The sequence below is a fragment of the Rhinoderma darwinii genome, chromosome 2, assembly GCF_050947455.1.
Source record: "Rhinoderma darwinii isolate aRhiDar2 chromosome 2, aRhiDar2.hap1, whole genome shotgun sequence".
Classification (NCBI taxonomy): domain Eukaryota; kingdom Metazoa; phylum Chordata; class Amphibia; order Anura; family Rhinodermatidae; genus Rhinoderma; species Rhinoderma darwinii.
This window is the reverse complement of record NC_134688.1, coordinates 207,137,949-207,282,127: the sequence shown is the minus strand read 5'-3', so window position 1 is coordinate 207,282,127 and position 144,179 is coordinate 207,137,949. Positions and strand designations below refer to the sequence as shown.

General features: G+C 42.0%; 2 protein-coding genes across 2 annotated transcripts in view; both read right to left on the bottom strand.

Annotated features, from left to right (window-relative positions):
* TCEANC (transcription elongation factor A N-terminal and central domain containing) overlaps positions 1-4,359 on the bottom strand; it is an 8,764-nt gene extending 4,405 nt beyond the window's left edge. Inside the window, exon 1 of the mRNA XM_075850361.1 lies at positions 4,289-4,359. The gene's annotated coding sequence lies outside the window, so the exon portion shown is untranslated. The remainder of the gene's footprint in view (positions 1-4,288) is intronic.
* A 40,440-nt stretch (positions 4,360-44,799) lies between these two features.
* Positions 44,800-117,448, bottom strand: EGFL6 (EGF like domain multiple 6). The gene is made up of 12 exons (XM_075850360.1): positions 117,089-117,448; positions 105,579-105,694; positions 101,934-102,026; positions 93,690-93,809; positions 85,854-85,973; positions 72,434-72,568; positions 70,072-70,194; positions 64,532-64,852; positions 54,774-54,851; positions 52,002-52,097; positions 48,924-49,180; positions 44,800-45,446 (listed from the first exon to the last, which is right to left on the bottom strand). Exons 1-12 carry the CDS (start codon positions 117,163-117,165, stop codon positions 45,354-45,356), a joined length of 1,629 nt encoding a protein of 542 aa, XP_075706475.1. The 5' UTR covers positions 117,166-117,448; the 3' UTR covers positions 44,800-45,353.
* Positions 117,449-144,179: the final 26,731 nt, after the last annotated feature.

Genomic DNA, 144,179 nt, shown 5'->3' with positions numbered 1-144,179 from the left:
TCCAAATTAAGTGTTGTAATGGTTTGTAAGGAAAATAATATTTGCGACATGTACAATCCTTCAGCCTAAACTTTTTTGCATGGTTTGTCCAAGGATGTGTACAAGCAGGAATACTAAAGGGAACCTGTGACATGGAGCATATTGTTATATCTGCGGGAAGAATGTTATGGAGCTGAGCAGAATGATAAATAGCCCCTTGAAGGCGGTGTACAACTTTGAAAAAAATAAAATAAATTAACTTATTAAGAAAAATGTGTACCAGTGTGATTGGTGTAACTTTGTAATTACTTTTTATCAAAAAATATTTTTACTTTTTCAGATACCGCTGCTTTGTTTTCGGTATAAACAGCATCTGTATCGTGCACTCTGTGAATCCGTCAGGTCAGCGGGACTGACGGGTTCAGTGACAGCGGGTCCTGAACTAAGATGTGATCGATAACAGCTTGATCCTGCGTGTTAGAGACACGCAGGACCCGCTGTCACTGAACCCGTTAGTGCCGCTGACCTGACGGATTCAGGTCTCAGCAAGATACAGCTGCTCTGTATACAGAATATAAAGCAGCTGTATCTGAAAAAGTAAAAATTATTTTTAATAAAGAGTAATTACAAAGTTGCACCAATCACACTGATACATTGTTTTATTTATTTTAAAAAAAAAATGTTTTCAAAGGTGTACATAACCTTTAATGACAGGCCAATTTTCGTTTTTAGCTCCCCGCCCTCCAAAAGCCATAATTATTTTTATTTTTCCGTTAACTAAGCTGTATGATGGCTTGTTTTTTGTGAGACAAGTTGTAGTTTTTCATGGCCCCATTATTAATGTACAATATATTATAATGGGAAACTGAAAAAAAAAAAATCTTTGTAGGGTGAAATGGGCAAAAAACAGCAATTTGCTGTGATTATGAAAATTCGGGCAAAAAAACGTAACAATAACCACAACAAAAACTACTCATGTAAATACACCCTAAGGCCGGATTCACACGAGCGTGTGCGTTTGGCACGCGCAAAAGGTACATAACAGCTCCGTGTGTCAGCAGTGTATGATGTGTGGCTGCGTGATTTTCGCTCAGCCGCCATCATTATGACACTCTGTATGTTTTTACTGCTCATGCACGAATCACGCGCATCCCATAGAAGTGCTTCCGCGTGCTGCGCGTGATTTTCACGCACCCATTGACTTCATGCGCGAGAAATGCTCAAATATAGGACATGTCGTGAGTTTTACATAGCGGACCCACGCTGCGTAAAAATCACTGACTGTCTGAACGGCCCCATTGACGAACATAGGTCCGTGCGATGCGTGTGAAAATCACGCGCGTTGCACGGACGTATATCACGTTCGTCTGAATAAGCCCTTATGCCGAGTTCAGATGTAGCAGATTACAGTACAATACATGTGAATGGGATTTTCACAACCACATCCAGATGTAGCGTAAATATCAGTGCGGAATTTATAGCATGCTGCAGATTTTCAAAACGACAGCATGTCAATTTTCACTGATTTTCACAGTGGATTTCATCCCTTCAATGTATGGGGTGAAATCCGCGGTGAATCTGCAGCAAAATTCACATGTAACACATGCAGATTTTGCCCCAAAACCGCAGCAGATTTGCAGCAAAATCCACTGCAGATTTTTTCCGCTTAGGGTATGTTCACACGCACTATTTTCAGACGTAATTCGGGTGTTTTACGCCTCGAATTACGTCTGAAAAAAAGGGCTCCAATACGTCGGCAAACATCTGCCCATTACTTTCAAAGGGCTTTACGATGTACTGTGCCGACAACCTGTCATTTTACGCGTCGCTGTCAAAAGACGGCGCGTAAAATTACAGCCTCGTCAAAAGAAGTGCAGGACACTTCTTGGGACGTAAATGGAGCAGTTTTTCCATTGACTCCAATGAAGAACAGCTCCAAATTACGGCTGTAAAAGACGCGGCGAAAAACGCGAGTACATGCAATTACGTCTGAAATTACGGAGCAGTTTTCTCCTGAAAACAGCTCCGTAATTTCAGACGTAATTGCAGTTATCGTGTGCACATACCCTGAAGCAGTTTTCCCATCATGCCATAAATGTCTGATTTACTAAATTTATGGGACTATATATCTTTCCAGAAAAGCTATAGAAATAAAGGGGTTGGCTCATCATAGACGTTGGTGGTATATCAATAGGATATGCCACTAATGTCCAATTCAACTGCTATAAACCCCACTGATCGGCAGAAGACAGTGGAAGGAAAACGCTGCACCTTTTAGGAGTCAGTTCCCACTGAGTTTCTTGCTGCTCATTTTCACGCAGAGACTGCCTCACAATCAGCGCCAAGACACGTCCCAAACCTCTCCCCATTGATTTCAATGGGAGGCAGAGGCGTTTCTTTTTCTCAAGAGGCTTTTGGCCACTTGTGGAAAAAAAAGCGGCATGCTCTTTTTATGAGCGGTTCCACCTGACCTCCCATCGAAATCAATGGGAGGCAGAAAAATCCTGCAGCATTCGTTTGGAGCATTTTTTTTGGGCAAAAAAAAAAAAAAAATGTAAATTCCTGCAGGAATTTTGAGTCCGTTTTTTTCAGCCTGTCAAAAAACAATTTGGTACTGTAAGGGTATGTTCACACACTTAACAAAAAATGTCTGAAAATACGGAGCTGTTTTCAAGGGAAAACAGCCCCTGATTTTCAGACGTTTTTTAAGCAACTCGCGTTTTTCGCTGCGTTTTTTACGGCCGTTTTTGGAGCTGTTTTCATTGGAGTCTATGAGAAAACGGCTCCAAAAACATCCCAAGAAGTGTCCTGCACTTCTTTTGAAGAGGCTGTAATTTTACGAGCCGTCTTTTGACAGCGACGCATAAAATGACAGGTCGTCGGCACAGAACATCGTAAAGCCCATTGAAAGTAATGGGTAGATGTTTGCCGACGTATTGGAGGCGTTTTTTCAGACGTAATTCCTGAAGGAATTTTGAGACCGATTTTTTCTGCCTTACAAAAAACGCTGTGTGAACATACCCTTTTCGGCTGTTTACGGCCCGAAAAACCGGATGCAGAACGCCTCCAAACATCTGCCCATTGATTTCAATGGGAAAAACGGCGTTCCGTCCCGACGGGCCGTTTTGAAAAACGGCCACGTAAAAAAACGGCCGCGAAAAAGAAGTGCAGGTCACTTCTTGGGATGTTTTTCGAGCCGTTTTACATAAGCTATTGAAAACAGCTCCAAAAACGTCTGTGAAAAACGCAAGTGGCTTAAAAAACATCTGAAAATCAGGAGCTGTGGGGGCATTATACTTTTTATGAGGAATTTTTTTATGATGGGGTGGGGCACTGACAGATAATTTTGCACAGGGTGCCATCTATCCTAGGGCTGATCCTGTTGGGATTAGTCATCAATGTATTGATCGGTGGAGGTCCAACATTGTTTACATAGGCACAGCAGATCACCCATACAGGCATCTGTGCCCGCTACTGCAGCCAGTCTCGTTCATGTGAATGGGATGATTTGCAGTACTGGGCACAGCTACTTTTATGAGCGGCTTGAGAGGACATCACCACTGCCCCTTAGGTCTTATTCAGACGAACGGGATATACATCCGTGCAACGGACCTATATTAGTCTATGGGGCAGTGCAGACATGTGCGTGATTTTTACTCAGCGTGAGTCCGCTGAAAAAGTCACGACATGTCCGTTCTTTGGGCGTTTTTCGCGCATCACGCACCCATTGAAGTTAATGGGTGCGTGAAAACCACGCATGTCACACGGAAGCTCTTCCGTGCGACCAACATGATTCGCGCAACAGCTGTGAAAAGGATGAATGAAAACAGAAAAGCACCACGTGCTTTTCTGTTTACAAACATTCAAACGGAGTGTCATAATGATGGCAGCTGCGCGAAAAGCACGCAGCCGCGCATCATACGGGGCTGTCACACGGAGCTGTCAAGTGCCTTTTACGCGCGTAAAACGCCGCGTGCAAAACGCACACGCTCGTGTGAATCCGGCCTTATTGTGCTGATTGGTGGGGGACCCGGAGGTCGGACCCCACTAATGAAACATTGATAACCTAAGGAGATGTGATAACCCCTTTAAGGTGTCCAAAATCTCCATACCATAAACTGTATCAGGAATAAATGGCAAGATATTGAAGTGCATTTATATTGTGAGTGATTTTAAGCTTCCTACAATCAACCTGTCCGTAGAGGATCATGACATTTTAATAATACAGGTCTCTGCACTAGGCACAGCGGCGCAAGAAAAAGACGCACTTCCTGTGACTAGAAGCCACGCCCATAAACGCTATTATTACCTGGTATAATCGGGGTACACTGAGATTATTCGATCGTTCCCCTCCTGCAGGATGACGTCATATGAGCAGCCGCCACTTCGCTGCCGGCAACCAATGGGAATTTAACCCGCCCCCTCTAGTGATCGGCAAGTACATTGCCCAATCAGAGTCTGAATAACTTTCCTTTGCCTTTTTAGAAGACGATCTGGGAAGAAAATCACTTCATAGAAATGTCGCTGCCACTAATATATGTTTACCGCTTGTTGTAAAAGCCTGCATGCAAATGACCACTGTGCCGCCTCGTGTGCAGAACGCTATTGTTTAATGAATGTTAACCTTTTCATTATATCCCCTGGGTGCTAGCTCTGTAAAGCGCCAACAGTGAGAAGTCAAATAAACATGGAGAAAAAAAAAGAACATACACGCTGCACAGACACTTGCCACGCACGCTGCTCAGACACTTGCCACACACGCTGCTCAGACACTTGCCACACACACTGCGCAGACACTTGCCACACACGCTACGCAGACACTTGCCACACACGCTGCGCAGACACTTGCCACACACGCTGCTCAGACACTTGCCACACACACTGCGCAGACACTTGCCACACACGCTGCGCAGACACTTGCCACACACGCTGCGCAGACACTTGCCACACACGATGCGCAGACACTTGCCACACACGCTTCTCAGACACTTGCCACACACGCTGCGCAGACACTTGCCACACACGCTTCTCAGACACTTGCCACACACGCTGCGCAGACACTTGCCGCACACGCTTCTCAGACACGCCACACAAGCTGCGCAGACACTTGCCACACACACTGCGCAGACACTTGCCACACACGCTGCGCAGACACTTGCCACACACGCCTCGTGTGCAGAACGCTATTGTTTAATGAATGTTAACCTTTTCATTATATCCCCTGGGTGCTAGCTCTGTAAAGCGCCAACAGTGAGAAGTCAAATAAACATGGAGAAAAAAAAAGAACATACACGCTGCACAGACACTTGCCACGCACGCTGCTCAGACACTTGCTACACACGCTGCTCAGACACTTGCCACACACACTGCGCAGACACTTGCCACACACGCTACGCAGACACTTGCCACACACGCTGCGCAGACACTTGCCACACACGCTGCTCAGACACTTGCCACACACACTGCGCAGACACTTGCCACACACGCTGCGCAGACACTTGCCACACACGCTGCGCAGACACTTGCCACACACGCTGCACAGACACTTGCCACACATGCTTCTCAGACACTTGCCACACACGCTGCGCAGACACTTGCCACACACGCTTCTCAGACACTTGCCACACACACTGCGCAGACACTTGCCACACACGCTGCGTAGACACTTGCCACACACGCTGCGCAGACACTTGCCACACACGCTGCGCAGACACTTGCCACACACGCTGCGCAGACACTTGCCACACACGCTGCGCAGACACTTGCCACACACGATGCGCAGACACTTGCCACACACGCTTCTCAGACACTTGCCACACACGCTGCGCAGACACTTGCCACACACGCTTCTCAGACACTTGCCACACACGCTGCGCAGACACTTGCCGCACACGCTTCTCAGACACGCCACACAAGCTGCGCAGACACTTGCCACACACACTGCGCAGACACTTGCCACACACGCTGCGCAGACACTTGCCACACACGCTGCTCAAGACACTTGCCACACACGCTGCTCAGACACTTGCCACACAAGCTGCACAGACACTTGCCACACAAGCTGCACAGACACTTGCAATAAATGCAAACATGCAAAACCAGATTCTATATAAAAAAGCGTGTCATTTTATTCTTCGGAACTATCCAAAATATAACTTTTTTATAAACTGCGCAAAATGCAGCACGCCTTATATGTTGTGGTTCTGTATTTTTTCCGCATTGACCTCTATATGGAAAACTGCTTCTAAAAACCATGGTATGTCTATGTGCGGTATTGTAGTTGGTGGTTTTTTTTGTGTTTTTTTATTAATATAAATAGAAACTTTCCCTTATTTTATTCTCCAAAGAATAATCCGGCCTTACTGCCTCTTTTCTTATGCATACAAATCTAGCTTGAATCTGGTTGCTATGGGCGACACTAACATTTCTTGTTTGAATAGCTTTTTATTAGTTAGGGTATGTTCACACGGCAGCGTCCGTTACGGCTGAAATTACGGGGCTGTTTTCAGGAGAAAACAGCTCCGTAATTTCAGCCGTCATGGCATGTTGAGGCGCTTTTTTGCTTTGTCAATTACGGACGTAAATGGAGCTGTTTTTCCATGGAGTCACTGGAAAACGGCTCCATTTAACGTCTGAAGAAGTGACAGGCACTTATTTACAGCGGGGCGTAAAAAAATGACCGTCGGAACAGAACATCGTAAGACCCATTCAAATGAATGGGCAGATGTTTGCCGACGCTATCGAGCCGCATTTTCGGACGTAAATCGAGGCGGAAAACGCCCGAATTACGTCCGTAAATAAGCCGTGTGAACATACCCTGAGTCTCCAGTGTGTTTTGTTTTAACCTATAAATGCTTTTCACTGTAATCTCTGTATAAGGCTCTGTTCACACTACAATCATGGCTTCTGTGCGGAACTATTACAGGAGTGACAAATCAGTCTTCAAAATGAACCTAACAAATCCTGACACAATCCATTGACTTATAATGGGGTCTGTCAGGTTTCTGGTGTTTTCTCAGCAGGATTAGTACTACAGAGTAGGCTGTTTTTGGTGTCAAAACCATGGAACTTCACACAATTGTGAACAGAGCCTGAAAGTGGACCTACATGCAGGGTCGGCCTTTGGGGTGTGTGACTTCACCCATCCCTGCTAAAGAGGGTGCCTGTGATGTACTGTCACCAGGGCCATATTTGCCACTGGGGGTGCAGTGACTAGGGCGACGAGCAGTGGGGGTGTGCTGCTGCAGGATCGGTTTTATTTTAACCCCTTAATGACACAGACAATTTGAGTTTTTTCATTTTTGTTTTTTCCTCCCCGCCTTCCAAAAGCCATCTTTTTTATATTTTTTAGTCGACATAGCAATATGAGGGCTTGTTTTCTGCGGGACAAGTTGTAGTTTTTCATTGGCACCATTTATTATACCGCATAATTTACTCAGAAGCTGAAAAAAATTATTTGTGGGGTGAAATGGGCAAAAAACAGAGATTACTCCATTTGGGGGGTTTGTTTTTACGGCATCCATCAAGCGGTAAATACTACATATTCACCTTATTCTACAGGTTGATACGATTACGGCGATACCAAATTTATATGTTTTGTTTTATCACTTTTAACCCCTTCCCTCTTTAGCCACTTTTGACCTTCCTGACAGAGCCTCATTTTTCAAATCTGACGTGTCACTTTATGTGATAATAACTCCGGAATGCTTTCACCTATCCAAGCGATTCTGAGATTGTTTTCTCGTGACACATTGGACTTTATGTTACTGGCAAAATTTCCTCGATATGTTCAGTATTTAATTGTGAAAAACACCAAAAATTAGCGAAAAACACCAAAAATTAGCATTTTTCTCAATTTAAATGTATCTGCTTGTAAGACAGGCAGTTATACCACACAAAATTGTTGCTAATTAACATCACCCATATGTCTACTTTAGATTGGCATCGTTTTTTGAACATCCTTTTATTTTTCTATCACAAGGCTTAGAACTTTAGCAGCAATTTCTCACATTTTCAAGAAAATTTCAAAAGGCTATTTTTACAGGGGCCAGTTCAGTTGTGAAGTGGTTTTGAGGGCCTTATATATTAGAAACCCCCAAAAAGTCACCCCATTTTAAAAACTTCACCCCTCAAAGTATTCAAAACAGCATTTAGAAAATGTCTTAACCCTTTACACATTTCACAGGAATTAAAGCAAAGTAGAGGTGAAATTTACAAATTTCATATTTTTCTGCAGAAATAAATTTTTAATACAATTTTTTTTATAACACAGAAGGTTTTACCAGAGAAATGCAACTCAATATTTGTTGCCCAGTTTCTGCAGTTTTAGGAAATATCCCACATGTGGCCGTAGCGTGCTACTGGAATGAAGCACCGGCCTCAGAAGCAAAGGAGCACCTAGTAGATTTTGGGGCCTTATTTTTGTTAGAATATATTTTAGGCACCATGTCAGGTTTGAAGGGCTCTTGCAGTGACAAAACAGTAAAAATCCCCCAAAAGTGACCCCATCTGGGAAACTAGACACCTCAAGGAAATTATCTAGGGGTGTAGTGAGCATTTTGACCGCACAGGTTTTTTACAGAAATTATTGGAAGTAGGCCGTGAAAATGAAAATCAACATTTCTTCAAAGAAAATGTAGGTTTAGCGATTTTTTTTTCTAATTTCCACAAGGACTAAAGGAGAAAAAGCACCGCAAAATTTGTAAAGCAATTTCTCTCGAGTAAAACAATACCTCACATGTGGTAATAAACGGTTGTTTGGAGACACGGCGTGGCTGAGAAGGGAAAGAGCGCTATTTGGCTGTTGGAGTTCACATTAGCAGAAATGGTTTGCAGAGGCCATGTCACATTTACAAAGCCCCTGAGGTGACAAAACAGTGGAAACCCCCAACAAGTGACCCCATTTTGGAAACTATACCCCTTGAGGAAATTATCTAGGGGTATAGTGAGCATTTTGACCCCACAGGTTTTTTGCAGAAATTTTTGCAAGTAGGCTGTGGAAATGAAAATCTACATTTTTTCAAATAAAATGTAGGTTTAGCTAATTTTTTTTTCATTTCCACAAGGACTAAAGGAGAAAAAGCACCATAAAATTTGTAAAGAAATTTCTCCCAAGTAAAACAATACCCCACATGTGGTAATAAACGGCTGTTTGGAGACACAGCGTGGCTGATAAGGGAAAGAGCGCTATTTGGCTTTTGGAACTCAAATTTAGCAGGAATGGTTTGCGGAGGCCATGTCACATTTACAAAGCCCCTGAGGGGATAAAACAGTGGAAACCCCCCACAAGTGACCCCATTTTGGAGACTACACCCATTGAGGAAATTATCTAGGGGTATAGTGAGCGATTTGACCCGACAGTTTTTTTGCAGAAATTATTGGAAGTAGGCCCTGAAAATAATAATCTACATTTTTTCAAAAAAAATCTAGGTTTAGCTAATTTTTTCTCATTTCCAGAAGGACTGAAGGAGAAAAAGCACCACAAAATTTTTAAAGCAATTTCTCCCGAGTAAAACAATACCCCACATGTGGTAATAAACGGCTGTTTGGACACACGGCAGAGCTTAGAAGGGAAAGAGCACTATTTGGCTTTTTGAGATCAAATTTAGCAGGAATGGTTTGCGGAGGCCATGTCACATTTACAAAGCCCCTGAGGGGATAAAACAGTGGAAACCCCCCACAAGTGACCCCATTTTGGAGACTACACCCATTGAGGAAATTATCTAGGGGTGTAGTGAGCGATTTGACCCCACAGTTTTTTGGCAGAAATTATTGGAAGTAGGCCCTGAAAATAATAATCTACATTTTTTCAAAAAAAATCTAGGTTTAGCTAATTTTTTCTCATTTCCAGAAGGACTGAAGGAGAAAAAGCACCACAAAATTTGTAAAGCAATTTCTCCCGAGTAAAACAATACCCCACATGTGGTAATAAACGGCTGTTTGGACACACGGCAGGGCTTAGAAGGGAAAGAGCATAATTTGGCTTTTTGAGATCACATTTAGCAGGAATGATTTGCGGAGGCCAGGTCACATTTGCAAAGCCCCTGAGGGGACAAAACAATGAAAACGCCCAAAAAGGGACTCCATTTAGGAAACTACACCTCTTGAGGAATTCATCTAGCGGTGAAGTGAGCATTTTGACCCCACAGATGTTTCATAGAATTTATTAGAATTAGGCAGTGAAAATAAAAATAGTCCTTTTTCTTCAATAAGACGTAGCTTTAGCGCAAATTTTTTCATTTTCTCAACAAATAAAGGAAAAAAAGAACCAAACATTTGTAAAGCAATTTCTCCCGAGTACGGCAATACCCCATATGTGGTCATAAACTGCTGTTTGGGCAAACGGCAGGGCTCAGAAGGGAAGGACCGCCATTTGGAGTGCAGATGTTGCTGGATTAGTTTCTGGGCGCCTGTGGGCCCAAAACAGTGGAAACCCCCCAGAAGTGACCCCATTTTGGAAACTACACCCCGGTGTTTCCCGGTTTTAGAAACACCCTACATGTGGCCCTAATCTTTTGTCTGGACATATGACAGGGCTCAGAAGTGAAGAGTACCATGCGGAGTGGAGGCCTAATTTGGCGATTTACAAAGTATTGGTTCACAACTGCAGAGGCTCAGATGTGAAATAATAAAAAGAAACCCCTGATAAGTGACCCCCACTATGGAAACTGCACCCCTCAAGGCATTTATTAAGGGGTGTAGTGAGCATTTTCACCCCACAGGTCTTTTCCATAAATGAATGCGCTGCGGATGGTGCAAATTAAAAATTTATATTTTTCCCTAGATATGCCATTCAGTGGCAAATATGTCATGCCCAGCTTATGACGCTGGAGACACACACCCCAAAAATTGTTAAAAGGGTTCTCCCGGGTATGACGATGCCATATATGTTGAAGGAAACTGCTGTTTGGGGACGCTGTAGGGTTCAGAGCCGAGGGAGCACCATTTGGCTTTTGGAGAGCGGATTTTGCTTGGTACTATATTTGTTTGAGTATTGCTGGTGTTTTATAATGTGGGGGTACATGTAAGCGGGGCGGAGTATATAAGGGGCATAGTCAGGTGGTATAAAAAAAATAAAATAATCCATAGATGTGTGTTACGCTATGAAGCAATCCTTTCCGCACAGGCCAGTGTCGCACTGATAAATGGTGTCATTTCTTATCCCCCTTTTGGTCCACACTCCGCACCTTTTGTAGTTTGGGGAATTTTGCTGGGAAAGTGTTGTCCTGGTATAATACGGGCACCGTCGCTTCCAGCGGATATGTTTGGGCTCTCCCCTTCCTGGTTCCCTAATTTTAGGTCCTTGATAAATCGCCTCTTGAAACAGAAGAAATGTTCCCCTCGGGCACAACTGCATATTTTTTTTATTTCCTGACTTATTGGAGCCATAACTAATTTTGTTTTTCATAGACGTAGCGGTATGAGGGCTGGTTTGTTGCGGGACGAGCTGTAGTTATTATTGGTACCATTTTGGGGTACATGTGACTTTTTGATCACCTTTTATCCTATTTTTTGGGATGCCAGGTAAACAAAAAAACGCAATTCTGGCACAGCTTTTTTCATTTTTTTTATACAGCGTTCACCATGCGTTATAAATTACATGTTAACTTTATTCTGTGGGTCAGTACGATTCTGGCGATACCTAATTTATAGCACTTTTTTATGTTTTACAACTTTTTGCACAATAAAATTACTTTTGTAAAAAGAATGTATTTTTTCTGTCGCCAAGTTGTGAGAACCATAACTTTTTAATTTTTTTGTCGACGGAGGTGTATGAGGGCTTGTTTTTTGCGGGACGAGCTATAGTTTTTATAGGTACCATTTTTGGATACGTGCGACTTTTTGATCACTTTTTATTCTAATATTTGTAGGGCAAAGGGACCAAAAAACAGAAACTCTGGTAAAGTTTTTTACGTTTTTTTTTTACGCTGTTCACCGCGTGCAATAAATAATACAATATTTTGATACCTCAGGTCGTTATGGTCGTGGCGACACCAAATACATATGGTTTATTATTATTTTTCAATAATAAAGGACTTGATAAGAGTAAAAGGGGGATTGTGTTTTATTTGATTACTTGAAACTTTTATTGTTTTCAAACTTTTATCTTTTGCACTTTTTTTTACACTTTTTTATACTTTTTTTTACACTTTTCTTCAAGTCCCACTAGGGGACTTTAAGGTCCAACGTCAGATTTTTTTTTTTCTAATACATTGCACTACCTACGTAGTGCAATGTATTAGATCTGTCAGTCATTCACTGACAGCAAGCCGATTAGGCTTCGCCTCCCGGCGGGGCCTAAATCGGCTTCCGTAATGGCAGAGCAGGAGACCATTGTGTCTCCTGTTGCCATAACAGCAGTCGCCAGTCCCGATTGCCTCTCAGGGCTGGCGATCTGCTAGTAACCGCTACGATGCAGCAATCGCTTTCGATTGCTGCATCGAAGGAGTTAATGGCAGGGATCGGAGCTAGCTCCACTTCCTGCCGTTACAGGTGGATGTCAGCTGTACAGTACAGCTGACTTCCACCGCTGATGACGCCGGATCAACTCCTGACCCGGCGCCATCTTGCCGGCAGCTACGGAAGCCGATCAGGTTCGGCCGCCGGGCGGATCTTGACCGGCTTCGGTGCTAGGCAGACCGGGAGGCCAGTATTAGGCCTCCGGTTGCCATTGCAGCCACAGGAACCCTGGCAATTTCATTGCTGGGGCTCCGATGAGCTGCAAACACCTTAAGTGCAGCGATCGCGTTTGAGCGCTGCACTTAAGGGGTTAATGGCGGGGATCAAAGCTAATTTCGGTCCCCGCCGTTACAGTCGGATGTCAGCTGTAAGATACAGCTGAGATCCAATGATGATGGCACTGACTCAGCTTCTGAGCCGGTGCCAAACATTTGACGTAAATGTACGGCATTTTGCGGGAAGTCAATGCTTTCCATGACGTGCATTTACGTCAAATGTCGGGAAGGGGTTAAAAAAATAAATCTATTTGCTGTCGGTTCCCTTCCAGATCCAGATTCCTTTGCAGGGTCTCAGTGTGTTAAGCCCGGAGACTGGATAATGGGAAAGAGGCACATCTGGAGAACTCTTGAGCCCGGATTTAACGAACCGTATCAAGTCCAGCTGACCATTTCCACTTCCGTAAAACTCGAAGGGAAAGCTTCCTGGATATTTACTAGTCACTGCAAGAAGGTTCTGAACCCCGAGGCTTCATCATTGTAACCTATCTTTTACTCCAATGTATTACAACCTTAAATCCCAAAGGAGAATTGAGACAACAAGTTTATCAAATATCAGACTGTCGTAAAAAAATTACTTGTGTCCGATTGTTGGAACTTGACATTGTACGATTACCATATGTGGAGGAATGTTAGTGTCGAGTGAATAGACAAAGAATCCAAGGAAGTTGGAAAAGGGTCAATATGGCGGCACTTAAGTTGGGAGATAATACTAGTAGTAAATTGATAATTAGCTTTCAGAAAGCCTGTAATGTCAGGATAGGGAGACAGACAGGTGAGCCCTAATCTACCCGCCACTCAGTCCCTGCCTACTTGCACAGCCCATCCTAGGCGACGGCGTACAAATGGGCGATGGTCCCTATGCTCAATAAGTGCACGACAGACAAACAGACAAGGGTACACAGAAGCTAAGGGAAATGGGGCAGTTGCCCATGGCAACACCATGAGCAACAGAGTAATGGACGAGCCGAGTCAAACCAGGAGTTTACGTGGTAACAAATGCAGAGCAGGAGAATACTCAGTCAAGCCAGGGTCAATATGAAGCAGAGGTTAATAGTAACAGCAGGAACAACAGAGCCAGGAAACAGGAGAATCACAGGCAAAGGACAAGCAGCAAATGAAGGTATAAGTGGACCAAGGGCGGGAGCTAGAACCGATTGGCCAGGCTGCGATAGGCTCTCCCACTCCTCAGCCTACCAGCCTGAGTGGTAGCAGATCGAGTCACTCTAGCAGACCTAGGAACAGATGCAGGCTGATTAACCACGGGCGTCGACACAGAAGCTGTGTCAGGCAAATCCTTCACAAGGCCTCAGATTATCTAGGCTGTCACATGCCACAGTCAAATGACTGTTTGGGTCGGTATGTGCATGGTTCAGCTTGTGGATGGGCATCAAATTTTACGAAAGGAGAAACATTGGGACATAAAATAACTTCTACATCCTTTCTTCCAGTAACAGTTCCCACGCCTCTATTCCTCAAGGATGATGGATGGATATGCGCATACTGTGATGGATGAAACCCTTCTCAAGTCGACATATGTGTCCATCGTGGTGGTGTTAGGAAAGAATCAGATAATTAGGGATAGATTTGTGTGGCCAGGAACACCCCACTCTTAGGTAAATGATTTATAGATGATCTGTGGGAAAGGATCTCAAGGCAAGTTTGATGATCCCACTGTTTATGTGGCTACCCGTGTAATCTGTGATATACCACAGTTTCAGCTGTAACTTAGGATAGGTAGATTCCCCAATCTTATTGCCACTATACTAGGTTAGGTAGTGATATTAGGATCTGAGTTTTCACCTACAGAGGATATCGGTTCCCATAGGGATAGAATAGTTGAATGCAGTATTTTGTCAAAAAGAGGGGAACAGTCAGAGCTATAAATCTAATACCTGTTAGATTTATATTGTATTAATATTATCAAAATGACTGCATTATATTGTTTGAGATATGTATTAGATATGTATTAGAAATGTTTTTAATCGTCTCTTAACCCCTTCCCGCCCAATCGTGTACAGTAACGTGATGGAAACTGGTGTCAACGCTTTTCCACGTTACTGTACGTGAAGGAGATGGAGCTAGCTCAGGAGCTGAGCCCGCACCATCACCGCCGGGTGGCAGCTGTATGTTACAGCTGGCACACAGAGGTATCGGCCAGGACCGGAGCTAGCATCCGATCCGGCCCATTAACCCCTCAGTTGCTGCGTTCAATAGAGATCGCAGCATGTGAGGAGTTTTTAGCCACCGGCACCCCAGCAACGGGATCGCTGGGTTGCCGGTGGCTGCAAAGGCGATCGGAGCCCCAATACTTACCCCCCGCTCTGCCAGAAACGGGAGCCTCCTATATGCCCCGCTCGGCGGCGGGGCCTAAAATGCTTCCGATACCATCGGCAAGATGGCGCCGGCTCAGCTTCCGGCTCAGAAGCTGAGCCGGCATCATCAGCAGTAGTGGGTGTCCGCTGTATGTTACTAGCTCTGATTCCTGCCATTAACCCCTTCGATGCAGTGATCCATTGCGATCGCTGCATCTTAGCGGTTTGTAGCAAATCGGCAGCCTGCCATGTGATGGCAAGGCTGGCGACTGCTACTATGGCAACAGGAGGCCTAACAATGGCAGTGCAATGTAGTGCAATGTATTAGAACATCAAACAAACAGTTGGATCTTCAAGTCCCCTTGTGGGACTAAAGAAAAGTGTAAAAAAAAGTAAAAATAAAAGTTGTAAAAAATACAATAAAAGTTTCAAGTAATAAAATAAAACACAATCTCCCCCTTTTTCCCTTATCAAGTCATTTATTATTGAAAAAAAAAAAAATCCATATTTGGTATCGCTGCAACCGTAACGACCTGAACTATAAAAATATTATGTTATTTATCCCGCACAGTGAACGGCGTAAAAAAACAAACTAAAAAATACTGCCATAATTGCTGTTTTTTTGGTCACACAAAGTGATCAAAAAGTCGCATGTATCCATAAATGGTACCTATAAAAATTATAACTCGTCAAAAAGCCCTCATACAGCTCCATCGACTAAAAAATTAAAAAGTTATGGCTCTCACAACTTGGCGACAGAAAAAATACATTCTCTTTACAAAAGTAATTTTCCAGTACATCCCTCATGACAGCACCACAGGAGGTTGCCCTACTTACCTCTATAGGGACAGGAAGACAGAGAGGTTAAAAGGCCCCTCCCACCACCCACTTTCCAGTGTTCTTCCTGTCCCTACAGGGTCAGGAGCAGAGAGACGTCGCTCCTGTGTTGCTGCAGGAGAAAAACTCGGGCAGGGGGCAAGATCGGAGGGTCCGTGCACTCCCCCTTCTATTCCTCCTAAAGCCTAGGCTAATACCCCTCTAACGAGAAGTCCCTTAGCTCCCAACCTAAAATACCTACCTTAGGAATCCTAGGCAGGGTTCCGGTAGTGTGTGGGGTTCGGGATTCCCAAGCAGGCTTCGGCCTGGCCGCGTGACCAGGCAGGGACTGGCAACTCCATAGGCTTGGAAGCACCGGCAAAAGCATCCTTGCTGCGCCACATAGCAGGCCTCAGTCGCTGGCTCGACGAATAGCCGCGACCGGAAATTACATCGGGCTACTTCCGGTCCGCGGCCATCTTGGAAGGCGGGAAATTCAAAACACCCGCATTTAAAGGGACATGCATAGGTATGTAGTTAGAGCTGATACCTCTAACTTGGATTGATATTTTGTGGATTGCATATTGCTTTGGCTGTTACCTGTTGTGGAATGGAACTTCCTCGTTCTGACAGAATTCCGGATATGTCCCAGGGTCACGTGAGTCTCACCCTTGGGGTAAGGGTTATGACTCCTTATGTAAGTACACCATACTTTACCTGCCTTCTGTTTTCTCTAGGATAAAGATTCCTCTCAGAGACAAACTGATAAAAAGGTTAAAAATGTGCGACTTGTGCAAAAAAATTGCCAGAGTCACATAGGAAACAATTGTGTCAGTATTGTATTGCAAAAGTACTAAAAGAGGAACAACCGACATTTATGTCTGAACTTAGGGCTATGATTTGTGAAGAAGTGAGTCAGTCAGTAGCCTTCCTCGCCCCTCCTCAAGAAACTCCCTCACACTCCCGGGCAAAAAGACCACGGATTGAAGTGGATCAAAAATATTGTCCTCCATCTCAGGGGTCTGACTCGGAGCAGGAGTGTTATTACCTATCGGAGGGTGAGTTAGAAGAAGGAGAGGAACTCTTGCCTTTAACTTCATCCACTCAAGAGAAAAAAAAATTCTTCTCTTCTGAGATGTCTGATACCTTAATCCAAGCAATACGGGAAACCATGGATATTCCCGAAGAAGACCAACCACACACCATCCAGGATGAGATGTTTGGGGGTCTAACGGAAAAGAAAACAAAGATTTTTCCGGTAAACTAAAATCTCAAGAGAATGGTAACAACTAAACAACTGAATGGGAGGATTTGGAAAAGAGGCTCTTCATTTCAAGAGACTTTAAAAACAGACTTCTCTTTGATCCAGAAGACACTAAACCTTGGGATGAGATCCCAAAAGTAGATGTCCCAGTAGCGAGGGTTGCTAAAGAAACGCAATCCCATTTGAAGATGCCTCTCAGTTGAAGGTTGCCATGGACTGAAAGGCAGATGGGCTACTGAAAAGAGCTTGGGAATTTTCCTCCGCTTTGATCTCTACGAATATTTTGGCCACATCGGTAGCAAGAGCAATTTTTATATGGTTAAACCAGCTGGAGACCCATTTGATGATGAAGACATCATGACAAGATCTATTAGAATCTCTACCCTTACTAAAGATGGCAACCTAATTTTTGGTAGACGCTTCAGCGGAATCCATTAGATTTGCTGCCAGGAATGGGGCTCTCCCAAATGCTGCTAGAAGAGCATTATGGCTCAAGATGTGGTCAGGAGATACGAAGTCCAAGAACAAATTGTGTTCTCTCCCGTTTACAGGTTCTCTGATGTTCGGTCCTCTCCTGGATAACATGCTGGAGAATGCAGCGGATAGGAAAAAGGGGTTTCCAGAAGAAAAACAAAAAAACCCTCTCAGTTTCTGAGGTTTCGCCAATAGAGGGAGCCAACCTTACAGAACTACAGCGGGAAAGGGAAGTCCGGTCGCTGGAGTTACCCCAAAGGAAGAAGGGGTCAAGGATATCTCCTTAACCCCAATAACTCATTTCAGCCCTCAAAGCAATGACGCCAAGAGTGTTAGGGGAAGACTCCTACAATTTTATCCCAAATGGACCGGAATAACCCAGAACCCTTGGGTTCTAAAGATTATAGAAGTAGGGTACAAAATAGAATTCTCCTCCATTCCTCCAGAGAAATTTCTAATAACCCAGTACCAAGCAAAAGACCTTCATCAGATCCTTATCCGGGACGTCCAGAAACTACTCAAATTGAGAGCAATTACTCCAGTTCCCCACAACGAAAAATTCAAGGGCCACTATTCAAAGATCTTCTTAGTCAAAAAACCAAACGGTTCTTCCAGGACAATAATCAACCTGAAGGTCCTGAACAAATGGGTAAAATATCGAAAATTCAAGATGGAGTCTATGAGATGGACTATTCCTCTAATAAGGGAAGAGGCATCAATGTGTACGATCGATTTAAAGGATGCGTATTATCACATTCCTATCCACCCCACTTACCAGAGATTCCTCAGATTCGCGATTCAGAATGGTCCTTCCATTCTCCATTTCCAGTTTGTCTGCCTCCCTTTCGGCATTTCCTCTGCCCCCAGAATTTTTACAAAAATTATGGCAGAGATTATGGCATTCGTAAAAAGTCAGGGCATATTAATTATCCCATATCTAGACGACTTCCTGTTGACAGCAGATACTCCATCTATCTTAATCAGTCATCGGTCACAGGTTCTTTCCCTACTACAGGAATTGGGATGGATAATCAACTTCCAAAAGTCAAGTCTTCCTCCCCAAAAACAGAAGGTCTTCTTAGGAGTGCTACTAGATTCCTCCCTTCAACATTCCTTCCTCCCAAGAGAGAAACAAATACTTCTACTAACAGAAGTAAGGAAATTTTGGAGGAAAAGCGCCTGTTCCATAAGGGAAGGAATGCGGATGTTGGGAATGATGACGTCTTGCATCCAATCTATTCCATGGAGTCAATTTCACTCCAGACCCTTACAGAATCTGATCCTGTCCCAGTGGGATCGAAAACAGGACTCCTTGAATTCAAGAATTCAAATTTCTGAGACCGTGAAATCATCTCTCCATTGGTAGCTCTGCACAAACAACATGAGCAAGGGGGTCCCTGGAGAATGGTCCCTAAACAGGGAAGTCTTTCTGTCCTTAACCCGAAGATGGGGTTATCCACCAATAGACCTGTTTGCCACAAGGAAAAACTCCCAAGTAGAGACATTCTTCTCCCTAAATCTCAAAGACAACCCATTGGGAGTAGATGCATTGTCCCAACACTGGGACATGGATCTGGCCTATGCCTTTCCTCGATTTCCTCTAATACCAATGGTATTAAGAAAAATCCAGGAAGATTTGACAAAGCTCATCATTATTCTTCCCTATGGGCCAAAAAGAAGCTGGTTTCCAATCGTAAAGTACCTAGCGTTGGAAGACCCTATCATGCTAGCAGTCAAGGAAAATCTTCTCTACCAGGGTCCCTTATTCTTTCAGGGAATAGAAACTCTGAAGTTGTCAGCCTGGATCCTGAAAGGCAGATCTTGAGAAACCACGGTCTGTCAGATGAGGTAATTTCAACTATCTTATAAAGTCATAAAGAAGTAACCTCAAAAATCTATCAAAAAATTTAGAAGAAATTCTGTTCCTGGTATGGAGACATGGGACCAGACCCCTTTTCGCCCAACATCGCGAAAATCCTAGATTTTCTACAATCGGGATTCAAAAAAGGGCTTAGCCCTAGTACCTAAAAAGTGAAAATTTCAGCCTTAAGTAATTTTTTTAATACTCCTTTAGCTGAACATCGGTGGATCAGAAGATTCACTCAAGCAGTCTCTAAACTGAAACCTTCCCTAAAGAAATTAGTTCCTTCCTGGGATTTATTTTATATGTAGTATTAAAGGCTCTTTGCGATCCCCCCTTTGAGCCGCTCTACACGATTAGTATGCATTTTTTAACTCTAAAAGCTGCATTCTTAGTCGCTATTACTTCAGCAAGAAGGATTGAAGAAATCCAATCTCTGTCGGTCATAGAACCTTACCTAAAAGTACAAGAAAACAAGATCATTCTAAAGCTAGATCCTTCCTTTATTCCGAAGGTATCTACTGCATTCCATAGGGAGCATGAAATAATTCTACCTTCCTTTTGTCCAGATCCTAAAGACCTACAAGAAGAAAAATTCCATTGCCTGGATGTCAGGCGAACAATTCTTCAGTACCTGGATAGAACCTCCTCCTGGAGACGAGATAAAAATCTATTTGTCCTGTATGGGGGAAAGAATAGAGGAAAGAAAGCCTCAAAAGGCTCTCTAGCGAGATGGGTAAAAACTACCATACAAGAAGCCTACAAGTCCCAAGGACTATGTGCCCCACAAGGCATCAAAGCCCATAAAACGAGGGCAATTTCAGCATCCTGGGCAGAAAGAAGAGAAGTATCTATGGACCAAATCTGCAGAGCTGCCACTTGGTCAAGCCATCATACGTTTTGCAAACATTATAGGCTAGATGTTCTGTCCGATACGGATTTAAGTTTTGGACGGAAAGTCCTCCAATCCGTAGTCCCGCCCTGAGCATTATAATTTGGTATTGCTCCTGTGGTGCTGTCATGAGGGATGTACTGGAAAGTAGCAATTAGACCTACCGGTAATTGTATTTCCAGGAATCCATCATGACAGCACCATCACATCCCTCCCTGATTGAATTCTGATTTGTGCATTTAACATGTCAGTTATTATCCCTAGAAATAAAATAGGGTTGCATCCATCCTGGTGTAGTAGTTGAAAAACACTGGCAAGTGGGTGGTGGGAGGGGCCTTTTAATCTCTCTGTCTTCCTGTCCCTACAGAGGTCAAGAGGGCAACCTCCTGTAGTGCTGTCATGATGAATTCCTGGAAGTTTTTTTGTCATCTTGGCTCCCAAAAAAAGGATAAAAAGTGATCAAAAAGTCGCATGTACCACAAAATGGTACCAATTATAACTACAGCTCGTCCCGCAAAAAAACAGCCCTCATACCACTACGTCTATGAAAAAATAAAATAAGTTAAGGCTCCAATAAGTCAGGAAAGAAAAATATCCAGTTGTGTAGCCCGAGGGGAACATTTCTTCTGTTTCAAGAGTCGATTTATCAAGGCCCTAAAATTTGGGAACAAGGAAGGGGAGGGCCCAAACATATCTGCTGGAAGGGTGCCCGTATTATACCAGGACAACACTTCCCAGCAAAATTCCCCAAACTGCAAAGGTGCGGAGTGTGGACCAAAAGGGAGATAAGGAAGGACATTTATCAGTGCGACACCGGCCTGCGCAGCAAGGATTGTGTCACAGCGTAACACACCTCTATGGATTATTTTATTTCATTTTTTACCTTATTATTATACCACCTGACTATGCCCCTGATGTACTCTGCCCAGCTCACATATGCCCCACATTGTAAAAGGAAACATGAGTAAGACGCCAAACAAAACTATTAGCAAGCAAAATCCACGCTCCAAAATCCAAATGGCGCTCAGCCCCCCCTTCTGAGCCCTACAGTGTGCCCAAACATCTATTGGCACATCTATGGAAAAAAATCCCATTTTCACTCTGGCAGAAATAAGTGTGCAATCGATGTTGCAAACACCTGCGGGGTTAACATGCTCACTACACCCCTAGGTGAATACTAGACTAGCGAGAGAGCAGCTTTTCAGTGGCGGTGACAGACGCTACTCACACTGAACCATCGATGTACACATCAGCTGTGCAAACTCACAGCTAAATATGAGCACATACATTCATAGCGTTTGAATAGCGCGTGAGCGGCAGTTCAGAACCCTGCTCTCAGATATATCTACGGACTTTGAAAAAGAAAAAGAAAAAAATGATCCAGGAATATAGCTAGGCACTCTTGGGTTGGATAAAATGTAACAAAATATTTTATTTATGAATCCAGATAATACCGGCAGTATAAATTTATACAACAACAATTTAAAATATTTTTCTCCTGGCCAGGAAAAGAGACATATAATAGCACCTCTATGCTTCTATAATACCACCTCATAAGTATGTATATAAACATCATATATGCATGGAACAAATTTGAGAAGATAACAATTTTCAAAGCAAAAACGCTGGGTTATGTTCACACTTGCGATTTTCAACCATATATGTTGTTTTTATCACAAAGTGGCCAGAGTTCCTATACAGAGTGGTTGGTAATGGTGTTTTGAAGACATTCTTTTTATAAGAAGTATAAATCTCAAAATAGGAAGACAGTCCCATATGTTAAGGGGATATAATTTGCAGCATATCTTTTTCCCTCATAAGCGGATCCTTGATTTTTATGTATATCTTATGGTGATAGAGAGTCCTTTCACAGACCTGTTAAGGTCAATATGTAACATATAAATCTTATGGTGATAGGTAGTCTTTTCACGGACCTTTAGGGTCAATATGTAGCCCTCAATCTTGAGCTTTAGAGGTTTTTACCTTGAACAGCCAGCGAATGCCAGGAATCCTTGCATGAAAGCAGTCGGTCCAATAGATGGAAGGTCAAGATCTTCACATAAGGCAAAATTCACCTGTATGGCCATACATTTCATTTAAGCCTCCAAATCTCCATCATCATATCAATTGAGAAGTTTTTCCCCTCGGTCTCCACGGGCATTCGCCACTGTACTCCGAGAGACACGGGCCCGGCAAGGCAGGATCACACGCTGGCAGCCAGGTAAGTTTAAAATTCTATCGTATATCTCCTTCCACGTGGTATCTCCAACACTGGACAGGAATTCACAGGGCAGAGTGTAGACGTCACTACCCGCCCTGTCTGATTGAGACAGCTGACGCGTTTCATCCCAGTACGGGATTTCTTCAGAGCCGTTTGACAGATACTGCCAAACATGATACCTTTATAGTATCCCAAAGTTCATTCATTGGTTCCATGGTTGTACAGGTAATCTTCCATGGGGATAATCCAAAAAGCATTATAGGAGTCATATGTAGATCTTTCATAAAATACAATGATCAGTTTCAATAGAAAATAGAGGCATTTTTTTGGTCAAGTAAACAGTACATTTGTCCATTAGTTTATATATATATAGAGAACGTATTTAGTGTTCTCATAGAGAGGGCAATCAATATTGCATCCCCATACAGTTTTAACAATAATACCAATTGAGTATGAATCCTCCATAAGAATATTAATATTACCTAGGTCTAATTATCAATATTAATTTATCCAAGAATATAATTAGCCAAAATTGCTATTATTTAAACCTTGTGGCGGAATTATGGAGAAATAAGTTTTTTAACATAAAATCCCTTGCTACGCAGTTTATGTAATTATGCTATATCATAAGTTATATACAAAAAGAATCAGCTAAATTGATCAGTATTTCAAAACTGAACAAATAATTTGTTCAATTTGCAGCTATCTTTATATATATATATATATATGGAATTCATAATGTATTTCAGGGGAAGCAGGGAGAAAGGGCCCATACCTGTTAAGGCATCAGGACCTGAGTCCCCACTAAACCCAGAAAATGTTCAAAAACAATGATCCATCAATATAGTGGCAGGATCCTATAGGAACACTTTTACCACTAGATCTCGTGATCGTTTTGTTAGACATATATAGCTGTTACTCATGAGAGGAGCCGCCAAGGAACCCTAGGGGGGGCAGGGAGAGGGATCACATGCCCAAGGGATTGCCGGAGGGCACTAGGTCCCTAGTCCCCACCACCCACAGCGGACCCATAAGCAACCCCTCCCACTGCAGAGGATTGCAAGGGGTGGATAGTATATTATTTTATTACATTCACTCAATTGATTGAATATTTTATATTGAGAGAACACCATTCACATTCATTCTACAAAGAACAGGTCCCATTATGTAAACGAAATGGGACATCCAGACCAGAGGCACACTGTTGACATTAATGTCCGATTCCAAGGAGAAGTTTTTTTTATGTATAAAGTAACCTACGAGTTTCAAAATCGATTTTAATATAGAGCTCTCAGAAGAGTATATATATATATTTGTATTGTTTGCTAATGCTATGTAGCTCGAAAAAAAACGAAAAAATCGAAGGGGGAGCACCATACCTCAAAGATAAGACCACTCAACGTGCCTATACCAAGATCCAGAAGGAGCAACTGGAGACCACTGCGGACGCTGGTAATGCAGCCATCCCAGTGGAAGTCCATTAGCTCCCAATAGATAGAGTCTCAGAGGAACATATTAAATTTTATTTCATTATTAAGTCCCCTAGGATTCAAAGTTCCCAATGTATAAATCCACATGGTTTCTTTTTGAAGAAGTATTCGGTTAAGATCACCTCCCCTTCTATCTTGAAATAGTTGGTAGATCCCCATGAATTTTAGGCCAGTCGGTGATTGAGCATGATATGTTTTAAAATGTTCAGCTAGGGGATTTGTTATTTCACCTTTAATAATGTCCCGGACATGTTCATTGATACGAATATGTAACTCTCGCTTCGTTTTACCAATATATTGTTTCCCACATGGGCAGACAATGGAGTAGACGACCATAGTCGAACGACAGTTGATGAAATTAAGGACTTTAAATTCCCTTCTGTGTTCACTATCGAAAAAGGTGTCTGATTTTGACACGTATTTGCAACATTTGCCAGAGCCGCACATGAACATTCCTTTTGGACGTTTTTGTAGCCAGTTCTCATTCCCTGGGGTCCTTCTCTTAAACTCCGAGCTCACCAACATATCCCTCAATGTGGGGGCCTTTTTTGGGACCATACTCGGTACATTCCCTACTATTGACTTGATTTTTTTATCCAAAGTCAAATGTGGCCAATTTTTTATCATCAAGTTTCGAAGTATATCCCAATGGGACCCATATCTCGAAATGAATCTAACTCTGTTGTCACTGTCGTCTTTTTTACCTCTCTTGAGGATTTCCTCTCTATTCTGTCTGGATGCCCTATTATATCCTTTCTTAATCAATTTTTTGGAGTATCCCCTATTTTCAAAACGAGAAGACAGATCTTGTGCTTCACTTTTGAAATCCCCAAAATCAGTACAATTGCGACGAATTCGAAGAAATTCACTTATCGGGATCCCCTTAATTTGAGATGGAAAATGATGGCTACTTGCTGCCAACAGGGTATTACCTGATGTTGGTTTTCGATATGTGGTCGTTTTTAGTCTATTTCCCTCCCTGTGGATATTAAGATCAAGGAAACTAATATGGTCTTCACTATAAGTGAAGGTCAGGAGAATATTTAGCTTATTGACATTTAGATCTCTAATAAAACTTTCCAACAAATCCAATGATCCCCTCCAACATAAGAGAACATCATCCATGTATCTAAGCCAAGCTTATCTACGGACTTGCCGTTTTAGTTTTCTGGTCTACAGCCGGGCACTGAACAGGGTACCTTCGGTGATTACTGAAGGGGAGAGCGGTGGTCCTCAGAGCTGCTGTTATAACTTAATGCTTTATATTGCCAGAGCTCAGCATTAAAGAGGCTCTGTCACCAGATTTTGCAACCCCTATCTGCTACTGCAGCAGATAGGCGCTGCAATGTAGATTACAGTAACGTTTTTATTTTTAAAAAACGAGCATTTTTGGCCAAGTTATGACCATTTTTGTATTTATGCAAATGAGGCTTGCAAAAGTCCAAGTGGGCGTGTTTAAAGTAAAAGTCCAAGTGGCCGTGTATTATGTGCGTACATCGGGGCGTTTTTACTACTTTTACTAGCTGGGCGTTCTGACGAGAAGTATCATCCACTTCTCTTCACAACGCCCAGCTTCTGGCAGTGCAGATCGACTTACCTGCAAACGCCGATGCTGCTGCAGAATCAACTGTAGCCTCTGGTGCCGATGTGGCCGACAAGATGCAGGACCTGTGAGTGACGTCACAGATCTGCACTGCCAGAAGCTATTTTAAAAATAAAAATAACGACACATACAGAGATGGAATACGGCGCATAAAACCACATAGAGAATGCTAATGGGAGCCGTTCCATTCTCAGAAGCGTACGCCGTCTGTGTGGGAACGGCACATGCGCCGCTCCCACACAAACCAAAACGAAGCTCGTTCGTAGAGCAAAATCCGGCGCCATTTTCATGTGGACCGGATGCCGCTGCTGGACAGTCAGATGACTACTTCCAGCCATGGCTTCCGGCCATATGTTCAGGTGCAAGGAATAGGAGCGTAGACCAGCGGAGGCGGCAGATAATTTATGTTCGTGTATGTGATGTGTGTATTATGTTCGTGTGATACTGTCTGCTGAGCCCTGTATCTAATCCTCCTACACTGTGCAGTCGCTCAGAAAATGGCGGCACACAGTGTAGAAGGTTTGAAGATTCAAACCCTTCCTTCTCCTGGCACTAGCCAGAAGAAGGGAGGGGGGATTGTGTGAGGACACTAGAGAGAGTGTGTCCACCCCAAATTTGCAGCATAAATCAATGATGTTGCTTTACCACATTGACCATGCTGCAATTTTGGGAACTGCTTCCTCTAGTGGCCAGCACATGGAAATGTTATAAATTAGAATCTAATTTATAATATTTCCTGACTTGTGAAAAAATGAAAAATAAAATAAAACGATGTGTAATCACTTAAATAATAATTGTTTAATTGAATTTTTTTTTTTCTAGAGACACATTCCCTTTAAAAGCAATTCAGATATATACACAATGTTCCACCCAGTGAGGGTCTGAACAATACAGTCTGGTGAAGAGCTCAGCACAAGAGCAATCTATTTGTCAGCAACAGATGCGGTGCTGTGCTCTAAAGGGACAACACACCAATACCTTCACAGTGCTGCCTTTGGGAGCATCTCACTGCATAGATTCAGATCCGTGCATCTATCTTTCTCCTCTTTATTCCCATTTAACCGTTTTTCCATTATAACACCAATGTAGTATAATATTAAACATGGTATGATATTTATGTTAAATGGGATTTTAAATGATAATAGGGTGTTCTAAATCAAGGGACCGTTCACCCTATCCTTGCCGGGTAACCTATACCTACTTAAGCCGGTTTTATTCAATCTAGACATCTATTAATCCTAACACTTCTTGCCCTTCTTTTTCCTCCATTTCACCCTTTCTCCACTTTTGTTATATTTTCTATTGGTGGTGTATATCAGGACATAACAAGAAGCTTAAAACCCTAAAAAAGGTACTTCTAACTGTAATCACGTCTTCTACACTGCCTGCGCCTGTCAATCAAAGAAGGAAGGGAGGGGGGGGGGTCGGACTGGGGATAGAAGGTAGAGCAGTTTGGAGCAACGGTGACGCCCTCGTTTCTCCAAAAAGCTAATTTGCATATAAATTTATTATTGCTGCAACGAAGCCACTCAGCTAAAAAATTAAAACCGTGTTAGATTCAGGTCAGGCTACACTATATTACTGTGCTGCTGCTTTCTGGTGACAGACTCCCTTTAATATTCAATGTGTAGCAGTATTATTTATACGGCATTACACTGTTATTAGATTACTTTATGTATTAACCCCTTAGTGTCCGAGCCATTTTTTAATTTTACACTACCTGTGTTCTATGAGCCATAACTTTCTTATTTTTCCATCAATGGAGTGGTGTGGGGGCTTGTTTTTTTTATAGGAGGAGTTGTAGTTTCTACTGGCACCGTTTAAAGTACCATATAATGTACTGGAAAACTGAAAAAAAAATCTGTGGAATTGGAAAAAACTGCAATTCCTCCATTTTCTTTTGGCTTTCGTTTTGACGTCTTTCACTGTCTGGTAAAAAAGACAAATTTACTTTATTCTGCTGGTCAATACGATTATGGCGATAAAATATTTCTAAAGGTTTTTTAATGTTCTACACCTTTTACAAAGAAAAAACTATTTGTTAGAATTTATTTTTTTTTTACCATATACTGAAAGCCATAACTTTTATTTTTCCGTGGATTGAGTGGTGTGAGGGCTTATTTTTAGTTTAAAAATTTAGTTAAAATTCTGGCGTTTTATATTTTTAAGTTAAACGATTCTGGTATTTTATATATTTTTTCTTTTTACGCAGTTTACTGTGCGCATTAAATAATGGTATATTATCTCTCTAGTTTGGAAACTAGTCTCCAAGAGAGATGACCTTTTCAAATTTGACCTATACTCAGAACCTCTAGAGGTCTTGGAACTGGCAATACCTGGGTTGCGTCTCCCCATATGGAAGGAAACCGGTATTATCAAAATGGGAATGCTCTGGCAGGATGACCATTTGGTGTCCTTTCAATACCTCAATACCACTTATAGTATTCCACACACAGAATTCTTTAAATTTCTGCAAATCCGCCATTTGTTACATGGTTTTTCTCCTCCGACTCACCTATCAGTATCTAGTCTTTTCAATGTTTAGCTACAGACTCCCCAACCTTCTAAAAAGGGCATCTTGACATGCTACCAGTTGATAAAACAGGAAAAGATTGACCCACTTTCTCACCTAAAAATCGTCTTTCAACTCTGTTAACAAAACGTCAAAATGTCTTTCACACCTAGGGACCACGGTTCGTCGTTCTGCCTTAATCCCCGACGGCCGTGGCCATGGACATCTTACCTGCTTGCAGCGTCGTCCTCCTGTGAGGCACCGGCACTCACTTCCAGACTTCGAGTGTCTCCGGCGCCCGAGCATGCACGGTCTTAAAGGGCCAGGGTGCGCATTTTTGCAGGAAGTCTGCAATATTTCCTAGGTTCTCTACCAGTTGTTGGAAATGTAAAATCTCAGAGGGAACTTACCTCCATCTATGGTGGGAATGCCCTGCAGTCAAAGCGCTATGGACTAAGGTGTTTGACCTATTATCAAGATTATGTAAGGTCCACTTCTCACCTAACCCAGGCCTTGCGTTACTAGGTTTAGGCCTAGAACAATTCCCTGCTGATCATATCACAACCATATCACATTCTTTAATCACAACCAGGTTGAAAATTGCCCAACATTGGAAGGGTGACTGTCAGCCAACATTGAAAATGATAATCACAGGCATTAGTGACAACTGTTGGCATGAACTTACATATGCTGGCGTTAACTGTAATCGTCCTATACTACTATCGAAATGGAAGCTGTGGCTAGATTCCCCACACAACACTATTCCACCATCGTATTTCTAGATAACCTGGGAATCCATATGGATATATCCCCTTCTCCTCATGTCGGTCTTATTCATATGAGTTTACATTTGGTTGCATCTGTATCTTGCCACTCATTGACCATCATTGTATCTGAGTCCACATCGATTTCTTTTTTGTTATGTAATGTATTATTTGAATATTTTTTAAAATGTACCTACCATTCTTTGTACACCGCATTCCAAATTATTATGCAAATGTTATTTTTCGCTGATTTTCCTAAATAGTCGATGCAAATGACAGTCAGTATAATCTTCAAGCCATCAACCATTGGAGTATAATGCAAATTTTATTGAACAAATCTCCTAATGATAACAGATTTTTTTTTAGAAGTAAAAAACTCAAAATGCACAGTTTCAAATTATGCACAACAGAGATCAAAATATTTTAAAGGTTGTAAAGAGAACTAAAATGGTAATTTGTTGAATTTGCAGCATCAGGAGGTCATATTTACAGAAATCAAAAGCTCTTTCAATCAAAAAAAACTTAACAGGCCAAGTTACATGTTAACATAGGACCCCTTCTTTGATATCACCTTCACAATTCTTGCATCCATTGAATTTGTGAGTATTTGGACAGTTTCTGCTTGAATATCTTTGCAGGATGTCAGAATAGACTCCCAGAGCTTCTGTTTTGATGTGAACTGCCTCCCATCCACATAGATATTTTGCTTGAGGATGCTCCAAAGGTTCTCAATAGGGTCCAAGGTATTGCACTATTTCACGTTTTTCGGCAGCAGAGAGATCCTTTTTCTTTCCCATATTGCTTGAAACCTGTGGCCTGCTTAATAATGTGGAACGTCCTTCTTAAGTAGTTTTCCTTTGATTGGGCACACCTGGCAAACTAATTATCACAGGTGTCTGAGATTGATTACAATGATCCAAAGAGCCCTAAGACACAATACCATCCATGAGTTTAATTGAAAAACGAATAATTAAATGTTTATGACACTTAAATCCAATTGGCATAATAATTTGGAACACGGTGTATTTGATATATCTTTTCAATAAAAAAACTTAATGGGAAAAACTTAATAATGGTAGATTGTAATAGTTCAGACTTTTACTGATGCAGCGATACCAATTTGTTTATTTTTTTTAATTTTTACATTACTTAAATGGAAAAATGGGAAAAGTTTTTTTTTTTAACTTTTAATTTTTACATTTTTTAAAAAAAAATCACTACTAAAAACTTTATTTATCTTTTTTTTACACATTCTTTTAGTCCCCCTAGGGGACTTGAACCAGCGATCGCTGGATCGCTGGTACAATACACTGGAATACTAACGTATTGCAGTATATTGTCATTTTTACAGGCATCTGTTAAGCCGTGCCACAGGCAGGGCTTAACAGAGGCAGAGTGAAGGCAGACCTGGGGGCCTTCATTAAGCCCCTGGGCTGCCATGCAACCATTGGTGACCCTCAATCGTGCTATGGGACCGCCGATGAGCTGTCGGAGGGGGGCCCCCTCTCTATAACGACTCAGATGCTGCAGTCGCAATTGACCACAGCATTTGAGGGGTTAAACGGCCAATTTTGAGGCAGATTTTTTTTCTGCCTAACAATAAAATGCTGTGTCAACATACCCTAAGAGCCCTGGTTTTTAGCCGCTTTTTTGTTTTTTTTTGTCTTTTTGTAAACAATTTTTGGAAGTGGTGCCCTGAGGAATTATTTTTTTCCAGGGGTGCCTCGAGCCTGAAAAGTTTGGGAAACTCTGGTATACAGCTGTTACACAGAATCACCATATGGATGTTCAACATCCAGCTTTGACATTGATACGGAACAATTTCAGCGCTTTGCTTTCTAAGGCCTCATTTACACGAGCGTGTGCGTTTTGCGCGCGCAAAAAACGCTGCGTTTTGCGTGCGTTTGTATGGCGTATGCACTGCGTATACGCAGCCTTGTTGCGTTTTAAACGCGCGCACGACTAGCGTTTGCATCGCGCGTAAAAAACGCAGAGGGGATTAGTGGGACGCCCGCCTACAAATAGGCCAGCTGGCCCAACCCCTGCTTGCTGGTAGAAATCTGTTTGCAAGGTTATTTCCGCCTCTGCAGAAACCACAGTGTTTGTTTTTCCCTTCAAATTGGAATCGCTTTGACACCCAACTATTATGGCTTCGCCAGCACTGGCGCGTGTGCTTCTTCTCTGGATGATCTCACGTCGGTTTGGCCAGCGCCGACACATGCTGCAGCACCACACGCCTGGAAGAAGTCGCATTTGGGTTCATCCACTTGTGGCCCAACGTACAATAAAAGGGCATTTCCATACCCTGTTTGAGGACTTACGCCGGCATCCCGACAAATTTCGATCCTTCTGCCGCATGTCTGTGGCCACATTTGACCTTCTGCTTGAGCAAACTCGCTCTGGTCTCACCTTCCAGAATACGAACATGAGACGCTGCATTTCGCCCGAGGAACGTCTGCTTGTGACCTTGAGGTATGTATGAAGCTGCTATAACTTAGTCCATGCCGCTGTCTGCTTTACCAGCCCCCCACTAACATGTGTTCTTCCTTTCTTTTTCTTTCTCTTTATTTTCTAGATTTCTGGCCACAGGCAATAGTTATCATTCGTTGCATTTTGAATTTCTTTTGGGAGTGACCACCATTTCGTTCATTGTCACACCCACCTGTGTCGTGTTGTGGCAGAGTTTAAAGAGCACGGTCATGCCTCAGCCCACGACAGAACAGTGGCTAAGTATATCAGAGGGATTTCTTAGAGCCACTGAATTTCCAAATTGCATTGGTGCCCTTGACGGCAAACACATTCGTGTGAGAAAGCCCCCACGCAGTGGCTCGCAATACTATAACTACAAGCAGTATTTTTCGATGGTATTGTTAGCCTTGGCGGACACTAATTATTGTTTCACTATTGTTGACATTGGCTCGTATGGAAGCTCGGCAGATGCCCGCATATTCCGTACATCAAGAATGGGGAAGCGACTCGTGAATAGGCGACTGGGGTTGCCGGAACCCTCCATCCTCCCAGGCTCCAGCGGGCCCCCAATCCCGTATGTAATCGTGGCAGATGAGGGGTTTGCACTCACAAGGCAAGTCATGCGTCCCTTTGCAAGAAGGGGCTTGGATGACCGTAGGCGCATGTTCAATCTCCGCCTGGGCAGAGCTCGGCGATGTGTCGAATGTGCCTTTGGCATTATGTCGAACAGGTGGCGTGTCTTTCTGTCAACAATGCAATTGTCCATGCATAATGTCACACGTGTTATCCAAGCGGGTGTAGTTCTGCATAACTTCTGCCGCATTAATGATGCAAACTTTGATGCTGACTATATCATAACACACGCAGACACCACTGACAATGTCCCGGTGATTCCTCTCGGGCGATCTGTCTCCTCCGGCCTTCGAGTTCGTGATACTTTGGCGGCATATTTTGAGTGCCCATCTGGACCAGCACCGTGGGGGGCTGATGACCTGTGAAGGGGTGAATGTTCTTTTGACGCTTCACTACCCACCTGAGATGTGGGCATTTTTTGTTTTGTTTCTTTTGTGTGTTGGGGTTGGGGTAGGGACTCGCAAAACATGAGGACCCTTGACGCGGGTTGCGAGCTTATATCTCTCGGGGTTTGACCAGGACTTTACACAGTTGCCGACTTACTTTGCCCATATATCCTGTTGTGCGGACTCCAGTTAGGGAAGTCCAATTGCAAGTGTACTTATTTTGCTTCAGGGCCCATGGCAGGACCTAAACTTTGCAATCCCTTTCAAGCCATGTCAAACCACGAGAGATTAACTAAAACCTCATATCACATGTCCATGCATTGGTCCAAAAGGCCAGAAGTGTGTGAGAGTGTAGGCTAAGGAAATGTGTGGCAAACCTTCTGTTGGGTGGTCTAAATGAATAATAAAACGAAATCAAACCATTAACGTTTTTTTTGTTTATTTAGGGATTCGGACCAATCCCAAAATTTGTGGAAAAAAAAATAGACACCAACATGGTGTAACGCAATACAAAATAAAAACATGATCCCACAATATACGTGGCCAGGCCTGCACCACACACAACAGTGCCGTCCAAATATATTCGCACCAACACACTCAGAGGTGTTGGTATAGTTGGGCTGGGGAGGCATATGCCTGCATTTCAGCACCACTATGCTGGACCTGGAGCTGGGTAGGTTGTTCCTGGCCAGCATAGTGGTGCTGATGTGGTGGCTGGAATGTGGGCCCTGCGAAGTGGGGAGCCATAGGGCGCATGTATGGATGCGGACGGGCCATCTGGGGAACAGGGTGAAATTGGCCAGGCACCTGGGCCGTGGGTGGCGGCATGTAAGTATTTCGCCACTGCTCTATTGCCGTGAAACACGGATGGGGATTGTGTGGCGGTCTGCAAGCGTCGATCAATGTGACGATCGACGCCTGCAGACGGCCCATAAGGTCCATCGGCACCAGGCGTAGGAGGGGCACAATGCTGCGGCCAAAGGCATCATTGCCATCCTCCTCTGCGGCTCGCCTCAAATAGTCCAGTACCCGCGTATCCACCTGGGCAGATGTGGAGGGCTGTGGGGCACGAAGACGCCGACTGCGGGCTCGCACGGGCCGCTCCTGGGCTGGAGAGCCAACCGGCCGTTCGGACTGGCCTGGTGCGGGCTCCTGGGGTGTCGGCTCGGGGCTGGGTGGCAGGATATTGGGAGCAGGGGCTTCGGCCACAGACTCCCCCACGTCAGTCTCCTCTGCTGTATCCTCCAAATTGTCGGTGGTTCTACAAGGAGGCAAAAAATTATGAGTACAAAATCTAACAATGCCCACAACAACACGTTGACAGACAGGACCTGGCCAAACACACATTACACTCATGCAACGACATAAATGCTTACATGCGCATATCCATGATGTCCTTCAGGAACATCAGCTGTTTCGTATAAATGTAGGGCCGTTTGCGAGATGCCCCATCTCCGCTGCGTCCCTTGTCACCCATCTCTCGCCTGAATTGATCACGGCAGCTCCGCCACCGTGTCTTGATATCTTGGACTGGTGTATGTAACAAAAACAAAACACGCCATCAGAACTATCACCTCTCACTACAAAATGAAGGGCCCTGCAATGGCAATGCGGTGGGACGTGGGGAAGCACCTGCTCCACCAAAGTTTCTCGTGCTCATGTGCGCAATACACATACAGGGCCCAGGTTTTCGATAGGCATGACAGGCATTGACAGAAAATGCCAGCTACTCACCCAACCGAGTGCGGTCACGGGTTCGGCCTGTCTCCCACTCTTGCCCAAAGAGGTTTTTGGCCACCAACTCCCATGCGTCCTCCTTCATCGTCCTGTTGTGATACTCCTCACATCTGTTATCCCATATCGCTGGATGCTCCTGGACAAAAAGTATGAGGCGCTCAACATCCATCCCGCGCGGCATGGCTGTAGTATGTGGCTGTGAAACACTCCAAAATATCCGCAGACAACTCTCCTGGCACTGGCTAGACTTGCCCCCTCGCACTTGAAAGGCAGGCACTTCCTGGTTTGGAGAAGCTTTGTGTAGCTTTATAGACTAATTAGAATGGACATAACAGCTCTTGCGTGTTTTTCGCGCATGCAACGCAGGACCGTCCGTGTGGCATGCGTTGTTTTCACGCACCCATTGAAGTCAATGGGTGCGTGTTGCGTGAAAAACGCAAGAATATAGAACATGTCGTGAGTTTTACGCAACGCACTCACGCAGCGCAAAATACACGCATCGTCTAAACAGCCCCATAGACTATTATAGGTGCGTACGACACGCGTGAAAAGCACGCGCGTCGCACGCGCGTATAATACGCTCGTGTAAATGAGGCCTAAGACTAATAAAACCTCTACTTATAACTACTTAAAGGGGTTGTCCAATAGCTCCCACTTTTTATCTTTATGGCCTATTATTTACACAGTACATAAAACTAAGTAAGGCCTCATTTACACGAACGTGATATACGTCCGTGCGACGCGCGTGCTTTTCACGCGGGTCGCACGGACCTATACAAGTCTATGGGGGCATGCAGACAGTCCGTGAGTTTTGCTCAGCGTGAGTGCGCTGAAAAAAACTCACGACATGTTCTAAATTTCTGCGTTTTTCGCGCATCACGCACCCATTGAAGTCAATGGGTGCGTGAAAACCACGAAGGTCGCACGGAAGCACTTCCGTGCGAACTGCGTGATTCGCGCAAGAGCTGTCAAACTCTGAATGTAAACAGAAAAGCACCACGTGCTTTTCTGTTTACAAACATCCAAACGGAGTGTCAGAATTTAGAGATGAGCGAGCCCGGACAACCGAACCGAACTTCACCGGGTTCGGCCGAACTCGTTTTGACCGAACCCGGCAAAAAAAATTCCGGTACGCGACGTCAGGAGACAGTCACTGTCCACGGTGCTGAAAGAGTTAAACTGGTTCACCACCCTGGACAGTGACTTCCGATCACAATATACATGAACGTGTAAAAAAAAAAAAAGAAGTTCTGACTTACCGATAACTCCCGGCTTCTTCCTCCAGTCTGACCTCCCGGGATGACAATTCAGTCCAAGTGACAGCTGCAGCCAATCACAGGCCAAGCACAGGCTGCAGCCAATCACAGGCTGCAGCGGTCACATGGACTGGTGCGTCATCCAGGGAGGTGGGGCCGGATGTCAAGAGAGGGACGCGTCACCAAGGCAACGGTCGGGAGACCGGACTGGAGGAAGCAGGAAGTTCTTGGTAAGTATGAACGTCTTTTTTTTATTCACAGGTTGCTGTATATTGTGATCGGAATTCACTGTCGCGGGTGCTGAAAGAGTTACTGCCGATCAGTTAACTCTTTCAGCACCCTGGACAGTGACTGACGTCGACTAGCCTCATCTCTATGATGGCGGCTGCGCGAAAAACACGCAGCCGCGCATCATACACTGATGACACACGGAGCTGTCAAGTGACTTCTGCGCACGCAAAACGCTGCGTTTTTTTGCGTGCGCAAAATGCACATGCTCGTGTAAATGAGGCCTAAGGGCTAGTTCACACAGAGTTTTCTGGCGCTATTTTTGAAGTGGAAACTGTGTCGGAAATCACGCCAAAAAATGGCGGAAACAGTCTCCCATTGAGTTCAATTGAAGGCGGAGGCGTTTTTTTTCCCGCGAGCGGAAAATAATAGTCGCGGGGGAAAAAAGCGACATGCTCTTTCTTCCCGCGGTTCCGTCTCTGACCTCCCATTGAAATCAATAGAATACAGAGAAATTGTCATTCCTTGCTGCGCTCAATCGTCGTGGCCGAAAAACGCAGCAAAGAAAGTGCAGGCAGGGCAAAATCTGCCTCAAAATTCCTTCAGGAATGCCTGCAAAAAACTCCATGTGAACATACCCTAAGGCCGAATTCAGACGGATGTAGAGTACGTCCGTGTGACAGCCGTTAAAACGGCAATCACACGGACGCGTGTATTTCATTGGGGCCGTTCACACGGTCGTTGTTTCAACAACGCTCAGGCAAGGAGTTGAAGGGCATAACTCTTTTTATAGTCCAGGGTGATCTGGGGATTGGCTAGTGTCACGATCTGTGGGTATGTGGACCCACTGGGCCGTACCGCCGTAGCGGTATAGCAGCTGGCCAAACAGGGTACAAAGTCAATGTCTATTGTTCGGATAAAGGTACCTGTGGCAATTCAGACAGTAGCGATGGTTTAGGCTCAGATGGAACTCTGGCAGCAGGCAGACAACAGGTGTGGAGAAACACAGCGGGTGTAGTAGTCGACACAACACGACTCCAACTCAGTATAGCACAGGAACACGGTAGCACGGGAAACAGGATACAGGTAGCAGGAACGGTAACACTGTAACTGGAAAACACTCAAGGAACTATTTGTAAGACAGACACGTCTAGATACAAACGGAGCCCTTCTTATAGTCCAGGGTGATACGGGAGCAATCAGCTCAATCTCACACATGTGTGTGCTCTGGCTCCTTAAGGCTGGACTGACCTCGCGAGCACACCCTAGTGGTCACTGCGGAACAGGACGGCCACATGTGCAGACATCTCTGGAAAGATGGGCGTCGACAGGATGGGAGGAGTTAGTGGTCAACGACCACGGACGTTACAGCTTGGGACCTTTTTAGCGGTGTGTGCACTGGCCCTTTAAGGACAGGCTGCAGTACAGTCATGTGTGTTGGCATCTCCAGGGAGGGATACACTGACATAAGCGCATAGCTCTGCGGTCGCGGCCGCCGGTAGGTGAGAGAAGGCGGCGGTCCGTCGCCGTTACAATAACACACCATCAGAAGCAGCAGAAGCAGAATGGAGGACGTTACACAGCAGTAATGAGCAGTACAGCTGTGAATCCAGCACTGGGGTGCACTATAACACTTTCCACATAGCGGCTGCTACAGGGTCCGTGGTCCTGGGGAGGCCTGGGCCATCCGACACCACTTACAATTGTATCTGTGGCCTCAGGACACAGATACAATTGAATACAATCGTGGAGCAAGGAGCTGTCAACTCCACGCTCCACCATTTATTCACTGACCCCTGAGGTCGGTGAAAGCTGAAGGCGTTGCAGTGACGTCATTGCACCAAGCCGCCAACTGCACATGTGGCGGATGCCTGAAAAGTGAACTCCATTCTTCATTGGAACGGGGCTAGGCGATTATTACTTTTATTATTTTAAGGGGCACTAGATTTGTATGGGGAGGAACAAAAAGAGCAGTGTGACGGGCACTACGGGGGCATCACTACTATGTAGGAGGCAATAAGGGGGCATCACTACTGTGTTCGGGGCAATAAGGGGCATCACTACTGTAGGCAGTAAGGGGGCATAACTACTGTGAAGGGGCACTGTGGTAATAATTACTGTGAGGGAAGCACTAAGGGGGTATCCACACTGGGGGGGCACTAAGGGGGCATCATTTCTATGTGGGGGCACTAAGAGGCATCCTTACTGTGTGGGGCACAAAGGGGCTTGAATGCTACAATGGGCATCCTTGCTGTGTAAGTAGTACCAAGGGGGCATTATTACTGTTTGCCACACAAAGAGGGCACTATTTTAGGGGGCACAAAGAGGCACTATTACAGTGTGAGGGCACTATTACTGCGTACTGTACAAAGAGGGCACTATTACTGCGTACTGAACAAAGAGGGCACTATTACTGTGTGGGGCACTATTACAGTGTGTGGCAGTATCTGTGGCCATGAGACGTCATCACTTGTAAGTCACCTGTAAGTCACTGGACTTAATTGTACTGTGTTACGGGGTTCGTTAGGGGATTACACGATCAACAAAGCAAGTGATGAAAGAGAGCTCCAACAATGTTTATTGTGCCAAATGATGCCAGAACAGGTAGCGTGCCACGCAGGAACAGAATACAGTCCACAAAATAGGGTACAATCTAAGTAGATCCAATTATCTGCCCCCATTGTGTTCTCATCCTGGCTGTGGCAGACAATAGTTGCGCAATACACATAACAGTGCAAAAGGCCAAAACTCACAAACAGTATCAATATGAACTAAAGCCAAAATTCTAACAATAAATCATGGTTTGAAATAAACTACACATAATGCACCATCACATACCATATTCATTGCATTGTACTCACGGCGAGATAATACTCTGCAGAGCGCCAGTGTAGAGCTGGTATGTGACCATTGTATGGGCACTGTATGGTGACATTATTTGTTATATTGTTTTTTTGTGGCAGATATGTGGTCATGGTATGGAGGTATTATTTGGCCCTTGTATAGTGGTATCTTTTGGTAAGTGCATTTGTAAAGGATCTGCCAGGCACAACTTCTGTGGATACGCCCATAGGTAATCAGTCTGCACCTGAGTCTATGTCTCTGAGACTGACTCCATCTTCCACCACTCAGGATAGCAGGCTTAGGAGTGGGAGAGCCTATCGCAGCCTGGCCAGACGGAGCTAGCTCCCGCCCTCTGTCTATTTATACCTGCCTTTCCTGTTCCTCCTTTGCTTGTGATTCTTCTCGTGTGGTTTCCTGGCCCAGCTACAGCTTCTATTATTTGATCCTGCACCATACTGACCCTGGCTTACTGACTACTCTCCTGCTCTGCGTTTGGTACCTCGTACACTCCTGGTTTGACTCGGCTCGTTTACCTCTCTTGTTGCTCACGGTGTTGCCGTGGGCAACTGCCCCATTTCCCTTAGCTTTGTGTACCCTTGTCTGTTTGTCTCGTGCACTTACTGAGCGTAGGGACCGCCACCCAGTTGTACCCCGTCGCCTAGGGTGGGTCGTTGCAAGTAGGCAGGGACAGAGTGGCGGGTAGATTAGGGCTCACTTGTCCGTTTCCCTACCCCCATCATTACAGCATTACTGTATTATTGAGAGGTAAACTACCATATAAACATAAGTGTTTATGACAGAGGCAAATTATTTGGGTGCAAGACTGATGCATTTACAGATACGGGTTCCAGGCACCACAATGTCTTAACTTTTACATGGAAGTGGTAAATATTCTTGCTTGAGGGTAGCATTAAAATATTTTCTATGGGGCCCAGGCTCTTCTAGTATTGGCCCTGACTTAATAGCAGCTGCAGCAATATCTATGTTTGCATGGGTCTCTGCTTCTCTCTTACTTTGCTTCCCCTCCCCTCTCCATAGACTTCTATGGGCTGCATGTAACCTGATCCCTCAGTGAGCTGATTATCCGTTTTGTCTCTCAAGACAAATTTTAGCAATGAATTGAGAGTGTATGATCTGTGCAGGTGGCAGGGAGAGTAGGAAAGGAATCTGATAAACTGAGGAGGCATTTTTCTGTAATAAGTTATCTTGTGGAGTCCACAAGGGGAAAAATAGAAATACAAGTAGAATAAAATTAGAAATAGAAATCCCGTCCTTGAGTCATATTTTATCGACGCGAAAACACGAAACACCCAGGCAGACGGATCTAGGCAGGAGGAGCACACTGTCAAATCCCTCGGAGAAGATTCCTATAAGATTCTGTTTGTTGAAACTCCAACCACTTGTACCATGTTTTACAGTACCTGTTATACCCGCCTTTTATCGAAGAGGTCAGGTTTTCCATCGTCATTATATCATTGGTCCTAGCAATCCATTGGGATAAAGTCGGAGCTATGTTTTTCTTCCACAAAGGTGGAATACATTGACGTGCCGCCATTATGAGAAAACAAAGTAATTAACGTTTATATGCTTTGATTGAGACATCACAGTGGTGGAGAAGGAACAAAGCGGGATCCAAGGGAGTAGATGTTCCCGCTACCTCAGAAATCACTCACCAAATCTCCTCCCAAAAAGGGGATAGCGTTGGGCAAGACCAGAATATATGTAGGTCAGTGCCTTCTGCCCCATTACATCTCCAACAGTTGGAAGGTATCTCCGGAAAAATAGAGTGCAACCGGAAGAGGACTCTGTACCATCTGGTCAGCAATTTATAATTAGTTTCCTGATATCGAGAGCAGATAGAGGTTCTATGTGCTAGTGTAAGAATACGAGTCTGTTGTATAGGAGATAGAGAAAGCCCTAAGTCTATCTCCCATTTAAGTAAATATGATGGAGACGGTTGGTCTGGAGGATTTTGGAGAAGTGAATAGACGGTGGACAGAGTATGTCTTAGTGGACCTAGGCCCGTACAGATGGCCTCAAATGGTGTCTCTGTACCTCTAAACAGAGAACTTGGATTTAAAGAAGTACAAAAATACTAGTTAAAGTGCTCTTTCTAGATATCCCCTTCCTCACAAGTTGCCACATCTGACAATATCTAACTTTAACAATTTGTACATGTAGAAAACGATTTAGAACACACAGTTTTTCTAAAATGTAATTTGCTGCCAAATAATCACCATGAAAACAACATGATATAAGACATTATCTTCTCCTGGCTTCTATCAAATCTCCAGATGATTTTAGGCCTAGAACATTGCATCTGTTGTTGTTTATATGTGTTTTATATCATCTGTCAACATTACTAAACACATCTGTAATATGTGTGATAATGAGATCTGCGTCTTCACAATCTGAGCCCCAGTTATTACACTTGTAAATATAGAGCGATTGGAAATCAGGAAAAAAAGGGGGACCACCGGCGCTGCTTGGATAGAGATATTAAACGACCATCTCAGTAGGTAAGAGTAGATAAGGACTTTATTATCAACAGGGCTACGCGTTTCGACGCCGAACCGGCGTCTCCCTCAGGCTAATGATTAGCCTGAGGAGGACACCGGTTCGGCGTCGAAACGCGTAGCCCTGTTGATAATAAAGTCCTTATCTACTCTTACCTACTGAGATGGTCGTTTAATATCTCTATCCAAGCAGCGCCGGTGGTCCCCCTTTTTTTCCTGATTTCCAATCGCTCTACAAATCGACAGCAAACTTCGTTTGGCTGTGTTGTGGACCTGGCTGCAGCTTTCCATGCCTTATTGACACCTATGGTGTCCACCACCCGAGGTGAGCGGAATTGTCGCATCCACCATTTTCCTTCATCTTATCAGATCCTCATTTGTTCCTTGTGGCGCCGTGTCTTTTTTCTAATTCACTTGTAAATATAGGTATCTGTTTCATAAAGTTACTAAAATGTGTATTCTTTTTTTCCCTCTAAAGTCATGACATGAGTAAGTTGAAGTTTACATACACACTAATCTGTTATATGGCACTTATAGAATTGTATGTGCACATTTTGTGCTTCTGTGTGCCTCTGATTTTATATGAGGGTACACATAGGTTTCTTCTCACGGATTCCATATAAATCTGTGATAGAAATTTAGTAGCATGCTCCAAAACGTGCTGTGGTGGATTGTAATGATTATTGATACCTAAGCCTTTAGGGTAATTTAAAAGAGAAAGATTATTTTTGTCTTTTGCTTTTTTTTTGGTTAACCAAAAATGGGAACACATCCAAGGAAAACATTTCCAAACCATTCCTTTGTGAACGTTTGCTTCTTCTGTCAGCCCTTTTCTATGTTAGTTGGAGAGAATGAACCCCTCAGACACTAGCCTAATATGAAATCTAATATTATGTCTCATATGTTGAAGACCTCAGGCTGCCAATGAGCTACTGACGGGTTACAGTTTGGCACTAGCATAGTAGGCATTTCCTTTACCACCTGATTTAGACATCTGGCCTAAATCAAAATACTCAAACACTATTTTGCTGCGTGTTGCTTTTTCTTGTGTGTGCCATCTGGCTGCGTTTTCAGTTCGTGAAAACGTGCACCGAAACATTTTACAATGTTATGATTTGCCTTGACTTCTATAACTTGTAATTATTGCAATCATATCCATATTGGTTAAACAAAATTATTTTAATTTAAAAATCCAAAAACAAATACATTGCCCACAACATAGCTTCACTTTATAAAAACATCCTCAGTTCATTTAAGATATTTGTTTACACAATAATGCATGATTTGTTTTTTCTATGAAAACAGGATTTTCTATGTTCATTTTGGCAAACTCTCTATTTTTATGGCAATTATACATGAAAACCTATACTCACAAAAATATTTTGTAACGAAGGTTATTCAATAACGGTTTACAAAAAAGCATTTTTGAACCGCGTTTTAAAGCCCTTTTGAACATGCTCAGATTACCCACATGTAACTCAATCTAGACGAGGCCCAGGTGGGTGGCAGAGAAGAATTTGCTTAGTATAAACATTTTTGGTCGCTCTTTTTGTAATGAATCATTGTGTGCATATAATATTATTAAACATATTTTGTATGAAATTATAGCTTTGTATTTAATATTAGAAATGTTCTATATACATGTCTAAAATGCACCTAAAGTCAATGTCAGGTCCAGTTTATTATGGGGTCCTGCTGCCGGGAGCGGTTGTCATTGGAGTGACCTGCTATATATGATTGCTTAGTGCCCCTACAGGTTAAATGAACAATTACATTATTGGGCTGGTGGGTCTCCATAGCCAAGAGCCTCCTTGAACTCTGCTCTAGCTCATATATATAGAGGTTCCAATCAAAGAATCCAAAAGAGATTATGTAAACCCACAGTATTTGCATCTGTGCTGTGTGGATCTAGCTTCATTTTACCCTTCCATTTAAAACCCTTCCTGGTTTTGGCTTAGAAAAGTAGGCAAAAACTGTACCAGACCGTGGCTCTGTGAGAATCCAACCACACTCTGAATTTCTTGCAGCTGGTAAACGAATAATACTTCTTTGAAGGCACTCTATTGCTTCTGCAATAATCTGCATAGTTTACATTGAGCTTTAATCAGCCTGTAATAAGTTATTTTTTCCTTTCTAGAATTTAAGCCTCTTATGCGGTTTAACAAATAGACTAAGTGCTAGTAACATTTTACAAATACTATCCCTGAAAAAACCGCATGTCTTAGTGGCCATACGGATGGGATTTCTATTGCAGTGCACTTACCGACCAGGTTGCCTCATACCACGTTTTGTGTACAATGTGACTTTATTTATTTGACTTGAGTTTCTAGACTTTTTCACTTGGGTGCCACCTTATTTTTTTGCATTTGCACTCTATTCCCTCCTATACAGGGGGCATAATAAGTTACATTATAACCAGTTTGGTAGTCTTTTGTTCATGGCTATATTTTGTCAATATATTTTAAAGGGTAACTAAACGTTCAAAAAACCTCTGACATGTCATAGTGATATGTCAGAAATTTTGATCGGAGAGGATCCAGGCACTGAGACCTCCACCGATCACTAAAACAAAGCCTCAGAAGTGCTCGGGTGCACTCTGAGCCGCATTGTTTCTTATCGGATTTTCTCAGAAAGCCGAGCAATTGGTGTACGGGCTCAATAGAATGTCTATGAGTCCGTACACCAAATGCTCGGCTTTTCTTGGAAAGAAACGAAGTGGCTCAGCGCTCACCCGAGCACCTCTCCCTCTTCGTTTTAGCGATCGGTGGGGGTCTCCGTGCTCGGACCGCCATTGATCAAAACTTCTGATATGTCACTATGACTACTTCCTGGTCCTATTTTCCTAATTTGTGAATTGCCTGCAAGGGGAACTCATAGGGGTCCCAGGCCATTTTGTGTATTTTAATAGGTTTTAATGAGCTTGTATGTCCGTTTTTGTGTTAATAAAGACATGTCATTTTGATAATATTTAGTGTGCACAACTGATTTTATGTGTCATCTTTCTCTCGTTTGCTGATATTCTATGAATACTGCACAGATTATTTATCTACAGTACATGCTGTGTCATATCAAGTATGGTTTTCACAGTGCACATAAAAGTGCTTTATAATACTTTTCAATAAGAAAATGAAGGAAAATATATAGTGTATAGTTTAGTGACAGCATGGATAGTCAAAAATATAACAGCATAGAAAATGTAATAACTAAAATAATAAAAAAAAACTACTAAGCACCTTATAGGAGAATTGTATGTGACTATAGCAACATGTAAAATACGACTATCCAAATCTGGAACATATAATGCTCACTCTGAACGAGCTATATTGTTTATACTGTACATAATTCATTTGCTTGTAAACATGACAACTGTATAGTGTATATTTATGTAATCACATATTTTCATAGTAAAAGTAAGTTACGTGTCAATGAACCTTGTATACAATATAGTTATATGGACACTATCCCAAAAGCACAGAAAGTGTGTCATATGTAACACGATACTATTATTGCTTCCCCATATATCTTAGGCTACATTCACATCTGTGTCGGGACTCCGTTCATGGGTTCCGTCTGAGCTTTCCGTCATGGGAACCCATGAACGGAGTCCAAACTGAAACAAACCATAGGTTTCCGTTTGCATCACCATTGATTTCAATGGAGACAAATGCAAATGGTTTCCGTTTGTCACTGTTGTGTAAGGGTTCCGTCATTTTGACGGAATGAATAGTGCAGTCGACTATGGTATTAATTCCGTCCAAATAATGGAACCCTTACACAACGGTGACAAACGGAAACCATTTGCACCAGATCCGTCACCATTGAAATCAATGGGGATGCAAACGGAAACCTATGGTTTCCGTTTGTTTCAGTTTGGATTCCGTTCATGGGTTCCCCTGACGGAAAGCCCAGATGGAACCCACAAACGGAATGGAGTTCCAATGCAGATGTGAACGAAGCCTAAGCTGGTTTCAAGCTAAACCATTAATAGATATAGACATATTTCATAGTTATGGTTGCTGATCTCTCCTCACACATTCTTGTTCTTTTTAGTCTGATACAAAGACTACTGATATCTGCTCCCATTGAACCACAGGAGTCAGACATCAGACTTTTTGACTAAGTTTACTAAGTGCTGTAAAAGAAGATGTTTTTGGTATTATATCAGCTTGGCGTGGTGGGAGATAGAGGAGCACACATTTCTATATGGGTCTGGCCTAGGAAGAAAAACACAAAAACATTAAAATAACAAATAAGTAATTAAACATAGTAAACATAAGTTAAAATTGTAGTTTGCACAAAATATGAAATCAATATTGAAAGTGATAGTGTTCCTTTAATTGAGAAATTCTTCTCTTTTACTTATTCTTCAGTGCATGGTCCTGAGACAAAGAAGACATTGTCCAATGCCATTTCTCCATTTTTCCCCTTCCCACGTTCAGATTCAAATATAATCTGCAAATAGACACAAGGAGTTAGCATGTCTGGCCTATAAAATACTTTGAAGAAAAATATCAGGTGTTTTAATCTGTTTTATTTTATCTGCATAATATGAGAAGACACCTCTGAGTTCCGTAATCTTATAAAAAGACACTCCACTTGCGGTATTAATATTTTGTACAGGACACTTTAGGGATTGTTAGTAGTTTTATCATTTATGACATATCATACATTACATTTAAATTTGTTAAAGGGAACCTGTCATGTTGGACATGGTGTCCTGTTTGCATGCAGCATGTTATAGCAGAGCTGAGGAGATTGATATAGTTTTGTGGGAAAATATTTACTAAAACTTGTATTTTACTAATTTAAATCCCTGCTGATTTTGATCTTAGGAGTCCAGTGGGTGGTCCTAATCAGTGATGGACAGCCTTCCCTGTGTAATTGTGCATACAGAAAAAACTGTCAATCACTGAGTAGGACCGCCCACTGGATTGCTAAACCTAAGATTATCAGGGATTTTATTGAATAAATTAGAAGTTATACTGAATCTTTTCCTCCAAGACTATACATCAATCAGTAGAGTAGAAAAAGTTGATCCAGCGCTGGAGGAGTGTTTTAAAAAGGAACATATTCACAATTTTATTCGTATCAAAACATATACAAATTCGGTAACAGGCAGACTTGGTATCAAGGCAGCAATCGGTAGGTGTAGTGAGCCTACGCGTTTCAAGCACGTCAAGTGCTCATAGTCATGGCTATCATTCACTCTGGATCAACTTTTTCTACTCTACTATTATCTACCGTGGACCGTTGCGGAGACCCGAGCGAAGCAGGAGTGTCAGGCGTTGGGCTGGTGAGCTGGAGGTTTCCTCCCCTTGTTATACATCAATCTGCTTAGCTCCTCTATAACAAGCTGTCTGCAGATACAACACCATGTTTAACGTGACAGGTACCCTAGTTAGAATTTAATGTAAGCAGAGATAGACTAGGGCTACAGGGTTGATCCTTATATGTAATTTGTATTCTTAGTTGAAAAAAGTTTAAAAGTAAACATTCTTAATATGCCTCTATGTATGAGAGCCAGGAGGGAGGGTTCTAATAGAAAATAAAAATGGGACCCTCCTCCAGATGCAGGCACTCAACTTAATTTCCATTTACACGCACCACCCCAGTCCAGCTCATACTTTTAAATTCTAAATTTGCTGCTACCAATGATGGCAGCATTGATATGACTGTGTTACATTCTTAAGAATTAGCGTTTGAGTCATGGATTGGTGCTGCCCCCTTGTAGACCCTTTAGCAGTGGTATGATTTGTTTCTACAACAGGTACATTACTACTATTATGGTGTACTGATCTAAGAAAAGGAACTGCCTGCAAAATACATCATTATTTACATAAGATACAACTATATAATTTATCTTGGTGCAGTAAAAAGTACAATTTAACAATTGATCCTATTGTATGTCTTATCCTTGATTTAAGGTCTTTCATAACAGTGATGTGTAATCCTATTTGCCGATCTCTGCCCATCCATACATTTTCCAAGAAGAAACATTAGACTTCTTTGAATATGTGATGAAACTGGAAATCTAAGAAGACAGTGACATTATCCACATCTGCCTGGAGTTTATATTTTCTCCCTGTGTTTGTATGGGTTTCCTCCGTGTTCTCTGCTTTTCTTCAAAAACATACAGATAGGTTAATCAAATTCATATGATATGAAATTGGCCCTTGTGTGCACATTGTTTGAAATAGAAAATAGTTTAGGAGCCCCATTGGGGACAGAGACCAATGCGAGGGATTATTATCTGTGTAGTGTTCTTTACAATTTGTTAGCGCTATATCAGTTAAGGGGAGAAAATCACAGGCCATAAAATCATTTGTTTTATGTTTTTTTTATACATTTCTATCTATTGAAGAAATTATAGGGATATGTTTTTGCTTGTGACTATTTTATCTGATTGCATATATTTTATAAGAACTAAAGGACAGGGAGGCTTGACAATACTCCACACAGAACACTCTTTTCTACATTAAAGAGGCTCTGTCACCAGATTTTGCAACCCCTATCTGCTATTGCAGCAGATAGGCGCTGCAATGTAGATTACAGTAACGTTTTTATTTTTAAAAAACGAGCATTTTTGGCCAAGTTATGACCATTTTCGTATTTATGCAAATGAGGCTTGCAAAAGTACAACTGGGCGTGTTGAAAAGTAAAAGTACAACTGGGTGTGTATTATGTGCGTACATCGGGGCGTGTTTACTACTTTTACTAGCTGGGCGTTGTGTATAGAAGTGTCATCCACTTCTCTTCACAACGCCCAGCTTCTGGCAGTGCAGCACTGTGACGTCACTCACAGGTCCTGCATCGTGTCAGACGAGCGAGGACACATCGGCACCAGAGGCTACAGATGATTCTGCAGCAGCATCGGCGTTTGCAGGTAAGTCGATGTAGCTACTTACTTGCAAATGCTGATGCTGCTGCAGAATCAACTGTAGCCTCTGGTGCCGACACGATGCAGGACCTGTGAGTGACGTCACAGATCTGCACTGCCAGAAGCTGGGCGTTGTGAAGAGAAGTGGATGACACTTCTATACACAACGCCCAGCTAGTAATAGTAGTAAACACGCCCCGATGTACGCACATAATACACGCCCAGTTGTACTTTTGCAAGCCTCATTTGCATAAATACGAAAATGGTCATAACTTGGCCAAAAATGCTCGTTTTTTAAAAATAAAAACGTTACTGTAATCTACATTGCAGCGCCTATCTGCTGCAATAGCAGATAGGGGCTGCAAAATCTGGTGACAGAGCCTCTTTAAGTGTAATTCTTAAAAAATACAATTTGCTGTTCACATAAAGCCGTTGTCTCATGTAGACAACCCCTTCTCTAAAGACAGCAAGTTATCCCCACTGCACAGGAAATGCAGTAATACATGCATTTTATGTACGGGCCAGGTCTGTTTACTTTGTAGCCCAACACTGACATATGGAAAGTTTCTTGAGTGGAGGAACCCCCTCCATGACATCCATATGACTTAATATGTTATAGATCACCTATCGTTCCTTATATCAATGATTCCCACTTATTACCATGGGGAAATGCCTAAAAAAAACAAAAAAACACTCCTTGGAAACCCCTAACCCCACTCTTACCTCAAAGAAACATGGTCTAATAATGGCAGGTAAGTAAAGGGGGAAACAAACAAACACCAAGCCCTTCTGTCCTGGATGGCAAGACCCAGCATCATAATGGGGGCCCATTTTGATCTAGCTATGGGGCCACCTCTCTTCTATATACGCCACTGCCCCATGCTAAGCACCTTTGGAATGGCTGAAATCCATTCGAACTGTAAAAGTGGCAGCTCTTGCTGTCCTTTGTGGAGCCCCTGATCTGGTACCAAGATTCCACGGAACCCTGCTCGGGATACTACAGTAGGTGTTGGAAACAGACATTTTAGGAACTGCTTTTGTTGCTTCTGTACCTTGCTGCCATGTGGTTCAGCTATTTCAACTCTTGCTATCCTCCATCCTTCATCTTTACTTCTGTTCTCTTCCCAGATTGGACTGCGATTTTCATTCATATACACCCGTAGTTTTCCAAATTTTTCTCCCACAAGACGATAAGTAAAAATCAAACAGGACTTGTTGCTTGTACGTAGATTTGTAATTGGGAGTCTCAGACGCCCAATAGCCTTCTTGTGGCCAACATTGGCAGGAACTGATAGATAAAATCCAGTACCTGATTGAGAAAAATAAGTTTGCAGTACTTTACAATTATTTGCTGAAAAAAGTGTCTCAATTTATATATCTCTTCAAATAGCCAGTAAGAGGAAATGTTGAAGGGGTTGTCCACAACCGGACAACTGATGACATATCCAACAGATAAGTTATCAGTATTTGATCGGTGGGGGTCCGATACCCGGACCCCGCACCGATCAGCTTCTTCGGCTGTCTCCGGACACCGGATGTCTATGCCAAAAACAGATGGCTCCGGTCACGGGATAGCGGCAGCACGGCAGCTATGCAATGCACGGAAACAACTGCTTCCGGCACCCTACATTGAATACTGTGCAATGACATCCGGTGCCCTCAGGCAGACAGAGCAGCTGATCGGTGTACGGTCTGGATGTTGGACCCACACCAATGATATACTGATGACCTATCTGGTGGATAGGTCATAATTTGTCCGATAGTAGACAGCCCTTTTAAGTATAGGTTAATCTATGTAAAAACTGTATGAATTATAAACATCAGATGTCGCATGCAAAAGTGAAATCTAGAAGAGTCATTATACAAATGCACATGAACAAACACACACTCAAGTGGTTAGTGGTAATTTACAATAATGTTTCTCTAAATTAATATAAAGAAACAGATTAGTTGATGATCTCTTTCATTTGAAGATCGGGACAGCTTTGAGGGCTGTGATTGACAGACAACCCCCCACCCACAGCAAAAAGTTGTTTGCCCCCTATAATGTCACAATCAATATTGATCGCAGCATCAGCAAAGCGAGTGGGCTTCCTTTGACATCCCACCGTCCACCCTGTATTGCAATCCCCAGTTCTGACGGTTTAATAGTGACAATACCAGGCCTTAGTAAGGCTCCCAGCATTGGTCTATAAGGATTCCTTAATAAATGCCTGAGCATTTTACATGCTCAGGCAGTAATGCATTGGGATACATATGTAGTCTTTTATGCATTATGCTATTAGAAAAAAAAAACATATATATTTAAAGAGAACTTGTCACCTGCCCAAAAAACTACAGCTGATATCTCAGTTAGTTTGCAGTTGCCTCACAGATTCTGCCGCTTTTTATTTTTTTACCTCTAGCCCCCACCGTTTCCGAGACATCGGTGCTGTTAATTTTTGTGCCCGATATGCAAATAAGGCCTTTGACTGTCAAGTGGGCGGTAACACCTGTCACTTGATAAGGGGTAACCGCCCACTTGACAGTCAAAGGCCTCATTTGCATATCGGACACCAGAACTAACGGCCACAATATCTCAGGAAAAGTGGGGGCTAGAAGAAAAAAATAAAAAGCATCAGAATCTGTGAGGCACCTGCAATCTGAGATGTTAACTGAAATATTTTGGGCAGGTGACATGTTCTATTTAATGCTTATTTACATGCATTCCAAAATTTATGCCTAAACAATCTAATAATAATCTCTCATAGTAATAGAGTCATAAAAATAAAAAAGATATGTCTGTTGGAATGCATTGAGGCAAATACCAAAACATCTGCTGCATCCTTAAAGGAAACATTTAATGCGTTTTTAAGGGGTTAATGTATGACAAATGTTCTATTTACCTGCATCTGTATTGTTGCAACCAACTTTCATACTGACTTGCTAGCATATAAAAAAATAAATCAAATATGCAAAAGTATTTTCTTGCCAAAGTTGGAGATTGATTTGCTTTTCCTCCAATACTACTCCTTTCCTATATGACCAGGCCACTGGACATCATCACCACACATCTAATTTCTTTGGCCTTCAGTGAAGCTAATCTTATGCTTGCCGTGCCAATTGGCAAGTGGAATGTGTTGAAGGTTGGGGCACCTCAAAAAGGGAGATGTTGGATATGAGTTCATATGTTACTCTCAGGTTACACTTGATTTTATCTATCATATGTAAGATGCAAAACAGAAAACACCAAATGTAATGTGGGGAAAGTCATACTTATCCCTGGTGTAATTGTTTACTTCCCTAATGGAGTAATGTCTTAGGCATCTCATGCCCTCAGGATAGTTGCTGACATCTGGCACATGCAAAACCAAAATAGATCAAGCATGCAGAAGCCCCTGTGGGTAAGATTAGAATCAACTGCTAAGAGCTACGTGGAGGGATCACTAGTAGTCCGTCAACCAGTGGTTAACACAAGAGAAGAAACTTCCTGCAAAAGAAAAGAAAAGTAGTGCCTATGTAGCGCTACTCATCTCTGTATTATTTTCAGGTTCTGACATCAGCATGTGATATGTATACAAATATTTTTTACAGCTATGTCAATGGAAAATTTCTATTGACGTGTATTAAAGTAATAAATGAGAGATAAACACTGTACAGCGCAGAAGTCCAGGAATGAAGAAAAATAGATTTCTATTCAAGGGCATAAATACTGTATACAGGATAGGAGAACCGAGCGCTTGCTCGTTTCCTGCATCCCATTCCTTTTAGGAGAGGAGCGCCATGGCCTTAGTCCCCTCTTTTTCTTTGCTAATATTGTGATACTAGTGAAGAAGATAAACCACGTACAGGATCACATCACTCATGGAAAGGTGTCCAGCATTAGCCTGGGGCCCCAATATGGGCCACATCTCTAGCATGTATTGTCAGCCAAACTGCTCAGGCCATAGTATATTGTAGCAAAACTAAGCAGAATATCTATTATCTATAAAAAAAAACCTTTATCATTAAAATGTCATTATAATAGCATTTGACATAATGAAATTGCTTGCCACCCGTCACAGATTCCATGCGTAATATACGCTGTTTAACCTTGAATTACTACTTTGTGGAAATAAAGGAAGACATTAGCACTAGTAAAGATTCCTCACCATGGCTCCGATTTGTATGTTTCCAATCAAAGTCGTCTTCAGTCTCCTGTTTCCAGTCACAGGCTCCACGATCAAAGCTGCAGTCCATAGACACCTCTAAACATATGGAAGAATCAAAAGGATAATCACGTTTAGTATAATGTATCCAATTACATGGAGATAGAAAATAAAATGCCTGTAAAGTCTTTAGAAAAGCAATAACGAATATGTCAATTTAATACATTCAATTTATACAGTGCATAATGATATACAAATTATAATAGGTACAATTATCATAGCATTAATATAATTTAATGTGTCGATGGAAACCACAGTTGGGGTCATTTAAATTGGGGAACATTTTCACAGCGTAGCATATGTTTGGCATTTAACTGCTCCTAAATGGATGTTCTTTTTGATTATGTCATTGCATATCTGATTAGTCATGTTTGCTTCACTTTTAGGCTGGGTTCTCACAATGCGAACGCACATGCCGGAACGTTCTTTTTAATTGACTCCATTCATTCTACGGGGCTGCCGAAGATATCGCTCAGGAATGGCAAAGTAAGCCCATTCTCGTGACCATGGTGTTCCCAGCAGTCGGACCCCCAACTATCAGATATTTATCATCTATCCTGTGGATAGGTGATAAATAATGATGATTGGAAAACCCCCTTTAATTGCCGTGCAGCTGAATAAGCACGTGGCTATTAACAATGAAAGTGCTTTTCCCTGTAGTCAATTTAAAAAAACATTACGATCTACATATCAGCACAGTAGTACCATGACAATCAAGCCTTAAAGGCTACGTACACCTTCGAAAGTGATTATTTTTTTAATAAAAAGGTCAAAATTGATTCCTACTTTTTGAGATACAGCTGCTCTGTATTCTGTATACAGAGCAGCTGTATCGTGCGCTAAGACCTGAATCCGTCAGGTCCGTGAGACTGACACGCAGGATCCACCTGTAATCGATCACATCTATGTTATGAAATTAGATGTGATGGATAACAGGTGGATCCTGCGTGTCAGAGACACGTAGGACCCACTGACACTAAACCCGACAGTCCTGATGGGTACGGGATTCAGCGTAAGATACAGCTGCTCTGTATACAGAATACAGAGAAGCTGTATCAAAAAGTAAAAAATAATTTGTAATAAAATCTAATTATAATGTTGCACAAAACAAACTGGAAAAAAAATGCTTTCTAAGGTGTACATAGCTTTTAAGAAGCTTGATGCTGAACCTCAGGAATCGCCACTACTTAACAAATAAAGAGTATGCAAATCCTTGGGTTCCCAATGTGAATTTAATTAAAGCGATGATCCATTTTTGGAACAGCGATTTTTTTCTTCATCTCTGCATTCTGAAAGCCATTTTTCAGTTGTCATAGCCGTATGAGGGTTTGTTTTTTTCAGAATGTGTTGTTTGATTTTAATGGCGTCATTATGGGTTTAATATAATGCATTGAAAAAATTGTACACATTTTTTAGTAGGGGGAATGGAATAAACCCCCAGCAATTCCACCATTTTTTTTTAGATTTGTTAACTTCATTCTGCTTGGTGTTCTGCTTACGTTGATACCAAATTTATATTGTTTTTTTTAATGTTTTACTGCATTTTCACAGTAAAAACACTATCTTTTCTAAATATTTTTTTTTTATGTCACTGCATTCCAAGGCCCATAAGATTTTTTTTTTTTTGTTGACTGAACGTTTTGAGGAATAACTTGCATTTTTAAATTTTGTTCAATTTTGATCTACATACATCCTTTTGATTACTTTTTTATTCCTGTCTTTGCAGCGATACCAATCGTGTAGTTTATCATTCATTTTATTATTTTTCAATAATAAAACATTGCGTAAGGGAAAATGTTTTTTGTTTTTTTTACTTAGCCCTGCGATAGGCAGGGCCTAATAGGCTCTCATACATGTCAGACCTGGGGGCCATTGTTAGGCCCCCAGCTGCCATGACAATCGATGTGTGGCATAAAAACGCCTTAAAGTGTAGCCATTTTTTACATGTGCTTTAGGCCGGATTTACACGAGGGTGTGTGTTTTGCGCTCGCAAAAGGCACTTAACAGCTCCGTGTGTCAGCAGCGTATGATGCGTGGCTGCGTGATTTTCGCGCAGCCGCCATCATTATGACACTGTTTGTATGTTTGTAAACAGAAAAGCACGTGGTGCTTTTCTCTTTTCATTCATAGTTTTTACTGCTGTTGAGCGAATCACGCACGTCACACGGAAGTGCTTCCATGACTTCAATGGGTGCGTGATGCGCGAACAACGCACAAATATCGGACATGTCGTGAGTTTTACGCAGCAGACACACGCTGCGTGAAACTCACGGACCGTCTGCACGGCACCATAGACTAACATAGGTCTGTGCGAGGCATGAGAAAATCACGCGCGTTGCACGGACGTATATCACGTTCGTCTGAATAAGCCCTTAGAATGCTGAAAAAAAGCACTGTAAAGGCAGCCTATGTTTGGTTCACACATGCAGTTATGATGCAGTTTTTGGTAAAGTTTTTGATGCAGGAGTGGATACAATATGAAGAGCAAAGAATTATACTTCTCTATTTTGTATCCACGCCTGTCTTTGGTTTTAAAAACTGCATTAAAACTGAATGTGTGAATCTAGCCTTAGGGCAATTCCACTGGACTCCGCAGTGAAACCCCTTAGTTTAGATAGTGTATACATTTTTTATTTATGTGGAAAGATACCAGATTTTAAAAAGTGTAGAACTCCTTTAAACACAGAAAATATTTTAACAATAATTGAACATTACCTTCTGCTTTTATAAAAGTGGCCTTCTTATTTATAGCACTTGACCTAAAAGCAGGCTCCTCTCTATTAACCTGTAAAGCTAATAGAAAAAAAGGTTAAATATATATATTATATACCCCACCCCTAGCCTCCCCCAAATAAGGCCAACAATGCTACCATGGAAGGGGAGTTTCAGCACCAGGCAAACCTGAGCAGATGCCGGGACCCACTATAATGGAATGGTCCATTGTGATTGGGGTAAAAATAAATTATTCTTTTGAAGCTAAGCGTTGGGTAAACAGGGCTCTCTGTGAATCTATCCTCCAAGTGCCAACATACATGGACAATCATGCCCAGCTCCCGTGGCACACAAGACTTGAATGAAGTATTCTATAGACAGTATTATACACATATAACAATGTTCTTCTTGAACGTTGCTAATACTGCATTGATCTGTTTTTTTATCTTCTAGATTGATTGCATTAATAAGGTGTACTGCTATGTAAATATGCTTCTAATTTTCTAAAACTGCACTGTACAACTGTACATAGATTGTATTATCAAAACTTTTAAGGCTAGAAAACCCATATTGGTGTTAGGTGGTTTGGGACAGGAAACAGTTAAATCTAGTGTTATAGTCTGTACTTTAGGACTAAGTAATGATTCTAAATACATGTTTATGTTACTTCTAATTGTCACCATGCCTTGTGCTTTATATGGTACAAAATAGTTAAATTACACAGGAAAACAGATGCATTTGGTTGGTTGTCTTAAGGTAAGAAAATGAAGGAGTGAGTTTATATTAAAACTATTAAACCATTGAGTTGGATATACTGGTGCCAAACACAACATGAATAAAGCTAGGCACAAGTAAGTCTCAGCTTGATAGTGTATATTCCAAAAGCTCAACCAAATGTAAGTGCTCTCATGATAATTGCTGTTGTGAGTGCATAGAGACATAAGGAAATACCATTGTGAGCCCCACTCACAGTAGAATATATTTGTGAAACATCAACCAATCCATGATTAATAAACTCAAGATCTATACAAGATGAGGAAAACAAAGGGTTTGCAAAATGAATCTACACTATATGTAGATTAAACCGTCAACTGATGTGGAGCTACACTGATAACCTAAAGATTCAGGATATATTGCGCTCAATATTCCATTCCCCTATTGTAATGCTCACAGAGTCCACACTGTAGAGTTGCGTTGTCTGTCCTTGTGCTGGTCTGTGACATGAAGGGAAGACTGCGGTCACCAGTGTTCTTCTTGTACAGGGTACACAAAAATACATTCTTTATGAAGAAAACCTTTATCGACCACAGCGTTCCCACCATGTCACAGACAGGCACAATGTCAGCTAAAGCATCTCTAAAGCCCTACCAAATAAATCTTTATAACTCATCTTCTTGGAACCTTATGAGCGTGGCATGGTGGTTAAGAAGGATATTTCGGTTAACTACAGTCACATCTGAATGTTCAAGCATTAGGTAGTGTTCCACTTTAAAGAGCAACTCCAGTTACACGTGACAACCCTCCAGGTCCATAGGTTTGTTTACTGGTATTGCTTTTTTAACAAAACTTGACTAAGGCCTCATGCACACGGCCGTGCCTGTAATCACTGCGGGCACGGCCGGCCACCACTGGCCGGGGGCTGCATTTTCGTGCCGTGCTCTCATCCAAAGTATGGGAGCACGGCCCGTAAAAAACGAAAAGTAGGACATGCTCCATAATTCCCGGCACAGTTCTAGGGCACGGACACCCTTCCGTAGTGATATGGAATGGTGTCCGCGGCCAATAAACCGGGCGGGTCCGTAATTGCGGACCATATTACGGTCTGCAATTCTGGAGTTTTTTTTAAGGTCGTGTGCATGAGGCCTTACCCTAGTATCAACGTAGTGACACAGTGTGGGGATGGTATTAGGGTATATAAATACAGAACACAGTAGTAAAGTATAGAGACCCTACAGTCAAAGGTTTGTAGTCCAGTTTGCATGAAGCATTATAAGTAGCAAATGCTCATTTGCCAGGTATTTATCATTCATGAACGTTCCTTTAGTTTAACATAAATATTGCAGTGAGTTTAGCTAAGAAGATCTCCAGATACTTTAATTAAAATAAACTTGTGGGTTTATGCTTGGAAACATTTACACCTAGACCACACAGACACAAGGATCTGAAGCAGAATCTGGGTTAATGTACATTTTGCGTTCCAAAAAATCAGTATTAAATTTCTAAGCACTCACTTTCTTCTTTCCTTAGATGGTCTGATAACAAGACACCAATCGCATAAGACGGTCTTTTATTTATTTAAACACATGAGCAAAAATGTTTAGCAGTCTGGATATTTGTTCAATCCATCAGCTGAATTTACTCAACATTTATGGAACTGTTGCCAAGAAAAACGGTGTAATGTGAGATTGGATGTTGTACAGCCTACATCGCATGGGATCTCTCATTAAACACATTCAGTGTTATATTCAATAAAAAGGTTATTGTTCTTCCTTACTAGAATCCCTAAATTCTATATCACTGAATACTCTATCTAAATGCCAAGACATGACAGCAGAGATGGGGTCACATTTGGTTGAAAGCTGGGATAAATTTATGTCTGCTATTAATTAACCAAAGAGAACATGGGTAATTCTTACCAAAATTAGTTTAATATTAAACTTTTCATCAAAAATCATCTTTTAAAATAGTTTTCTAGCCCTTAAAAATGAATGGCCTATCCTCAGGTTAGGCCATCAATATGTGATAGGTTGGGGTCCGACTCCTGGCAGCCCCGCCGATCAGCTGTTTTGAAGGGCTTGTGGCGCTCGTAGGAGGGCTGCTTCCCCTTGTAAATCACTGACACACTTGTAGCGGTAGCTTACTGTATTACAGCCTTCTTCCATTGAAGTGAATGGTGGAAGGCTGTAATACTGTGAACCACCGCAGCATGTTTGTTGTTGATTCACAGTGTGAGCAGTAGAAATGAAGGGGAAGCAGCGCTGCAGCCCCTTCAAAATAGCTGAACGGCGGGGATGCCGGGAGTTGGACCGTGACCGATCACATATTGATGGCCTATATTGAGGATAGGCCAATTTTTGGGGACTAGAAAACCTCTTTAACAGTAATAATGTAAATAATGCAGTCCATCAACAGGTAATTTTATCTTAAAATATTCCCTTATTGGATCTGTAGGACGGTGTTCCCCAACAAGTGGCTTCCCCAACCAGAGCCATATGTGGTTTTGAGCCCCTTTCTATATGTCTCTGCAATATATTAGTTTTCTGATCTCTTTTTACTTCTTCTTTTGGGAAAATATAAACAAAAAGGAATGTCTACACACTAAGGCCGGTTGCAGTTCCGTGTTTTATCAGTGAATGGTGCGTGGCTGCGTGATTTTCACGCATATGCCATCCTTATGACACGCGGTTTTGATGTTTAGAAAAAGAAATGAAGGAAGTGCTTTTATTTTTTCCTTCATTTCTTTATCTACTGTTGCGCGAATCACGCGCGACACACGGAAGGGCTTCCGTGTGCTGTGCGCGATTTTCACGCACCCATTGACTTCAATGGGAGCGTGATGTGCGAAAAACGGCCAAGTATAGGACATGTCGTGAGTTATACGCAGCGGACATATGCTGCGTGAAAATCACGGACTGTCTGAACGGCCCCATTGACTAACATAGCTCCATGCGGCGTGCGTGATTTTCACGTGCGTATCACAGACGTCAAACACGTTCGTGTGAATAAGGCCTAACAAATAAGTAATGAATACATATGTGGATGTTAGGCTAGGGCTACACATCCATCTTGACAGAATGCAATTTGTACGACTTTGGTCTGGTCTCCCATTACTTTCAATTGAAGATGTGTGACTTTCTGTGAGTTACTTGTCAACACCTACATTCACACATTGCGTATTTGTTGCAGATTTTGGTGCAGCTTTTTGAGCCAAATTCAGATGTGAATACAGGAGGAAAAAGAAGTATAAGTTCTTCTTTTAAATTTTCCATTCTTTTTTAAACCACCTGTGGATATGGCTAATACATCTGCATAAATTATGCTACAACTTCTGCAACCAAATATATGATGTGGGAATCCAGTCTAAAACTTTATTTTAAGGACAGAAAAAAAGAAAAGTTGTGAAAAAGTTGCATCTAAGTAGTGGTAAAGTCACATGTGCAACTTAAAGGGAACCTGTCACCAGCATTTCAGCTATTGAACTTTACTTATCCCTCACTGGCCACTGCTATAAAAAGTTCATTGCCGTTATCCTCTCTCCTAAACTCCTCCTCCGACTGTAAATAACGGACTGAAAACATTTTGCGCCTTTTATCGTTATAATCCGGTGTCCCTTTGTGCGCACACACCAAAAGAGGACATCAATGCACAAGCGCAGGATTTTGTGTGCTGGGGGAAGGCGAGGAGCTGTCAATCAAAAGTAAGGAGGCGGGGTAAACTCGGAAAGACTTGAGGAATGAAGATTTGACTCTTTTTTGCATACGATGGGGGAACACTAAAAAACTGAATACTAAAGCTACAGAGCCGACTAAGAAGACAATTATAGGTTATATAGAAATTATTTTTCACCCACTACCACCTGGTATTGCTGGTTTAATAGGTGAAATGCTGGTGACAGGTCCCCTTTAAAGTAGTTGTCCAGGATTAGAGAAAAGGGTCTACTTTTTTATAGAAACAGCATTATTCTTGTCTATAGGCTGTATCTGATATTGCAGCTCAGCATCGTTCACCTGAATGGAGATGGGCTGCAATACCAGACACATCCAATAGACAAGGGTGGCGCTATTTCTAAAAAGCAGACTCTTTTTTTCTAATCCTGGATAACCTCTTTAGTAACGCCTGGCAGGTCTAAAGGGTGTTCTACTAGAGTATGACACTGATACTGTCAAGGGCTGCTGACAGTATTGCTTTCTATTGTTTCGTAGATAAATTCTTATAAGCCATATATATTTTTAAGCTGGCTGTTTCCCAGTAATGTAGAAAAAGTATACTTCGGTATTGATGCATGCCTCCAGAGATTGAATTTCTCAGCATAAGTCATTTCTCAGCTCAGCTGAAAATATTGTCGACTTTCCTATAGACACTACATGTGGTGCCCATTAAGTTCATGGAAAGCATTTTGCAGAGAGTTCCAGAATTCCTATACTTTAAGACAATAATGAGCACATACGACATGAATAAAATGTGTCTCCCATGCTGAAAAGACATTTAGTAATATATCCATTCTAAAAATGTTCCACAATGGGAGATCAACAGCTTAGATGAAACCTTTAGAATTTATGTTGTTGAAGGAAAGCACTTTATAAATTTCTATTCATGCACTGTGTTAGTTTTAGAGCATTTTGACTTTGTTTATAAGATTTGATGAAAATCCCACATATGGACAAACCATCTCTCCCAAGTGAGCAGCAATAAAAGCACAAAGCTGGTTATATAAATGTCACCTTGTTAAATACATGCTAACAATATACAGTATATCTTCTACGAGCATTTCCTTGATCTGTTCATTTGTTGTTATTTTTGCTGATGGCAGCAAAAGCCCAGGAAATTGGGTGAATTAACATATTATTGTGGTGCCATAGTGGTGTGGCATTTGCCTCATAACTAGGAAGATGTGTGAATGAGGCCTTAAAGTGCCACTATTTCTTCAAAAATATTCTGACATTTGGATCAATGGCAGCCTAGGAGCTGAGATCCACACGTATCGCTTACATGAAGAGGCGCAAGCGTTCAGCTGAAAAATATGCCCCTTTGCTTATGATCGGCCTTGTCTCTGCTCAGAGGGACAGTTATTGGTTACAGGATCATAGACTTTCTATGAGTCTACATGCTGTTGTACTCCCCCTTAGGGCACGTTCACACGTGGCGGAATTGCTGTGGAATTCCACTGCGGACAGTCCGCAGTGGAAATCCGCGGCAGACAGTTTGTCCATTGATTTCCACACCTTTTTAGTTATCTTCGTGCAGACGTTGCGGAAAACTCTGCTGCGGACCATAGGCTGCGGTGTGGAATTTGGTGTCCGCAGCATGCACTGTCTGTTGCGGACTTGTTGCGGAATTTCTCCATTGACTTCAACGGAGTTTCAAAATTACGAAATGAAATCCGCATATGTTATGTGTGTTGCGTTGCGGATTGCTTTCAGGAACAGGATATTTCATCATTCTGGCTGGACCTATGTGTGTCAAGGTCTATACCCAGACTGGGATTGAATGTTTGAAAGAGAGCAGGGTGTGGTCTACAACTGAATCCGCAACGACAAATCCGCAGCATTTTACTTAACATTTTAGCCAAATCCGCAACGGAATCTGCCACGCGGATTATGTGCTGCATTGATGCGGACAGTGTCTGCAGAATTCCGCCACGTCTGAACATGCCCTTACAGAAGCAAAAGCATGACCCTTTGTTGAAGCGATCGGTGAGGTTTGAGCACCCGAACCCCCACCGATCAAAACTTTGGACATGTCTCTGTGCCGTCAGATGGTGCATTACTTTACAAATACATTAAATGTGTTCTGTTATGCAATAATTTTGTTTTTCTTTGTGATTTAGGTCAAGATAATAGATAGAACAAATAGCACTTCTTTTTTCATCTTAATGTAATTTGCCTAAACGTAAAGTTTTCCACATTCCTTTTGCCTGTAGCCTGAAGAAATCTTCCACATTCCTAGCCAAAAAATGCCTTGCTTTGAATGTAAAGAAAATGTAGGTTGCAACTTGCAAATTTTCTTAGCTGTCACAACTTCATGTTATACAAATATGGGCTGAAAATATTTCTTAGGCCAGGGTTACACTTATGTTAAAATAGCATATATTTTTTTTTTTACACTAGTGTAAACCTGGCCTTAAAGAGGCTCTGTCACCAGATTTTGCAACCCCTATCTGCTATTGCAGCAGATAGGCGCTGCAATGTAGATTACAGTAACGTTTTTATTTTTAAAAAACGAGCATTTTTGGCCAAGTTATGGCCAATTTTGGATTTATGCAAATGAGGCTTGCAAAAGTACAACTGGGCGTGTTGAAAAGTAAAAGTACAACTGGGCGTGTATTATGTGCGTACATCGGGGCGTTTTTACTACTTTTACTAGCTGGGCATTCTGATGAGAAGTATCATCCACTTCTCTTCAGAACGCCGAGCTTCTGGCAGTGCAGACACAGCCGTGTTCTCGAGAGATCACGCTGTGTCGTCACTCACAGGTCCTGCATCGTGTCAGACGAGCGAAGACACATCGGCACCAGAGGCTTCAGTTGATTCTGCAGCAGCATGAGCATTTGCAGGTAAGTAGCTACATCGACTTACCTGCAAACGCCGATGCTGCTGCAGAATCATCTGTAGCCTCTGGTGCCGGTGTCCTCGCTCGTCTGACACGATGCAGGACCTGTGAGTGACGACACAGCGTGATCTCTCGAGAACACGGCTGTGTCTGCACTGCCAGAAGCTGGGCGTTCTGAAGAGAAGTGGATGATACTTCTCGTCAGAAAGCCCAGCTAGTAAAAGAATTAAACACGCCCTGATGTACGCACATAATATACGCCCAGTTGTACTTTTACTTTTCAACACGCCCAGTTGTACTTTTGCAAGCCTCATTTGCATAAATACAAAAATGGTCATAACTTGGCCAAAAATGCTTGTTTTTTAGAAATAAAAACGTTACTGTAATCTGCATTGCAGCGCCTATCTGCTGCAATAGCAGATAGGGGTTGCAAAATCTGGTGACAGAGCCTCTTTAAAGGCTGTGGACAGCTTTGTTGTTTTTTGTAATTTTTTTTCCATTGAAATGCATTTATTTGGTGATAAAAACATATTTTGTAATTGACTTTTATAAACAAAAAATTCACTATTTCACTTCTGCAGCTTCTATGTATCACACTACATAGATGCTGCAGAAAGACAATCTCAGTCGAATCCATCAGTCAGCTGCTCTGACGGCTCCTGTGCGCTCCTGATCTAATCAAAGTGGATCCAACACCAATGTTTTTTTCTCAATGAAAATGAAAATGTCTGTATTTGATGCCTTTTCCTGCTGGGCATTAACAATATATATGTAAAGGATTTGCCAGACACAGGTTCTGTGTCGACGCCCGTGGGCAATCAGTCTGCACCTGCTCCTATGTCTGTGAGACTGACTCCATCTTCCACCACTCAGGATGGCAGGCTTAGGAGTGGGAGAGCCTATCACAGCCTGGCCAGACGGAGCTAGTTCCCACTCACTGTCTATTTATACCTGCCTTTCCTGTTCCTCCCTTGCCTGTGATTCGTCTATGCTTGTTTCCTGGCTTGCTGCTGCTGCTTGTACTACTGATCCTCTGCTTGTTATTGACCTTGGCTTTCTGACCACTCTCCTGCTCAGCGTTTTGTACCTTGCTCTCTCCTGGTTCGACTCGGCTCGTTCACCACTCTTATTGCTCACGGTGTCTCAGTGGGCAGCTGCCCCGTTTCCCTAGCTTCTGTGTACCCCTGTCTGTTTTGTCTGTCTTGCACTTACTGAGCGTAGGGACCGTCGCCCAGTTGTACCCCGTCGCTTAAGACGGGTCGTTGCAAGTAGGCAGGGACTGAGTGGCGGGTAGATTAGGGCTCACCTGTTTGTCTCCCTACCCTGTCATTACAATATATATATATATATATGTCTCAAATACATTGCATTACTTATCTTGTACTTATCCTAATTGGCCATTAGTTTTGGCGCCTGGTATGCAAATGAGGTCATTCACCCCTTGACAACTGAGTGGTGTTAACCAACCACTTGACAGTCAATGACCTAGTTTGCATATCGGGCACCAAGACTAACGACACAGATATCTCAGGAACGATGGGGTCTAGAAGAAAGAAAAAAGTGACAGACTTTATCTCAGGAATATTGGGGCCTAGAAGAAAAAAAATAGTGCCACAATCTGAGATGTCTGCTGCAGTTTTTTGGACCGGTGATATGCCCTCTTTAAATAGGGTTGACCAATTTTATGTACGTAAAATCTTAAAAGCTAGCATATGCCATCACTTTCTGTTCAGTGGGGTTCTGATTGCCAGGACCCCCATGATCCTTAGCAACAAGTGATGCAGCTCCTTCATGGATTTATGTACATTAGCTCACAGAAGATAGTCCCTAACCAGTAGCTCCTCAACTGTTACAAAGCTACAACTTCCACCTATCTCTAGAATGGGGCCCCTAAACCCCCCCCCCCCCGTTCTACCTGTGTGTCAGTTGATTTCCGACCATGAAGGTAAAAACAGCGTAGCTCCCTGAGCTACGCTATTTTCGTAAGCCCCATATAACTGAATGGTAGTTACGGAAACAGCGTAGCTCGCATGTTACGCTGCTTCCATATCTGCTATTCACTACTATGGGAATTACAGAAACAGTGTAGCTCAGCGAGCTACGCGGTTTCCGCAACTCCCAACCATAAAGTCAGGAAGTGGCCGGGAGTCAGCGATAGCAGACAAAGCTAGAACGGGGTTTAGGGGGCCCCGTTCTAGAGATAGGTGCGGGTCCCAGAGGTGGGAGCCGCATCTATCTGACATTTATGACATATCCTGTGGATGTCATAAACGTCCCGCGTGGAAAACCCCCTTTCAGTAAAGGCAGTTCAGGTCTTCCTGCAAAATACTTTTCTATGTCATCTACACCTGGTGAGAATAAACTGAATTGCTCACTAAACTTACGGCTGGTATGGTTGGTTGGCAGGTGCCATTGTCTGTTTATTCCTAACTGCTACATTTGGCAAGCGTGATTTGTATAATGCATTGACTAAAAATTTAAATGAAACATACCAAACACATCACCTCTCAGTATCTTCTCTTGTCCGATTCCATTGTCATAGTCATCATCCTCGTCTTCTTCCTCTTCAATCTGTTCTTTTTCAATTTCTTTTTTATCTTCTTCATTATAAGTGCCACCAATGTAGACTCCATCCACATAGTCAAATGGCTGTAAGCGTGTTTTAGGTGATGGGGTAATAACAGGTTCAGGTATTAAATTCTTTTTATCTTCATTTCTCTTGGGGCTGTTCTTATGTGCCAAGAGTTTCTTAATTGTGTCTTTTGTGCTTCCAACTATTTTGGGACTTTCTCTCACAGGCTTGTCTGGAATAGCTAAAGGCAAACAATTGCATTTATTAAGTTTTTAATTCATTGATAGATTGATCCTTTATGATATATCTGTATCGTTTTCTAAACAAATCATTGCTACAATACAGATTTGGATGTTTTCTGGCCATAGCTTAATAGTATGGGGTTGTCTTGTTCTAGTCAACAGCATTTATTACCCAACAATCATAACTATAAGAAACGTACTAATATATATGTCATACGGTCAAAACTACAGTCCACAGCAGCTTTTCCAATTTCCCTATAGTTAGCTCAGTAACAATCTAGCCTTTCTATTAACAGCTGTAATGTTTGACAGTCTATATACAGAAGTCATGTATATAAGGTTTTTAGGCTATAAATTCTTTGCAACCAGTCAGTTTCAGATGACTCTTTAGCTCAAAAAGTTTCTTCCAAACTGAGGGCAGAGAAGTGATCATTAGGCTTTGTAGGACTACAGAGCCGTAGGCACCCAGTGTCCCGCCACTGGGTGCCCACATATGGCTCTATATCACAGACACATTTTCTACTAGAAGCAATGCTTCTAGCGCAGAATAGCGTCGTAATATGGCATAAGGAATCGACAGAAAAAAAAAATCTGTATGCCTCCATATGGAATCAGAGGCATACGGAAGTACACCAGGGTCCCATAGACTTCTGTGTTTGCTAATGTGTGACTGTAGTGTGCATGAGCCCTTAAATCATGCCTTTCTTCACATCGTACTGTCCAATTAAGCATATGTTTGTCAATTTAATTGGAGAACCTTTACATTTTAAAGTAATAGTTAGTAATTTGTTAAATATGATATTCTGTTTTGTTTTTTTTTCTTGTCCCGCTCAATGCTTTATTTATTGCCCAATCTTTGTCTTTTAGCTCCTCAAAACCTCTCCGTTACATCTTGTAAACAGATGGATTAGATAAAATATGGATTAGAAGTTGAAATAAGATCTTTTTAAAAGCCTACCTAATTTGGAGGATGGAGTTTTGGTGTATGTAGAAATATTATCCAGTTTATACATCTAGAGATCTTTTTATAAATCTTCTGGATAACGTGGTCTGTTTATCATGGGATTAAATAAAATGTCACTCTTTAATCACTTTTTATTTTGTTAAGGGGAGTTGTAGGTTACACGTGCTTTGTAGAGCTCCTGTATGTTTATATGTCATTTAAATTGAACATACCAAACATTAACATTGAGCGCAAGAATGTCTAACCATTGCCAAATCACTGGCCATAATTGTCAATTTAAACATATGTTATGGTTTATTGTGATTGTAGAAAGTGATATAAATGTGTGCAATTTACAATGGAGAAATCGCTGTTTTTTTCCACATTTCCTAGTATTTTATATGGTACAATAAATGGTGCCATGAAAAACTACAACTTGTCCCGCAAAAATCCTGCCCTCATAGGACTTTATTGACGGAAAAATAAAAAAGTTATGACTTTTGAAATGTGGGGAGGAAAAATGGAAAATGAACATCTGAAAAATGGCTGTGGCGGGAAGGGGTTAAGAAGCAAGGCCAAAGGGAGAATAAATATCTACATGGTAACAAATGTTAATTACACAGATATGTAGCACATAAAGACAAGCACAAAACAGTTAAATGTGCTCCGCGATGCCTGAGGTCCGTCCTTTCCGGGTGTAAGCTGACGTCATTGTTGCATGCGCAGTAGTGTCGATTAGAACGGTGAACGTAAAGGGTGTACTGCGCATGCACCGATTAAGATGGAGAGCCGAAAGATTCAGGTTAGCCTACTCTATATTACCCTTTTGCTAGTTTAATGGGTACATTTCTGGTAACACACTCCCTTTAAGTAACCTTATAATGTTTTATAAAAATTCATAGTTTAGTTGTCATAGACAACTTTAAGGGGTTTTCCCAACAGAGCCATTTATGACATATCCACAGGATATGTCATGAATGTTAGATAGATGCGAGTCCCACCTCTGGGACCTGCACCTACCTCTAGAACGGGGCCCCCTAAACCCCGTTCTACTGCTCTGTGTTGTGGCTGACGTGTGTGATTTCCGACCATGAATTACAGAAACAGCATCACTCGCTGAGCTACGCTGTTTCCGTAAGTTCCATAGAACTGAATGGTAGTTACAGAAACAGCGTAGCTCGCATGCTACTCTGCTTCCGTTGCTGCCATTCACTACTATGGGAGTTTCGGAAACAGCGTAGCTCAGCGAGTGATGCTGTTTCTGTAATTCATGGTCGAAAATCACACACGTCAGCCACAACTCAGAGCAGTAGAACAGGGTTTAGGGGGCCCCGTTCTAGAGATAGGTGTGGGTCCCAGAGGAGGTGCCTGCATCTATCTGACATTTATGACATATCCTGTGGATTATAAATGTCTTTGATGGGAAAACCCCTTTAAATTCACAGTGAAGTTCATCAGTCTGTTGTCACCTTGGATGAAACTCTTTTATTCCCTGTGAAATGGCTGAATGTTGCAATATATTATATCATATCATATTATATCAACAGGATTTAAACTCTTTGCGGGACTATGAAAAGTTCAAGCATTTCTCAGTAAACTTAGATTAACCCAAGCTGCATATTTTAATGTGAGTTATACTATGTCTCTTTACATTGCTATTCTGGATGTTTTGTTTATTGAATCTTCTAAGATTTTTGGTGCACTTGGATATTGTGTAGAAAAAAATAAATATTTAAATAATGATATAAATAAAACTTGCCTGGGAACTTTTCAGTGTTGGAATCTTCAATGAATTTACATAAGAAAGTGCCAAAAAATACAATCGATTTAATCAGGCTATTTGTGGTTTTCTAAACTGACAATACAAACTGACATACCCCTAAGGGTATGTTCACACGCTAGACTAAAAACGTCTGAAAATACGGAGTTGTTTTCATGTGAAAACAGCTCCTGATTTTCAGACGTTTTTGAAGCCACTCGCGATTTTCGCTGCGTTTTTCGCTGTCTTTTTTACGGCCGTTTTTGGAGCTTTTTTCAATAGAGTCTATGGAAAACGGCTCCAAAAACGTCCCAAGAAGTGTCCTGCACTTCTTTTTCGTGGCCGTTTTTTTAAAAGGTAAAAAAAACGCAGCGAAAAACACTCCGTCGGAATAGAACACCGTTTTTACATTGAAATCAATGGGCAGATGTTTGGAGCCGTTCTGCTTCCGATTTTTCATCCGTTTTTGGGGCGTTTATGGCCCGAAAAACGGCCGAAAATAGGCCGTGTGAACATACCCTAAGGGTAAAATTTTTATATTGAATTTAAAAACCTTCAGTAATTGTGAATACACAAGACTATTATGGCAAAAATTAGCTTGAAGAGAACTAATTAATAATCTGCTATCTGCAGTTTTAGTCCAGTTTTGCCAGAAACAAGTTCTGCATTATTGAATTTGCCAGATTATGGGATGCTGGATTAAAATAATGTTATTGTATAATATGGGCCGGCTCCAGGTTTATGTGGGCCCTTGGGCAACACAGACTTAGTGGGCCCCTTTGTGGGGGAACTCACTTAAAGCTTCGGTAAAACGGCAGTTTGTGCCCCCATATAGAAGTTCGGCCTCCAGTTTGTGCCCCATATAAAAATTAGGCCTTGTTTATGCCCCCATATAGAGGTTAGGCCCCCAGTTTATGCCCCATATATACAGTGCCCAATGTAGATAATGCCACACAGCCCGCTGTAGATAATTCCACACCCCCCCCCTGTAGATAATGCCACACACCCCCTGTGGATAATGCCACACACATCTCCTGTAGATAATGAAACACACAGCCCCCTGTAGATAATGCCACGCACAGCTCCCTGTAGATAATGCCACACACAGCCCCCTGTAGATAGTGCCACCCCCCCCTGTAGATAGCGCCATTGGGGCTCCCTCTAACAGTAGAATCCCCGGCCAGAGCGTTGCCAAACACATACATGGACAGTGATGTCAGGGGCCCCTCCAGTAGCGGAATCCCCAGCAAGAGCGTCGGCAACGCTCTGGCCGGGGATTCCAACTCCTGGAGGAGCCATGATGGCAGCATAAGGAAGCACCTGGCGGCCGAGTGAGCCCGCCAAAGGGCAGCGGGTGCTGATACCGGCCCTGGGTCTGAGCGTCTGACTGAGGGCTCTATGGGGAAGAAGTATACTGCAAGTGTGGGGGTCTGACTCTGACTGCTGCGGGCTCTGAGCACTGAGCAATCATAGATGCTCAGACACCCCCCTTGCAGATAATCCTCCACCTAGTGCCCTTTGTATTCAGCGAGATGCTTAGACCGCCCTTTGCAATCAGCCAAAATCCCCCCTTGCAAACAGCCAAAATCCCCTCTTGCAGCCAAAATCCCCCCTCCAAACCGTCAAAATCCACCCTTGCTAACAGTTAAACCCCCCTTGCTAACAGCCAAACCCCCCCTTCTAACAGCAAAAATCCTCCCTTTGGAGGCAGCCAAAATCACCCCTCCCCTTGCCAACAGCCAAAATCTCCCCCTGCTAACAGCCAAAACCCCCCTTGCTAACAATCAAACCCCCCTCCTTGCTAACAGCCAAACTCCCACCATGCAAACAGCCCAAAATCTCCCCCCCCCAATCCCTAGCGTCGGCCAGCGATGTCCTTTCTAAGTTAATAAGGGGCATGAGGCTGAGTGCAGTGAGCGTCGCAAAGTGGTTTTAAGACAGCGCTCACCTCAGCCCGGCTGCCTCTCCTCGTGCCTTCTCTCTGGCGCTCCTGTTCCGCTCTGGCAGTGCAGGCAGCATCAGGGGAGAGGAGGGGCGTGTTCTAGCAGACGTGCCTATCGTGCAACGGCTGCTAGATAAGGGATCTTAAAGGAATAGCTCGGCCGTGGCGAGGGGAGGGTAGGGAAAAAAATATGGAGAACGGCCCTAAAAGCTTACTGGGGGACAGGCCCGGGGGCACCTGCCCCCCAGCCCGTGCCCCTGGACTCCCCAGGGAAGCCAGGACAGCAGCCATGAGAAGAGCCATGATGGCTGCATCAGCACTCGGCGGCCGAGTGGGCCCGCTGAGGTTAGTGGGCCCCGGCACTTGCCCGAGTTCGCCGGGTGCTGACGCCGGCCCTGATTGTAGTGCTATTTTCTGTGGGAAGTATAAAGCTGTTTTGTGAAAGAAAGACATTATTTGATACAGTAAACTCTCTATTACAGAAGTTTTTGAAATATAAATTGAAATGCATTTTTTCATAAACATTATTCTACGGAGATACATTGTTTACTATATAAATAATTTGCAACCTTACCCGAACAGACATATCCACTCCCCTTGTATCCTTGCTTACATCTGCATTTATAGGATCCTGGAGTGTTCAGGCAATCGCTGTGAGGGCTGCACTTATTGGTGCCCACCAGGCACTCATTTATATCTGCCAATGAAAAGCCAGTATTATACGTACCGCCACATTACAAGAGAACAGTCAGTGTATGTTTTACATAACACATATTTATTAGGCAAGACAAAGACTGATCCTAAAGATGGGAGATTAAAAAAAATGAAATCTATGTTAAAGCACAATACTTTGTGATCCTAGGCCTAAAAGACAAACTTTGCAGATAGCATTTACACTATTAACCCCTTAAGGACCGAGCCATTTTTTATTTTTCGTTTACGTTTTTCACTCTGCGTTCCAAGAGCCCTAACTTTTTTTTTTTTATAGAGTGGTGTGAGGGCTTATATTTGCGGGAGGAGTTGTAGTTTCTAATGGCACCATTTAAATTACCATATAATGTACTGGGAAACTGAAAAAAAATTCTTTGCGGAAAAAAATTGGAAAAAACTGATTCCTACATTGTTTTTTTGGTTTTCGTTTTTACGAAAACGGAACTTTATTCTGCGGCTCAATACGATTACGGTGATACCAAATTTATAAAGGTTTTTTTACTTTAAAAAACCCCAAAAAAATTTGTTTCACCACATTCTGAGAGCTATAACTTTTTTATTTTTGTAAGTAAAACTTTTTGATCACTTCTTATTACATTTTATTTGCGTGCTAAGGTGACCAAAAAATAGCGACTTTGGTGTTTTACATATTTTATTTTTCGCGCCGTTGACTGCGTGCATTAAATAACGCTGTATTGTAATAGTTCCGACTTTTACGGACACAGCGACACCAATTTTGTTTATTTTTTTAAAATTTTTACATTACTTTAGAGGAAAAATGGAAAAAAAAAAGTTTTATTTGAACTTTTAATATTTTTTGTTTTTTCACTGCTAATAAGTTTATGGAAATTTTTTTTACACCATTTATTAGTCCCCCTACTGGAACTTGAACCAGCGATCGTTAGATCGCTGGTACAATATACTGCAATGCTAATGTATTGCAGTATATCGTCATTTTCACAGGCCAGAGACACGGCTTAACAGAGGCAGACAAAAGGCAGACCTGGGGGCCATCATTAGGATGACAACCACCGGCGCCCCCTGATCGTGGTGTAGGGACACCAATGAGCTGTCAGAGGGGCCCGACCCCCTCTCTATAACGCCTCAGATGCTGCGGTCGCGATTGACCTCAGCATTTGAGGGGTTAAACGGCCAGGATCGCTGTTCCCGGACGTTAGTCTGGGCTGTCAGCTGTAAAACACAGCTGACACCAACAGGGTATGGAGGGCGCTCAGCCCGTGAGCACCCTCCATACTTCCCAATGACACTTATCACGTACATGTGATAATGCGTCAAGAGGTTAAACCAAGAAGCTAATGTACTTCAAAGCTGATATTGTTCCGTTAAAAATCCTACCCAGTATTGGTCAGTTTTGGTTACAGTAGGGACATTTATGAAAAGAACTGCATCAACAACAAAAGGAAGTGTAAGGGCACGTTCAGACGTGGCGGAATATTTCCGCTGCAAATGTTGGTGCAGATTTGGGGCAATTACGCAACGAATCTGCACCAACATTTGCATTTTTGACAGGTAATTCAGACGTTGCGGATATCACAGCGGACATGCCACAGATTTCAGTTTTTGCATTGCAAAGGCTGAAATCTGCAGTGAAATTCCGCTTCTTCTCCGCAACGGCATGTGCATGCTGCGGAGGGAAAAATCTGCACCGCAGCCTGATTTCCGCAAAGTAATTTTCTGCTACGTCTGAACTAACTTTCCTAAAAATGTATAGAGAGAAATGAAAAAAACGTCCGCTGCAGAATTCCACTGTGGACTGTCCGCAGCGGAATTCCACAACAATTCCGCTACGTCTGAATGTGCCCTTAAAGTGTTAGGGTGTATTCACACGGTGTGGTTTTGCTTCGGAGCCAAAAACCACACAGCATGCGTTTTTACCAAGATTTGCTGAGGTTTTGCAGTTAACAAAGAAACTGCGGTGGTTTTGCCATGCATAAACCCTTATACAAATCTATGGATCATACTTTATTTCATTTTATAATTCACACCAGAAAATTACAAATGACAACCTCACTGTTTGGTTTTATGCCATATGTTATGTTGGCATGGGTAAAACCACCAAAGTATACCAGCATCAGTATTTAATCATAGACAGATGCTAAATATTCAAGGCCTGTGACAATACATCAGAAACAGTAATGAATTACAAACTAAATCACTAAAAGTAAACTACATACAGTCCACTCATCCGAAATGAGTAATCTTACCTACACAGTCGTATTTGCCATTCACATATTTTAATTCAAAGCCATGCTGGCACTTGCAGTAATAGCTTCCAAATGTATTCACACATCTACGGTTAAAAGGGCAGACTGCTTTTCCAGTGGCACATTCATCAATATCTATAAAGTAATCCGTTAAATTGTAAGAATTGTAAAATATGGCTTTATGTTTACCTGTAGAATATATTGTACATATCTAGATTTTTTTTATGCTACTATCATGATATTCAACAGTAATCATATCAATAAGGGCAGAGGCTTAAAGAGGCTCTGTCACCAGATTTTGCAACCCCTATCTGCTGTTGCAGCAGATAGTCGCTGCAATGTAGATTACAGTAACGTTTTTATTTTTAAAAAACGAGCATTTTTGGCCAAGTTATGACCATTTTTGTAGTTATGCAAATGAGGCTTGCAAAAGTCCAAGTGGGCGTGTTTAAAAGTAAAAGTCCAACTGGGCGTGTATTATGTGCGTACATCGGGGCGTGTTTACTACTTTTACTAGCTGGGCGTTCTGATGAGAAGTATCATCCACTTCTCTTCAGAACGCCCAGCTTCTGGCAGTGCAGATCTGTGACGTCACTCACAGGTCCTGCATCGTGTCGGACACATCGGCACCAGAGGCTTCAGTTGATTCTGCAGCAGCATCGGCGTTAGCAGGTAAGTCGATGTAGCTACTTACCTGCAAACGCTGATGCTGCTGCAGAATCAACTGTAGCCTCTGGTGCCGATGTGGCCGACACGATGCAGGACCTGTGAGTGACGTCACAGATCTGCACTGCCAGAAGCTGGGCGTTGTGAAGAGAAGTGGATGATACTTCTCGTCAGAACGCCCAGCTAGTAAAAGTAGTAAAAACGCCCCGATGTAACACACATAATACACGCCCAGTTGTACTTTTACTTTTCAACACGACCAGTTGTACTTTTGCAAGCCTCATTTGCATAACTACAAAAATGGTCATAACTTGGCCAAAAATGCTCGTTTTTTTAAAATAAAAACGTTACTGTAATCTACATTGCAGCGCCTATCTGCTGCAATAGCAGATAGGGGTTGCAAAATCTGGTGACAGAGCCTCTTTAAGGGTGCAACTCTGGCATAAAGTACATCCCTAAAATATACCTGTCTTATTTTCTTTTAGAAAACTGAAATCTGGTTACAGTGTGACCAAACGTCCATGTTGGAAGCAGTTTGCTCCGGACACGGAATAGCGGCCGAGCTGCAGTACTGCAGCTCTGCTCCTATTCAAGTAAATAGGAGCAGAGCTGCAGTTCTGCAGCACGGCCGCTATGAAAAATACGGAGCCAACTGCTTCCGGCTCCGCACATTGCATATTGTGCAATGACATCCGGCTCCTGCAGGCCACCGGAGCAGCTGATTAGTGCAGGGACCTCCACAGATCATATACTGATGACCTCTGCTCTAGATAGGTCATCAGTTGTCCGGTAGTGGACAACCTTTTAGGCTTTCCATAAGACAAGACAGCAAGAAGGTCTACACATTAATTTACAAGCTAAAAAAACAGAAAGTCTTAAAGGGGTTGTCCGAGATACCAAAATTTTTTCAAAAACTCTGTCATACATTACCCCTTATACAGACAACCTAAGTAAAGCATTATTTTTTAAAAAAAATTTACTTAGCACATTTCTTCTTTGAATTTAGCACAGCTTGTTTACATGCAGTTCAGGTCTGGTTTGTTGATCTTTCCTTGTTATGAAACTTTTTTTCCGTGCACGCTCATTGCAGGCTGCAATGAGCGTGCACGTACCTTCCAAGAGTTCATGTGAGCTGTCCTTGCTCCTCCCCGCTGACATCCTTCACTTGTTTCCTTGCTGACATTCTTGAAGGATGGTGAGCAAATGTTCTCCCCCCATTATGTTTTCTTTCTCTTTTCAGGTCTATAAACCTCTTCGTGTCTACCCCAACCCTCGCCCACCCTCTTCTATCTCATGTCTCTCTCCACTAAGGCTTTGTTCACACTGAGTTTTTTTGCAGGAGGAATATCTGCCTCAAAATTCCGTCTTGAAGTTTGCGGCAGATTTACCTCTCCCTGCGCGTTGATTTTTGCGTCGTTTTTCCCGGAGTTTTTTGTGCGCTGTTTGCGGCTTTGTTTGCCGCTTTGTTCGGGGCGTTTTTCGCTTAGTTTATCTTGGCGTTTTTTGCTTGTTTGTTTGCGTCTTTTTTTGCTGTGTTTTCCATTGCGTTCATCAGAGCCTTTTTCGCGTCGTTTATCGTTTCTTTTTTTGCGTCGTTGTTTGCGGCTATTTTTGCTGCGTTTTACTGCTCGCGGGAAAAAGACGCAGACGCTTCCCATTGAAATCAATGGTACGCATTTTCGGGCCGTTTTTGACGAGTTTTGCGACGCTGTTTCCGCTTAAAAAAAACTCGGCAAAATACTCTGTGTGAACTTCGCCTAATGCTGCCTCCGTTATTGTACTTCATGTACCATTCCTCCTCCTCACATGCACTTTGTGCTGTGAGGAGGAGTAATTTTATTACATAGATGACACACTACCCCTCCCCCCACCTGTACCTAGCGCTATTGTAACTTATCGGAGTAGTGGAATCCCACTATGGTCGGGGATTCCGCTCCTGCACGCTTTGCTTGGACATAGACCTAGGCAGAGACATGAAGCAATCCGTTGTGGACCGGAATCATAGTGGCGCTGTCTACCTAAGGGCGGATTTACACAAACGCCATATACGTCCGTGCAACCCGCGTGTTTTTCACATGTGTGGCACGGACCTATGCAAGTCTATGGAGCAGTGCAGACTGTCATTGATTTTTGCGCAGCGTGATTCCGCTGCGTAAAACTCACGACATGTTCTATATTCCGGCGTTTTTCGCGCATCACGCACCCATTGAAGTCAATGGGTGCGTGAAAACCACGCATTGCCGCACGGAAGCACCTCCGTGCGAACTGGCTGTTTCGCGCAACAGCTGTCAAAAGGATGAATGTAAACAGAAAAGCACCACGTGCTTTTCTGTTTACAAACATCCAAATGGCGTGTCATAATGATGGCGGCTGCGTGAAAACCACGCATATGATGCTGCCTCACGGAGCAGGTAAGTGGCTTTTGCGCAGGCAAAATGCCACGTGTTTTGCCTGCGCAAAAACACCACGTTCGTCTGAATCAGGCCTTCTACACATTTTTAGGCAAGTTAGTTCAGACATTGATGGGAACTCCGCTGCGGACGATAGGCAGCGGTGCAGAAATTTCTGGCCGCAGCATGCACTGTCTGTTGCGGAGAAGTGGAATGGCACAAAGTATTTCAGCCTTTGCAATGCAAAAACTGAAATCTGTGGCAATTCAGCTGTGTTTTCTGCAACGTCTGAATTACCTGTCAAAACTGCAAATATTGGTGCAGATTCGTTGCGTACTTTCCCCTAAATCTGCAACAACATTTGAAGCATAAAAACTCTGCCACATCTGAGCGTGCCCTAATAATAACAGCCAGCGCTGTGGCCACCACAGTATTAGCGATGGTCAGCTACTGGATGTTACCCAGGTATGCTATTCCCAGTGCCCCTGGTGGCGGAGGGTAACAGGGTCATAGTGATGGTTAGTGTTCGTCCAGCCCCATCTTATGCCTCATGCACACTTGCGTGTAAGATTGACGGCCGTGAGAAACGCGTATGAATCGGGTCAGTTTGTGTGCGTTCTGCATCAGTGTGCTTAGCAAGTGGCATGCGTTATTCACGCACTCAGAAAGGCCATTTTTTTGTTACAACAAATTGCAGCATAAATCAAGCCCCAAACACGCTTGTTTGGTGCATGGTTTTCACGCACGCATTGACATTAATGTGAGTGTAGGTGCATGATAACGCACCAATAGAGGACATGCAGTATGTTTCACGCAGCGGACTCTCGCTGCGTGAAAACGGCCCCATTGAAATAAATGGGTCGCGTGTGCTGTGCGTGGTTTCGACGATCAGCACACGGACGAGATTCACCCTGTTGAGAATGGGGCCTTAGGCACGATTTACACAAGCGTGAATCAAGTCTGTGTGCTGTGCTTTGAAAAAACGCACAACACACGCGACCCATTTATTTCAATGGGGCCGTTGACATATGCGTGACTTTTCACGCAGCGAGAGTCCGCTGCGTGAAACATACTGCATGTCCTCTATTGGTGCGTTATCATGCACCTACACTCACATTGAAGTCAATGCATGCGTGAAAACCACAAACAGCACACACGTGTTTGGTGCGTGATTTACACAGCAATTTGTTGGAAAAAAAAAGAAAAAAATGGGCTGGCTTTGTGAGTGCGTGAATAACACATGACAATCGAAAAGCACACTGATGCATAAGGGCGGATTTACACGAGCGTGTGCGTTTTGCACATACAAATACGGTGGCGTTTTGCGTGCGCAAAATGCACTTGACAGCTCCGTGTCATGTTCATACGGATGCGCAGCTGCGGTTTTCATGCAGCCGCCATCATTATGACACTCCATTTGGATGTTTGTAAACAGAAAAGCAGGTGGTGCTTTTCTGTTTACATTCATTATTTTACTGCTGTTGCGCGAATCACGCTCGTCCCACGGAAGTGCTTCCATGGGGTGCGCCTGATTTTCACGCACCTATTGACTTCAATGGGTGCGTGATGCTCGAAAAACGAAGAAATATAGAACATGTCGCAAGTTTTACGCAGCGGACTCACGCTGCGTAAAATTCAAGGACTGTCTGCACTGCCCCATAGACTTGCATAGGTCCGTGCGACCCGCGTGAATACCACACGGGTTGCACGGACGTATAGCATGTTCGTGTTAATCCGCCCTAACGCAAACACACGGATGGGATTGACGCAAGTTTTTCACGCGCGGAAAATACACACGCTAGTGTGCATGAAGCCTTACTAATGGACGCTGTTAGACAGTGGCCATTAATAATGAACTAGTAATACATTTTTAAATAAATGAGAAGGACATAGAAAAAATATTGTAATAAAATAACACACACAACACTGGTTAACGATTTTATTAAAAATAAAAAAGGTGTCATTGAAGTAGTCCTTGAACTTGATGTAGTACCAAGGACCCAACCTGTAAAAAACACCTAATAGCTAAGAAAAAAAAAAAGGGATGCTTAGATACACTGCTCATGTGTGATACTGTTAGACCATGTATCTAAGCCTACCACAAGGTAGCCTTAGTAACATTACCCAAGCAGACAGTGTAACACATGGGCCATGTATCTAAGAATACCACATGTTAGGCTTAGATACAGGGCCCCAAAACACTAATCTTAGGGTATGTTCACACGACAGCGTCCGTAACGGCCGAAATTACGGGGCTGTTTTCAGGAGAAAACAGCCCCGTCATTTCAGCCGTAACGGCATGTGCAGGCGCTTGAACGCTGCGTCCATTACGGACGAAACTGTAGCTGATTTTCCATGTAGTCCATGGAAAACGGCTCTATTTACGTCTGAAGAATTGACATGACACTTCTTTGGCGCGGGCGTCTATTTACGCGCCGTCTTTTGACAGCGACGCGTAAATATACGCCTCGTGTGAACAGACAAACGTCAGCCCATTGCTTTCAATGGGCAGATGCTTACCAACGCTTTCAAGCCGTAATTTCGGACATAATTCGGGGGTTAATACGCCCGAATTACGTCCGTAAATAGGCCGTGTGGACATACCCTTATACAGGAATAAAAAGAATGTCATCTGGGGTCCTGTATCTAAGCCTACATTGTGTTAGGCTTAGATACAGGCTCCATGTGTGACACTGTTTGTTAGACCCTGTATCTAAGTCTAACAATGTAGGCTTAGATACAGGACCCCAGAAGATCTTATCTAGTTCAGGACCGGGCTATTTTGCGTCTTCAGGACCAGACACCGTTTAGCCATTTTTAGCACGTGTTAGTTAACCCCTTCCCGACATCCGCCGTATATATACGGCGCTGTCGGGAGGTGCTTCCCGCAAAGCGCCGTATATATACGGCGCAGTGATGGTGCGGGCTCAGGAGCAGAGCCGGCACCATCACCGCGGGGTGACAGCTGTATTATACAGCTGGCACCATCCTGTAACTGCCAGGACCGGAGCTATTCTCCGATCCGGCAGATTAACCCCTCAGATGCTGCGATCGGCAACCCAGTGATGCAATCGCTGGGTTGCTGTGGCAATCGGACGCCAGAAAATGGCGTCCGAGTCTGCCTTGTACGGGAGCCGATGAGGACTCGCCTGCGGCGTGTCCTCATAGGCTTGCTGTCAGTGAATAACTGACAGCGCTAATACACTGCACTTCGTATGTAGTGCAGTGTATTAGAGTAGCGATCCGGGCATCAGGCCCTCATGTCCCCTAGTGGGACAAGTAAAAAAAGTAAAAAAAAGTTAATAAAAATGTGGTAAAACAATAAAAACACTCACATTTCAAATAAAAATAAAGCTAAACTGACTTTTTTCCCATAGTAAGTCTTTTATTATGGGAAAAACCGTAAAAATCAAAAAAACTATACATAATTGGTATCGCCGCGTCCGTAACGACCCAAACTACAAAACTATTATGTAATTTATCCCGCATGATGAACGCCGTAAAAAAAAAATATGAAAAACAACGCCAGAATCTTTGTTTTTAGGTCACATCTCCTTCCAAAAAATGCTATAAAAAGTGATCAAAAAGTCACATTTACTCCAAAATAGTACTAATAAAAAACGACAATCCGTCCCGCAAAAAATAATCCCTGACACCGCTTTGTGCACGCAAAAATAATAAAGTTATGGGTCTTAGAATGTCGACACAGAAAACAAATGATTTTATAAAAAAAGTGATTTTATTGTGCAAAAGCCGCAATACATAAAAAAAACTATATAAATTTGGTATCGCCGTAATCGTATCGACCCGCAGAATAAAGCTAACATGTAATTTAGGGCACACTGTGGATGCCGATAAAAAAAAACAATAAAAAACTATTCCAGAATTGCTTGTTTTTGGTAATTTCCTTTACCAAAAAATGAAATAAAAAGTGATCAAAAAGTCGTATGTGTTCTAAAATGGTACCAATAAAATCTACAGCCCGTCTTGCAAAAAACAAGCCCGCACACCGCTCAATCTACTGAAAAATAAAAAAGTTATGGCACTAGTAATGCGGTGATGAAAAACATCTCAATGCGCAGGCCGGAGGGGAACATTCCTTCAGTTTCAGGGCCCTAGTATTTAGGAACTAGGAAAGGGAAGGGACATAGCACATCCGCTGGAAGCGAGGGTGCCCGTATTATACCAGTGCAAAACTTTCCCAGTAATATTTCCCAAACTACGAAGGAGAAAAAGTCCCCAAAAGGTGCAGTGTAAAGAGTGTTACAAAAGGGGGATAAGAAAGAAAACGGTTTATCAGTGCGACACCGGCCTGTGCATAACGGATCGCTTCACAGCGTAACACACATCTATGGATAATTGTATTATTTACCCCATTATTATACCCTCTTATTATGCCCTGATGTACTCCGCACAGATTACATATACCCCTGATATACTCCGCACAGATTACATATGCCACCACATTATAAACGGAAATACCAGCAAAACCCCAAACAGAACTATTACCAAGCAAAATCCATGCTCAAAATGGCGGTCTTTCCCTCCTTAGCCCTACAGTGTGCCCAAACAGCAATTTATGGCCACAAGTAAGGCATTACCATACCCGGGAGAACCCGCTTAACAATTTATGGGGTAAGATTCTCTAGGGGCACAACATCTTGTGCGGTGAATGGGCAGATCGTGGAGAAATTGCAATTTTCACTTTGCACAATCCACTGCGTATTCATTTCTGAAAAACACCTGTGGAGTCTAAATTCTCACTACATCCCTTGATAAATGCCTTTAGGGGTGTAGTTTCTAAAACGGGGTCACTTTTGTTTGGTACATCAGTGGTTTTGCAAATGCAACATGGCGTCCGCAAACCATTCCAGCAAAATCTACGCTCCAAAAGATAAATACCGCTCCTTTTCTTCTGAATGCTCCCATATACGTAAACAGCCGATTATAACCACATATGGGGCATTACTGTACTCGGGAGAAATTACTTTACAAATGTTGGGGTGCTTTTTCTTCTCTATTCCTTGCAAAAATGAAAAATGTGTATCTAAAACGACATCTTGTTGGAAAAAAAAAATATTTTTCATTTTCATGGCTTAATTCTAATTAATTCAGCAAAAAACCTTTGGGATCAAAATTTTCACTATACCCCTAGATGATTCCTCAGGGGGTGCAGTTTCCCAAATGGAGTCACTTTTGGGGTGTTTCCACTGTACTAGTACTACAGGGGCTCAGCAAATATGACATGACACCCAGAAACCATTCCAAAATCCAAATGGTGCTCCTTCCATTCTGAGCCCTACCGTGTGTCCAAACAGATGTTTGTGACCACATGTGGGGTATTGTTTTACTCGGGAGAAGTTGCTTTACAAATGTTGCGGTGCTTTTTCTCCTTCAGTCCTTGTGGAAATGAAAAAAAAAATACCTAAACCTACATTTTCTTTGAAAAAATGTAGATTTTAATTTTTACGGCCTACTTACAATAAGTTCTGTAAAAAAACTGGCTGGTCAAAATGCTTGCTACACCCCTAGATAATTTCCTCATGGGGTGTAGTTTCCAAAATGGGGTCACTTGTTGGGGGTTTCCACTGTTTTGTCCCCTCAGGAGCTTTGCAAATGCGACATGGCCTCCGCAAACCATTCCTGCTAAATTTGAGTTTCAAAAGCCAAATGGCGCTCTTTCCCTTCTCAGCCTCGATGTGTGTCCAAACAGCCGTTTATTACCACATGTGGGGTATTGTTTTACTCGGGAGAAATTTCTTTACAAATTTTATGGTGCTTTTTCTCCTTTAGTCCTTGTGGAAATGAAAAAAAATTAGCTAAACCTACATTTTATTTGAAAAAATTTAGATTTTCATTTTCACAGCCTACTTGCAATAATTTCTTCAAAAAACCTGTGGGGTCAAAATGCTCACTATACCCCTAGATAATTTCCTCAAGGGGTATAGTTTCCAAAATGGGGTCACTTGTTGGGGGTTTCCACTGTTTTGTCCCCTCAGGGGCTTTGCAAATGTGACATGGCCTCCGCAAACCATTCCTGCTAAATTTGAGCTCCAAGAGCCAAATGGCGCTCTTTCCCTTCTAAGCCCTGCCGTGTGTCCAAACAGCCGTTTATTACCACATGTGGGGTATTGTTTTACTCGGGAGAAATTGCTCTACAAATGTTGTTGTGCTTTTTCTACTTTAGTTCTCTTGGAAATGAAAAAAAATTAGCTAAACCTACATTTTATTTGAAAAAATGTAGATTTTCATTTTCATGACCTAGTTCCAAAAATTTTTGCAAAAAAACTGGCCGGTCAAAATGCTTGCTACACCCCTACATAAATTCCTCGAGGGGTATAGTTTCCAAAATTGGGTCACTTGTTAGGCGTTTCCACTGTTTTGTCACCTCAGGGGCTTTGCAAATGCGACATGGCCTCCGCAAACCATTCCTGCTAAATTTGAGCTCCAAGAGCCAAATGGCGCACTTTCCATTCTAAGCCCTGCCGTGTGTCCAAACAATCGTTTATTACCACATGTGGGGTACTGTTTTACTCAGGAGAAATTGCTCTACAAATGTTGTGGTGCTTTTTCTACTTTTGTTCTTTTGGAAATGAAAAAAAATTAGCTAAACCTACATTTTATTTGAAAAAATTTAGATTTTCATTTTCATGGCCTAGTTCCAAAAATTTTTGCAAAAAAACTGGCCGGTCAAAATGCTTGCTACACCCCTAGATAAATTCCTCGAGGGGTGTAGTTTCCAAAATGGAGTCACTTTTGGGGGGTTTCTACTGTTTTAGTTCCACTAGACCTGTTCAAAGCGGATATGGTGCCTAAAATATATTCTAATAAAAAGGAGGCCCAAAATCCACTAGGTGTTCCTTTGCTTCGGAGGCCGGTGCTTCAGTCCATTAGCGCACTAGGGCCATATGTGGGATATTTCCTAAAACTGCAGAACCTGGGCAATAAATATTGAGTTGCATTTCTTGGGTAAAACATTCCGTGGTACAAAAAAAATGGATTCAAAATGAATTTCTGGAAAAAAATAATGAACTTTGTAAATTTCACCTCTACATTGCCTTAATTCCTGCGCAACTTCTAAAGGGTTAAGAAACTTTCTAAATGCTGTTTTGAATACTTTGATGGGTGCAGTTTTTAAAATGGGGTGACTTATTGGGGGTTTCTAATATCTAAGGACCTTAAAGCCACTTCACAACTAAACTGGCCCCTGTAAAAATAGCATTTTGAAATTTTCTTGAAAATGTGAGAAATTGCTGCTAAAGTTCTAAGCCTTGTAACGTCCTAGAAAAATAAAATGATGATCAAAATACGATGCCAATATAAAGTAGACATATGGGGGATGTTAATTAGCAACAATTTTATGTGGTATAACTGCCTGTCTTACAAGCAGATACATTTAAATTGAGAAAAATGCTAATTTTTGCAATTTTTCGCTAAATTTTGGTGTTTTTCACAATTAAATACTGAATGTATCGGGCAAATTTTGCCAGTAACATAAAGTCCAATGTGTCACGAGAAAACAATCTCAGAATCGCTTGGATAGGTAAAAGCATTCCGGAGTTATTACCACATAAAGTGAAACATGTCAGATTTGAAAAATGAGGCTCTGTCAGGAATGTCAAAAGTGGCCAAAGAGGGAAGGGGTTAAATGGCTATAAATTTTTTATTTGTTGGGCTAACGACGTTATTTTTGCGACGTTTTTTCCGTAGACAATGCAGGTTTATTTTTTTATCGATTTTTTTACACACCTTTTTTGCCATTTTTGAATTTTCATTCATAAAGTTTGAAAATAATAGTAAAAAAATAAGCTTTTTTACGTTTCAGCTATTTTTTTTGGTAATAACATAGTTTGACCCTAAAATAGACCTTTTATTTGTGATCGTCATTGTCTACAGTAAATTTTAATATATTACATGTCTATATTAGGGTAATAGGGTCAGCGCTAGCGTTACAACAATGATTGGCGGGGGGAACGGTATTTTTTTGGGGTGGGTATTTTATGTGTATTTATTATTTTATTTTTTTTTGTACTTTACTATTTTTTTATTACTGTGGTCTGTCCCTCAAAGGTCAAAAAAGACCTTTGGGGAACTTTATATATTTTTTTTCTTTATTTTACACCATGTTTTTCCACTGTAACTGGAGCTGCACAGCAGCCCCAGTTACAGGGGAAATCAGCCCTCTCATAGTGACGATTGTCACTAATAGGGCTGTGCTGGGTCTAGTAAGACCCAGCAGCAGTCTGTCACTAACGGCACCCGGCGATCATGTGACCAGTCACATGATCACCGGGAGGAATAGAGGCAGCGCCGCGGCCGCTGTCTCTGTTCATATACACAGCGTTCTTTGAACGCTGTGTAAAAAAACATCGGAGAAGACAGAAGCAGCGAAAGCTGCTTCTATCTTCTCCTCTGGGTCCCCGGCAGTCACTGACAGCCGGAGAGCCGACATTCAGCTGCCCGAACGCGCGGGCAGCAAGTTAAAACCCGAGCCGTAAAAAGTCTATGGCTCGGGTTTTAAGGACCCGTCCCTGACCGCTGGTCGTAAAAATACAGCCAGCGGTCGGGAACCAGTTGTTAAACAGTGTACTATTATAGGCTCTGCTCCGGGACTCGCCTGACATCGGAGCAGAGCCTATACTAGCGTAGTGCGGGTCCCACGGCGCAACGGTGTCCCGCAGGCCGCAGATAACAGCCTCAAGGGCTGCATGCGACCCGTGTGCTGCATCGTATTGTAGAATTCCCTATCAAAGCCTACTATGTGTAGGCTTTGATAGCTGAAGAACTAAAAGTACAGATGCCACTGTACCTCTCTAGTCCGCAGGTGCCGTCCCTCTTCACTTTTTTCACTGTGAACACGCATAGGCGCGCTCACAGTGAAAAGATGCATAGGCTGGGCGGGCGGGCACCCGCAGAAACGACACGTCTCCAGTGACGTGTCGTATCCCATCCGAGGTCTCGCTGCGGCGAGACCATGTGATCGGGATACGACACGACAGTGGAGGAGAAAGAAAACGTGACGTCAGAAGACATGTGATCGGCAGAAAAGAGCTGCCAGAACGGAGAACAGAAGCAAGATTGCACAGGTAAGTATATTATTCAATAGTTAATGTGTGTTTAAATTTAAAATAAAAATATATCTCGGACAACCCCTTTAAAGACTGTACCATATTGACACACAAAACCACGTGCATGCAAGATAAGAAAACAGAATGGAGCAGATGTATCAATGTATTTACACCAGATTCCACCTTGAACGTCGCTATTCTACTTTATCGTACACTTCTAAATGTTTTGTAAAGGGGACAAATTTCAAAGTTGCACCAAGTGCAACTTATTGATGGATATTTTCCACCAGTTTTGTTTTTAGAAAAGTGTTAGAAAGTGTGGATACACATTTTGGGGAGATCTATTAATAAAACCACACCATGCCAGTGGTGCACCATTATCTCCCCTTCGTGTAGTGTGTGCTAAAAAAGTTTACCATAAAATGTATGGACTTTTCACATTAATATATGGTTAAGGGAGTTGTCTCATGACAAAAACCCCTACCCATAAGCTCTATTAGAGCAAATGGATATCATAGAGGAGGTCTATCACTCGGACCCCCCTCTATGTGCCAGAGTGGAAAGAAGCTCTTTGAGAGCGGCTCCCAGTCTGGTGGACCCAGCGCATCTCTTCATGAGACAACCCCTTTAATTTAACACATGTGTACAAGGAGATTGTATTGACTGAGATTGGTTGTTTCTATCAATAAGCAAGATTCTGACCCATGTCAATGGGAAGAGGATTGAAATTCTGTACTAGGGTGCAGATAAAGGCGACTTTCACACGGCAGTAATTAGGTCAGTATTTTGAGTCAGCATTTGAAAGCCAAAAGAAGAAGCGGAACATAATTTACATGCACTTCTTCCATGTTTTGGACCCACTCCCTCCTGGCTTTGGCTTTCAAATATTGATGCAAAATACTGATGAAAACACTGCGGTGTGAAAGTGGCCTAAGGCTGATTTCCTAGCTTGAGTCAATATGCAGATAAACATATGTAAATGAAATTCACATCTGGGTGCATTGTCTGTTCCATAATTACCCTTGATACATGCAATAATATAAGATGTCTTATAAAATCTGACAAGGTCTGTTAGGTTTCCTGCAGAAGAAAAGTCACTACTAAATATTCCCCTTCAAGCAATTCATATGTAGCCCATCCAGTGTATAATTTATAGAGAATAGTTCCAATAAACAATACATGGAATGATATAATTTTATGTTAAAATATGATATGTACATTTGTCTTCCTGGTTATTCGATATAAAGGATAAAGTTTTGCGGTAAGCTAAAAAAATATAAAAATGAATCTACGCACCTATACAATTCTTTCCATCTCGCCCCAACTGTAGTCCACTTGAAGGGCATAAGCATCGCACTTCTCCCTTGACTTCTTCACAGCCATGTTGGCAGTTTGCCATTGCACAGGTCCTGGAGTCTGGGAAACAGGATTAATGGCACAATCATATCATTCTGACAATTCCCCATTCAGTGATATAAAGAAATCTGGATACATTAAATTGAAGAAAAGAAAAAAAGTTTTTGAAATATCTGTGTAAGGACTTTTATATTACCAAAAGTGTATGTAACAAAAGTTTTACCAAAAACATTTGATCCTAAATATATTCAGATCTGGCAATATACTGTAAATTCTCCACTACTCACACAAATCAGAAAAACATATATTCATATGCGTTGCAGTTTTGTCGCAATTGCTGTCACATTTTGAAATAGAAAGTTAGAGTTTCTATTGTAATAAAAACTGTGACTGTAATTGCAGCAAACCCACAAAAAAGTGCATGGGAATACATACAGCTTTTACTAATATATTTTGGTGGTGCAGTAATAATGTGGCTTTCTGCCACACCATTACTACTGTGTGTGAATATACCCATACCTGTAACAAATATAATTTGGAATACCTGAATACAGGCTTGCATTAAATGAGAAGATTTCGACAATTAGTTTAGCTAAGCCTATTTAGAATACCTTTGTTTAAAAAGACTTTCTGATGGTGAATTAATATTTATACAGCCAAGTTTGAAAAAAAATAACAAAAATCACATATGTTTTTGTTAAAGCTCATGTACATGACCATAGCCTGCTTTGAGCTCATACTGTACCTCAATGTGCCACTAATTTTATATGTAGTTAGACATAATTATTTATATGGTATGTTTTATCACATGCAGTATTTGGAATATATTCTCCACTTGAAGCATTGCTTATAGAAGAGAATAAGGTGCCTTACAGAGACACCATACAACAGAGCTGTGTATCAGAGTGTGCATGAGGCCTTAAGCTCTGTTCACATCTCCAATGTGGCATCCATTTATAACGGAAGCCACAACTCGGTGACAGCAGTGGGGTACCTCAAATTGAGGCATATCACGCCACTGCTATGGACTGGGGGGACCACATTCCGCCCCATTAATGATAACCGTGTCCCTTGATTCAATTGTATCTGCGTCCCTAAGACAGGGATACAATTGAAAATTTTCCCGGCGCTGCTATGTGTAAGCGACCCATTCTCGGCCCCCTGCACTGCCGCTTTCTTTGTGACGCAGGCGGCACAATTGCATTATTTGGCCGCCTACGCCGTACTACAGCAGCCTGCCTGGAAGAGGCCAGGCTAAAGTGTATGGGCTACTTGGAGGTGCCGATGGAGGCTCAAAAGGAGTCTTTACATTTACATAGTTTATATCTATATGGTTAGAATCATTCTGAAATATCTGCAGATATATATATATATATATATATATATATATATATATATATATATATATATGTATATATACAAGCTTGGCTTATAACAGCACATGGTTTTAAATAGGATTTCATGTAAGGTCAGATAAGAATCGTTGCAGAATTTCATATTTGATCGTATGATATAATATTATATTCCTAGTCTGGAGAAGATATTATGTCTGCTCATTAAATCTTGGTAAATCCTCTACTGTACTGAGGAATGATTTGAAAGTACACGACTGTATATCGTTAATCTCCGCTTCTGGCTCTGAGAGATCTCCGGCAGACTTTTTTAATAATGTTCTTTAGGAATAAAGCAAAATCAGGTGAGCACTGCCAATATGAACTGCATGAATTACTTTACTTCACGGGTACAAAATACCACAACATGAATAAGATTTCCAGCTATATAGTTTAATTTGAAACCTGATGAGTTGTTACAGTTCAGTGATTCCACTTTTGTGCCAACTTTTTTACATCCATATTTTATTAGAGATCTTTTTTATACATAATTTGCTCCAGTTTGTTTGTTTAAAAATGTGAAAGCCAGTTTTTGCACACTTTAACTAATATTACATTCACTAACATTGCCACTAACTATAACCATATTACCAAAGGGGCGGAAAAGGGAACTGCCCAGGGCCCTGGGTGCCGTAAGTAATGTCCTTTGGATTAAAACTGATCACAGGGCAGAGAACCATAGGCCCCCTGCCCTGCCATTTACTCTCGTAGGCCACAAGCTGGCTTAAGCCTGCGGCCTACCTGACACCGGGAGCATGCTAATGATGCTAATGTTGTCAGCGGCCTGGCACAGGAGTCACAATGATATCCTGCCACTTGCGCCGGGCCATTGAACGCACAGAGAGAAAGAAGTCTTAGCTCATTGTGAGAACGGCCAAGCAGGTTTACTGGAGTATATATGTTTTTCTTTTCATGGGCACAAAGGCGACACTATTAATGAGGGGACACTACTGTAGGGGGCATAAAAGGATGCATTATAACTGAGTAAGGTCATTAAAGGAGGCATTATTATTAAATGGGGTCATTAAAGGGGGCATTATTACTCTGGGGCATAAAAGAGAGTGTATTATTACTGTGAGGGTGCCAAGGATGGCATTTTTACCATCTGAGGCACTATGGATGAGGAGTTGTTGTAGAGGTGATGGATGTGAATGTGATGGAAAAGCAAAAAGCCAAAGATGTCTGCACAAATTAAGACAAGTCATGGCCGGGAGAAGTTGTGGTGGCAGTCCAGACCGGATGAGGAAGAAAAGGGAAAGGGAACTACTCCAATTAGACAAGATGTCACCTGTGAGTCACTGGATTTAACTATACAATATTAACTTTTATGGTCTGCAGAGCGCCTGTGTAGGACTGGTGCAACCACTATATAGTTACAATATGGTGGTAATATTGGTCTTTGTAATGTGTGTTTTATTCAGTTACAGTATGGTGGTATTCTTGAATCATTATGAAGTGGTAATATGTGGTCATGGTGCTAAGGTATTATCTGGTAAAAGTATGGTGATAATATTCAGTCGCTATGTATTGGTAATATGTGTTTATGGTCTGATGGTGTAAAGTCCGTGGTCGCTGACCACGAACTCCTTCCATCCAGTCGACGCCCTTCTCTCCAGAGATGTCTGCACATACTGCCATCCTGTTCCACAGTGACCACCAGGATGCGCTCGCGAGCTCAATCCAGCCTTAAGAAGCCAAAGCGCACACATGTGGGAAATTAAGCTGATTGCTCCCAGAGCACCCTGGGCTATTAGAAGGTCCCAGCCCATTCTCCCATGCTGAGCGTTGTTGTCGTATCCTAAGTTTGTCTTGCAAATGGTCCCCTAGTGTTTCCTGTTCCCAGTGTTCTCTGTTCCTGTAACCTGTATTCTGATCTAGTGCCGTGCTGAGCTGTAGCCGTGCTGTGCTGTACTCCACGCCTGACGTCTACCTGCTGCCTAGTCCCAGCCAAGCCTGCCTTGCTACTGTCCGATCTGCCACAGGTACCCTATATGAACTATAGACTCTGACCTGCGCCCTGTTGGCCAGCTGCCATACCGCCAAGGCGGTACAGCCCAGTGGGTCCACGAACCCTACATGACAGATGGTATATTAATATAATTACTATGAACTGATCTTTAGTATAAAAAAATATGGTTAACCCCTTAATAACATGGCCAATTTTTGTTATTTCATTTTAGTTTTTTCCTCCCCGCCTTCCGAAAGCCATAGCTTTTTTTTTTTCGTTGACACAGTCACGAGTGCTTAATTTTTACGGGACAAATTATACTTTCTGATGGTATTATTTAATATTATGTGTGATGCACGGGGAAGCTGGAAAAATTCAGAATGGGGTGGAATTGGAAAAAAACATGAGTTCCAACATTTTCTTATGGGTTTCGTTTTTATGGTGTTCACTGTACAATGAAAATGACACATTACCTTTATTCTGCGGGTCAGTACGATCACGGTGATAAAAATGTTTGCATCGCCATATTGTGACTCCTGTAACTTTTTTATATTTCTGTGTACAGAGCTGTGTAAGGGGTCTTTTTGTACATGGAAAGATGTAGTTTTTTAAAGAGGCTCTGTCACCACATTATAAGTGCCCTATCTTGTACATGATGTGATCGGCGCTGTAATGTAGGTAACAGCAGTGTTTTTTATTTCGAAAAACCATCATTTTTGACGGAGTTATGACCTATATTAGCTTTATGATAATGAGTTTCTCAATGGACAACTGGGTGTGTTTTACTATATGACCAAGTGGGCATTGTGGAGAAAAATGTATGACTCTAACCAATCAGCGTCATGCACTTCTCTCCATTCATTTATACAGTACTAGCGATATAGCTATATCGCTATGTGCAACCACATAAACACACTATAACGTTACTGCAGTGTCCTGACTATGAATATACATTACCTCCAGCCAGGACGTGATGTGTATTCATTCTCCTGACCACTTCTGTAGCGTCTCTGTGATTTACAGCACAGCGAGATCTCGCTGTGAATGACAGTTTACAGCGTAATCTCGCGAGACTATGCCTGCTATGCTGTAACTCACAGAGAAGTGCAGAGAAGTGGTCAGGAGAATGAATACACATCACGTCCTGGCTGGAGGTAATGTCTATTCATAGTCAGGACACTGCAGTAACGTTATAGTGTGTTTATGTGGCAGCACATAGCGATATAGTTATATCGCTATCTGCAGTGTAAATGAACGGGGAGAAGTGTATGACGCTGATTGGTCAGAGTCATACACTCCTCTGTACAACGCCCACTTGGTCATATAGTAAAACACACCCAGTTGTCCATTGAGAAAGTCATTAGCATAAAGCTAATATGGGTCATAACTCCGTCAAAAATGACAGTTTTTCTAAATAAAAAACATTGCTGTAATCTACATTACAGCGCCGATCACATTATGTACAAGATAGGCCACTTATAATGTGGTGACAGAGCCTCTTTAAATACCATTTTGGGGAAAGTCTGTCATTTCGATCACGTTTTATAAATTTTTTGGGGGGTTGCAGTGGTAAATAAATTTAGCATTCGCCCATTTTGACCTTTTTTCCCACTACGGCGTTCACTGTATTGGAAAAATATTTCAATATTTTTATAGTTCGGACATTTTCAGACGCGGGGATACCTAATATGTTTATGTTTATTTTGTTTATTTATTTCTATATGTGGTCTAGGGAAAGGGGGGTGATTTTAATTTTTAAATGTTTTTTTTTAAAAATATTTTTTAAACTTTCTTTACTACTATTTTCTAGCCTGTTAGGGGGCTTAAACCTGCGATCATTTGATCGCTTATGCCATAGACTGCAATATCACAACATTGCAGTCTATGGCAAAATTAGATCATTGCTACTGGCAAGTCCCAATAGCAATCTTCCTATAGCATGGCTGGGAGCTTTTACAAGGCTCCCAGCTGCTATAGAAATACACCAGCTCCCGCGATCTCGCCACACGGGAGACGATGACCGGCCCTGAAGTGAAACTGGCAGTAAAAACCCCTCCGATCTCACACCAGCTTCTGAGGGGTTAAATGCTTACAATTTTTCTGATCCCAAGCATTGTTGCTGGGTCCCTGCTGTGCAACACAGCATAGACCCGGTGGCTATGGTGCCCACTCGGCTTCTGAGCGGGCGCCATTTTTAAATAACCCTTTCCCAACGTAAATAGGTATATTAGCGATGGGAAAGGGTTAGGGCATGGCCACACGTGGCGGATTTCCTCCGCAACTGTCCGCATCAATGCCGCACCTAATCCGGGTTGCGGATTACGGCTGCGGATCTGCCCAAAATGTGCAGAAAATTGATGCGGACTAGCTGCTGCGGACTGCGGGAAAAGTGCTTCCCTTCTCCCTATCAGTGCAGGATAGAGAGAAGGGACAGCACTTTCCCTAGTGAAAGTAAACGAATTTCATACTTACCGGCCGTTGTCTTGGTGACGCGTCCCTCTTTCGGCATCCAGCCCGACCTCCCTGGATGACCGCTCCAGCCTGTGATTGGCCTGTGATTGGCTGCAGCCGTCACTTAGACTGAAACGTCATCCTGGGAGGCCGGACTGGAGACAGAAGCAGGGAGTTCTCGGTAAGTATGAACGTATATTGGGATCGGTAGTCACTGTCCCGGGTGCAGAAACAGTTACTGCCGATCGCTTAACTCTTTCAGCACCCTGGACAGTGACTATTGACAGACGTCTCCTAGCAACGCTCCCGTCATTACAGGAGCCCCATTGACTTCCTCAGTCTGGCTGTAGACCTAGAAATACATAGGTCCAGCCAGAATGAAGAAATGTCAAGTTAAAAAAGCAAGACGCATCCGCAGCACACATAACATGTGCATGACAGCTGCGGACTTCATTGCGGAAATTAGAATCTCCATTGAAGTCAATGGAGAAATTCCGCCATGAGTCCGCCACTGCTCCGCAACAGACAGAGCATGCTGCGGACACCAAATTCCGCTCCGCAGCCTATGCTCCGCAGCGGAATTTTACGCATCGTCTAAACGAACACTGCTAAATTAAAGTGGAAGTCAATGGACAAACGGCTCCGCTGCGGATTAACGCTGCGGAGTGTCCGCAGCGGAATTTAAGTGAAATTCCGCCACGTGTGAATCCAGCCTTAATGTACAAGATAGTGTAGTGGGAAACTGAAATTTTTTTGATTTGTGGGGTAAAAAACAGCAATTACGCCATTTTTGGGGGTTTCGTTTTTACGGCGTCCATCAGGCGATTACGGCGATACCAAATTCATATGTTTTTTTAATATATTTTACGAAAAAGAACATTTACTAAAAAAATAATAATTCTTTGCCACCATAACTCTTTTATTTTTTTGTCGATTGAGCGATGTGAGGGCATATTTTTTACGGGTCAGGGTGTCGTTTTTATTGGTACCGTTTTACATGCGACTTTTTGATCCCTTTTATATTCTTTTTTCTTGGGGGAGCTAAGGTGACCAAAAAACAGCAATTTAGGTGTTTTACATTGGCGTTTTTTTTTTTACAGCGTTGACCGAGCCTTTTAAATAACATTATATTGTAATAGTTTGGACTTTTACTGACACAGCGATACCAGTTATATTAATCCTTAATTTTTTTAACAGTACTAAAAAATGTAGAAAAAGGGGGTGGTCTTTTGAACTTTTAATATTTTTATTATTTGGAATATGAAAAGAACCTTTATTTAAGGTTTTTTTTTACTTTTATTTTAGTCCCCCACTTATGGTGCTGTTGTCCAAAATTACAACCTTCACAGACCGACCGTTAATGACTAGTTGTTCAGAAAACAGCCGTCTGAAATCACAAATTTATGGCCATCATTCAGGGAACCTGTCAGTGACTTTATACTGCCCTCTCTGAGCACAGCAGAAAGTAGTGACAGACATGCCGATTTCAGCAGTCTGTTATTTATGTATAATAGTTATTTCATTCTTTAAAACTTTAAGTTTAATCATTTCAGCGCTCGCATCGCGCTGTAGAAAAGGAGTCCGGCGTATTCATGAGCTGCCGCTCCTCCCGCCATTGAGTGACAGCTTTCTCCCTATTACTGTGCATATGGAGAAAGCTATCATCAGCATCTGGAGGGGGAATTCGGCATATCTGTCACTACTTTATGCTGCCCTTAGGAGGCACTCGGTATCTGGAAGACATTGTAGTTATTAAATATGACTTTTGATACTTGATTGTATGAAGATATAGGCAATTCATATAATTTATATTGAATAAGAATTACAGACGTTAGACATTTTTAGGTCCAGGCTTTCTTTACATTGACACCTACTATATTAGGTATCTTGAGGATAAAAGTGAGATAAACATGTTCAGACATTAACTGCGACCTGAAACAATGAAACATAAATGCATTTACAGTATATACTGTTTATGTAACTTACTTGAGCATGAGCCATCTGGCATCAGCATGTAGCCATTAAGACAATAGCACTTGTAGCTGCCGTGAGTGTTCATACACCGATGTTCACAGGGACGAGGCTTAAGACCACATTCATTCAAGTCTGCAAAAGACATCTCATTCACAAATATGTGGACACATAGCTTTAGAGTAGATGCACTGCCAAGAAAAAGATTTTGAGTTGGAAAATGAATTGAGGTCATTTCTAGTTCACGTGGCTTACTAGGGTTTCCCGTAATCTTTACCTGCAATGTATTTTAACATCTACAAAAAAAAGACTGGCAGGCCATTAGCTGGAGACCAAAGACGATATTTTTCAGAGCACAGACTGGATAACTGGTGGAAAGAATGTAGCACCATATACTTGGAGGAAGGGGGACAAGAGGGATCTATAGAATGACCTCACTGCTATACTTTACATTATATAGATATTTAAGGAAAAATTTAATTTGTCTATTATTAGACTTGTGAAAAAAACATAAAAGTAACAAATGTATGAAAATATAGGCCCCACGTGTAATCCGATACCATCTGTAGCTCGGAGCTTTTACATCTGTTGTACTACAAATGCCAGCTGTCCTTGAGTTTTAAATTCCACCTTATGGGGATTTTTTTTTAGGAAACAGCTGTAAATATATGACTCAATTAAGATAAAATAGCTAATACATGTACATGTTGACATCTAGGAAGAAAACAATAAGTACAGGACTGGATTCTTGACAAGCCCTGACAAAGTGACAATATATTTAAGACAGGTGTCAACAATATGCACATACCATTCAGAAATCCACTGTATGTAAACTGAAAATTCTCCGCCCTTTTCAGCCTATGGCCTGGATTAATGTAGCTTTGATGATATCTTTGGGATTTATGTTTTTACTTTTGAGGATTCAGAATTATATATAATTAAACTAGGAATGAATGCTTTATTATTAAAGTTAGAATATCAGAAGTAATATGATTGTTGGTTGAATATTGTTAGGAATGATTTTTCTGTAGAATCATATTAAGACTCCATTATAGATTGTCTGATAGTATTGGCCGAACTCTCTTTAGTATCTTGCTAGTGTAGTGATAGAATTTATTCTGTTTGCCAATTGTCCTTTCGTACCACATTGTGCAGCACTACGAAAGATTATAACTCTATATATATTGTAAGTAGAAAATTTATATATATCATACATGTTGCATATCATTTTTGTAATAATAGCCCAAAACTATTGATGTTGTTATAAACTTGTTAGGATGATTAAAAACATTAACATCATGGATTCCGTTCCTAACGTAGTTATGACATATTGGTTTTTAAATGGATCCTATTGAACGCCGAAAAAAAAACCCAGAACAGAATGTAAACAGAACCTAATGTTTCAGCTAACAGATGCCACAAAAGGCCTAAGCTCAGAATGGTCCCAAGAAATATATCTATTTAGAAAGACTCCATAGTAATATAGAAAGATTACATTTCCTATCAATCAAGAGACATTTATAAAAGATATTTTGCTGGAAATTGCTAATATTACTCAAATAAATATTTCTCTCACTCTCGCTATATATGCACATTTACATATTATTGATTTATTTACAGAGATGCTATGTGACATGTACACTCATGTAATATAAACTGGTTGTAGCCCGTTTATAATGTAGAACATATACATTTACTTTTAACTCTGAAATTGTGTGTATACTTAAATCTTATTGTCTACTTCGATAAAAAGAAATAAAAATGTTTCTACACAGTGTGCAGAATGGAGTTCCAGCTGCAATATCTATATCGAGAAACATAATACACTAACTATATGACAGAGCTAAAGATCTTTTAAGTTATTTTATTTGATTCTAGTGTGTGGTACACTTTCCAATATGAATATATACTCCTCAACATTGAAATTGCAACACCAAGAAGGGCAAACCGCAAATCGAGGAAGTAGCAGGTGTCGCTAAGATCCTCAAATGATCAAATTTTCAAGCACCTAGCGGCAATCTGTGGCATGTGGGAGGGTCATAAAAGTCTTGAAAACAATGTTTTTTAGCCACATAAAACCTGCTGTGGGAGGATTGTGTGATGCCTACTGTTAGTCAATGTCCCAGTTATCACCACTTGTCACAAACTGAGAGGGACAGAATCCTTGAACTTTCAGACCTTGGTTTATCACTCCAGAGGATCGCTACGTGCCTAGGCGGATATGTCAGCACTGTTCAATGTTGAGTGAGGTTGGGAGAAAAACAATGAACGGGAATGACAGCAAGCGGTGCACGGACGGATCGTCTGATTGGAAAAATGGCGCGTAGTGATCCATTCTGTACTGCAAGTGAAATTGGACGTCACATCCCAAGGCTAGGGCGGCAACCAGTGTTGACACAAACCATCAGAAGGCGTCTGCACGACATTGGGCTACGAGCCAGACGTCCAGCTAAAGGTGTTCCTTTGACCACATGCCACAGCTTTCAAAGGCTATCATGGTGCACAGCAAGAAGGGAATGGAGGCTGGAATGGAGGTCTATCCTCTTCAGTGATGTGTCCCGCTTTTGTCTCGGATGCAATGATGGCCGGAGATTGGTCTTCAGACCACGTGGACAATGCATTGAGGAGGCCTTCACAAGGGAACGTCACACCGGTCCTACTCCCGGGATTATGATGTGGGGTGGCATAATGTACAGTTGCCGAACCCCTCTATTCTTCATTTGAGGTACACTAAAAGCTCGGCATTGATTGAGTCGTGGAACAATTGGTACGGCCATTGCTCCCAAGTGTCCCAGACGCCGGTTTTCAACAGGACAACACCAGGCTGCTTGTTTTCTCGTGCTACTGTGAGCAGCATGCATTGCCTAAACGTGCTACCATGGCCTGCAGCATCGCCGGATTTGTCTCTTGTCAAGCACATCTGGGACGTCATTGGTCGGCAATTGCAAACGGATCTTCCAGCAGCCAATCTTGATGATTTGCCTTCCCAAGTCCATTCAGCGTGGCATAACATTACTCAGATAACCATTAATAACCGAATTTATAGCATGCCAAGGCGTGTAAGTGCGTGTATTTCTGTGCATGGAGCTCATTCTCAATACTGAATAAATCAAGATGTTTGGAATATTTTCTTTCCATTTTTTTTCATTTGCATATCATTAACATGTCTATCAATCTTGTGATTTCCACAATTCCAAAACTTTTCCTTCTTGGTATTGTAATTTCAATGTTGAGGAGTGTAAGTACATTTAATAACGAAGAATTCAAGGGTTACTATATCTTTAGAGATTATGTGTAGTAAATATCAGCTAAAGCAACAATTACAAAATGTCATGTTAACCTAATATCTAGTTGCTAGTTAGCTACTTCTAGTTAGTCACTTCTGTTGCAACACTACTAGAATTCTAGGGGCTAGAACTCTAGTAGAATTGCAACAGAAGTGAGAAAAGCTAGAGGTCTAGAATCTTTTTTAAATTAGTCATTAAGGGGATAGAGAACTCGGAATGAAAAGTCTATGGGAGGGCAAATTTGACAATATAATAGATTCCTTTAGCTGCAGACGCAGCTAAAAATACAGAGCTGATGGCAAGGGACTGAAGCCTGTAGACTCAGCCCGTAGACTCATTTAGAGGCAGGAACCCTCTTAGACTTATTCTCTGCTATATACAATTTCTTGAAAAATTTATTCCCATGAGAATATATTGTACTCAAAGCTGCTTTTTAGAGTAGAAAAATTCAATATGTAGTCCTCACATTCTTACCAGGGAATTTTTTTTTTCTTTTCTTATTAACATTGGTTCAATAAATGTGAAGGGTATCTTCAACCAAAATAAGAAAAATCATTACTTGTTTCCTATGCCCCAATTCTCTTTTTTTTTCTTTATATGAGACCATGAAAATCATGCAGCAGCTAGAGAAATGGTTTGTAGAAAATATCTTCTGACAGTATATTGTTACAGGACTTGATTTACTACAAAGAAATTCTAGTAACAGAGATGGGTGATATGTTTAAAAATGGCATTAGATAAATTATCCTTGGTTGACAGATAAAAACTCTAGTATCACAAAACTGTATGTGGTAGAACAGTTCATTCAGACATGTATGATCTTACCAGGACTTCTTAATGATGGATCACCAGTCAGCAAAACATTCCAGTGCACTGCTGAGAACATGGACTTTTAACTATTAAATGCCCGTCAGATTGACGGTAGCACTTTGATTTTAGTTTATCTTAAAACTGACAAGCTTGAGTCCTGTCAGGCAAGACTTGATGTTGGAGAATTACATTAGCACAACAACGTGTGTTTCAAGATGTGCTATAATAAAGTCTATGGATAATTGTGTTTCTAATATAATGGGAGTTACTTTGCATCAAGATGATCCACATGTGCTCAGTTCAAACCCTACTGAGAAGAGACAATGGACAATGGAACCTTTGGTGTATTCATTTTTTTTGTGTATAGATATGCTCTATTAATGCTACTTTAAAGGGGTTATCCCATGAATCATTTTCAACACAGAACACTTGAAGTGTTACTGTGTATTTGTGTAGAGGACCGCTTTAGTTTTAACCATTATATGACGCCACCCTACTGTTCTCTTGCTTTATTATTACACTTCCATTCACACGCCAATTTTCTCGTTCTCTTTCCTAAAAATATCTATTGCTGCTGAACTTAGACAATATCTGAATTTTAGTCATCTGAGTGTCTGTAACATATGGTTTCTTTTTAAGCACCAAGGGAAAAAGCTATACAATATATGTACTCATTTACCAGGAATGCCTTCATTACTCCTGCAATTTAGAGCAGGTTCCGGGAGGTTACGGTTTATAAATGATCTTTTTTTGTTTTCGCACACAGCTGTTGTGTAATACCCAGGGACATGTCAGTAGATATGTCATTTTTATTGATTAATGAGACCAGAGATCCCATTATATGCTTTGCTGGCTGAATCACATCATATAAAACTTTTTCATACAAACCAGTGAATTACAAATGTCACTTTTATTGGGAAAATATAAGATAAAAAACTGAGAAACCCCATGTCAAAGTTAAAAAGGACTTTTCATTGGTGACACTGTCTGTTATGGTTTAGCCAAAGTTTTTAAAATGTTCCTTAATAAAGACCTGCGGTCATTATAATCTAGAAGATGCTGTTAGTGAAAAGTGTGGGAACCAGGGATGTAGCTAAAGGGAGTTCGGAGGTAGCATTTACACTTAATCCATGGAGCCTGAGAGGCCTAACAGCCCCTCTGCCACATAAGAAGACACCAGCATTATAAATGGCACATGATCGGTGGCGGCCCTGCTCCATATTTTTCACTGGGTACCGATGCTTCAAATTCAGCCACTGGTGAGGACGCAAGATAAAATTGAGAATTATGTATTTCCTTAGTATCCATAATTCTTGTAAGGTTTGTGTAGGCTAGTCAGTCATACTGTATGAGAAAGAAAGGTCCGGTAAAGCTGATATAAATCCATAAACAAGTCCCCTCCCTTTCAGCTACAGCTGGGACTTGGAGCAAGTGTGGCTCTTTAGATTTAGAAGACTGCCATTGTTCATCAAAATCAATGCATATCCCAGTCATTTCAAAGGGAAAGATTTAATGCTTCATTTTTCCTGCAGCCCAGGGGAACAGAATTTACACTGCATTAACATAACTATATCAACTTGTATATCAGCATTACAGCAAAAAGACCACAGACTGAAAGTCAGACTCTGCTTACTGTATATTAATGGTCTATTTATTACATTCCCAGAATTAGTCAACTAGAGGTGACATTTGTGCTGCGATTCCTTCGGGAGCTACATTCATCCAAAGGCATAGTGTGAAATCAAAGTAAGGGCCTGTCCCAGATTTGGCCGAAAGTTCTGGAAATAATATCACATCTCGATCGCTGCTCCTATCTGTTCGTCCCGGGGGTCCGCTGTAAAATACAACCGACACCCGCAGCATATCATATGGAGCGCGTTCAGCGTGTGAACACGCTTCAATCATCACCCCCTGCACCCGTACGTAATAGCACGCCTGGGTGCTCGAAGTCGTTTTAAATAGAAAAGGTCATTTATGTTTTATTGTTATCACCTCAGACAATACAAATCATCACTTTTGAAAAGAAAGAAATGTATGGAAACAAGGATATCTCCAGACTTAACTCCGTTATGTTACAAATGTATGGGCTTGGAGCTGGTCCAAAAACAAATAAAATCTTGCCATTTATTTATTTTGGCAGCACTGTCAACAAAACACAGATAACAATCATGTTTAATCCGGAAATATACTTTTCAGAAATGAAACGTTCCAGAGACCTTATAATATACAGTTCTACAGTTTATAGTACTGCATATTGGATATTGAAGGCGAGCCAGATAGAATAAGGTCTCTGTTGTTCCCTTTTGTTCCCAATAATTTGTATTCTCTCAAGGGTAAAGACAATTTGGTTGGGTTTACCAAGCTTTTGATTAGACCACATTCATATTTATAAAAATAGTGGGAAGACAGTGGATAGAGAATATTAAATGATTTATTGTAATGTAACCAGGTGTCTGGACAGCCACATGAGTTCATCTCAAGCGTTTGTCCCCCATGTAACATGTTTTTATCCTGTGACTATCTCACATTATAACTATAGACAACCAACTTGGCTACATATATCCAATACAATGACTAATACAAAACCCTGGGATTTTAGCTGAATTTCATATTCTCAGACATTACATACATCTTAGGATCATTAAAAGGAAAAGTACAGCACTTCAGTAAAAGGTGAATATTTTAAGTGAAAGATAATTTGAGTTCTTCCATAACTGTCTCCTAGAATCATAATGTAGGACAAAAGTTTGGCCATATTATGATTTTGCAATTTGGATCATCCTTATTCTGCTGGACAATTCTAGATTATATTCTATTTTGCAACCGCTGCATGCTGGACAATAAAGATTTCCAGATTAAAGGGAATGTGTCAGAAAATGACCTATCGTTTAAATCATATTTTTATGTTAAACATGTATTTAAAATATTTTTGGTGATTTTTTTTCCCCCAATGTCATAATCTATATTAAAAAACATTCCTAAAATCTTGCAGTTTTCACTTTGGCCACTGAGCCTCACAATAGACTGACACTTCCTGTTCTGAAGATATCAATTCTCAGCATTCATCTCATTATCATCACAGGCAGGATTACACTGACAGGTAACACCTATATATAGATAACACAGGATCCACCATTGACTATAGGTGATGGACACAGCTCCCCTCATATCCTTTCCTGCACAATGACCTCTACACAAGTTACAGAGCATGCCGAGAAAACTCTGTCAAGGAGTCAGCTCCAGACTATTGTTTCCTATGAGCCATGTGGGTGCTGTAAAGCATATCTCTAAAGCTGTTAACAGCTACTCAGGCAAGATGGCTGTCCCCTTAATTAGTTACAGAAAATACAATAACAAATAAAAGCACATAAAAAAGAATGTTTCAGTGTCTGGTTTTCATTAGTAAAAAAAAAATATAGATCATACATTCCCTTTAGGCCTCCTTCACGCACAGTTTTTTTTTCTGGCTACTTAAACTGCATCAAAATACGCTTCTAAAACACCAGCATTATTAAAATGTGCACATGCGTTTATTTATGGCGTTTTAAGTGACATTTTTGGTTGCATTTTTCATATAATGTCATTTTGAACATGCTTTTTTTCGGTCGTTTTAGAAGTCCTATATAGAAGCCAATGGAAAAAACGCCATACCCAGAGCTACTGGCCAAAAAATTGCCTCAAAACCCTACAAACTAAAACACAGTTGTATGTAGTGCACTTTATATTTCACTATAGATTTATAATGTAACACCTGGCCACACTAAAATGCACCATTGAAAAAGCCATTAAAGCACCACGAAAAACGTACAAAAACCCAGCAAAACAATGTGTGTTAATTCAGCCTTAAGCGCTAAGATATTGGAATTTTACTGTACTCTTTTCAATTTTCTGATATTAGCATAACTTTTTATATGATTTATATCCAAAGTTCACAGATAGAATCACACACAATTATAATCGAAATACTTTCATTGTCAGTAGTTCACAAATGAAAATTTCTCATTTCAGTCCTGCGTACTTAGGTAATATATATATATATATATATATATATATATATATATATATATATATATATATCTCCATAGGCAGAACATACAATAACAGTTAATAAGATCATATATTTATCCATTATTACACACAAGACTGATCTAGTCTTACATACCTTGACTGCAGCTATTTCCAGTGAATCCAGGGAAACATTTACTTTTGTTCAGTCCCACACATTCGCCATGCTTACAGCCCTGTTCACATATAGCTGAGGAATCACAAGTTACATGAATAAATATTATGTAGTTTAAGTTACTCATTACTATTCATTTTGAAGTACTATTCTCTAGTGGGGAATTATAAATGGATGAAAAGTAACAACAATAGTAATATTAGGAATAAAATAATAATAATACAACAACTCTCTTGCTGAGGTTCTATATATGACCTTCTTTTTTGTCTGTGTGTAAATAAACATAGAGCCTCCATACTGCTGTGGCACCCAAATGTTGTCTAGGATTTTCCAAAAGCTGCGCCAATCCTGTCCAAGGGCTGTGTCTATTATTGCAGTTCCTCCACCGCCGATAGATAAGAATGGCGCTGTTTTTGGAGAAGAGAGAAGTAGACCCTTTAAACCCCTTGAAAATAATAGAATGTACATATTAAGTGAAGTGTACAACTATAATCTTATTAAGGGTATGTTCACACGGTAACGCAAATACGTCTGAAATTACGGAGCTGTTTTCAGGAGAAAACAGCTCCTGAATTTCAGACGTTTTTGCATGTACTCGCTTTTTTTGCGGCATCTAGTACGGACGTAATTGGAGCTGTTTTTCATTGGAGTCAATGAAAAACGGCTCCAAATACGTCCCAAGAAGTGTCCTGCACTTCTTTGACACGGGCGTCATTTTACGCGCCGTCTATTGACAGTGACGCGTAAAATTACACCTTGTCTGCACAGAACATCGTAAAACCCATTGCAGGCATGGGCAGATGTTTGCCAACGTATTAGAGCCGTCTATTTCAGGCGTAATTCGAGGCGTAAAACGCCGCCATTACGTCTGAAAATAGGTTGTGTGGACATACCCTTAAGCTTAAACCACATTTGATTACTCATAAAAACATGAAAATGTAATTGCACAGAATGCAATTCTGCCGATACCCTTTACTACAGTGTTTATAAGGTAATGAAGACCAATAGCGACCGCGGAACCTAAGCCGTTAGAAAGAGGGGGCATCCCCCTCTGACGTCCCATGAGCCCCACCGCTATCGCCGATAGTTGTCATGGCACCCTGGGGGCTTAGTGACCAGCCTATTTTAGGCCCTAATGACCAAGCCATTTTTTTAGTTTTTCTGTAGTCGCATTCAAAGAGCTATAACTTTTTTATTTTTCCGTCTACATAGCTGTACGAGGATTTGTTTTTTGTGGGATTAGTTGTCCTTTTTAGTGGAACCATTTTGGGGTACATATCATTTTTGGATAAACTTTTATGATCTTTTTTTGGGGAAATAGAAAAAAAATCCTGAAATTCCGCCATTGTTCTATGCGTTTTAAATTCACGCAGTTCACTGTGCATCGTAAATAACACAATACCTCTATTCTATGGGTCGGTACGATTACAAAGATACCACATATGTGAGGTTTTTTATGTTTTACTACTATAGCACAATAAAAACTCTTTTGAACTCAAATTATTAGTTTTTGCATCGTCGCTTTCCAAGAGCCGTAATTTTTTTATTTTTCCGTCAATGTAGTGATATGAGGGCTTGTGTTTTGCGTGATGAGATGTAGTTTTTATTGGTTTTGGGGTACATGGGACTTAATAATTAACTTTTATCATGACTTTTTGGGGTGTAATGGTAAAAAATAGCAATTTCGCTATTGTTTTTCGCTTTTTTTTTTACGGTGTTCATCTTGCAGTTTAAATTACATATTAACTTTATTGTTTGGTTCATTACAGTTGCGGTGATACCATATATGTGTAATTTTATTTATTTTTTACACTTTTACTAAATAACCACTTTTTACTGTAATTTTTATTTATTTCACATTTATTACTTATTTTATTATTCCCACTAGGGGACTTTACTATGCGATCTTTAGATCGCTGCTATAATGCTTTGGTATACTCAGTATACCAAAGCATTATTGCCTGTCAGTGTAAAACTGACAGGCAATCTATTAGGATGTGCATCCGGCACGTCCTAATAGGCATATGACCAGGGCAGACCTGGGGGCCTTTATCATACTTCATAAGAGGCCTGTGATTGCTTTTCCGGCCCACCGAAGGGTGAGAGAGGGATCTGTTCTCTCTCTAAATTATTTAAATGCCGCAGTCGCTATTGACCGCAGCATTTAATGTGTTAAATGGCCGCGATTTAAGTAAACTTAGATCGCGGCTGTTGTGGCACGAGCCCGGCTGTCATTAGACAGCCGAGCCCCGGCTCCAGCCTGTACGGAACACTAGTGGAGGACTTAGACTGGGCCGCCGCGAAAAGGCGACAGCCTAGTCTAAGGCCCCTTAGTGACCGCCGTGAAAAGGCGTATTGATGGTGACACAGGGGTTAAGGTCTGCCATCTTTGTGCTCATATTAAGCTGTGCCAAAGGCAGAATAGGAGCTTGTCAAAATTCGATATACTGCAATACATTAGTATTGAAATATATACTGCAAGCAATCCAACTGTCCCTTCGGGGACTAATAAAAAAAAGTTAAATACAGTACTATAAAGGTTTTTTTTACGTGCAAATAAAAATTAAAAGTTAAAAGGGTTTTCCCACCAGGGACATTTATGACATTTCCACAGGATATGTCAAATGTCAGATAGATGCAGGTCCCACATCTGGGACCTGCACCTATCTCTAGAATGGGGCCCCCTAAACCCCGTTATACCTTCTTCTGCTATCACTGACTCTCGGCCACTTCCTGACTTTATGGTCGGGAGTTACGAAAACAGTGTAACTCGCTGAGCTTCGCTGTTTCCTTAACTCCCATAGTAGTGAATAGCAGTTACGGAAGCAGAGTAGCATGCGAGCTACGCTGTTTCCGTAACTACTATTCAGTTCCAGGGGACTTACGGAAACAGCATAGCTCAGCGAGTTACGCTGTTTCCTTCTTTATTATCGGAATTCACCTGCTTTAGCCTCAACACACAGCGGCAGTTCTAGAGATAGGTGCATGACCCAGAGATGGGTTCCGCATCTATCTGACATTTATGACATATCCTGTGGATATGTCATAAATGTCCCTAGTGGGAAAACTACTTTAAGAAAAAAGCTTTTCCTATTTCCCCCTCAAGCACTGTCAAAAAATTAAACATAATTGGTATTGCTGCGTCCGTCTGAACTATCACAATGTAACATTATTGAGCCCGCACGGTCAAGGTCATAAAAAAAAAATTAAACCTCAGAATAGCTCAATACCGTGGGTCTAGCCACTGAAACCACAACACAATATGGCTTGAAGATTTGGGCAGCCTGTTACATGTTACATGACACATGCAATTAAAGAGAAATTGATATGGTGGCACTCTGTTCTGGCAAATTGAGTTGCCCAAGTGGATGACTCCGCTCGTTGACCTCCATATGCCCTAATAGGTCTTAAAGATAGGGGTAGTTATAGTGGGACAACCCTTTTAAGGAAAGGCAGGGCTATTTCTAAGCTTTGCATTGTGATAAAAGTGAGATTAGAATTTATTAGGTAATTACTCAATCCAATTAACAACAAAATAAAAATTATAGCCAGTATTATTATTAGTGCATACAATGTAGAAACATAGGCCATAGCAAGGTTGTTATCACAATTCATTTTGCAGTTTACCTTCACATTGGCCCTTGTTATTTCGTTGCCACCCATAGCAGCACTCAGTTTTGGTTCCATATCTGCACAGTCCAGGGGTGTTTAGAGATGGTATGAGCCGTCTATGTCTTCTAGAGCTACAAATAAAGGATGATACCTTTAATTAATTTATTTTTGTTAAGACATAATTACCTTCTCTAAAGCTAGTTTTCTGAGCTTATAAAAAAGACAGAAAAGTACCTTTATATATCTGAATGCTTACCAGATGATGCCACCATAGCTCAGAACTAGTTATTTTTCAGTTTTATTATGTTGCCCAGCTTTGCAGCACTGTTGTTTAGATTTTGCTAGGGCTTGCTCGGGGCGGGATTACCATGTTGTAAAGGACTACAGTTCCCATGATTCTTCTCTCCTTTCACAGGAGTTTCCTGTATTTACAGCTGCCCGCATGTCCCTCTATTACAATCTGTAAGGTAGTGCTATAATTACCCACTGTCTGAGATACAGCTCTGCTGTTCTGCTGCTAGAATCTGCTGCCCAGCATGTTAAATGTGAGTCCTTCATAGACAAAGAGGGAGGCAGGAGAGCAGGGAGCAGTGACGATAATAGGCATGTAATATGTGACATCCCGTACTTCAGGGAGGGGGAGAAGGGAGATGACCACATATTTAGTAGACAAGCAGCAGATAAACACCAGGAGCCTGGTCACGTGACCTCATATAAGACTGGCTTACAAAGACATTTCAGCTACAGATAGTGACTAATATTACTGCAGTTAAACCATCTACACACAATTTTTAGAGATCCGAAAACCCCCTTAAAAAAAGGAATAAATATAAAACCTCTTTGGTTTATTGTTAGCAATCATGTCATTATAGTTTGAGCCTCTTTTGCGTTCCTACTGATATGCCTGATGAAGACCACAGTGCGTGGTTGAAACGCGTTGCAGCGATTGAATTTTATATTGTTCTTAATAGTATATCGAATAAAATCGTTGAAATAAACCCTGACGATTTTGTGAGGATACTAGTACAATTCACACCTGAGCGCCCGTTCAGAGGAGCAGCTTTTTTCTTCCCAATTTGCATTACTTCAAAACCGCGAGGAGAGGAGTTCCTGATACGAATTCAACCCCTGCGGTTAAGGCTCCAGAGGCAAGCACAGTGTGATCGAGCGTGTACAAGCTACAAAGCCAAGTTGTGCTGGTGACATTGCACAACTCACTAAGGTGAGCTCCATTCATTAAGCTACTTTCTATCCTACAAATATCAGAACGATATCACCTTAGAGGAGCGCCGTTTTTTCTCTTTTTTTTCTCTTTTTTATCCCCCCTTTTTTTCTTAAGAGCGTTCCTACTGTTATAAAATCTGCTAATACCTAAAGGCTACGTTCAGATGTGGCGGAATTGCTGTTGAATTCCACTGCGGACAGTCCGCAGTGGAATTCTGCAGCAGCCGTTTAAGATAAAAAGTAAACTTATCATGAATAAATAAATCCAGGATATAATTTCTAATAGTAGGAAACAGGAGGTCATATCATAAAATAATTGGATATCTACTTTAAATGCAGTCGTGGAAGCAAATTAATTCAGTGAATGTAACTGCCAAATCCCATGTTAATTCACTGAATCCACCAAATTGGCCTGCAGAGTTATTATAATTCAGTTATGTACTGAGGTCTCCACAATATGATATCAGTGGATAGGATTATGCAGGAAATGGCTGGAGTGGTGTTAAAGGGTTTCGTTTCATAGCATATTCTCTATTACTTCCTAATAATAATTTGTAGATGCCTTTAAATCAGCAGATCTCGATTGTAGAAATAAACCTTGTGATTATTATATTTTCATTAGACATCTGGAATCCCACAAATTACCCAAGTGTTGATGTACAAAAAGCTTGTTACTTTGTTACTCCACTTAAAACAGTTCATGTAGAACTAATAACACAGGGGAAAGTCTGCTCATATTTGCATTCATTTGCCTGAAGCAAATATTACTGTGTAGAAAAGAAAAAGCAAAGCATTATTCCCAATTAATTGTAAAACGAATGTGTCACGATCTGTGGGTATGTGGACCCATTGGGCCGTACCGCCGTAGCGGGATAGCAGCTGGCCAAACAGTGTACCAAGTCAATGTCTATATAGTCCAAGCACAAGGGTGCCTGTAGTCAGGGGCGTAGCTAGGGGGGGGGGCAGGCGGGGCATGTGCCCCGGGCGCAGCTTAGAGGGGGGCACCAGCGCCACCTCCTCCTGCACTATAATTGTACCTGTGTCGCAAGGACACAGGTATAATAAGAAGCAATGAATGACCGGGCACGTTCCGTGCCCGGCCATTCAGCGCCTTTCCACGAATGAAGCGACTGGTACCTTTTGTACCAGTGACGCTTCCGTCGATGAAAGGCGCTGACTGACTGACAGGGAAAGTCATCCTGCCCAGCCAACCAGCGCCTTTCATAGATGCTGCGTTCAACCCCCTGGAGACCTGCGCAGAAGAGAGCAGGTCTCCATGGCTGCCGGACGGCGTGGGAGCGGGATTAAGGTGAGTTTAAATAGTTTTTTTTAAAATTGTAATAGAAGTGTGCGGCATTATCTACAGGGGGGACGACTTTGTCTAGGGGGGGGGGACTTTTTCTTCACGGGGGGGGCCTTCATCTACAAGGGGGACTTTATCTATGGGGGGGCTTTATCTACAGGGGGTGTCTATCTACAGGAGGGGCTATATACTGGAGCGGGCTATCTATGGAGCACCATATACAGGGGTGGACTATAGCTATAGCCCACCCTATAGATATAGCCCACCCCTGTAGATATAGCCCACCCCTGTAGATATAGTCCCCCTGTAGATATAGTCCCCCTGTAGATATAGTCCCCCCTGTATATAGCCCATCCCTGTATATAGCCCACCCCTGTATATAGCCCACCCCTGTAGATATAGCCCACCCCTGTAGATATCGCCCACCCCTGTAGATATAGCCCACCCCTGTAGATATAGTCCCCCTGTAGATATAGTCCCCCTGTATATAGCCCACCCCTGTATATAGCCCACCCCTGTATATAGCCCACCCCTGTAGATATAGTCCCCCTGTAGATATAGTCCCCCTGTAGATATAGTCCCCCCTGTATATAGCCCATCCCTGTATATAGCCCACCCCTGTATATAGCCCACCCCTGTAGATATAGCCCACCACTGTAGATATAGCCCACCCCTGTAGATATCACCCACCCCTGTAGATATAGCCCACCCCTGTAGATATTGCCCACTCCTGTAGATATAGTCCCCCTGTAGATATAGTCCCCCTGTAGATATAGTCCCCCTGTATATAGCCCACCCCTGTATATAGCCCACCCCTGTATATAGCCCACCCCTGTAGATATAGTCCCCCTGTAGATATAGTCCCCCTGTAGATATAGCCCACCCCTGTATATAGTATCCCACAAATATCTCCCCCTATAGTGCTCCACAGAAAGCCCACCCCTGTATATAGCCCCCTTGTACATATAGTCAACCCCTGTATATAGTGTAACACAGATAGCCCACCCCTGTATATAGTATATACAGGGGTGGGCTATCTGTGGAGCACTATATACAGGGGTGGACTATCTAGTGGAGCACTATATACAGGGGTGGACTATATGTACAGGGGGGCTATATACAGGGGTGGGCTATATGTGGAGCACTATATACAGGGGTGGGCTATATGTGGAGCACTATATATAGGGGTGGGCTATCTGTGAAACACTATATACAGGGGTGGACTATATGTGGAGCACTATATACAGGGGTGGATTATATGTGGAGAATTCTATACAGGGGTGGGCTATATCTACAGGGGGGCTACATACATGGTTGGGCTATCTGTGGAGCACTATATACAGGGGTGGGCTATATCTACAGGGGGGCTATATACTGGGGTGGGCTATCTGTAGAGCACTATATACAGGGGTGGGCTATAGCTACAGGGGGCTATATACAGGGTTGGGCTATACGTGGAGCACTATATACAGGGCTGGTCTATATCTACAGGGGGCTATATACAGGGGGGCTATATATCTGTAGAGCACTATGGGGGAGTTATTTGTGGGACACTATATACAGGGGTGGGCTATATGGGGGCACTATCTACAGGGGGCTCTATGGCAGACACTATCTACAGGGGGCACAGTGTGTGTGTGGGACACGGTGTATGGTGCTATTATAATTAGAGGTGCAGTGTATGGCACTATTATATTTAGGGGTGTAGTGTGTGGTATAATGATAACTTTATATTTATTTATAGGTGCAGAAATGTTGGTAAAGTGAGAAGCTGAAGACATCTGAGCGGCAAACTGCAGAAATGGGCTGTGACCGGGAGAATTCATCATAGAGGTCTGGACCGGATGGAGAAAAAGAACTAGAATCTGAGACGTCACCGGTGAGTCACTTAATGTAAATGTTTATTCTGCCTCTAATCAGTAATGTAGTCACTGTATGATCTGCAGTTAGATGATTATGATAGGATTTATTTTTGTGAAACAGCATCTCCCAGCATATCCTTACCATTGTTCGTGCCATACTGGGAGCTGTAGTTTTACGCCGTACACACCTATACAGCAGGGCTTGCACTAAATTGAGCTGTATTTGTGCTGGTGTTGTATTTATGTACTGAGCTTGGTTCTGGTGTTGTGTATAGAACCATATTGCTTGTAAGATGTACAAATGTGTTACATAAAAAGCAATGACACCTCGATTGATAGAGAAAACAAACACGGCGAGGGGGAAGGAGATGTCGGGAAAGAGGCTGGGGGGGGGCGCCAAACTGAATCTTTGCACCGGGTGCTGGAGAACCTAGCTACGCCTCTGCCTGTAGTAGTTCAGACAGTAGTAACGGCCAGGCTCAGATGGGACTTTGGCAGCAGACACCAGGCGTGGTGTAACACAGCAGGCGTGACCGGTGGCACAACACGACTCCAACTTTCTAAGGCACAGGAACTAAGGTAGCATGGGATACAGGTAGAAGGTAGGGGAACACTGGGAACAGGATAACACTTAGGGACCATTTTCAAGACTAACACGGGTAAACACAACAATGCTCAGGCAAGGAGTAAAGGGGCAGGACCCTTCTAATAGTCCTGGGTGATAATGGGCTAATAGATGATTATTTTCATGTGCACGGGACACAGCAGAACGGAGCGGAAGTGAGTGCTGGCGTCTCCGATCCATGGCTGTGGCTGTTGGGGGGAGTGAGTAATATAGACGCTACAGCATGGCTCACTGTAAAAAATAAAATTATAATGTGTAGTCTTCTGTTTTTGAACTATATGAGCAAGAAGCAACTTTTCCAGTTTTAATTAAAATAACACTCCAGACAAAACTTATACATTGTGTTATGCCTAGTGCAGGGCCTGAAGGGGCGGTGCATTGCAAACTAATTCAAAGAACACCAAAGAGGGAACCGTGGTGTAATGCACCGCCCCCAGGTCCCGCACTAGCCATAACACAGTGTATTACTTTTGTCTAGACTGTCCTTTTAACCGGTTCAGGACCGGGCCATTTTAAACCTTCGGGACCAAACACCGTTTAGCCATTTTTAGCATGCATTAGTTAAACAGCTATAACTTTTTTATTTGCTGGGCTTGCGACATGATTTTATAGTTTTACCCTAAAATAAACCTTTTCTTTGTGATCGTCATTGTCTACCGTAAATTTTGATATAAAGTATTACGTCTATTTTAGGGCAAATGGGTCAGCACTAGTGTTACGACAATGATTGGCGGGGGACATCTTTTTTAGGCGGGTATTTTATGTGTATTTATTAAGACTTTTTTTGCACTTTATCTTACTTTTATTTTTTTATTATTATGGTCAGTCCCTCAAAAGTTAGAAAAGACCTTTGGGGACTTTTTTTTTCCCCCTTATTTTACACCTTATTTTTCCACTGTAACTGGGCCTGCACAGCAGCCCCAGTTACAGCGGATATCAGCCCTCTTATAATGGCTGTTGTCACTAATAAGGCTGTGCTGGGTCTAGTAAGAGCCAGCAGCAGGCTGCAACTAACGGCACCCGGCGCTGATATGATGCAGGTTTTATGTTGTTATGATGTATTTATGTTATGATGTATTTATGTACTGCGTTTTGTTCTGGTGCTGTATTTATGTACTGAGCTTTGTTCTGGTGGTGCATATATGTACTGAGCTTTGTTCTGGTTCTTTATATATGTACTGAGCTTGGTTCTGGTGCTGTATTTATATTCTGAGCCTGATTCTATACTGAGCATCTCTTTTGTGCTGTATATATGTATTGAGCTTGGTTTTTATGATGTATATAACTCCCGAACCAAGCTCATACATATATATGCAGCACCAGAACCAAGCTCAGTATATATATACAAAACATGCACAAATACAGCTCAGTACAGAGATCATTTGCAAATTCAGTTTAACCCTTGCCATATAAGTTTGTACAGCATAAAACTACAGCTCCCAGTATAGCCTGAACAATGGTAAGGATATGCTGGGAGTTGCTGTTTCACAAAAAAGAATGATACGCCCATCATCTCACTGCTGATCATACGGTGACTACATGTACTTTACCACCATCTACCTCTGCTACATTTACTGTACTGCTCTCTACCTGTACTACACTGCTATCTTTCTTTACTACATGTACTATACAGCCATCCACCTGTACTACATGTACTTTACCACCATCTACCTCTGCTACATTTACTGTACTGCTCTCTACCTCTGCTACATTTACTGTACTGCTCTCTACCTGTACTACATGTACTATACGGCTGTCTACCTGTACTACATGTACTATACTGCTATCTTTCTTTACTACATGTACTATACTGCCATCCACCTGTACTACATGTACTTTACCACCATCTACCTCTGCTACATTTACTGTACTGCTCTCTACCTTGACTGCAGGTACTGTGCTGCTATCTACCTTGACTGCAGGTACTGTGCTACTATCTACCTTTGTCAGGATATTCTTCTCATTTGGGCACCATTGGGCTGTAGCTTTCTTTTTTTTTTTTACTGTACACTGCATGTACTGTACAGGACTCCGAAGAAGCTCTTGCTCTCTACATAGTAGGTTATTCCCCAATTTCCCTCATACTGGCTTTTATATGTAAGGGCTTGCTTTATCTCTATTAGTAATATACTTTGGTTATTTCACCTCTATTTTTTTCTATTTTCAGTTGACATTTTGGTGGGCTGCAAAACCAATTACTAGTTTCCCAAAGATTTATGATCTCAGGTTACAATGGTCGCCTGGTAAGACATTAATATTGTAACTTGAAGGAACACTGGTAATTGTGGTGGTAGGGTGTAATATATATATATATATATATAGTGAAAAACATTTTTTTTAAATATTCTAAATAAAACTCTTATGTGCACTTTATTTCATTAACATTATCTAATGATGTAAACATGATGTAAATGCACAAGTACAATTACTATATGGAATATTATAAAAGGCGCTACTATGCTGTGTGTCAAGAACTAAATGGAATCTTGTATGTTATATTAAATGTTTCGATGGAAGACAAAAGGAGAGGCTTCAATTTTAAAGGAGATCTGTGGAGAAGATAAAAGGATCTTTATTGACTTGTCTATGGAATGGAGCTCTTTGCACAATGTTTACTACAGGTACTAGTGCATGAAACGATTGCAACCACCTCTTTGTAATGTGATACATACACTGTGAGCAGCTGTTTCGCTACATAAAAATTCACTGGAGGTTTCTCATCATTCTGTAATTACACCAATTAGGGGATTATTATTCAAGTCTAGCACAAAAGAAAGCAAAGGCCTTTCATTTAGCATTATGATCTCTTACTTTAGATATTCCCTTCAAAGTTCGCTACATATGCTACTACATTAATATCATTTATACAGGCTAATCTTAATATCTAGATAAGTTTTGCACTCACAAACTGTTTTTGCACAGTATAGATGAATAAGGTGGTCTTTCTTTCAGTGGAGACATGTAATTAATATTTAGCATAACATTTTTTTGTACAATATAATGTTACTTTATAATGTAGCTTATTGTGTTATTTTTGGAGGTCATTGATGTTAATACATTATGGAACGTTTTTAGCGTGCAGATGCATAAGTTCATCTATTGTGCACTGCTATACTAAATGGTCTGCTTACTGCCAGATTTACATTTCAGGAGCCTAAAGGCAAGATTGTCTGGCGCCTTAGACTCCGCCCATCAACTAGGCAAAACATTAAAGGTTTTTTTAGGACTATAATATTGATAGCCCATTCTTAGGATAGACCACCAATGTCAGATTGGTGGGGGCCCTATGCCCAGCAATCCCGCTGATCAGCTGACTGGAGTGTCCGTAGCCCCTTAATTGGTAACGATGCACAGCGTCGTACATCCAGTAGTGACTTTGCCTGGTACTGCAGTTCACTGCAGCTTGGTCCCATTCAAGTGAATGGGACTGAGCTGCAATCCCAGCCACAGCCTCTACTAAATGTATAAAGTTATGGCAGGTAAATGATGAAGGCAAAGAGGAACCTTTAGTCAGCTGATCAGTTAGGGTGCTGGGCGTTGAAATCAGATTTTAATGCCATATATTAAGGATAAGCCAACATTAATATAGTCCAGGATAACCGCTTTAAGTCATGACAGCTTTAAAATGTTTGTCTGCTCAAAATAAAGCTGGACATTGTGGTGCACTTCTCACAACAACTAGCACCCTCACGTGTCCCATCCTGGGTGTTTTTACCTGATTTAATTAGCACAATAAGTGTCAAAATAACATCAAATGCCCATCATTTACAAATGTCAAATTCAATCTTCTACCAATGTAATGATGAATGTTCCTCAAACTGAGCATCCTTTCAGGACAGTAGGTGTAAGGTTATCAGTGTCCTCAAAGAGAAAAAGACATGCAAATCTACAAGTATAATACACCTACTAAAAAAGGCATCCCCATTGGTCGCGAAAGGGCACAACCTATACATCCTACTGAGGCTTAAGGCTGCCTATTAAAAAGAGGGGAAAAGAGTGCTCCAATGTCTGCTATACTGTTTTACTGACCTCATAACTTTATCTGTATCCAGTTATAAAGATTTGTGGTTCCATAGCTGACAGTTGTAACATGTAGTAACATAATAGTCTATTTACTTATGTGTTCTCAGTTCAAGGGCAGTCTGATTTTGAGTAGGTGATGGATATTTTACAGAAGGGTATCTTCAAGATGCCCAAAATTTGTCAAATCCCCTGTGATCGCTGGGAAAAACTGACAGGCAGGGTTTCCATGATAATGTTCCTTCCTGTTCAGCTGAGGCCAGGTGTAGTTTACAGTTTCTGGGGTTGTCTAGCGCTTGATCCAAGCTTTTGAATGATGACAGTGGTACTCTGACAAAAAATATTGCAGGAACATTTCCAGGATGACTCTAGAAAGTCACTGGAAATTAAGGTCTAGTTAGCAAGCACTTTAAGAAGCACTGTTAACATTGAGGGCTTGTTTAATTGCACTTCTAGTCACTGGTGAGCAAGCACTCCACCAATCTGCAGAGGAAACTTTACCTACCTCCTAGGCAGGTAAAAACCTACTTGTCTGAGCCATATAGCCCCTAACTGCCAACATTTGGAAACTGCCTGGTCTGGTAGCCCCATGGGCATTAAAATGGTAAAAATCAGTGCATCTACCAAGAAAACTGATGGCTGCAGTACATGGACACACAACAGTAAGAGCCAACCTGCTACAGTGCAGTATCCCAAGTTTGAGAGACAGTATATCTATGGCGAATATTTGTTAGTTTTTTTACTATATTTTTCAGATGTCTACAGCATCAGCATATGTTAGTATGATGGCCAACTGATGTCTTTGGACAAGAGCCTTACTTATACAGTAGTTTTAAATACTCTACTTCCGGGTTCAGAAAACCTATCAAATACCCTTTTAGGGCATTTTAAGGTTATTGGTTAGGGGAAGGGTCCCTCATTTAGAACCCTCATCTATTACATAGAGTAGCTACAGAGACCCTCTCTCGCACTGGTGGATCTGACATGTCTGTGCATTACATGGACAGGACATTGCTTTCAATAGCGCTGAAAGAAAATTGCACACTTTCTGGCAGATTTCCCCACAGTTTACATCTGGTTACTGGGTGTCCCAGTAGTGGAAGACCCTGCGATCAGCTTATAGACAGTGAACGATTCTAACAAGAAGATATGTCCAAAGTAGACAACCCCTTTATTGATGGATAAAACAAAAAACTTGGTCCACAGTTTGTTCAGGTTGTCTAAACTTCTGCAAATTCATATTCACTTACATTAACCTCAGGCAATACTAGATGTAAATAAAGGCCTGGATGTGAGTCACTACCCATGATGCACTGCCTTTAAGGCACAGACTAATGACTGTCGTAATAATAGAATTCATAATAGCAACAACATAAAAAATACTAAAGACAAGGCAACAAAATGGAATAAATCGATTTGTAAATAATTTGGTTTTTCTCCCTGATTTACCTTGTTTTTGTAACCTGTTTAATTTGACTTCTAAGAGGAACTGCCATTCCAGTAGTTGATCTATCTCCAGGGCAAGATAACAAGTGACATGTGAGAAATGCATCAGTTCACACTCCTGCTTCGGAGCAGAGGAATTCCTGGAACACATTACTGTTGGCTCTCCCTATATGAGAACATCTGGCGCAAATTATTACTTGAATGCTGCGCCAGTTTTGCACCTGTTTCCTCCCAGCGAAAATAATGAAAGTGTGATTTATAAACAAACATGCCGTAATTATGATGGTGTAAAACACAAAACTTTCCATAAGACATACACCGGGACCTTTAATAATTTACCAAACAGCTCATTTCCTGCAGAACTTAAGGTAATTGACTGCCACTTATTCAGCTTCCATTCAACACTGCCCAGAGACCAGCAAGTACAATGGCATAAGGCAGACAAATCACATTTATGGCATACATCTTACTAAGACAAGAGACAGACCCCAGACAGAATTCTCTTCGTGCTACAATCCAACTATCGATGGGACAGCCAATAGAAAAAAAAAAATACATCTGCACATAGGCACAAAAATAGCATAAAAAGAATTGTGTACATATTATATTATGCATCAAAATACATAACGTGCACATGGATTATTTCATAAATAACAAACCACATAGTGCTATCATTTCCTAATATACTCTGTGATGTCATATGGTCCATAGAGGACAATGTATATTTACAGGGATGCATACATAAGGATCTAATAACGTTTCCTGCCCAAATGGATAATGATCCCCCTAGAAGCCACCTGAGATCAGAGCTGGTGTACAATTATATAACAAAGAGTATATTTGGACTATAGCGTTCTATCTATGTGGTGTAATTTAAGCAATATTTATATAAAAGCAGACCTCCCCTTTAAGTATACGTCATGTTATCTTTGCGTTTCCTATAGCTGTTCTGCATTGTAACACATCCTTGGATTGCAACAAAGAATTTGGGATGTGCATTGTTATAGGACATGTACTTAAAAGATATGGTTGTATGCACACTGACCTTGAAAACTCTGCAAGTCTACCTGCAGCAGAGGTGAAGTATACATCTAAAATAGTTATCCACAGCAGCAGCCACATGTCTGAGCCCAGCACCTGGAAAGCTTATATTGTACTGAGAGGTGAACTCCAATCTTCTCTCTTCTTTCTGAGGAATTGTGCGGAGTTACTTGTTCATAAGTACTGTCCTTTTCAATGGAAAGCAGTCCTGAGAGTCCCTGTAGTGCTGTTCACTCCATCCCTGTGTGCAGTCCTAGTAGTGGGGGAGCACTTTTCCTCTAGCTTGTCTTTTGTTGGGTGTTAGCTCTGCCTTTTTCCTGCCTTTAAGCAGCTGCATAAAACACTTGGCTGCTGTGAAATTCCAGCCGGTCTGTCCTCAGAAGGTTGGTGGGTTGTGGCAGGATTTTACATAGGGAGGAGTGGGCTGCCTAGGTTTTTCCTTATTTTAACCCTGTGTTCCCAGTACCTGTGTGAAAGAGAGTGTAGCTCATAATCTATAACTCGATTCTAACAAAGTCTTCATGTGAAATATACCACGGCATTAACTTCATAACACATTCATTATATTTAAAAATAATTAAAAAAATAGGAGAATACAGACAGTAAACTCTTGGTCCTCTCCATATTTTATAATATTCAGAAACTACTTGTATATGTTAACATGATTGACAACACATGCTTGAAAACTCAGCCCCACAGCGATAGGGTAGATAGAATGGACTCTGCGGTCCCTAGTTTAGCAAAAGCCAGGAACACATGTCATTGGATGGTTATACTTTATTTTCATCGATCTTTCCTGGAGTCTTTTTTCCACCCTTTCAGACCTGTATTGTTTCAATACTGTCCGCTGCCTTCTTTAAGTTTATTTCAGGCTGGACTTTTAGTGCTGATGTAATGCCACAAGAAAAATACACTTACTGGCCATTTTATTATAACCAGTAGGACATTTAAAGCAAAGTGTATATTACACAGATGTTGCTAACAGTCAGCAACTATTATAATATTTAGTACAAGACATAATAGGTAAATGACATGATCTCACAAACTTTGAACATTGGATGGATGTGCTTTCTAAAAGCTCTGGAGCGGTGTCATAAACCTGGCACGGGTGTTTCATGCCAGCATGAGTAGGTGTCAGGTTGTCTGAAGTCATGCCAGGCGCATGCTCTAGCGACCGGGATCGGTTTTAAGAGGGAAAATCCGCATCCGCATTCAGAGACGCGATTGTGGGGTGCAAATGTTGCCAAAGGCCTCCAGGTCTGCCTTCATGGCCTAGTATAATGTCTGTTTATACTGACAATACACTGCAGTACATACAGTGAAGGAAATAAGTATTTGATCCCTTGGTGATTTTGTCAAAGACATGAGCAGTCTAGAATTTTTAGGCTAGGTTAATTTTACCAGTGAGAGATAGATTATATTTAAAAAAAACAGAAAATCACATAGTCAAAATTATATATATTTATTTGCATTGTGCACAGAGAAATAAGTATTTGATCCCCTACCAACCATTAAGAGTTCAGCCTCCTCCAGACCAGTTAACGCTCCAAATCAACTTGGTGCCTGCATTAAAGACAGCTGTCTTAAATGGTCACCTGTATAATAGACTCCTGTCCACAGACTCAATTAATCAGTCTGACTCTAACCTCTACAACATGGGCAAGACCAAAGAGCTTTCTAAGGAGGTCAGGGACAAGATCATAGTCCTGCACAAGGCTGGAATGGGCTACAAAACCATAAGTAAGACGCTGGGTGAGAAGGAGACAACTGTTGGTGCAATAGTAAGAAAATGGAAGACCTACAAAATGACTGTCAATCAACATCGATCTGGGGCTCCATGCAAAATCTCACCTCGTGGGGTATCCTTGATCCTGAGGAAGGTGAGAGCTCAGCCGAAAACTACACGGGGGGAACTTGTTAATGATCTCAAGGCAGCTGGGACCACATTCACCAAGAAAACCATTGGTAACACATTACGCCGCAATGGATTAAAATCCACATGTACAGGCCCATCTGAAGTTTGCAAATGAACATCTGGATGATTCTGAGAGTAATTGGGAGAAGGTGCTGTGGTCAGATGAGACTAAAATTGAGCTCTTTGGCATTAACTCAACTCGCCGTGTTTGGAGGAAGAGAAATGCTGCCTATGACCCAAAGAACACCGTCCCCACTGTCAAGCATGGAGGTGGAAACATTATGTTTTGGGGGTGTTTCTCTGCTAAGGGCACAGGACTACTTCACCGCATCAATGGGAGAATGGATGGAGCCATTTACCGTCAAATCCTGAGTGTCAACCTCCTTCCCTCCACCAGGACATTAAAAATGGCTCGTGGCTGGGTCTTCCAGCACGACAATGACCCGAAACATACAGCCAAGGCAACAAAGGAGTGGCTCAAAAGGAAGCACATTAAGGTCATGGAGTGGCCTAGCCAGTCTCCAGACCTTAATCCCATCAAAAACTTATAGAGGGAGCTGAAGATCCGAGTTGCCAAGCGACAGCCTCGAAATCTTAATGATTTACAGATGATCTGCAAAGAGGAGTGGGCCAAAATTCCATCTAACATGTGTGCAAACCTCATCATCAACTACAAAAAAGTCTGACTGCTGTGCTTGCCAACAAGGGTTTTGCCACCAAGTATTAAGTCTTGTTTGCCAAAGGGATCAAATACTTATTTCTCTGTGCACAATGCAAATAAATATATATATAGTTTTTTTTTAAATATAATCTATCTCTCACTGGTAAAATTAACCTAGCCTAAAAATTCTAGACTGCTCATGTCTTTGACAGTGGACAAACTTACAAAATCAGCAAGGGATCAAATACTTATTTCCTTCACTGTAAGTATAGTAGTGTATTATAAAAGTCATCAAACGATCGTATACTGATGTCTCATATTAGGACTAAAGAAAAAAATTCCAAAATAGTATAGTAGACTTAAAGAGGCTCTGTCACCAGATTCTCAAATCCCTATCTCCTATTGCATGTGATCGGTGCGGCAATGTAGATAACAGTAAAGTTTTTGTTTTTTTTAAAACGTACATTTTTGGCCAAGTTATGAGCTATTTTATATATATATGCAAATGAGCTTTGAAATGGACAACTGGGTGTTTTTTTTTCGTTATATCCAACTGGGCGTGTATTGTGTTTTTAACTGGGCGTGTTTACGTGTATGACGCTGACCAATCAGTAACCAGTCAGCGTCATACACTCCTCTCCATTTATTTACACAGCAGCCACATACACAGAGATTAACGTTAATCAAGTGTCCTGATATGGTTAGGTGAGTATGGGGGCATCATATTGCATGGGGAGCAGCTATTGGTGAATTATACTGTATGGGGGCAGGTGTGGGGGCACTATATTGGCTGTGGGGGAATTATACTGGCTGTGGGGCATTATACTGAATATGGGGGCCAGCTATGAAGGCATTATACTGAGTGGGGCAGCTATTGGGGCATTATACTGTGTGAGGGACATTATAGGGTCATTATCCTGTGTGGGGGAAACTATAGGGGCATTATACCATATGCGGCAGCTGTAGGCGCATTATATTGTGTGGGGGCCACTAAGAGGTTGTTACTCTGTGTGGGGGCAACTATAGGGGCATTATACTGTGTGGGGTTTACTATAGGGGCATTATTCTGTGTGTGGGTAGCTATGGGGGGCATTATTCTGTGTGGGGGCCATGAAGGGGGCATTATACTGTGTGGGGAGGTACTATAGGGGCATTATACAGTGTGGGGCCACTATGGGGGAATCATCCTTTGTGAGGCAAACTGTAGGGGCATGATACTGTGTGAGGGCAGCTATAGGGGCATTATATTGTGTCTGGGCAGCTATGGGTGGGGCATTATTCTGTGTGGAGTCCATGAAGGGGGCATTATACTGTGTGGGGAGGTACTATAGGGGCATTATACTGTGTGGGGCCCCTATACAGGCATTATCCTTTGTGGGGGCCACTACAGGGGCATTATACCGTGTGTGTCAGCTATGGGGGCATTATTCTATCTGGGGGCATCTATGGGGGCATTATTCTGTTTCGGGAGGTACTATAGGGGCATTATACTGTGTGGGGGCCACTATAGGGGTATTATGCTGTGTGGGGCCACTATGGGGGAATTATACTGTGTGGGGAGGCACTATAGTGGCATTATACTGTGTGGGGAGGCACTATAGGGGCATTATACTTTTCAGGGCAGCTATAAGGGCGTTATTCTGTGTGGGGGTCGCAATGGGGGCATTATACTTTAGGGGGCAGCTATGGGGGCATTATGCTGTGTGGGGAGGCACTATAAGGGATGATACTGTGTGGGGAGGCACTATAGGTGGTTATACATTGTGAGGAGGCACTATAGGGGATCATACTGTGTGAGGAGGCACCATAGGGGATTATATTGTGTGGGGAGGCACTATAGGGGATTATACTGTGTCGGGGAGGCATTATAGGGGATTATACTGTGTGAGGAGGCACCATAGGGGATTATACAGTGTGGGGAGGCACTATAGGGTATTATACTGTGTGGGGAGGCACCATAGGGGATTATACTGTGTGGGGAGGCACTATTCTGTGAATGGAAGTTACATACACAACATAGCTCGCTATGCTGCGCTGTTTTCGTAACACCCATTTACTTCTATGGAAGTTTACAGAAATAGAGTAGCACAGCAAACTACGCCATTTGCATAAACCTAATCCTACCGGATGCGTCTCTGCAAGGACACGGCCAATCTTAATCTTTTCTATTTCGTTTCTCCTTCCCGCCTTCCAAAAGCCATGACTTTTTTATTTGCTTGTCGACATAGCCAAATGAGGGCTTGTTTTTTTGCGGGACAAGTTGTAGTTCTTCATTACATAATTTATTGCACCACATAATGTACTGGGAAACTGAAAAAACATGGCAAAAAACAGCAATTACACAATATTTTGGGGGTTTTTGTTTGTACGGTATCCATCAGGTGGTAAAAACGACAAGTTCACCTTATTCTACGGGTTGATACGATTACAGCGATACCAAATTTTTTTTATTTTTTTTAATGTTTTACCAATTTTATAAAAAAAACAAAACAATTTGCTAAAAATAAAAAAAATTTGTGTTGCCTTACAATTTTTTCTATTTCCGTCGATTGAGCGATGTGAGGGCTTATTTTTTGCAGGCTGAGCTGTAGTTTTTATTGGTAACATTATGGGGTACATGCGACTTTTTGATCACTTTTTATTCAAATTTTTTTTGGCAAGCTAAGGTGACCAAAAAACAGCAAATTGGGTGTTTTCCTTTTTCTTTTTGCGGCAATTACCGAGCGGGTTAAATAATGGTATATTGTAATAGTTCAGACTTTTACAGATACACCAATTCCAGATGTTAACTATTATTTTTTTTTAAATTGCTTTAGGAAAAAAATGTGAAAATGTTTTTTTTTTAACTTTTAATACTTTATTTTGGAACATTTGTATTTTACTTGTCCGCCGAGGGGACTTGAACCAGCGATCATTGGATCGCTTGCATGGCATACTGCAATACTAATGTATTGCAGTATGTCGCAGAGGCAGGGTTTCAAAGGAGTACAAAGATGGCAGACCTGGGGGCCTTCATTAGGCTTCCAGGCTGTCATGATGACCATCGGCACCCCGAGATCACGTCGCAGGGGGGGGGGCCTGGATTCTAACGCTTTAGATGCCATGGTTACTATTGACCTCAGTATTTAAAGGGTCAAATTGGCAACAACCCCCAAGGCATATATGAGTAAACCCCCCCAATTTTTTTTTATAAATATGCATTGATCAACCATTCCATTTAAAGAGGCTCTGTCACCAGATTTTGCAACCCCTATCTGCTATTGCAGCAGATAGGCGCTGCAATGTAGATTACAGTAACGTTTTTATTTTAAAAAAACGAGCATTTTTGGCCAAGTTATGACCATTTTTGTAGTTATGCAAATGAGGCTTGCAAAAGTCCAAGTGGGTGTGTTTAAAAGTAAAAGTCCAAGTGGGTGTGTATTATGTGCGTACATCGGGGCGTTTTTAATACTTTCACTAGCTGGGCGCTCTGATGAGAAGTAACATCCTCTTCTCTTCAGAACGCCCAGCTTGTGACAGTGCAGATCTGTGACGTCACTCACAGGTCCTGCATCGTGACGGCCACATCGGCACCAGAGGCTACAGTTGATTCTGCAGCAGCATCAGCGTTTGCAGGTAAGTCGATCTTACGCACATAATACACGCCCACTTGGACTTTTACTTTTAAACACACCCACTTGGACTTTTGCAAGCCTCATTTGCATAATTACAAAAATGGTCATAACTTGGCCAAAAATGCTCGTTTTTTTAAAATAAAAACGTTACTGTAATCTACATTGCAGCGCCTATCTGCTGCAATAGCAGATAGGGGTTGCAAAATCTGGTGACAGAGCCTCTTTAAAGCTGGCCTAATATTGAGTAGATCATCCTTCTGCTGCCAAAATAGCTTTGGCCCGTGAAGGACCACAAGACCTCCAGATTTGGACTAAATCCCCGGAGGGCCCGAGCCAGAAGTGGTCCCCTGCTCCCACATGATCCCAGACACCTTCTGCTCCCTGCCCCCCACAGAACACCTGCCACCTTATGTCCCCCTGCCACCTCCAGTACTCCTTGCACCATGTGTCCCCCTTCCCTAACATTTTGTCTTGCATGCCCCCCCCACAGAGCCCCTGCAATCTTCTGTCTCCCTTCTCTCCCACAGGGCCAATGCCAGCAGTGTCTGTCCCTCTACCTCAAACAGAGACACTGTCTGCTTTATTTCTAGTGCCTATCCTCTCACAGTACCCCTACCACCATTTTTCCCCCAACACATATGCTATGTAGTATCCGACATGTAGTGACAAAAGTAATGCTGCAATGTGTCTTAAAAAGGCACTGACAATGTAATGATGGGGGTAAGGAAACAGACAAGTGAGCCCTAATCTACCCGCCACTCAGTCCCTGCCTACTTGCAACGACCCGCCCTAGGCGACGGGGTACAACTGGGCGACGGTCCCTATGCTCAATAAGTGCACGACAGACAAACAGACAAGGGTACACAGAAGCAAGGGAAAAGGGGCAGTTGCCCACGGCAACACCGTGAGCAACAAGAGTGTTGAACGAGCCGAGTCAAACCAGGAGTGTACGAGGTACCAAACGCAGAGCAGGAGAGAAGTGAACAAGCCGAGTGTACGAGGTAAACCAGGAGTGTACGAGGTACCAAACACAGAGCAGGAGAGTAGTCAGTAAGCCAGGGTCAATATGAAGCAGGGTCAAATAGTTCAAGAAGCTGCAGCAGGGCCAGGAAACAAAACGAGAAGAATCACAAGCAAGGAGGAACAGGAAAGGCAGGTATAAATAGACAGAGGGCGGGAGCTAGCTCCGTCTGGCCAGGCTGTGATAGGCTCTCCCACTCCTAAGCCTGCCATCCTGAGTGGTGGAAGATGGAGTCAGTCTCCCAGACATAGAAGCAGGTGCAGACTGATTACCTATGGGAGTGGATACAGAAGCTGTGCCTGGCAGATCCTTAACAGTACCCCCCCTTTTATGAGGGGCCACCAGACCCTTTCTAGATGGACCTGGTTTATTGGGGAAACGAAGGTGGAACCTCCTGACCAATACCCCAGCGTGAACATCCCGGGCGGGTACCCAAGTCCTCTCCTCAGGCCCGTATCCTCTCCAATGGACCAGGTACTGGAGGGAGCCTTGGACCATCTTGCTGTTCACAATCTTGGCCACCTCGAATTCTCCAGTCGGAAGGAGACAGGATTGAGGACTTCAATGACCATGTACGGCCTTATAAACCGGGGAGCAAACTTCTTGGACGGGACTTTAAGGCGCAAGTTCTTTGACGATAGCCACACCAGATCCGCGACCATAAACAAGGGGTTAGAAGTACGTCTTCTATCTGCCAGAGTTTTTTGTATGCTCTGGGACGCCTCTAGGTTCTTCTGAACCTGGGCCCAGACTGTGCACAGTTCCCGATGAACGAACTCTACCTCGGGATTGTTGGAACTAACAGGTGAAACGGAGGAGAACCGTGGATTAAACCCAAAATGACAGAAAAAGGGGTAGACCCCTGACGAGTTACTGACCCGGTTATTAAGGGAAAATTCGGCGAGGGGAATGAATGAGACCCAATCATATTGACCGTCAGAGATAAAACACCTTAAATATTGTTCTAGAGACTGATTAGTCCTCTCAGTTTGGCCATTAGTTTCATGATGGAAGGCAGAGGAGAAGGACAGATCAATCTCCAACTTTTTACAGAAGGCTCTCCAAAACAAGGAAACAAATTGCACCCCTCTGTCAGAAACAATATTGACAGGTACCCCATGGAGACGCAGGATGTGTTTGACAAACAAGGTAGCTAACGTCTTAGCATTGGGTAGTTTCTTGAGGGGCACAAAGTGGCACATCTTAATGAAGCGGTCTACTACAACCCACACCACCGACTTGCCTTGAGATGGAGGCAAATCGGTGATAAAATCCATGGAGATATGGGTCCAAGGTCTCTGGGGAATGGGCAAAGAACGTAGTAAGCCCGCTGGTCGGGACCTGGGAGTCTTGGACCTAGCACACACCTCACAAGCGGCGACGTAGGCCTTAACGTCTTTAGGCAACCCAGGCCACCAATAGTTTCTGGCAATGAGGTGCTTGGTACCCAGGATGCCTGGATGACCAGATAGTGCGGAGTCATGATTTTCCCTAAGTACCCTTAGCCGGAATTGCAGGGGAACAAACAGCTTGTTCTCAGGAAGGTTCCCGGGAGCTGAACCTTGATCAGCAGCAATTTCAGAGACTAAATCAGAATCAATAGAGGAAATGATTATACCTGGAGGCAAAATACAAGCAGGATCTTCCTCCGAAGGAGGGCTGGCCATGAAGCTACGCGACAGTGCATCAGCCTTAATATTTTTAGACCCAGCCCTATAGGTAACCAAAAAATTTAATCTGGTAAAAAATAACGCCCATCGAGCTTGTCTCGGGTTTAGCCTCCGGGCAGATTCTAGGAAAACCAGATTCTTGTGGTCGGTAAGGACCGTTACCTGGTGCCTAGCCCCCTCCAGGAAGTGGCGCCACTCTTCAAATGCCCATTTAATGGCTAAGAGTTCGCGGTTGCCAATATCTTAGTTACTCTCAGTGGGCGAAAACTTCCTGGAGAAGTAGGCACAGGGACGGAGATTGGTGAGGGACCTGGTACCCTGGGACAAGACAGCCCCCACTCCCACCTCGGACGCGTCAACCTCCACGATAAATGGCTCCATTTGGTTGGGCTGAACCAACACCGGGGCCGAGATAAAGCACTTCTTAAAGGAACAGTGTCATCACAAATTATTTTTTTATATGTTAAAGATGTTAGTGCTTTATTAAAAACGTTTATATTTATTTGTGTGTTTGTGTTTTACTTTTTCTTATTTTTACACTTTTTCTTCCCTATGGGGCTGCCATTTTTTGTTCCATTTCTGTATGTGTCGATTAACGACACATACAGACATGGAATACGGCAGCCACAGTCCCATAGGGACTGCGAACGGCTCCCGTCCCATTCACTTGTGTGTACGGCGTCTGTGTGGGAACTGCGCATGCGCCGCTCCCACACAGTCCAATTTGAAATTGGCGCCGTCCGGCGCCATTTTCCTGTGGACCGGAAGTCGCGGCCGGACAGTAATATTACTACTTCCGGTCGCGGCTTCCGGACTTGTGCACTTGGACCAGCGGCAGCAGACGGAGCGGACGGGTCGGAGGGAGCCGCGGCGGCAGGAGCAGGTAAGAGATTTCAATGTATGTTCCGTGTTTGTGTGTGTTTACTATTGTATGTAAACCTACTACACTGTGTGTTAGCTCAAAAAATGGCGACACACAGTGTAGGAGGTTACACCGTTCAAACCCCTCGTTTATCCCGGCACTAGCCAGGATAAAGGAGGGGGGGGATGCTGAGAGCTCACTAGAGCGAGGGCTTTTCACCCAATTTTGCAATGCTGCAATTTTGGGAATAGCTCCATCTAGTGACCAGAAATGGGAAATATTATAAATTAGAATTAATTTATAATATTACCTGACTCGTGAAAAAAATAAAAAAAATTTGAACAATGTTTAATCACCCACACACTAAATGCTTAATTAAAAAATAAAAAACATGTTTTTCTGGCAACACATTCCCTTTAAGGACCTCAAAAGCCTGGACAGCCTCAGGAGGCCAGCGGAGGAGATCAGCACCCTTGCGAGTGAGGTCCATAAGAGGCTTAGCGATGACCGAGAAGTTAGCAATAAATCTCCTGTAATAATTAACGAACCCCAAGAAGCACTGTAACGCCTTCAGGGAGGCAGGTTGGACCCATTCCGCCACAGCCTGGACCTTGGCGGGGTCCATGCGGAATTCATGAGGAGTGAGGATTTGACCCAAAAATGGTATCTCCTGCACCCCAAACACACATTTTTCGGTCTTCGCAAACAGTTTGTTTTCCCGAAGGACCTGGAGCACCTTCCTGACATGCTCAATGTGGGAGGACCAGTCCTTGGAAAACACAAGTATGTCATCAAGGTACACTACAAGAAATACCCCCAGGTAATCTCTTAAAATCTCATTTATGAAATTCTGGAAGACCGCGGGAGCATTACACAACCCAAAGGGCATGACGAGGTATTCGAAATGACCTTCGGGCGTGTTAAACGCAGTCTTCCACTCATCCCCCTCTTTGATGCGGATAAGGTTATACGCCCCCCGTAGATCAAACTTAGAGAACCATTGGGCCCCCTGAACCTGATTAAAGAGATCAGGCATCAAAGGAAGGGGATACTGGTTCCTTACAGTGACCTTATTCAAGTTACGGTAGTCAATGCATGGCCTAAGACCACCATCCTTCTTCCCTACGAAGAAGAAGCCAGCACCTACCGGAGAAGTAGAGGGGCGAATGTAACCCTTGGCCAGGCATTCCAGGATATACTCTCTCATGGCTTCACGTTCGGGACAAGAGAGATGAAATATCCTACCCTTAGGGAGCTTAGCTCCTGGTACCAAATCGATAGCGCAATCGTATTCTCTATGAGGAGGTAACACTTCGGAGGCCTTCTTAGAGAAAACATCAGCGAAGTCCTGAACAAACTCAGGTAGCGTGTTCACCTCCTCAGGGGGAGAAATAGAATTAACAGAAAAACATGACGTCAAGCATTCATTACCCCATTTGGTAAGTTCCCCAGTATTCCAGTCAAACGTGGGATTATGCAACTGCAACCGAGGGAAGGCCTAAAACCAAATCGGACGATAATCCCTGCATCAACAGTACAGAGCACTGCTCCAAATGCATGGAGCCAACAAGGAGTTCAAAAACAGGGGTATGCTGTGTAAAATAACCATTAGCAAGAGGAGTGGAGTCAATACCCACTACCGAGACAGGTTTAGGCAAATCAATCAAAGGCATAGATAGAGACATAGCAAATTCCACAGACATGATATTAGCAGACGACCCTGAATCCACGAAGGCACTGCCGGTAGCAGACATACCACCAAAAGAGACCTGAAAGGGAAGCAAGATTTTATTACGTTTCATATTTACGGGAAATACCTGTGCGCCCAAGTGACCTCCCCGATGATCACTTAGGCGCGGATGTTTTCCTGCTGCTTATTCTTACGCCTAGGACAGGTGTTCACTTGATGCTTGTCATCCCCACAATAGAAGCAGAGACCATTCTTCCTGCGGAACTCTCTACGTTGTTGGGGGGACACGGAGGCCCCGAGTTGCATAGGTACCTCCGAGTCTTCCGTGGAAGAACGAAGCAACGGAACCTCGGGAGGCATCATGGGGGAGTCAGAGGAGAAAACACAAAAACGTTCACGTTGTCGTTCCCTGAGACGTCGGTCAAGTCGTACCGCTAAAGCCATAACCTGGTCTAGGGAGTCAGAAGAGGGATAGCTAACTAGCAGGTCTTTCAGGGCGTTCGACAGACCCAACCTAAACTGGCACCTTAAGGCAGGGTCATTCCACCGAGAAGCTACGCACCACTTCCTAAAGTCAGAGCAATACTCCTCAACAGGTCTCTTACCCTGACGTAAGGTCACCAGCTGACTCTCGGCAAAGGCAGTCCTGTCAGTCTCGTCATAAATGAGTCCGAGAGCAGAAAAGAAAAGATCAACGGAGGAAAGTTCAGGGTGTCAGGAGCCAAGGAGAAGGCCCATTCTTGGGGCCCTTCCTGGAGCCGGGACATAATTATACCCACCCGCTGGCTCTCAGAACCTGAGGAGTGGGGCTTTAAACGAAAATAGAGCCTACAACTCTCCCAAAAGGAGAGAAAAGTCTTCCGGTCCCCTGAGAACCGGTCAGGCAACTTGAGGTGGGGTTCAAGAGGTGAGGTGAGGGGCACTACCATGGTAGCATCAGGCTGGTTGACCCTCTGAGCCAGGGCCTGAACATGTAGGGAGAGTCCCTGCATTTGCTGAAACATAGTAGTGTGAGGGACCAGGGTAGAGTAGGTATATGGGCTTGTGATTATGTAATGATGGGGGTAAGGAAACAGACAAGTGAGCCCTAATCTACCCGCCACTCAGTCCCTGCCTACTTGCAACGACCCGCCCTAGGCGACGGGGTACAACTGGGCGACGGTCCCTACGCTCAATAAGTGCACGACAGACAAACAGACAAGGGTACACAGAAGCAAGGGAAAAGGGGCAGTTGCCCACGGCAACATCGTGAGCAACAAGAGTGTTGAACGAGCCGGGTCAAACCAGGAGTGTACGAGGTACCAAACGCAGAGCAGGAGAGTAGTGAACAAGCCGTGTCAAACCAGGAGTGTACGAGGTACCAAACGCAGAGCAGGAGAGTAGTCAGTAAGCCAGGGTCAATATGAAGCAGGGTCAAATAGTTCGAAGAAGCTGCAGCAGGGCCAGGAAACAAAACGAGAAGAATCACAAGCAAGTTGGAACAGGAAAGGCAGGTATAAATAGACAAAGGGCGGGAGCTAGCTCCGTCTGGCCAGGCTGTGATAGGCTCTCCCACTCCTAAGCCTGCCATCCTGAGTGGTGGAAGATGGAGTCAGTCTCACAGACATAGAAGCAGGTGCAGACTGATAACCTATGGGCGTGGATACAGAAGCTGTGCCTGGCAGATCCTTAACAGACAAGCATTTTTTTTTTAACCTTTTACAGGATGTGCCATAAATAGCAGCTCTGGGATCCTCACCTATCAGCCATTTTACTTCAGCGGAGAATGCGGCGGCCAGGAATTCCCGATGAAGTCAGGTAATATTTGAATGTAGCTGTAGAGTGAAACCCAGAATCTATTTTACTGGTGGGCCCTAGGCACCCCTGTCTGAAACCGCCTTTAAATGTGTCCTGTGGTATCTGGTACTAAGACTTCCTAGTGTACCTAACTTTTTAGAATAAGATGTCAAATGTGGGTACAAGAGGAATTACACTATTTATGAGTTGTATATGGCATTTTAACAGTTTTTCCCTCTGCAGGCTTTATTCTAATTCTCAGTTGCCTCTGAGCTCGTGGGTGCTTTTATGTCTTCTTTACACAGCACACAGAGAAAAGAAGAATCCTGCTCTCCCATCTCTATTTATCACATATATGGAAGTTGCAGCAGCATGGAGGACATTTTACAGCAGCAATGAGCAGTGTAGCTGAGAATTCAGCACTGGGGTGACACATAACACTTACCAGCAGCCTGTGTCTCCTACCTCTTACTGCTCCCCCTTCCCCTCTCCATAGACGTTTATGGCCAGCAGCCTCTGTGTCTCTCTCTCTCACTGCTCCTGCTCCCCCTCCAATCTCCATAGACTTCCATGGGCAGCGTGTCTGTGTCTCTCCCTCTCTCTCCACTTCATTGTCTCATGTTTACTTGATAAAGGGGATCAACTTCCCTGAAACGCGTTGTACCTCAAGAAACCCACCCTCTCTCCTTTTTATGTACATCATGATCTATTGTTTTAGACAAAGTATATTTTTTCCAAAAAAACGTGTTGGACTCGTGGAAGTATTGCGCCTGGATGGTGTCGCTTTTTCACAGTGGATCCCACCTGGTTCCCATTGTTTTTATCTACCTGCATTTACTCCCTGGCGAGGTCGGCACGTGACGCTCTAAGAATTACGTCCCCGGCAGCATCCTTCCTAACCAACTGTCTCTGCAATAGTGTTGTGGCTATCCATGCACAACCCTTAAATGTGAGCCTCCGTTTAATATAGGTAACAGAGAAAGCCATTGCTAATCTTATGTACTCACCCTATGTAGCGCTTATTTTTTCTCTCTGTTCTCAACCAGCATTTATACACGTTCTCTCCTGCATGGTTGCTGGCATCTTCTGCCTGCCTTTCCTCATGGCCGGTCTTGTCTAAAGACCAGCATGACCTCTGGCCACCTCTTAAAGGGCCAGCAGGCATGCAATTCAAAACTCCACTACCGCTCCCTGTTTGCTCCTGGGCTATTGAAGGCACCTCCACAATTCACCTGATGCCTGAGCATCTTTGGTGCAACCTAGTTGTATCCTGCAAAGGTTCCTATTTGCATCCTGATTCCAGTCCGCACCTGCTTTCTGTTATCAGCCTGTATCCAGCTATCCGCTACCAGCCTATATCTAGCTATCTGTTATCAGCCTGCATCTAGCTATCCACTACCAGCCTGTATCCAGCTATCTGTTATCAGACTGTATCTAGCTATCTTTTATCAGCCTGTATTCAGCTATCTACTACCAGTTTGTATCCAACTACGTGCTACCAGTCTGTATCCAGCTATCCGCTACAGCCTGCATCCAGCTGCCAGTCTGCGTCCTGCTGCCTGCTAGCAGTTCGTATACTGTTATCTGCCATCAGCCTGCATCCAGCTATCTACTGCCGGTCTGTATCCAACTACCTGTAATAGTGCCTGAAGTTTCCTACCTATTATGAACTGTGTCTTCTCATCCTCATCTATCTGCCAAGGTACCATCTGTCAGTGCCTGTACCCTCGGTGTGCTGCACCGTTGTATCCTGGCCCACTGGGCCAGCCGCTACTCACAACGGGACCACCTCAAGACTTAGTGACCTGGTAGTACCCCGCAACTAAGTCCATATCCCCGTATGGGGGTTAAAGGGTGAAGACTGGGAAGGCTACATAGGTAACACTCTTAGAGGTGGCCCTAAGCCAAACCAGTGTAGTAGCACAGGGGTCCACAACCCGCTAATCATAACAAGTAGAATGGGAATTTGTTATTAAATTAAGTATTTTACTGGTTTTCCTTTTACATAATAACAGTACATGACTTCTTTTTTTGATATGCTATATAATGCATAGATTAAGTAATAGCAGAGATTTTTAGAAAACATTGCTTATCTTAGATATTTTTATATGATTACCACTTGGTCTAGAATTTAACTGCACATGATGTAATACAACTGGAGCAAATGACGACCCAAACATTGAGAGGCCTGCATACAGATCCGTCCAGATGTTTGGAAAAACCAACATTTGGGTACATATATAATGACAACTTATGGCTAGTTTAAATCCATGAGTCTCAAGTTTGTACACAAGCATGGTCATAGACTGATAAACCTTCTGTACTCATTGACACATACTCAGTTAGTTAGTAAAAACTGACAGGACATAGCCGATGATAATTATTTATGGTCTCCTACCAGAAGAAAATTTATAGTAGGCCCTTTAGTGCACATCAATAATATGAAAACAGTTGTTAATATCTTGCTTCCCTGCTGAGATTGAAGTTACAGGCCTAAATCCTGAGGCTGCACTACTACTAGGATTGACATTTCCTGTTCTTATTTTCGGTATGTTGCCCCTTTGGCTGTAATGGCATAACTTTGGTTCACCTCGGCTCTTCCCAGACATGCTGGGTAAACTAAATACGGGCTCATAGAACTCAATGAGCCTGTCTTTAGCTAATTCTTCTTTCCGAGAAAAGACCGGAAAAGAGCCGAAGGGGCACAGCGGTTGGCAAAACGCTTCTGCCCCTTTGTTTTAGTGATTGGTAGGGGTCTCAGCATCCCGACCTCCACTGATCAAAACTTCTGATGTGTCAACAGTCACATGTTAAATGACAGTTACCCTTTAAGCAATCATGTCTCAGCGTGGATAAAGGATATATAAAAAAGGTTTACCACATTTTAATTTACTAAAATCTATTGTTTAGTTTGCATACTGTAGGTCTACTATGTCTGCTATATAAGACAGAGTTCACACCTGTGGTTTTTTTTGCAGTATATATGGATCATTATAGATCATGACAGATCTCTTAATTTCTTTGAAAATCAAACTAATGCCAAAGAGCACCAGTTTGTATTAGTTGTGATCAGTTCTGTCGTTATCAGTTACTTTTACACGATCCATCATGATCTTATTATTTTATCATTGAGGTCATTGGGTGATAGATTGAATTGTCAATTTATCATTATATTTCTAACAGTTCAGATCTTTTGTAGAGCAAAAAACCCCACTGCAAAAACAGGACAAGTATGAACCAAGCCTCAAACTTGTCGAAGCTAACAGAAATTCTAACGGCCAATGATGGACTTTACAGATGACTGATTAGTGAAACTTCATAGTTCTTTAACTTTTACCTACAAATAAAATTTTTACACCAAGCTGGCTTTACGAAATTATATATTACTGGACATAACATCATTGGGGGGGAATTTATTTTCTTTCCTACGCCGGTTTTCTGCCATAGAAGAGTCACAAACGTAGATTTCACTCTATTTCGCATAGACAGTCGGAGATGGCACATATCTATTAAAAGGCATTTGCCTGGGGGCTTTACTGTCTTATGAAATGCCAGTTGTAGTAAATCTGCCCTATTGTTCCCATAGAGTATTTCTGATAAGCTTAAAAGAGGTAATTACGAAACTTTTTCACTTGGACAATATTATTTGCTTTGCCCAAAAAGATCACGTGTGGCCAGATCCATATGTTAATGTACTGAAAAGGAATTTCACCAGAGATGAAAAATAAGTTTATTTTGGATGAAGTGGGGTGACGTAATGAAAAAAAACCAAAACATAATTTCTATACTTTTGTCCCATTTGGTGCATATGTTCTGGAATGAAAACCAATTGCTGTCAAAAACCAACGGTACCAGACAGAAACTTGACAGTCCAAATTGTATGGGATCTACCAAGATTTGTTGAGATTTGTTTGAAACAGATCCGTTGTAGCTTTCATTGCTCTGTTAAGAATGGAAGTCGTGACACTAGTGTGAACAGAGCCGTAATCGTTGACTACACCCTTTTAAACTAACGATGAACTAAGGAATAACTAATGGTTAAGTACTCTTTTAAAGTTTGGTAGTTTATAAAAAAAAATTCTATGAGAAAAGATCAGTCTTTTTATTGCATTAAATACATACATAAGCACTTTCAATGTCTCTTGATCCCAGATTTATATAAAATATGAAAAATGGTTCTAATAAAAATAGTTGTGCAAAGAACAAAGAGAAAAAAAGTTCAGAATAAATGACTTCTTTCCTGTTCTCCGAGTGGTGATATGTTTTACATTTATTCATGTATGTTAGATCTCCTGGCCAACTTCATCTCTTTAATCTGCAATAAAGGTTGTATGAAAGGGGTGTCAAATCTTTGTTAGCGATAGACATTGCCAACATATATTCCTTCCTGACAACTAGTATATATTCCTTCCTGACAACTAGTATATATTCCTTCTTGACTCGAGTATGGTTATAAGGGTGATATTTAGTTTGCAATGTTTTTATTGTTATTTTATGAGAAGAACTCCAGACACTGTGATTGATGCTATTTACGTGTTGTGTTAGAAATTAGCTGTTTTATGTATTACTTTTAGTTTCTATCTATTTGCAACTCACAGAAATAAATATTGTAAGCTGCAAGAGGAACGAGGAGAATTCCATGCACACTGATTAAAATTAAAGGGATGCTGAGATGAAAGCATAGTTTCTCACCTGGAATCATAATGTCTGACGGCAGAGTAATAAAATATAAGGCAACATATTCTTAGGCCGTTGCATAGAAACAATACAGTAATGCATTGGGTGACAACCGCAAATCTGCTCAGCCCTGTGTATTCTACTGTAGTCACTGAATGTTATTACCAGCCAGTCGTTCCTGCCCCTCTAGGCACTGGGATAATGTTTGCACACTGCCTGTGAAATACATTTTGCTGCATAGGCTGCCTTGTACTGTTACTTAGTTCTGCATCTGTGGTTCTCGAGCGTCTTGCTCATAATCTAGAATATAACTTTAGCTTCTGATAGATGTGATCCGGCCACACCGCTCTATGTGATGCCTGCGCAGGTCGTCGTTGGACATGTAGAAACTAGAGCTAGCTATAGACAAGAGGGGGGGATTATTATGCACTCTATTCCAGTTTTCTAGTGTTGAAAAGTCGTAATTTGTACAAAAACTCAGTATTTGTGGAAACATTTTGCGACTTTTGCATTTTTACGTCCCCTCCGCCACTTTTCAAAAAGTAGATGGGGCTTAGCAGGTGGGACGTGGCCACTGCTGCCCCGACAAATTCACTATTTTTTATGCCAAAAATTAGAATAGCGGAAATCTACTCCAGCTCATTTCTGGCTTAGGATTCCTTTTTCCTGTGCATGGACAGCCAAAGATCTGCCTAATTTATTAAGAGGCGGAAAAACTCTTTTGCGGAAAAACTGCAGTATTTACGCAACGTGTGAACTGACTCTAATGAAGATAAAAGTTGCTACATAAGCAATAAAACGAACGATTCTACAGAGATATAATTAATTTTGGTAAAGCTGTACATTGATCTAAAGGTTTTCTAATGGCAATAATAAAAAAACATTTATCTAAAATAGTTGCTTTATTCACCTGAAGTTCCAGACTCTAATACTGTTATTATTAACTATTATGACCAGCCCTTCCGGTCTTCCCTGCTGCTTTTAGAGCTTCATGAAGCTTCCCTATAGCTATTACATCAATAGTAGGACAGTAGACAAATTCCCAGATGTGCAGTTAAAGATGAAAGACACAGGTACAGTACAGACAACTGCCCAGTTTGCCCTAGGCAATAGGTAAAAAAGTTTTTTCTAGAGAGAGAAAATTAACGACCTATCCTCAGGATAGTCCAGCAATATCTGATTGATGGGACTCAGACTCTCGGCACCACCGCCAATCAGCTGTTGTGATGGGGCCGCACTGCTTCTCCTTCATTCCCTCTACTGTTTTGAAGGGGCCCTTTCTAAACAGCTAATCAGCGGGGGTGCGAGAGTTGGACCCCCACCAATCAGATATTTGACCTATGCTGAGCATAAGCCATCAATTTTCTCGTTCAAGAAAACCCCTTTAATAAATACATGCATGTAAATAACAGTATGGAAGAAAGTATGAATTTATTCCCCTTCTTGCATGATATTGAAGGAATTTATTTTAGACAAATCATTAAACAAATGTTTGATAGTTGTGTCCATTTTTCCAAACCAGATGAGTATATATGTAAAAAAGGTGGACGCCTCTCACCAATGTATCCATTTGAATGAAGTAAAGGTTGATCTTCAATCACTGAAGGGTCGAGGCTTTTTGCTTTTGTTACCATAATACGACTTTAACATATTTGCCTATCTTTTTAAAACAGTCACCATGGAATGCTTGACAATATACCGTAGATTGAGTTACTGAATTTGTATAGAATATCTTTATTAGCTAACATTACAGATCTCTCATGAATAGATATTTACGGGTCATATATTTCTGTCTTTTTGAGGAAAATCTTCTTGTGATATAAAAACTCATCCTTTTTTTGACGATCTTTTGTTCCCCGGTTAGATAATCCACATATATTATGTACTTTGCTTGATATTTCAATGGTTTAGTGCATTTCTATGGAATACACAATCCTGAATGTTGCCAGCATGCAGCTCTTTTCATTCTATTCTCTTTAATCTCCTTTAAATGACCAGAGAAGATGAAATGTTCTTGCTTCAGGAAGATAATTACTTTCACATCTGTACAAGTACAACTATTTATGTAGAATCAGACAGCTCCCTGGAAGAAGAACCTTTTATCATTTGTTATATTTTTGGTACATTAATATGTATTAAATGTTCACGGATTATTTTCTGTTGCAGACTTTCTGACTGCTTTTGAACTAGCCTAGGTATATGAACCCAATTTTGATCCTTAAAACTTGTTATGCAGTGTGATCATTATTATTATTTCATGTATTTTTACATTTTATTTATTTTTCACAGTTTTATTATTTAATCCTTCACTAGTGTTATCATGTAATAGTACTCGTAATTACACATGGAATGGAGGTGCTTTAACAATGTTTCCAAATGAGTGCAAATCTGTATCAGTGACTCTGCAACAACGACTGCAGTCATGGCCCACAGAAGAAGAATGCTTGTCTCCTGCCTCTTCTGGCCCGTGCGCACTCAACATTATCACCATGTATTGAATACATATTGGCAGGTGGACACACATATGACATTTCATATACCCTCTGCATACAGTGAGAGAGGGAAACAGGTGTCCATGTTGCCCCATGTTATGAATGACTAGTGGATAATGACCCGCCACATTATCACCTCTCAACCGGCAACAAGACCACACAACCTTATAAATAAATAAATGGAACATTGACTCTAATTCTGGATGGGTAACAAACCCTTAATGGGGGTTGAGTGCTAACCCCTTGATACGTGACAAAATACCTGTCTCAGGATATGAAAAGAATACTATTTTAACCCCCCAAAAAGCTTGAAAGTTAGGGCATGACCACACGTGGCGGATTTCCTCCGCAACTGTCCGCATCAATGCCGCACAGAATCTGCGTTGCAGATTCTGCTGCGGATCTGACCAAAATGTGCAGAAAATTGATGCGGACTAGCTGCTGCGGACTGCGGGAAAAGTGCTTCCCTTCTCCCTATCAGTGCAGGATAGAGAGAAGGGACAGCACTTTCCCTAGGGAAAGTAAAAGAATTTCATACTTACCGGCCGTTGTCTTGGTGACGCGTCCCTCTTTCGGCATCCAGCCCGACCTCCCTGGATGACGCACCAGTCCATGTGACCGCTGCAGCCTGTGCTTGGCCTGTGATTGGCTGCAGCCGTCACTTAGACTGAAACGTCATCCTGGGAGGCTGGACTTGAGACAGAAGCAGGGAGTTCTCGGTAAGTATGAACTTATATGTTTTTTACAGATACATGTATATTGAGATCGGTAGTCACTGTCCCGGGTGCAGAAACAGTTACTGCCGATCGCTTAACTCTTTCAGCACCCTGGACAGTGACTATTTACAGACGTCTCCTAGCAACGCTCCCGTCATTACGGGAGCCCCATTGACTTCCTCAGTCTGGCTGTAGACCTAGAAATACATAGGTCCAGCCAGAATGAAGAAATGTCATGGTAGTAAAAACAATACGCTCCGCAGCACACATAAGATCTGCGGACTTCATTGCGGAATTTTGACTCTCCATTGAAGTCAATGGAGAAATTCCGCCATGAGTCCGCCACTGCTCCGCAACAGACAGAGCATGCTGCGGACACCAAATTCCGCTCCGCAGCCTATGCTCCGCAGCGGAATTTTACGCCTCGTCTAAACGAACACTGCTAAATTAAAGTGTAAGTCAATGGACAAACGGCACCGCTGCGGATTAACGCTGCGGAGTGTCCGCAGCGGAATTTAAGTGAAATTCCGCCACGTGTGAACCCGCCCTTACACAGTTCACAGAGTCTATACACTTTTAAAAATTAATAATTAAAAGCCTTTACTCTGAATATTGAAAATAACCAGATGAAAAACCTATAGTTTGTCCTAACTTGTATGAAAAATGTTATATTATGACATTCTCTAATGTATAGAGATCAACTGTGCATTTAAAGGTAAAAGTTATGGGATATAGGAGAACACATAGATAGATAGACACATGGATAGATAGATAGATAGATAGATAGATAGATAGATAGATAGATAGATAGATAGATAGATAGATAGATAGATAGATAGATAGATAGATAGATAGATAGATAGATAGATAGATAGATAGATAGATAGATAAAGTCCACAATTCAGCAGCACCAGTCAAAGTTGTGGATGGGTGCATGCCCTGGGAGCTTGATCACTGCTCCAAATCCAAGTATAGTCATCCAAAGACAGGCAGCACTCCAAGTTTTAGTGAAAAAATGGCTTTTATTTAGCCCTTGTGCAACGTTTCGGCTCAGTGTATGGAGCCTTTTTCAAGCAGCTGCATACGCGGAGCCGAAACGTTGCACAAGGGCTAAATAAAAGCCACTTTTTCACTAAAACTTGGAGTGCTACCTGTCTTTGGACGACTAGATAGATAGATAGATAGATAGATAGATAGATAGATAGATAGATAGATATAGAAAGAAGAGGGTTAGCAGCACGTGTGTACATTTTGTCTGGTTTCCTGCGTACCAAACCTCAATCCTGGAAGGAAACAAAGCCCTCGCTGCACTCTCAGTAGTAGTGAAAGAGAGAAATGTATTCACCCATGTTCAAAGATTATATTGCCAATTCCTTCTGTTTTTGGACATGAATGGGTATCTTACGTGGATACTAGATGACAATACTTTTTGTTTAAATCTCCTAAAGCAGCCTCAGCTTGAAGAAACTTTACAGATTTAGAACGCATTGCACATACGTTTTATCTGTATATTCGCTGTATATTACATTGGAAATGAAATTAGCTGCATGTGAGTACCTATAGTACCTCAAACTGGTATTTGTTAATGCATAAGGAGTCATAAGTAGCTCCACTAAAAAACAAACACTGAAGAGAAGAATCATGGTTTCTTTCAAGGTCTTTTACCTTTCAGGCATTCAATTATAGTTCTGCTCTGAGGTGTGGTGACTTCCTGAAAACGACATGGGGTGAGGGGAGTCAGTACAGTCCCTTGTTCCCCTCATCATACCCCTTCCTGAATTAATGAATGCCCTTAGAAATATTGCATCTGTTTACAGTCTAATTGATTTTGACAGGAAAGCTTGTAATATTTTTTTCCATAGATCTGGTTGATGATCTTTACGGAACATTCCTAAAACTATGTATATAAAAACTGTCAGAAATTACAATGGAGTAAACATGTATTTCCTGCTAGTGTTATAGTGTGATGTGTGAACGCACTGTACTTATTATTATTATTATTATTATTATTATTATACAGAACAGCTTTCATCTTCCAGTATTACTCAGCTTCATTCATCTTCCAGTATTACTCATCTTCAGTCATCTTCCAGTATTACTCAGCTTCATTCATCTTCCAGTATTACTCATCTTCAGTCATCTTCCAGTATTACTCAGCTTCATTCATCTTCCAGTATTACTCATCTTCAGTCATCTTCCAGTATTACTCAGCTTCATTCATCTTCCAGTATTACTCATCTTCAGTCATCTTCCAGTATTACTCAGCTTCATTCATCTTCCAGTATTACTCAGCTTCATTCATCTTCCAGTATTACTCATCTTCAGTCATCTTCCAGTATTACTCAGCTTCATTCATCTTCCAGTAATACTCAGCTTCATTCATCTTCCAGTATTACTCAGCTTCATTCATCTTCCAGTATTACTCAGCTTCATTCATCTTCCAGTATTACTCAGCTTCATTCATCTTCCAGTAATACTCAGCTTCATTCATCTTCCAGTATTACTCAGCTTCATTCATCTTCCAGTATTACTCATCTTCATTCATCTTCCAGTATTACTCAGCTTCATTCATCTTCCAGTATTACTCAGCTTCATTCATCTTCCAGTATTACTCAGCTTCATTCATCTTCCAGTATTAAAGTGAATGTTAAGATTTACTGTAAATAGAGAATGAGTGCAAATACCTGTTCTTAGGGAGATTAAAGAAAAATTGCAACATCTTTTCTCTATATCATAATCCTCTCCTTCTACATGTACTAGAAATGTGTTGCCTTTTTTGCATTACTATTTTTGGCTGGGGGCAATCTTAACCCTTTAAAGACCCAGACATTTTTCGTTTTTACATTTTAGTTTTTCACTATTTTTTTGCAGGGGAGGTTGTAGTCTCTAATGACATCATATTCTGTGTGGGGTGGAATTGGAAAAACTGAAATTACTCCATTGTTTTTTGAGTCTAGTTTTTACGACTTTCACTGTGCAGTAAAATCGACAACTTAACTTTATTCTGCGGTTCAGTACGATTACGAGGATACCAAATTTCTATAGTTCTTTTTTATATATTTTACTACTTTTACAAAGAAAAAACTATTTGTTAAAAAAAAAATAGTTTTGTGTCCCCATATACTTTTGTTGATTGAGCAGTGTGATGGCTTATTTCTTGCAGGACGAGTTGTAGTTTTTTATTGGTACCTAGATTTTTTGGTACATATGATGTTTTTATATGATGTTTTGATAATTTTTTATGACATTTCTTTTTAGAAAAGACAACGATTCTGGTGTTTACATTTTTTTTTTGCACCGTGTGAGTTAAATAATGGTATATTGCAATAGTTAGGAATTTTACGGACGTGGCGATACCAATTTTCTTTATTTTTGTTTTTTACATTGTGCTTGGGGAAAAATGGGAAAAGTTATTTTTTTTAACTTTTAATATTTTTTTATTTTGTTTTTACACTCCTGAAATATGTATTTAACTTTTTTTTAAAATTAATTTTGTTAGTCCCCCTATCAACTTGAACAAGCGATCGTTAGATTTCTGCTACAACGCACTGCAATTCCAATGTGTTGCAGTATATTGTAATTTTTACAAGTTAAATGGCCAGGAACAGAGCGATCTCTGTTCCTGGCTGTTAGAGCAGCATGTCAGCTGTGAGACATGAGCCCGCACCAAACATCAGCCCCCGCTCCATGACGTACAGTTTCATCATGGGTGAGGAAAGGTTTAACGCAACAGACTATGTTCCTCTTTTGTATCTAAATTGGCCAAAGGTTCACTTGTGGGCTTTTCTTTGCCTTTCTCTGAATCAATATAATCCAATTGAGCTGTGCTTATGATCTGGGTTCATATAAAAGTGTTCAACACTTGTAACACTTTCTTGCAATTGGTAGTACCATAAAGTTTTTTTATTTTGACTGGTACAGTATCAAATGCTTTTGCAAAATCCGGGTAAATCACATCAACCACATTACCAACATCCATATTTGCACTTATCTCCTCATAGAAACTGATCATGTTGGTTAGGCTCAACCTGTTTTTAATGAATCCACGCTGGGTGCTGGAATTTCACAATACATCCCTTAAATATTCTTTCAAATATTTTACATATCACAGTTGTTAGCTGGCCATACACATCAGATGTATGCTCGCTTAACCGCCGTTTTTGGTGGGAGCGGCAGAACTATCTATTGTGTATGGCGGCGTGCCAACTTTCCAGTCCTGACTCTTCTATCAGGCATTTCAACATGCCTGACCCTTTTGTTGGTTAGTGGATAAGCCGCTGCTAGGAGTTTGGCAGCGGCTATCTCTCTTCTCCCTATTGAAAATACATGCACACTCGGCCAAACAGAGTGTGCATGTGTGTAAGAGGGAGGTGGGAAGAATACCTGGCAGGTGAACGATCGATCAGCCAACAGCTATCTAAAGTGCATGGCCAGCTTTACCGGACGATAGTTATCCAGTTCCACCTTCTTAACCTTCTTAAATGCGGCACTGACCCTGTTACAAGAGAGTCTAAGAAGATGAGATATAACGGTTTATCATTTGCCGAGCTCAATTCCCTATATATATGTGGATGAATGCCGTCTGGGATCGGGGTTTTGTCAATTGGCAATTTAAATTGGTTAGAGGCAGCTGTCCCTCTGGATCAATAAATTCTTGTATTTACACCCCTCCCCATTCTTTTCATGCATGTCCCCCTTCCTTTCCTGGCTGACTTTTTTGGACATACTGTATATCTTTATTCAACCATACTAACTGTGTAACTATATAAGTTACAACTGCTGTTATTAAACTATTAGAAGGCAGATCCTGGATTTTGCAGAGTGGACAGACATGGGCTACTATCATGGATATGATCAACAGATGGGAAAAATTCCTCAAGCCTCATGATGAATACCTTTCTCTAATGTGCAGTCATGGAAGACATGAACTGCTCTTTTGATGTATTTGAGATAACACATCAATGTCATTGTTGCATTCAGGAAAGAAAAAGGTTTTGAATGCAAATGCAAAGCAACACTACTTAACTTGATATAGCCTTGAACTCACTATATTACATTACTAAAGTTATACAAAGGATAAAAATCAAACACTCAAAACAAACAATTTAAATTTCCCAGAGGGTGGCTTTGATATATATATATACTGTATATACATAATCACTACTATAAATAATGTAAATAGGAAGAGAGATCTAAGGCCCTATTATACTGGCTGATTTTGGCCGGTGCAACGAGATAGCTTGTTGATCGGCGCTCGTTTGCTACTGTCACACGGAGCTATGTATGGGGATGAGCGGTCGTTACTTCGATCGCTCGTCCCCATACATTATTATCATGTCGGCAGCGCGTCTCTTTGTTTACACAGGGAAATGTGCTGCCCACAACGATAATATTTCAGTTATTTAAAACGATACGATCAGCAGATGAACGAGCGTTTACTCATTCATCTGTTTACAGGGCAATGATTGGGAACGAGCAGTCTATTGTCAGTCCGATCATTGCCCAGTGTAAAAGGACCTCTAGAAGTAAAAGTCTTTCATACATCCATGTCAAGCGCATGCTTGGTGTTTGTGTAATTATTGAGTGATAAGGACAGCAGTTCGCTACAGAATGCTTAGGTGGTAAAGGATAGAGTAAAATCAATAGTAGAACACAGACTTTACACTATGTATAAACGAGAATCCCAATTTAATCTAAAACATGCAGTGATATAAAAGCAATAAAAGATGAATGGCAAGCTCTAGAGGGTGCTTTCCCAAAAAACAGATATAAATATTAAAGAGATAAATAGAATTTTAACCCTTTCACGACCAAGGACGAAAATGAACGTCCTGGTCGGCTGCTAGTTCCCGCACCAGGACGTTCATTTTCGTCGGCATTTCAAACTGTCACTCTGTGTAAACATAGAGTGACAGGCGTGCGCTGACAGCTGTCCTAGACAGCTGAGACATCAGTCTCGCCGGACAGCGGACCATCGCCGCTGCTTTCGGCAGTCCACCCC

Excerpts from the sequence above, each read along its gene's own strand:
- EGFL6 (XM_075850360.1), bottom strand. The coding sequence starts at position 117,165 with ATGTGGCTGCTGCTGTGGATAACTATTTTAGATGTATACTTCACCTCT. Across the intron at positions 72,569-85,853 it reads AGATGGAAAGAATTGTATAG|ATATTGATGAATGTGCCACT; the intron begins GTGCGTAGATTC and ends ATTACTTTATAG. Across the intron at positions 52,098-54,773 it reads CACTTTTATAAAAGCAGAAG|AGGTGTCTATGGACTGCAGC; the intron begins GTAATGTTCAAT and ends CCATATGTTTAG.